At 40.8% G+C, this 144,179-nt stretch overlaps 1 protein-coding gene across 1 annotated transcript; it reads left to right on the forward strand.

Moving 5' to 3' along the window:
- Window positions 1-52,157: 52,157 nt before the first annotated feature.
- On the forward strand, window positions 52,158-109,357 carry LOC110950276 (PDZ domain-containing RING finger protein 4-like). Its single transcript, XM_022192750.2, has 8 exons — window positions 52,158-52,652; window positions 85,950-86,203; window positions 88,714-88,816; window positions 96,819-96,917; window positions 101,028-101,090; window positions 103,440-103,541; window positions 104,359-104,487; window positions 105,340-109,357. Exons 1-8 carry the CDS (start codon window positions 52,584-52,586, stop codon window positions 106,807-106,809), a joined length of 2,289 nt encoding a protein of 762 aa, XP_022048442.1. The 5' UTR covers window positions 52,158-52,583; the 3' UTR covers window positions 106,810-109,357.
- The last annotated feature ends 34,822 nt before the right edge of the window (window positions 109,358-144,179 follow it).

Here is a 144,179-nt window from a genome sequence, read left to right on the forward strand (position 1 = left end):
TATTATGGCAGTGAAAGTTATGACATCATTAAATAAGACCAGACTTCATTTAAAGAGACAGTTGCTGGAAATAGCTGGGTGACTTGTAACTTGTAAGTTTTAATTGCTGAACATCAGAGAGAGGTGCATAAAATATCCTAAACAATATCGGGGGGGAAAGGTAAATGACACATTCACATTCACGGCAGTGGAACAAACAACCCCGGGGAATCATGAAAACCACTAGTGAGTGGTGTTTTTTTTAATGCAGTGAAATATGTTCAGGGAAGCAACATAAAACTTTTTGTTTTAAGTTCAGTAAAGTTTTTTTTATTGCTCAGTAGCTTAATTAACAAACAAAACAGAAAAGCAGGGCCTATGGGTGCTTCTAAACCCATAAAACAAAGTCAAAAGACAGTTTTCCAACTTGCTAAATGAAGTGTAAGATACTACAAAAGAAAACAACTAAACTCCACACATAAACTGAAATACAAAGGCAGCAGCACTCCTGCTCCGAGTGTAGATAACAAACTGATGAGTGTGTGCAGGTGTGTGGAATTAATCAAGCCTGATCCAGTTTCCAAAAAGTAGAACAGTTGCCTCAGAACAACAAATGACAAAGCTCTGAGGTATGGGTAACCACTTTTAAGTGGCTACAGAACATGAAACAACTTGTAACTACTGGTTGAGTAAGTAACTGCAGGATTCATAAAGAAACCAAATGACCACCACAGAGCAGACACCCACATCCACCAAGGATCTACCAGGACGACAAGTAGCTCAGAAGATATCACATTAATTTTGTTGCTATAAACTGAAAAGCATAGATGTAGCCTCCGTCTTAATGGTTAACACAGGAGTGTTGTATACCTGCATTCTTTGCCACAGCCAGCAGGGGGCGACTCCTCTGATTGTAAAAAGAAGGCAGATTGTATGAAAGTGTATAAGAAAACAAACCTATGTCTCACTTGTTACCTCAGGAAACATTTTCTTTATGGGTTTGTGGTTGGTAGTTTGAAGAATTTTAAATAAAACACGGTGTTGATTTGATAAACTTTGATTCCATTTAGAGACAATAAAGTAAGATATGTTTTAGAATGATTGTGATTGACAGGTTCCTAATGTATCGCTGTGCACAGTGTACTAGAACTCCCAGATCCAGTCCTCACTTGTCTGGCTTTTAAAACTTGAAGACGGAAACAAACAAATGCCAAACTGGAGACCTCAGAATTGGTAGCCCACAAATCAGTGATGACTTCAACGTTGCTAAATCCATCTTGTATATACAGTTTATTGTTGTTCACCATTTCAGAAAAAAAAATCTTGATCTTTACTGGGGACACAAAAGGTTCTACATACACCAACATGCTTGAATTATTGTATGCCGATGTTTGGTGTTTACAGTTTCTTATGTTCAATTTGTTTATGTTTATTTTGGTGTTTTAACTGGATAACGTTTGCTAATTAGCAGTACAGCTAAGGCTCATCAAAAACAAAATTGTCAGACATAGTTAAAATATTACCTGGTGATGGCGCTTCGTAAAAGGTTAAGGGATTATCAAAGTTTGTAGAGTTAAACCGGAGGGGTATGTAAATGTCTGCACAAATTACACTAAGCATTGCACTCAGAAACATGAATCTGTCTCATGGTGGCAATAGAGGAAGCGTCTTAGGATCACCATACTCATTAAGATTGAGATGTGTTCTCTGTACAACAAATCTCAAGACAATCCATGCAAAAGTCATCCATTTATGACCGTCTAGACCGACCTGTTGGACACACAGACTGGCATCCCGAGAGCCTTGCTTCTAACATCTCTAAATACATTAGTAAATACAAAAAGCAGTACAAAAATGGAACACATTTAGGAATTCCTGTGAGTACAGATCACCTAAGTGGTTAATTCCGGTATCAGCAGCGACAGTTGTGGCCTATTTAAGCTGCTGTCAGCAGAAGTCCCCTGTTGTTTCCTAAGGTGCTGGAGGGTTATAACAGCTAAGACCGAATAACAAAAACCTGCTGGATGTAAAATTAGATAAAGTCCTGCTGGAAGATGCATTCCCTGCTCTCCATTCCTAGATGCATGACCACACCATGCTATCACAGGAAAATCAAGCAAAGGTAATCAGAAACACAGCAGGAGTGGTGGCACCTCGGTGTGTATAAATGCATGGTTGTAGATGGAGGAATATGTTAAGCAAAATGCATTTTTCTGATAAATAGTACCTGCTCTTGCATGTGGAGTAATTTTTAAGGTCATGTTGGTCCTCAAGAGGATCTGGACACAAAAGAATCTCATGATTTCATATCTCCCAAACGCTCCCCAACCCCCTCTTCATGTCTCATATAGTATCATCAACTGTGACAAGTCTATTTTTAGCCACTTTCAGCTCAATATTTCCGTGCTGTCTCCATCAAGGTTAAATAAGCAATCAAATCAATCAGAAAGCTATCAAAGAAAAAATGGTAGAAAAACACACTGTGCCTGAATGGAGACCTGCATTTTTTCAATAGAGCTTCGCATACACTGGCTATATATTGCCCAAACAATTTCTTATCTGACGTTAAGCATGAATAGATGTGGGGTTGGGGTTCTTGTCGAGGATCAGAAGGGGTCTAACTGATTATAGGTGGATCCGGAGGGATTGGCCTGCCTCAGCAGATAAAAGAGGTTGGCAGTACAGAGACAGGCTTCATCCATCAGACACAAAGGTGGCACGTCAGCCACTTTTACACAGTAGTGCAGGCTGACGGATGGCTCTGCCGCTGACATGAAGACATCTGAGGGGCTGTCATTACCAACGTCCCCCTGTAGCCAGCTGAGGGGACAGTGGCTAATCAAAATCAATGGGAGCGGGTAGCCAGAGAGAAGCTGGGCAGACAGGCACTGAAGCTAACCTTGAAGTGCCAGGTAGTTACTCTAAAGTTTGCAGTCGGCGTTGTCTTTGCAAACTGCAATGAGAGTGCTAAAACTGTACATTTCTGTAACGGCTTGTCAAAGCAAGGAATCACGACCGCAAAAATCCTGAGAGACCTTCCCCTTTACACTGCTACACAGCCAAGTCCGTGGATTATCGTGATTATATAGATGCTGCTGTGCACGCTTAGCTGGATGGAAGTGAAATAATGGAAAATAATATGAATGTTATGTTAGAATTCTTTTTAATTAGGCAATCAGTGGCAGCGTGTGCCCATTTGCCATCTGTGGAGTCTGTGGATCATTACCTTACTGTGCCAGGTTTTTGTCATAAGTCTGAACAGAGATGTAGCCGTGCAAAATTCCTCACATGGGATAGTCTTAATGCACTGTCTAATTGAGATGGATATGTTTTTAATGACTGGCGTTGTTTGGTTGTTGGCTCAAGTGATGTTATGCTGGGAGAGAGGGGGAGAACATGCAGCGCTAATAAGGATACTGTGGCCAAAGGTTACCGTTGAAGCTCATATTTGTATTTCATTTGATTTCTGCGGCTGAGTCAGAGACCATTTTTTTCTTCCTTTTAATGGGGGTGGCAGTAATTGCGAGTCTAATGGAGGTTCACTCTCCCGCTAGTTAGCTTGGCAGCAGTGGCTTGCTGCTCATTTATAGAGGGAAGGGAGGGCAAGGGTGTCCATAGTTAGAGAGCCATGACATTAGCAGCAATTTTTTTACTGTATACTGTTTGACAGCAGGCTCACCCTTCTTGTTATTGACAGAACTGGAAGCCCAGGAGTATTGCTGCTGCTTATTTGGGAGCATGCACGCAGCTCCATTTGAGGATTAAAAGATAAACATAATGAATCCTCTTTGGTTCGATAAATTGCAATATTAATGTTGATAGCATCTCACCCAGTCTGAGGCCCCAACAATCCGCCGTCATTAAAGAGTCTGAGCTGTTGTATGATCAATGTGTTCTTCAGAGCTGCTTGCAAAAACACCATAGAATAGGTTTGATTTTTTTTTTCTCGTGCAAGTGTGACCTGCAGAGAAATGGTGAACCCAGAACATATGACTGTGCTCTGACCGATAGACCAAAGCATCGAGTGTGTCACAGGGCCTCATGTACCACAAGAGATATGAGAGTGTGACGGCTGCAGATCATTAGGATCCCACAGCTGGGAGAATAGCCTTCAGTCAGACATTTATCTCTGGTCTTAGGCACCACAGCTGAAAAGTCTTTGTTCGCCCTTAGTACCACTGATGGAAGCCATTCCTTTTCCACGTCCTCTGAAATCAATGTAAAGAATGATTCTGTCATCCCTCCTTCATCTTGTACCATGGTGGAAATAAAAGGACCATGCAGTTTTCACCTTGTCCATTTTAAAATGATCCAATTTCCCTTAAAAACATTCCACCTCGGCCTCATTACAGATGCACATATCCTGTCACTTCATTTCGGAGCCATCAGATTTCCTTCCTCTTTCCCGCAAACTAGCCTTCAATTAGCTCTGTTATCAGGAGTCTGGGGCTTAACCTGAGATAGTGGGCAGACGGAGCTCGGCCATCATTTCACCTTGTTGCATTTGAGAGGATCTCCTCCCCTCATCTGAGCTGACAGAAGTGACAGTAGGAAACGTTAGATTTAATTTGGGACAAGACTGTATTATTCTGAAGTCCTTGGAGAAATAATAGTTGTCTGAAATGGAAATGTCATTGGCTTGCCCTTTATGTATATGGATGGTAGACTATGTTGCACAGAGTTCCTGGATGTAAGAGACGACAAATAGCAAGTGTGCTGTCTTTTTTGGTAGTACACAATAAACAGGCACCATTATTAAGGTTGAATGACTGTGCATTCAAATAACAATTAAATATGCTCATGTTTAGAGTAGTGGCTGTATTCCCTCGTTATTATTGTATCACTTTATCTATGGGGCTTTACTATTACTGTTAAAATTGTATACGACTTGGTGAGTTTGCAATGGACTTCAGTTAATACTGTAAAAACATATCTGTTTTCACTAGAAGTAGTCAAAGGTTGGTAGAGTAGCCAAAAATTGTACTCAAGTAAGAATAACATTACTTCAAAATAATACCACTCAAGTAGAAGTAAAAAGTAGTCATCCAAAGAATCTCTCAAATAAGAGTAAAAAAGTATTTGGTGAAAAGACACTTAAGTACTGAGCAATTGTTTGATTGTAATGTCTGATTTATTTTATAAAAATGATGTGATCAGACAGACAAAAATGTAAAATAATTTGCAAATTCTGGTGTTTCCAAATAATAAAATAAAAATAGCAAAAATAAATAACATCTTTGCAAAATGACAAGTTAAGTCACAAGAAACACAAATTTCCAAATTTTTCACAACATAAAGCTTTTGAATCAAATACCTGTAGCAAGGTACCGTTTTTATGTTTGAACAGTGCAAACTACTCCCAGTGACAAGATATACTATATTCCACTTCCCTCCAAATTGCACATACTCAGTAGATAGAAAACATTACATTTCGGACTGGACCCAGATATCTGAAGTAAGTAGTTTAGTTATTTTACACACTGCAGATTGATAAGACTGCATTGAGTCAAGCTGCAGCGCTCTAGTAAAAGTGTCAACTAGGGACGGGAATTTCGACTAATTTCCTAACTGACTAGTCTAAAAAACATTTTGCGAATAGTTGACTAGTCTATAAAGCCACATAATGACAGTGAAGAAACATTTTCATTTATATTCCGCTCCGTAAGTCTGGACGGATCTGTAGTGACTTTGTGCATGCGCGAATTATCTGCCGTCTGGCCACGGAGTGATGTCTGTCTCCCCTACTCACTCAGACACTGGGACTGCTGCGGGGTTACTAGACTGACAGCCTGTGCTTTGGGATGGGGAGAAGCTCACAGCAGCACCTGCTGCTCGTTGAGGACAGTAACTGCAGAATGATCCGAGTTTTCCTGTCAGTCTCCAAAACGGCGGAAAAAGTCGCTAGATTTGTCGGTAGTCGCTTTGACAAAAAAAAAGTCGCTAGGACGCTTGGAAAGTCGCTAGATTTAGCGAGAAAGTTGCAAAGTTGGCAACACTGGTTTCTGCTTACACAGCCGACAGGCGACCTTGTTGTCATCTGCTGCGTCAAAAATAATGCCAAACGGAGCTGATTTTCTTACGCCATCTTCCCACATTACCTTTCCAAACTTTCTTCCCCAAACTGTGTATCCCTGCCCCCCCGCTACGTGTGCGTGTGAGGGGAGGGGAGGAGGAGCAATTCTCTCCCTGGCTGCTCAGCCTGTTTACAAAGAAACCGAGGCAGGCGCACGAAGAACAAGGTGCATGATGCTTAATGCAGCGTTTAACCGACTAGTAAAATACTAAACGTTTAATAGATGAGTAGGCGGTTAAACGATAAACGACTAGTCGCACACATCCCTAGTGTCAGCCTGTTGACGTGTTTCAGTGACGCCACGGCAGAGTTGCTAATGCATTTGAATAGAATATTGCCAGAAAATGGAACAAAATTGTCTCTATGGGTGCATGTTTTGGTCTGTGCAGCAGCACCTGACCTGTATTGTTTCTTTTCCGCGAAGTTGCCAAACTACAAGTAGTTCTGATACTTGCACGAAAGTAATAGTACAGAATATGATGATTGATGATCTGCGCGTGTCTGACTCGCTCCCACAGCCCACTAATAATATCTAAACAATCTCTTCATGTGAGATTGCAGAATCTGCATCCACGGTCCACCTGCCCCTTGATTTATTTAATTTTAAATCTCATTTTCATGAGTAGGCTGGTTTGGAGGGTGGGCATCATTAGATATGAATTAGATTGCTGTGGGTTGCCATGGAGGAGACCTATCTGTGGGGTTACCAGGCAGGGGGAGCAGTGTGTGTGGTGGTGCTGGGTGGGAGGAGTGGGTGGATGAGCGGGAAGGTTAGAAGACATGGAGTTGATTACTTTGGGTTGCCATGGTGGAGGAGACGAACGCGGCAATATCCAGCTGGTTTCCTTTGGCTGCGGTATGAATAGGAGGGTGACGAGGATCTTGAAATGAAGGCGAGATTGGTTTAATTTTCCAGCAGTGCAAAGCCATCTGCTAGCATGCGATCGCAGTTAATAAGCAGGCTTTTTGCTTGTTTGGGTTTTCCTCCCTTGATTTTCAAATTGACCCCCTAGTTAGATGCATATTTATACAATAATCTATCCGGCTAAATGAGGTTCTTTCCCAGTCCTCTCATTCCCCCCCCCCCCCCCCCCCCCCCATTTTTTTTTATTTCCTCTCGCCGTCAAATACTTAATTTCTCGCTGTTCCCCACCTCCCACGCCTGTTCCCTCTGCCTCGTTATGTTTACCTATAGTGCTGTTTCCCCTGATTGTCTCTCCCAGCAGTTGATGAGAGCGTTGATTGGCTGAAGGTGGTCTCTGGGGTGGGGTCAGGAGGGCTGGCACTGAGCCGTCCTGCCTCACTGTGTCACAGCAGCCGGCAATCAGGCGAGCAGGATGAGACGCTGCCTCTGTAGATGCTCGCTGCTGTTAAGTACCCACAAAAACACACAGACACACACACACACACTCTGTCTTTCATTATTGTGCTGCTCAAACACACCTAAAAGTGGAGTTGAGTTCAAAAAAAAGGAACAAGGAGCGAAAGGAGTCAGACGCAGCGAAAGGTAGAAAGAGAAAGTCGTAAACAAGTACTTTAATCGAACATGATACGATTGAAAAAAATGCAGTCGGACAATGAAAGAAAGGGAATAGCAGAAAGCGTGAAATATTAAAGGAAATGGAGAGTGCGTGTGGAGTGCAGGAATATGAAATACTTGCCCACCTTTTGAATAATATCCTACCTCACTGATGCTCAGTGAGATAATAGCTGCCAGGCAGGAGCAACAAAAGACAGATGATAGCGTCTCTTGTCCACAGCTATGTAATTAAGCGATATCAGTGACAGATATGTATATAATAATATTACCGATGGCTGAGGCTTCATTTCTCTGATACACATAGGAAGGGAAACAAACATCAGCCGTACTTTGATTTCCCCCTTTTTCTGATTGACTGCAATCCTATCGCAGAAAGAAAAGCAAGAGATAGAGCTCTTTATTTGCCCTCAGCGCAGGGAGGGAGGGAGCGTATTTACATAAAAACACAGGGTTATCTTCCTGAGTTTAGTTAATTGAAGTTAATCAGAGGCATTGTTTCTGCATGTCGTAGTTGTTGTTGAGGCGGATTGGTCTTTGTTCTCTGCAAACACCTTTAAGGTTCTTAATGAACCGTCCTGACACTGTGACATGGGACCTCTCCCTTACATCGGCCTTGACAGTTAATTACAGTCTGAGGGAGGGAAGAGTCTGCGAGGCGGCTGCACCACGCTGGCATCACCCTGATCTGATAACACACCTCCAAAAGAATGAAAATGCTGTGGCGGTGAGACTGTTTGTTCTGTAGCTCTTTGATGAACTCGAGTGAAGTCTTACAAGGAGAATATGAGAATATGGGTACATACGGTACCGTGTCCTGCAGTAGCTCTCTATTCTGTTCTTTTTCTGACTTAAGGGAAAATCAGACTTTGCCACATGAAACAGTCACTGTGTTGGTTGGCTTCTGTACAGATTAAGCCTGCTTTTGAACCCCAAATTCTATAATGAGGCTGGATTTTTGCCAGATGGGTTGTTGGCGATCAACTAGAGGGGGTCATGAAGCCTGATTAGCTGTCGTGGTCTGGCTGTTTGGACCATCAGATAGATTTCTGACATATAATAAAGTTGCTTGAGTTCTAACAACAGATTTGCCACATGGCTGCTGTCAAAAGATTCATTATAAACTTCAGTGAGCCTGTTGCAGTATTACTGACGTATTATTTTACTTGTCACGGCTGCTGCAGTCTTGACTGAGACTGGGCTTTGATAGAAATAAAACCGAACTGACTCAAACTCAGACTTGTCTACCCAGATTATCCGCAGTTCCACGCGTTGCCTGCTGTTCATAGTCGAGTTGTATGAGGTATAGCACCATTCTCTTATTTAACGGCCTTTTTGATATGGATCCTTAGTCTTGCTAGAATTAACTTCATTAAAATTGGCAAACAGCAGAGCAGACCTCTGGGCAGCTTGATAGAGCAGGTTGTCTACAAATCACAGGTTTGGTGGTCCAGTCTCCAGCCTTTTCATATCCCACAGTGTTCTTGCGTAAGAAATTGAACCCAAAGTTCTGAAACCACAGTGCTGGCTAACATACAAACACGCCATTTCAGGGTAATCTGTACAAATGAGCAGTGTCTTCACAGAGTAACTGGTCTTGATTAACTGTATTATTTTTGTACACTACCAAGGTGTTGGAAGCACCTTGGTAGTGTTTTATAGAGAGCTAAGTCTCTGTGCTGAAGTCCTGTGCTACTGATGTATGTCCCCATGGATGTGATGTGAAATCTTTTCTGTCTCCTGCATGTGTCCCCTGTGCTGCTTCTTCTGCAATTCTTTGCTATTGTACATGGATCCCAGTGGAATTTCTGGGATGTTACAGAATTCCCTGGCATGTGCTTCAAAAGGTGAAGTCTGGGAATTTAAATAAGATTTCAACCGAAGTCAGAAAATTGAAGAGAAATGAATTAATTGGTCATTTTTACACAGACAGTACACTTTGTAGTACTGTGAATAACACTGTTATTGTGAGATCAACAAGTTTCAACATTTGGCCTCAAATCACAGCAACAGGAAGCCTCAAAACGTAACTTCTTACAATTACATTTTCTACATTTACCATGTTGATATGCAGATGAAAAGTAATGACGGATGACCTTCAGGAGCTGATAAGACACTGGTTGTTTGTTGTCACCTCCACAGTTATGCCTAATTGTGGCTGTAATATTAACTGAATTGGTTCTTTTGCAAGCATGAAGCCTCCTTTAAACCTTATGCAAAAATGAAGCTGTCTGGTTCATTCTGTAGATCTACATGACAGGGATTCTTTAAAGTGGAAGGTGTTTGTATTTACCCCCTCTGGTGAAAATCAGTTATTTTACCTCTTCTTAAAAATGACTATATGGTGTCTAGATTTTGACTTTTAGGGGTTTTTTTTATGTAACAAAACAAATAAATTGATCCTGTACTTGTGGTAGTGCTTTGTGTATTGATATTCTTCTTCAAAATTGGTTTCTGGTTCGAACATGTCTGGCTAAGTCACTCCAATATTATAACTTGCCATTGCTTATCACAGACCAGTTTTACAAGCTTTACGTAGTCATAGTTGAGCTTGTGTGCTTGAATTGCAGTGAGTGGTGAAGGCTGGGATAAGAGGGAGGCATGGACTTCACAGATCTGCACATTCAAGAGGAGGAAATAGTGTAAATCTAATCCATTTTAAAATAGGAACTTAATTTTTTAAATGGAAGAAATTTCTAAATCTGCAACTTCAAAATGCAGAGATGACTTTTGGGAGTTAAATCAACAAGCAAGTACTAATTTGGTAAATATTGTACACATGCAGTGTAATTACTGCAATTAAAGATGAAGAAATACGCTTCGTGTTTCTAAGCAGAGCCCTGCTTCTGAAAAACGCCATCTTTAGTCCCTGCTGTGCTTTTTCTTTACACCAGGAAGTATTTCACTCCCTAGGTCATACAAAAGCACCGAATTGCATTTGTAAGGTTTATATGTGTTTAAGTGAGCCCCAGCAGGACACCTGGCCGTCTCATTCATTCAGTGATTTAGTTGTTTTCATGTAAAAATAATAAGGCAATCAAAAGAATGCGTGGAATTTGTTATTGCTTTGTCACTTTAATTGAGTTAAGATTTCTTTGCTAGTATTCACATATAGTTTACTCAGCGCCTGCTGTTAAAAACTGCGTTGTATGTTTAATAAAGCGTGGACGGCATGTTTTATTACAGCAGGCGAGAGCTGCAGGTCAGCAAATAGACCTAATGGTGCAAAAAATCAACATAAAACAACGACCGTATGTAGTGTCCCGTGCCTGGATGTTTATGAGCCCTGAGCTAGGCATACAGTAAATCACCTCTTATAATCAGGGCCATTGCCATTGGTCGTGTATAAGATGAGTAATATGAGTTATATTCCTCATATTGCTTGGCTGTCATCCCCTTCATTCAGTCCCCCCGCCTCACAAACCAGTGTGAGGCTATCAGCGACGACCTTGCCACTGTACCACCGCTCCAGCTGGAAGTGATAGATACTCACTCTCTATGACAGCCGGGCCTTTTTGTATAAGAAAAGCCTTATTGATTCATGGACCAATAAATACGCACACAAGCGGTTCTACCTCGTCTGCTCCTCCCCCTCTATTTGGGTGCCTCTGTTTCTGTCTTTTTTTCTTTGTGTCCACTCGATGAGAGGAACGGCAGTAAAGTTCTCGTCTTATCAGCCTATCAGCGCTGTGCCAGGCCTGATGGCAGAAACAATGGAAGGTCCACAGGAGGTTGTGCATCAGCCACCAATTGTGGAGTCTTATCATTGCCGTGCCTCATCAGTGGCTGCCAATCAAGCGACTCTCAGGCCACCCACAGAAAGAATGGCCTCGGCCTTGTGTTCCTGAGATAACCTCCTCCGTCCTGAAGGCTCACTGTGCTCAGTGGATTAAGTATCGATCATAACAACGCTGAAAATGGAGTTATTATTTTCTGCATGTGTCATTACAGAAGTGTCTGCTGGCTCTCATGTGGTAGATGGCCACTTGTGGCGAATTTATATTAGTGTCATAAGTCAAAATGAAAGAAGAAATGTAGCTGCTTTACCTGCAGGCCGTCTTCTTTTACATTAGTGTGATATTGATTATCGTGAACATAAGTCATTTATTTTTGGTTCAACCAGTAGGCTTTATTGCAGCCATTTATACTATTAATATATGAAAAAGGTCTGACTTTCTATCCGTCTTAAAACTTATTATGAGAGTGGCAACTAGTCATGGCGGTGTTGAATCCTTCCTCTACTTCAGCACATAAATAGAAGGCCAATTTCCAACCACCAAACACTGAAGACATTCACAAATGTGTCAGTGAGAGACGGTATGCATGTTCATTTTTCAGCCACGTACGATGCTGTTTGGTTTCACTTCACCAGCTAGCTTAAGTATGTCATTACCATAGCAACCAATATAGATTCAACAGCTTAACCATGCATGGCTCAGATTCAGGCAAAGTTCTCGTCATACATCTAAAAATAATATATAAATCTGGATTTGGAACAGTCGCGCCAATTCACAGCCAAAATGTCTCGTAACCAAGCAGAAAGATAGAAAATTACATTTTTCAATGGAACGTGCCTTTGGGCTCGCATTTTCCTGGTTAGCATACAATCTCTGCCTGAAATGCCATGCGGAGTTTCAGGGGTGCCTTAATTGCACCACGGTCCCAGACACACTATTGATTTCTAGAACATTTCTCATCAAATAATAAAATATGCCTAGTGTGCCGTATATTACATTTCACATGTCCTTATAGTGACCTTTGATTGCAAACACGATAGCTGAGACTGGCTGTATGTGAATGTCACATTGATTAGGATTGGATGCTGTTGTTTAGCATGTTTTTCTCCTCGCACTTTACTGGTGAAATAAGACACTGTCACCGGCTGGGGGCAGCCGTCCGTCATGATTAGCGCTCTTGCACTTTCATAGCGAACGGATGGAAGCATGTTAAACTAAAATATGTGCCTGGCCAATTCATAACCAGCTGAGTAAGAAATATCACAAGTGTCACTTCTTTCAACCTTGAGCTGGTTAATGCATGGTGTCAATGTGCAGGCCATGACTAAATACCTCCCTCTAATATGTGATTTATCGCTGTTTATTGCCAGTGATTTGTGTTTTTATGGTGCGAATGTTGATATAAAAACAGTGTTTGTTAATTTTTTTGCGTGAAATTTAGTTTTATTAGACCAGCCGTCAACTCCACTATGCGGTCAGACTGTTGATTCAGTCGAGCTGATTTAAGAGGAAACCACTTTTCATCAAAAAATAAAATATTTTTCCCTGCAGTGGAATTATTCTCCAGTTTATCCTAATGATATCACTTGACATTATCTTAACCAGGTGACTGCAACGTTTCACATCTGTGGTAGTTTCAGAATCGAGTTATGGCTTAACTGTAGCTAACCTCAACACAATGGAAGCATATCCAATCACATTTGTGTGAAAAATGAGACGGGCCATATTTTCAATTACATTTCAGCATAAAGGGATTGTTAATCCTGTCTCCCGTGCTGCCAGAAGCGGTTAATGAATTTGCTTATCCTCCAAGATACTGATGTGACTTGCCTCCGCTTGGGAAGAACACAGAAAGCGGTCCCTGTCTTTGTCCTCCTCGCACAATAACTGTGTCTGATTGTAATGGATGCAAATCTATTCACAGCAAGGTTAAACAGTGTGTTTTGCACAAGCTGCTGCTCTGTTTATGTACGAAGTTGTATCAGATGATCTCATATGCTGAAACCTCGAGCCATGATTTGCAGAATGCAGCAGCCTCCTCTGCCTGATTTGTCTGCTTCGTGATTTATTGGATTGTAGATATTTTCTCATTCACAAATATATGTCTACAGCTTGGAACATGCAGCACTAAAGCTGTGACAGCTAAATAGAGTTTTTCTCTACGTATTTGTAGGCTGATAAGACCATTCCCTGGCATTTGCTGTGGTTGTACTTCTAATAATATATTAGTAATATTTGTACTTGAACTGAACTTAAAAACTTTCCTTAAAAAAGTGGTGTCTTCCATTTATTGGTTGACTCCTGTTCTGGAGAAAAGCTTCAAAGCCAGACAGTTGATGTGGAAAGAAAAAAAAGATCTCCACATAGAACCAGACATAATTTCACAGACTGTCCAGCACACTAACATTTGCAAAATAGAACTCAGCAGAAAGTGCAGCTCAGACTGATGGAAATGTCATTAGTTTTTCAAAGATCACCAAAGTTATTACAGTTCATTAAGCTGAACAGGCTTGGCATAATGGCCAGACTACTGCAGGATTATGTAAGTAGGGCTGCTACTAATGATTATTTTCATTATTAATTATTCTGACAGTTCATTTCAGTATGAAACCATTCATTATCAAAAAATGCCCTCTACAGTTTTCCTCAGCCTATGTTGATCCATTTAGATGACCTGACTTATCCATTCTGCACTCCAAGTCCAAAAGATGTTCAGTTTCTTATCATATACAATAATAAAAGGCAATAAATCATCACATTTGAGAAGCTGGAACCAGCAAATGTGTCTTGAAAAATGGTAGCACAGCCTGAAACACCTTATTTTCCCACATACACAAGATTTGGTAAAGCAGCTGCAAAATGTTTTATCAGGGCTTCGCAAAAATCTCGACGTTATTAGAATTTATCTGATTTACTCCTACAACACCTGGAAGGCCTAGAAGACCTGCAAGAGATTTCATTCTGACCAAAGTGGTGAACCTGTTTACTGGTGATAGCATCAGCAGAACCACACCGCCAGTGGGCAAAAATCTTTTAGTTGGGAGTAAATTTTCCTGACCATAACTCAGACGCTTGAAGAACATAACACCCAAATGGAAAATAAAACAGCTGCTTTGGTCTTTAATTTGCATCGGGGCCAGCTGATGCGCACACTGCTTGGATGCACCAGGTCTGGTTCACATTAGGAAGCAGGTCTGGTCCATCCCAGTTCTGAATCAGTCAACGGTTAGCCCGGTGATGGATGGTGTATTAATGCTCTCTTTCTATTGTCGCTGTGCATTACACAAATTAGAGCAAACAAATGCCCACCCCCTTCAATCTACCCACCTCCCACACACACATTCACACATTTCTCTCCATGCAACGTTGCTCTGCTCGCGCTAATACTACTAATAGGATTTGTGTGGTAGTGTGTGGTATGGTGTTGTTACCTTGATGATGAGCTAAGCTCCCTTGAATTAACTCCGATGGATGTACAGATGCATTACATCATCACATCTGGCTTACATCACCAGCCCATCACATTTCTCTAAAATGACAGTCCTGTTCACTGTACTTTCCTTCTTTGTTCTCTTCTCTCTCCAACAGTAACTAATTTGAAAGTCTGTGAAATCGATAAACAAGATGACCCGTATATATGCTAAAGGTTTTGCACTGTGGGCGTTTTTTTCACAGTCTGGTGTGCAGTGTGTGTGGGCGTTTGTGTGGGTTGCCTGTCTGAGACGTTTGTGCTACATGTATGCACCATGCATGTTCATACGTACATACACGCACACACACGTAGAGGTGACACGGTCACCGTCATTAGACCTTCACAGGCATCTGCTCATGCCTGCGACGTGACGTGATCCTTCACCTTCTACATGACAGTTGCCCATTTAGCACTAAATTTATGCCGCCCATGCCCTTTATCAATGCATTCTGGGGATTCGGTGGTGGAGGGGGGCAGATAGAGGGCGTCACTCAGCATCCCGGCTTTGATTTGTGTCCCTGCTTTTACTCAACCAGACACACCAATGACATGTTGGGCTTTTGAGAAGCTCTGATGGATGCTCCAGTTATGCAGATTCTGTGTGTGTACATTAGATAAAATCTGAATTCATCCCAGTGGAGCGAGTCTGTCTGCGGTATAATAGACATATTCGTTATATTTCAGATGAAGCAAAATCCAACTGCAGTAACTCAGTTTTTTTTAATTATTTTTGTTAATAAAGTATAGCCTGGCAGATACTGGATTGTTAAGGCTAATACCATTAACATTCAGTAGTTTTAAAAATGACCTTTTCTTAATTTCCCATGCAGCCCTAACATTAACACCCATATAGACAAATAGAAATCTTTACACATAGATTATAAAAAAAGTTTGAAAAAATATGAGGCTCTTACTGAACAAAACAAATAATTTAACAGATCACTCTTTGTAAAAGATCTGTATTATTAATATAGATATTACAGTTACCATTTGATTTGTGACATCACTTTAAGTCCTGCTTCAATACTCACTGGGTCACAAATGTAAAGCACGTGTTGGAACATTACCACCTGAGATAGCATCAAAAGTGTAACTGTCACAGAGGGAAGATGGCATGAATTTGTAAAATCACTGACATGACAGCTGAAACCCTGAGTCACCTGTGCTCCGTTGCGTATGTTGTGAACTATAGCCTTTGTGATGTGTGCTAATCACAGTGTTGCAAATTGCTGATTTTGATTTATAATAAATGAATTAGTCAAGTTCAGCCCCAGTACTAATATATGTAAAATAAGCTGCCACTACCATTGTATTATGTTATATTAGATTAGATTGGATTAGATTAGAACAGTCTTTATTGTGCAAATTTAGGCAAATGACAACAATATTCATATCATAAAACAGTCCAGTACCATACATAGAAACAGATACAAATAAAAAAATGCCATCAGGTGAGTTATCATGACCATATATGCTGCCTAAAGTGCAAGGATTCAAACCTAAAGCTTATTTAGAAACACACACTGAGGGAACAAATGATCTGAGGTATCTGTTTGATTCGGCCCTCTTAAGGAAGGTACTCCTCTTTCCAGACGGCACAAGTTGAAACTGATGTTCCTCTGTTAATTATGGAGACACTGTGGAGTGTTTTACTAGAATAACACAGCATGTGGTTTTGTGTGAGACGTTGAGCTGGAGTCAGCTGTTTTGCTGGACACCGCCTCATTTTTCCAGATGTTGTCTGTATGGGGTGCCTATGAAATCACAGCAGCGGTTGCATCAGTGTGGACAGATTAGAAATTGAAGAAGTTTAAAAGAGTTTCAAGGTCCCAGTGCTTATTAGGTTTGTTCCTTACTGGCAGTCAACCAATTATCTGATTGGATATTCAGCATTTTTATCATAAAATGTGCCGCTTCGGCTCTGATGCAGCCACCTCCCTCTATCACGGCACTCAACAGCAATGTCCCACACACAGCACCATCTGAATGGAGATACAAGTAATGGTCCATCAACACTTAAGAATATGTTTATAATTAAACATATATAAACATAAATAAACAAAATAATTTCAGCAAAGTTTTGTGTTGGAGTCAGTCGACCCCCTATTCCTTTTCTGTCATTGTTTTTACGTATTTCACTTTTATTCCTTAAGCACGGTAACTGGGGTGAAACACGCCTCATGAAATCATGACAAGAAGTTATCATTATGGATGAGTTTGTTTGGATTTGTTTTGCTTCTTCGGGAATTAAAAATCTGATCATTATTCGGGGAGCGTGCTGGTCTGATAGGATTTGGAGATGAAAAGTAGAAAGAAAACAAACACCTGGCGAGGACTTATTATTTTGTTATCACTGCTGCATGAAGTCTGCGGAGACATTCAAAGCTCTGCGTTTCACTCACAGAATCTGCAAGTGCTGAACAGACACTTTTTATATTTCCCTGGTGAGTGAAAAAAACAACTTCCAAACATTCAAGAGGAAGCTGTGAATAATTGAACAAACTGCCTAAGGAGAAGGTCATCGCTCTTTAATGACCTGTGAACTCTTCACCTCACTTAACCTTAAACGCTCCAGTTCCCCAAATTCAAAATACAGTCATTTATTACATGTTCCCACTTAACCCTTGTGTTATCAAGGAATGCAGTTTACAATTACAGTTTTATGAGAAACCACTTCCTGCTCTGTTTGCCCTCCCTTGAGCCACTCCAGCAGAATCTCATTCATAAAACTTATCGATTTCCAAAATCTGATATCGACTCAAGTATGCTCAGAATGAAGGAAACTCAGTGGAAGTGGGACCTTTTTTCAGCTTTGTTACTCTTAGTAGCTTTCTGTTTGCATAAATTAATGCTTTAAACATCAGATTTGTAATGCTATGATAATGTCTTCTAATTAACCAAGGCACATAAAAGCTGTACTGTCGTATGGTAATGAGCTCCATCTTGTGTTTGTGTTGCCACAAAATAATAACTAGCTCTAGTGGACTGAAACACTTGAATCTGCATGCATTTTTCATGAAGTTTTGTTTATTGCCCATCCTTAGTTTATGACATTTTAGACGTAATATGTTTTCTTTTATCTCTCTTAAGCTTTAACCAGCTCTTGTCGAAAATCACGCACAGCTTTCAAAGGCAGACGTTAAAGGTTGAGCAGGTTAACGTCATGTGAACCCATCCTTCCTTTTCCTTTCCGCCGCTCCATCTGTTTGGAGCCCTCTTCACCTCTTGTCTGAGGGGGAGAAAGTGTGAATGGTAATAGAGACCGACGATCATTGCAGGCTACCGCTGCCATTACCCAACCTTTGATAGAGGAGGCCTTTGGAGGGTGTTATCAGAGCCTGCTGTGAGGGCTGAGGCATGCATTATACATGGGCAGTAACCCCGACACAATGTGGAGACACGCAGAGTTACAGAAATATGTGGCACACACACTGTCAGGTCAGTTAATTATGTGCAGAATCAAACACTGAGCTTATCTCAAGTCCTTCACACTGTGACTCACAAGCAAATGAAGCACGAAGATGGAATGAAGAGGTTGTTTGACTAAATACAACTGAACATCCTGAATACATGATAAAATATTGTATGCAGTATCACTGACATTTTTTCTAAACTAGGTTCAAGACTGAACCTGCGGTCCCTTGTTACGATGCCATGAAGAAGTATGTGACAGGTTTATATAAAAAATGTATTTATTGAAGCTAAAAGGTTATGCACAACTACCGATAGCTTCCAGTAACTGGAGATCAGTCTGTGACATTGCTGTGGGAGGAGTTTACACCCTCTTTTCTTTGCGGAACTGCGTCTTTAGAACAACAACAACAAATGGAAATGCAATTGGGGTCAAGGGATGACCTTCTGTATGTTGGTACAATTTTTCCTTCACACTGCTTTAGTGCAGCATTGTTTTGTGAATATCAACAACTCTTTGCTAGTACTACTTCCACAACATCTCAATGGGATTCAGGTCCAGACTTTGACTAAGCCTCTAAAACATTCATTTTATTCTTTGTGAGCCATCATGAGGTGGATTTACTCGCATGCTTGGACTCATTGTCTTGCTGCAAATACCAGTTCTGCTTGAGCTTAAACTCACAGACTAACAACCTCAATTCTCCTTGAGGATTTTTTGTCAGAAAGCAGAATGTTTGTTTCCCTCTATTCAGTTTCCTGCAAAGCATCCCTTCATCACTTTACTGTCACCTTCATGCTTTGCGGTAGGTATAATGTTCTTATAGTTGTATTGTGTGTTTGGTTTATACCAGATCTAACAGCTGCATTGTCTTTCAAACATGTTCAGCTTTTAACTAATCAGAAAATAGAACACATTCTCCCAGAATGGTTTCAAATCATCCAAGTGTGTTGTGGCAAAGCTCAGAGCTCCTTAATGTTCTTGTCAGTCAGCATTGACCTCCAGTGGGTGCCATTTTTGCCCAGTGACTTTTAGTTAGTGAGTCATGAACACTGGCCTGCATTGAGATGAGAGAGAAGTGTGTGTCCTTGGATCTTGGTGACTTCCTTGAGGAGTCAACGTCGAGCTCTTCAAGGAATTTTGAAAGGTTTTCAACTTGTTGGAGGGTTCACTGTTCCAAGTTTTCTCCATTTGTATTAATGTATCACACTGTGGGTCTGTGGGGTCCCAGGACTTTAGAAAAAGCTGTGTATCCCCAAGCAGACTGATATATTTCAGTCACCTTCTACCTCATGTCTTCTGCAGTTTCTGTTTTATTTTGTGCCACTGGTGAGACTTTTGAGCCAACTTCATGCTTCTGAAAATGCCATTGTGAAGTATTGTTTGGATTTTATAGTGCTTGTAGTATTCAGGGCAGTGTGGTAGTTTTTTGAGTTTAGTAATCAAGGGAGTAAATACTTTTTTCACGTAGGCCCACCTGGTAATAGAATTTGTATTTCATGTTAACTCAGGTTGCTTGTGTTTTATGTTACATTGTATTTGAAGATCTGACACCGTTTTGTATGAGATAAGAAATCAGGAGGGGGTTGAATGCTTTTTCACAGCCTGTAGGCAGGGTTGTGGGACATTGTGTTTTGTTTTTTTATTGTGCTGTGTCCTGTGTTAACGGAAAACACAAGGCATTCAGTGTGAAAACGCATATATTTGGTCCATGTCATAAACAATTGTGGGACATCACTGATGTATTCAGAAGAATTGAGGGAGCTAAAAACTAACTGAAGGCAAGAGAAAACTGTGAAAATCTATACTACAGTACCTAGAATTTTAAAAACACAAGCAGAGAGCTGATGTACTGATGGAAAACATCCCCAACATCTCATTTATAAACGAGGTTTATGAGAGTGGAAGCACTGACTTGGCAACATCTTTTTCCGAGGACACATTACCACAGCAGTGCAGCACAGGGACCTGTAATAACAATGAGCCTGACAAAGTATCATCTGCTGACTTTATTTAAACAGAAGACCAGAAGTAAGGTCTGCTACCACTCAGTGGCCATATATATATAATTACTGGACTATAATTATTGATGTATTAATGTTTGCTTCACTTTAATGACGCAGCAGGTAATACATTGTCTACTGCGTGGTACCTTGTTTATTTCTCCCATGGCGTCAGTAGAAGAAAGAAAGTCTAACTTAATAATACACCATGATGTACACATTGAACCTACATTTATTATAACAAATCTGCAAAGTAACTTAGATAAAGTAATCAAGGAAGTGTATGAAGAATTACAGTACTTTTATTTGAATTGCTTTTATAAGTAGAAAATAAAGTAGAAATACATAAAATACTAGTATCTCAAAATTGTGCTTAATTACAATATGCTTGTGACTACTTTCAGTGACTGATAACTGAGAATTTTTTAAGAAAAGGACTCTGTAAAGTGATCCTGCTTCATTGCTGCCAGTGGTCCAATGCAGGAAACATTCAGTTTTAGTATAAGCCCATAATTTAAGCATTAAAGATCCTGGTACTCTCATACAGCTTTTTCAACTTATTGTTCTTAATTAGGCTTGATAGGATCTCCTTGAACTTTTTTTTAACGCTTAAAGTGTGTGCACTGGCTGCTCCGATATAATGGAGAAGTTCCACCTTTGTCTTCTTGGTTCACAGAATTTGCCGTCCCATTCCTCCATAGCTTTATCCAGCTATACAGAAAATATACACCACTGTCTGTATAATAGACGGTGAGCAGGTTAGGCAACAAAGAACTGTCAGTTCTTTAGATTTTGTACACCAACAGATTGTCACCATTTTGTGTGATAGCGGAATTCTTGCATCCATAAAATGCCACACAGTGCTTTGGTTGTTAGCAGAAAACAGTGTAGCTCCCATGGACATTATGTTTTTCATCTATTGTAAGGATACTGAGTGGACCATGTAGAGCATAAATTACAGTCATTCAAACAAACAAAATGGTGTGACAGAAATAATACGCACTGTGTACACTATAAAAAAAATCTGTTAAAAAGGGTGAAAATCTGGCAGCTTGTGCACTGGACAAGCTAAATGCTGGTGGAATACTGTTGTGTTCAGAAACTGTAAAACTGGTGAAAACAAATGCAAAAATCTGTAAGATAGTTAAGTGATTAGCTGATTTAACTACAGTGAAACAATGTAATTTTATGGTGACATGCTGTCACACAATGAATTTGAAAAAATACGGACGTTTGATGCGGCTATTGTTTTAGCAGGTTGTTTTTATGGTTACCATATCAATTGATACTTTTTTCTATGATTTTACTTGTTATTACCTGTAATTTAACAAAATAGGAAAAACCTGTAAAATAGCAGCATTGATTAAAAAAACTACAGTTAATGACTGTTAAAAACACATTAAGCAAAAGCAAACTCCTGGTGTGCCACAAACCTTGTCCGGTTTAAAAACTGTGGCTCCTCCACTGGGAAGGCTGCTGTTTTCTGTCTTTGTGGTAGCCACAGACCCACCTCTTATTACCAGTGATTATCCTGGACATGAGTGTTGGATCCTCCAGCCGCTGACTGACACAAAATGTGATGTTTTTTCCTTTTTCTATTGAGAAATCGTGATCACAACCACAAGTGCAATACTGCCTTTGAAAGCATTGTGGCTCCTGACTCATGAAAGTTACTGCTCGCATACGTTTCATGCACAACAATACTATGACACGAGAACCACGGACAGTCTATCCTTTTTAATCAGCTCTCGCATGTGATATTGTTCCTAAATGACTGTACTTCAAGGAAAGCTTTGCTCGTTTTGCAGTGCAGTTTGTCGTTGTTGTCGTCTTGTCGATAAGTTAAATGGCCCCATAGTGGCTGATGTCACCAGAGCTTAAAAAGAAAGATGAACCTCTGCAGTATGAAATCACTCACTTTTTATTGACCGGGCATATATTGCCCAATAGATACGTGGAAAATGAAGAGTTCTGTGCACTGGTCTGCATTGTTCTTGAATGAAGGATCAAACAAATAAGGTTCCTTTGGGATACAGTGTTTTAATATTCCTTCTTGAATGTGTAAGAATTAAAACAACGAGGCAATAAGATGGTCTTTCCTCTCATTGGCTGGTTGTAACTGATAAAGTTCCTGGACTCTCTGGTAAATTAGGTGCTGGTTTGCTTTGATGAGCCTCTCCAGGATGTAGCCACACCTGACTACTGCACAGATAGCTACTACAATTCCGTCTACGTACAAGCACACACACTTTATATACATGCACATACTGAAAGTTTCGTTCTATTATTGATATGCTGTATTTTTTTGCCCAAAGATATGTATTTACTTATCAGAAAATCAGGTTTCATGGGTGAATCATTAGAGAGCCCTCACATTATGAGGTGGAATGTCAGAATTTCCTGTGTGTGAAAAATTTACACACTCAGTTTTCCATCTCAACGTTTTGAGTGCCCCCCCACTGAGAGCTCTCAACCTCCAATCCTGCTTCTAAAGGCTGGAGTGGTGAACTGGGACGAGTGATATTCAAATCAAAGCTGCCTGAGCGCAAAATGGAAATGAGCTCTAGTCATTGACAGGAATTCGTAACCAGGCTGACGTATCACACGCTCAGTGATATCCAGCAAATCCTGCAACATGTGAACACATGGGCGACGGATGATTAGGAATAGTCAATCAGATGTAGCAATATGCCTCCAGTAAGAGCAAATATGGGAAACACTGGAGCTGATAGTGTTTCTTTTGTAGTTTTTTTGCATTCATTTATTTATTATTTATCATAATTTGTTCAGAAATAGTAGAGCCTTGTAACGATATAAAAGATATTGAATTACAGCCTGTTGTGTGTATGAACAAATATCCACAAACATTTGATTTTTCAGGGATTTTGTAGATGACAAATTACATGAGACATTTTGGTACATTGATAGTCTCACCATGTCTCAGTCTGTCATACTAAATAATATCTCTAGTTGTTGATGTGTTTTAGAGCTGTCCTTTCCTTTTTTTCCTCACACCTGTTAATACAGACTTGCATCTGAATCATTCTCCTTCAATTCCACGCACTTGCATCAGAGCTATACTTGAAATTAACTGCTGTGATTGAGGCTGCCTGACCACAACGGAAGGCAAATGCATTTTAAGTTGTGAACAACCACACACAGAGAAGCCATAGAGAAGGGTGTGAAGCAATAATCACTTATGTGAGGGAATAAGTGCAGAGAGAAAGCTTAGTGAGCTGCTGTGTGAAGTGGGTGTGATTGTCAGATTGTTGGTTTCAGAAAGTCTTAGAAATTGTTGAAACTTTGGAAAAGTGTGGAATGTCTGATCCAAGACCTACATGCTTAAAGCAACACAGAGAGAGTAGTGTCCTGTTGTACCTTTGCCTTTGTTGTTAAGTGTATAGGTCAGGGTAGAGACTGCGATTTGGTAGAGTTGGAGTTTCTACCAGTAGAGATTGCGATCGCAACCTCTACCAGTAGAAACTCCGATCCTACCAGTAGAGATTTGTCAGGGCTAAGGTTAGACTTTTAAGGTTAGGGTCAGGGGTCAGATTTAAAATTCCATCTCTACTGGTAGGATTGGAGTTCCTACTGGTAGAGACTCCAATCGCAAACTCTACTGGTAGAGACTCCAATCGCAATCTCTACTGGTAGAAACTCCAATTCTACCAAATCGCAGTCTCTACCCTGACATATATATATCTCAGAAATTTGTACCAAAAACTCTTTAAGCCTTGGCTATTCTGTGATCCACTTCTACACCAGCGTCTCCTGTGTGGAATATTTCAGCAACATCACCAGCGTTGTGCCCAGCTTCACTAGGAGTTGTCTTCGAGCACAGTGGGACATCGCATCAGGTTTCAGCAGGATTTACAGGGTGAATTTGTTATCATTGTTGGCCATTGTGAAAATGCGTCTCTTGCTGAAGGCTGCCACATTTAGACTCTTTCAGGGAAACCATTCAACAGTGAAACTGTGCAGCAGACTGAAGAATAAGACTCTTTAGACGGAAATGTCACTCGAAAACCTGACAAAGAAAGAGAAAGGTGTGCGGGCTTTTCTCTGAATACGACACTCAGTATTCTATCGGACTGAGAGGCCGGGGTCATGCGTCACTAGATAAGAGGGTCATGTTTAGTTGAAGTTCACCCTGGGGTGAAATGGACCAGATGGACTGTCCCAAAACTCCTTTTTCCTTTAGTGTATCAATTAGCTGGCATTAACACTCCAGTGCCCACCCTAAAGACAAGTCTGGTGGAGATTTATAGAGCTTCTGCTTGCGCTGATTGATTCCAGATTTGTGCTCACCCAAATAAATGTACTTTACTTGTATTGCTTAGCAGTTGGGCTGTAGATAATGATTTTCAGCACCAAATCATTTGTCATATATATTTTTTCTTAATTATTTAATCTATAAAATGCAGGAAGATTGTAGAAAAAGACCTTTACATTTCCCAAAGTTTGCAGCTTAAAACCCGAAGTTATTCAAAATACAATCATACAGTATGAATCTGAAGGCTGGAACCAGTAAATGATTATTTTTGTTAAATGATTTAAATGACTAATTTGATCAACGGAATAGTTTTTGAACACACAGTGCCACAGGGGAATTGTAGAGTCTAATCAACATTCTCCAAGTCTGAAAAACAGATTTGTTAGTTACAAAACTTGCAATACACAACATTTTGCTTCTTGTGTCAGCTACAACAATAAAACCGCTGACAGGTCAAGTGAATAACATTGATTATGTGGTTTGCAATGACCCTTGTCGAGGGGCGGAATAAATTAGGGAGCAAATAATGAACGGTAAGTTCTTAAAGAATCATGAAAAATGGGGAACTGTAAGGACGTCATGGGATTTGACAAGGGCCAAATAAAGAAACTGGATGACTGGTTCAGAAAATCTACATAACAGCAGGTCTTGAGGAGTGCTTACATTATTCAGTGGCTGGCACTGACCAAAAGTGGTCCAAAGAGGAAGAAGCCTTGAAGCAGTGACAGGTTCTTTAATGCCCTAAGGTTCACTGGTGTGCATGTGGAGCATGTCGGTGGAGTCTGGACCCATATCTGAGCGACTGCACAAACTGCTGAAAACCTGAATGCTGGCTGGAGCAGAAAGATGTCAGAACACAGAGGGCAGCCCTGTATGTCCAGCTGGATAGTTGCAGACCAGTCAGAGTGCCCATGCTGACCTCTGTCTACCACTGAATGCACCTACAATGGGCATGAGAGCATCAGAACAGGACAGTGGAGAAATAACGGAAGGCTGTTCCTTTGACATGTACCACCTACCTAAACACTGTTGCTGCATTGTTCCACATGCACTCCTACATATTCTCTGATGGCAGTGGGACTTGGTGATGTCTTCAGATGACTTATTTGCAATTAAAATGAAAATTCAACATATTTAAAATAGCACATCAGCACACTTAAGAAGTTGGAACAAGATAATGTTTGATATTTTGCTGATAAATGAATTAAATGAGCAATTGGTCATCAACTTGCGGCTAGCAAAAAGAGATCTGATGAAGCGGTTGTCGACAGCGATCCCTAAAATATAGAGTAAGGTGCTTCTACTGTCAACATGTATACCCTATTTGTCTGCTTATTAATCTAAGAATCAACAATATCATGATATTATTGGCCCACAAACTAAAGAATTTCAAAATTTGAATTCTCAAGCTGAATCCAATAATCAATTAAATTAAATTTTATTTATATAGAGCTAATTGACAACATATGTCATCTCACAGCACTTAACATAGTAAGGTACAGTCCTTAAGAATTTTAAACAGAACCCAACAATCCAAAGTTGCCATTGGATTCCCTATGAGAAAGCAGCCAGCGACTGTGGGAAAGAAACAAAAACAAACAAAAAAAAGCCCCCAAATCGTCTAGAAATGATTAGATGTGCACTGTATACAACATTTTTTTTTATTGAGCTCACGAATTACATTTCAGTAATAACGCACAATTCTGCATGTTGCTGATCCACATATGGGACAGACGAGTCAGAAAATGGCTGTGAAGAGGATCCATTCCCCCATGGAAGGTCACCAGGTGGAGGAAAATGACCCGGAATGGCTGCAGCCTGTAATCATCCGTTTTAATTTGGTGTGAGCCGTTACCAGAGAGAACGCATCTGTCCAGAGTGACTTATTGATTTCATAAGACGGCTAGTAAAGCCTGCGTCGAAGCTCAGCACCAACAACCTGCAAGCCCTGTGACCACCGCGATGAGCTGTCATCTAGAAGAAAAGAACCTGAGCAGAGGCGTGAAACCTTTCAGCAGTGCTCGGTCCCCTAATGCTCCAAGGAAATGCCATTTCACATGGCTGTAATTGAAATTTATTTTGTCATCACTGTGGCGAGTCAACTTCATTTACTGAGCTCTGTCTTACCTGTGCCTGGGGATATATTTCACACCTCTGTGATAATAATGATAAAAGTATGTTTTAACATTTTTGTGGGAATTGCAGATTAATTATTCAGATGGCAGCTGATATGTTAGGTTACAAAATATCTGCAGCTGTGATAAATTCATTGGGTTTTGCTGTGCTGGAATTTGAAATGCAGATACCGCGTTTACTCATTGAACACTTGCTTGGTTTTCAGATTCCTGCATTGCTATATCAAACTCAAAAGTTGAAAGTCTAATACAACCATCACAGTCTGTCTTGATAAATCCACATTAGGCCGCTGTGGCCTTACTCTCTGTGGATCCCAGAGTGTGATGTAGAGGCAGCCATACGATCGCCCTTCATTCCTCGCAGCCGTACTAGGAATGCACTGCATGAAGAGGTTCATTACCTCCACACCATCCCTCCCCCTGCTCCACTTCCCCCTTCACGCAGCTCGGAGACACACCAGCAGAAATAACATGAAAAACCTCTCGGCCTCGCTAAAACCAAAACCCAGACTCACGGGGCTGCGTCTGAATTATGCTGTAGATTAAAAAGTGAATGAATCATATTTGGAGCACATGGCAGTTCAGCAAAAAGCAATCAATCACATTGGGGGTGAGATGCTTTTCACAAGGGTTATCACTTATTCTGAAATAGCCATTTCCAGTCAGTAATTGGATGAGTTTGTTAGCATGCTTAGCATGAGGGAAAAGAGAGCGTTTAAATGGTGTACATGGATGTGGTTGTGTTTGTGTGTGTGTGTCATACAACTTATTAAAAATGTTTCGACTCTGTTAACCTCACAACAACCCCACCCTTTAATTAGAGTTGGTTTTGAAGGGTTCAATGGCAGCATTGGCTCTAAATGCTCTCTTTCCTTGGACTAATTGAGAGTTAGGGCTCCTGTGTGCATTCAGTGAATCCGTGGAAAGGCATGTGGGTACTTGACAGGTGGGCTCATAATGTCTGGCCCCTCAGGGGATACAGAGATGTGAAGTTGTTGCTGTAATTGCTCATGCAGCGCGGTGGCCTTCCCTTTTGTCTGCACAGGTCCATCAGCGGCAGTGGGGGGCCTCCCTTCTTTGTCTGTGGTGATAACTTGATGGTGAAGTAGTCGTTCTTTGTTTTCTACTACCTTGTGCTATATGTGCAGTTTAGTGCATTTAAAATGGCTCCAGCCTGTTTCAGTTGCTTGAATTCAGGGGTGATCGGTTTCCTCTAAAAAATTCTGCCTTTGTGAAGGAGCGGTCAAACATATGGGACTTTGCTCATGCATCTTCTATACATCCAATTTCATTGTGAATAACAATGGCATGTTTCTGCATGTGTTGAGTTGTTTGTCTGTGTGTGATTTATCTTTGTGTACGTGAACGCTTTTGTGTGTTTGTGTGCAGAGCTTCAGCTCTAACATCTGGCACTAGTGTGATTGGTGTGGTGAGCCCTCAGGCCTTTTCATAGGTGATAGATGACACCTATCACAACCTGTCAGCAGGGACCGAGCCAGCCAACCAGCAGCCTGCCCTCCTTTATCTTCACCCCCAGTTTTTACTGCAGAGAGAGATGGAGAGATGGCGGGAGTAAAGAGAGTGACTCATTGCCATTTATGAATATAAAGATGTGTGCAATGTTGTGTTACGCGGCAGCCCTGAAACCCTGACATGCCTTCAGAAAATGTGCCTTTATTCTCAAGTAAGTTGTCAGTAGGTCATACAGTTGGTTTAATGAATAAAGCAGCAAATCCAAAGAAACAATATTAGAGTTGTCAAGAGTGGTTAATTTTGAGCAGAAGACCCGGCAGTTTGCGTGCTTTCTGAAGCTGTTACATGTAAATCCACATCGCAGTGAATGTGAATGAGGAATCTAGATAAAGAACATTCTTCGTTCTCCAGATGAGGTGTTTCATTGGTGTCCAGGAACAGGCTGTGTTTTAGCACCGTCAGAAAACCTGCCAACCAGCTTCTCTCCGGACTCTGCAGGCTGAGACGGTCATTAGAACCCATCTGTTGTATCCTTTTACTCGCTTTCATTCTTTGTCTTTCATCTTTCATTTCTTTAGTATCATTGTCACAGCAGAGGTGATGATGAACTGAGTCGCACTGGGTTATGATCTCCCTCCTGGTGAAGTCATTTGCTGCCAAAGTTGCCTTATTTGGAATGTGATTATTAGTGGTTGTTAAGTTGTTTTTATAGTTGTGTGTTAAGGGGTTGTGGTATCACACCGCTGTGACATGTGCCTAAGGTGACTGGAGAGACATGGCTTGGTCAGCTTTAGATGCTGCCTTTGGTTAAATCACTAGAACTACTGTACCTTTGGCCAAACCAACAGACACTCTGATGTGAAAGTAAAATTCCACATTTAACTCCAGTTACTTGCAGTAAACAACTGACATCTATGGTGTCCATCTATATTCTTTACTGCCTGTGAAGATTCTTACTCTTCCACATTATGTTACATTTAGATGCACGAGGTCAACTGATGTACTGTAGTCTGTGTATGACATCAGGATGTGGGCACAATATAAGGCAACAGGTTCCACTTTACTGACTTTATCAAAACCTAAACAGTCATCTGACAACATCTGTAACATCACTACACCAGACATGAACACGACACTGAACACGTAGTTTTTGTTGACTGCTAAGGGAGTTGATGTGTCTTTTTTTCCTGGCAACATCTGCAGCGCACAAACTGCGTTTGTTTTAGGATTGCTGAGTCTTTGGTTTAAGACACAGCAAAGGAACTGTTTTCACTGAGTATGTGTGATATGGATGACTTAACAGCTACACACTCCAGTAGATTCTACAGCAGATAAAGTCAATAAAGCAACCGTCAACTGGTAGCTACAGGCCAATAAATGACAGTCTGAAGTCTGAAGCATTCCAGCAGTCATTTCTTGTATACATGTCACTACAATAGTAGCAGTAAAGGAAGATAATTTACAAAATATTAATAAATTAATAGATCTCAACATTTACCCAACATGTAGTTTTAACCTGTTGTCATTCCCAGGCATCAAATCCTGCCATTTCGTCAAAGCTGCTGGCGTCTCAGAGATATGCATAGGATGCCCTTTGGTATCAGTACCACACACATCAATATTTGACATAAAGGGTTTTTCCAGATGAAAAAAGTGACATAAGAAGATTGGAGGTCTCGTGGTGCCATAAATCACAGGACTTTCACCCAGGAGACCAAGCTCTGTCTCTCTCTTTGGACCAGGATTTTTTTTGTTTTGTTTTGTTTTTTATGTTGATCCACTGAACCCCAAAATCCACCAGTAGGTTTAAAAGGCATATTATTAAAAATGAATTACAAATAATGTTTTTTAAACACCCCTTAGAGCCACAAACTGTATACACAAAAGACATTTTCAACTTTCCAGTGGTCTAACTGTGAAGCTGCTGTGACCAACAGTCAGTGAGTAACAGTGGTCCTGGGATTGAACGGCAGGATGTGTTCACACAGCACAGACGGACAGATTTGGTAATAAATTCCAAATATAAGGAATAAAATACCTATTGTATGTGGAGGTACCATGTTGATTTCATTTTTTTTTGTAGCTGTGTTATCCTGCGCAGAAGACATTTTAAGCAAATTCGATTTCCACTCACTGTTCACTTTAAGTTTCACACACTGTGTAGTTTTGTTTTCATTTGCTGTATTGTATATTTACGCACCACCAGGTAGTTGGTTAAAATGCATCCTTTCATTTACACCATTTAGCCCCTGTTACAAGGCAAACTTCTTGTTGCACAAGAAGTTTGTCTTGTGGAAAAACTGGGCTTGTAGCTGAAAAGCGTTTCAGAAGAAGTCAAAAATATTGGCTCCGTTAATAAGTGATCAACACAAAGACACTTTATGCATGGTAAACATTCCTCTTTCTCTCCATAAATGCGAGCTCACTACACATATTTGAATGTTATACATCTTATTGAAGCATTCACACACAACTCAAACCACTGTGCACAGTAAAGTACATCCACTCGGCTGTAGCTCTCGCATGTTAATGCATTAACCAGGGAGCCCTGGATGAGGTTTGACAAAGTGCCGGCTCAGGGCCACTGTGGCTTTCCTTGTGCCTGATAATAATTGATGGATGACTGTGGTGCAGGACACTGACAGCCTGGTTGCCTGGCCTTTACCCTCTGCCAACTCAACCCTTACATGTGTGAAATAGCCAATTACTCTGACGCCTATTGAAAGTAATAGGCTGATGAGCAAATGGCTACTGTGGGACATTGGAGAACCTTGTAGATGGAGGAAGAATAAGATAAAGTTCTGGCAGGAACAGCTGCCACCACCCCAGCTGGGACTGCTGGATACCGTGCACGCAGGAGAAGAAAGGGTCAGCTAAGTATTTTCTCCCTCTAACCACGGTATCCCCGTGCTGTATTGACCTAAAGTTTATGATCCATGATACAGTCATGTTATACAGGAGCTAATTTACAGAAATAAATCCTCCTTTTAGAGGCTGTTAAATGGATAATGGAAACAGCAGCAGCCATACATTCTCAAGGAAGCATTAAACACCATTTTTGCTGGGGTATGGAAAGTCATACGCTGCGTGGCGAGCTAACGCTAGCCAGCCATAGAATATTGACAGAACAATCCATCTTTATAAAAGACAGTGAACAATTCCAATCTATTTTCTGAAATCACATTATCAGAGGCAATATATGACTGCATCTAAATATATACAGGAGATATATATATGAAGGGAGAGGGGAATCAGATCGGGTGTACAGTCAAGCATCCCAGATAGAAAGGTGAGTAGTCTCTCTTCATAATTGGACAGGTTATTTTTACACAATGCTGACGTATCGGGCTGCTTGCTGACACATGTAGCTGTATATCTCTCAAATATTCTCTGTAATTCGCTTTGGCCGTCTCTCCGTGCCGCCTCCACGTCGTCTCTGCAGCTCTGCCCTCCCCCCGTCGCCGTCTCTGGCTTGCCCCCATTCATCCTCACCCTCTCTTCCATTTACTTTTACTCTCTCTTCATCTTCGCTGCATTTCAGCCTCATCTATTGTTTTTTTTTCCTCTGCAGCATTTTTCAGCCTCCCGCTATTCAAACAAAGCATAATTGACTGATGTTTTGGAGCGTCCCACTTTGAAAGGAGACACTGATTGGACACGGTTTGTTCTCCATGTAACCAAAGCCATTCATTTTGTGCTAATTCAATCCCAGCTAGACTCCCACCCTAATCTATTCGTGTTTCAGTCGGAGGCAAAAGAAAATTAGATCCGGACATAGATATAATGTAGCTTCTTTAAGATTTCTTATTTGCTTGTATGCCAATTAATTTATCATCCAACAAACACTGTATGACAAGACTTCTGTTGCCTCCTAACATGTAGTCATCTGATGCAGCAGACTTACATTTACTTTCCAACAAAATAACCTTTTTAACTTTGTTTCCCATGTGCACAAACTCTTGAAGGCATTTCAAGTCTAATCCAATCATACCAGTATGAGCTCTGTTACCTCCACTTAAGAGTTCAAAGACAAACCTCGCCTGCCCTTGGCGTTTGTCTGACACATGAGTGTATCGGGCCCTCCCCTGCCTCACACAAGCCAATGGTGATGGATGATCTGTAATACATCACTAAGCTGGAGCTGGGTGGGTGGCACACCTGACTGTCAAGGCTGTTCTCAACTACCGGCCTCTCTAAAAATAAAACTAAGTTTTAAACAAATGAGCTCGTCACCAATGCAACTATCTAAAGCTCCTGCACAATGAGTTGTAGCCAAATAATGAAGAAAGTGTAGATGAGGAAAGAGTTGATGGAGTCCTGTCATTTTTGTCTCATTTCCAAAAAAAAAGCCAAAAGTAAACTCTTCTCTTTAACAAGATTTGGTGCAAAACTAAAGATTCTGCACTCCTTGGCAGACTTTTGAGACTCCACTCTGACCAACAGTCACGCAACAGCAATTCTGGGATTGAACTGCAGGATGTGTTTACACAGTCAAATATGGGAACAGTTTCTAAAAATAAAGGAGTAAAGTATCTTTTGGTTGTAGCACCACAATTTTCTCTCTCGTGTTAGTATCACCTGTGTACAAGTAAAGGAAAAAAGAAAAAAAATGAAGATATCATCCGAAAACTTTGCTAAATTTAAGGTTTCATGTTGGTGTAGCTTTTAGCCATGTTACCAGCTCAAATCAAGGGGTGATGGCGAGGGCTGGTCTACCACTTTTGTCCAGAATACATGTCAAGAAGCATCGAATGGAATTAAAGACATTTAGAAGGTGACTTTGGTTATCTTGATACTTTTCATCTGGCACCACCATGAGGTTGATATTTATGGTTTACATTCACCTATTGAATGGATTCCAGTGAAATGACTGACTGACTATGACAATTCCCTGACTTTTCATCACAAAGCAATTATCATATTATAATCATTATCAACATATTGAATAGATTTCCTGCACAAATGCAATTTTTAGTAACTTCAAAAGCAATTAATGTTAATTAGAAATGATATCAAAGCCAAAATGATGAACAGTGCAAACATTTCATCCGCTAAGCATCAAGTTTTATCATGGTCAGCTTTTATCCAGAAGCACTGCTGTACCTAAATACAGCCTCACAGAGCTGCTGGCATGGCTGTACACTAATAGTCTCGTTTTATTTCTGATAGTATATCCAGTTAAAACTTCTGGACTTTGGCTAGCCTGATTGGTTACATTTCTTTGATGGTCATTGGTTAATGTAGCAGTCCTGAGTTTAATCTTGTAGTATTCAGGCTATTCATTTATTGTAAACAACAGCAGAGGTCCATACTGTAATCACATTCAGTTTATAGCCTGGCACTGTTTTGTGTTACCCAGACTAATACATCTGACTGACAGTCAGGTAAACAAACATGATACAATGCATTAGTTGAAGCATTATCTCAGTGGCCAGAGTACTGTATATTTTGATGGCTTTTAGGCCTCCTGGCAGTGCAAGGCTGTGCGGCATATCTATTACTGATGCTTTGATTGACATGGGCAATGGGGCCTGGGATTGGAGATGGCTGTGCAGAGTATTGGTGTGAGGGAGAGTTGTGTTCCCTTCATTAGACAGGCCGGGGGAATGCCCTGTTGACCCCACACTGACCCCTCCAACACAATTACGAACCACAGGCCTGGCGCCGGTTATTGATGCCCATTACTGACATGAGCAGCTGCACAGGGTTACGTTCTCACTAATGTGAGCTGCAGTCTGTCAGACTCACTGAACTATGGAAACACACATTAAAAGGGAAAACAGGAGTATAAGTCCTCTGTGACTCATGATTTGGATTTGGCTTTGGGGAAAAAGAGGCAAACATTATAATGTACATTTATTACCTTGCAGGAGGAAAATGATTAAAAATGAGGAGCCTGACATTTACTGGGTTTTCAGGACAATAAATATATCAATATTTGTGCAATACAGACAAATGCCAACAGGAACTACTACCAGTATGAAAACAAAAGAATAATACACATCCAAAAAAGTGATGTTAAAGCTGTATTGACGAAATCAGCCGATGTGGATGAAGAATAATAAAAAATATACTTTGCTGAACTATAATAAACACCAAATAGTTCGTGCAAACATATGAGGATAAAAATATCTTCCACCAGTCATTTTTATATATTCACTTGTCCTCTGTGAACCAGTAGTATTTTCTATTCAAAGTTTTTCCTAGCTAGTATTTATGTGAACCTCATATATCTGAGAAAGCTAAAATAAGTGATGAAATTATGGCTCATTGTTTGGTTCAGGAAAAATCTGTATCATAGAACTCCAGGTAACATCCTTCAATTGCTTGTTTGGTCACAATTTATGATAAAATAAAGCTAAGAGAACTGACAGATTTTTGCATCTGACAAACTGAAACTGGTGGATAAACTATCAGAAGTTGCCAGTTTTTTAATTACCTAATCCTGAAACTTTGTCATTTAAAAACAAAATCATAGGTGCCTTTAGAAACTGGATTGCTCCAGCCCTTGATATACGGGAGGATATTACAGCATGATTGGAACAAATACCTGTGATATGGCAGAGGATTCTCTAAACGAGAAAAAAAGTGCTATTTGTTGAATCTTGCGTCTCTGATATGAGTCTCTCTCCCTACCAGCTAGAAATGTGTTGTGTGTGTGCGTGTATTGGTACGCTACCCAACTGTACCTTGCTGTTGTATTTGTGATGTAATATCCTGGGCTACGAGTGTGGTGTAAGGGGAAAAAAAAACAGCTTGCTGCTTTTGGTTATCTTCTCATTTTTCCCTCAGCAAGTTGGCAATAAGCCAACATTCAGCCTATCGATTTTCTCCACCTCTACTCGTAAAATGAAAACTGAAATTGTTTCCCCCTCCTCCTTCCCTCCTCCGTCGTCTTCTCTCACTTCTCAGGTTGTAGCTCTCGACAAACTTTGCAGCCCGCGATTTTATATAATACTTCTGTTTTGGAGCCTCGGGAAAAGCCAACGGGCTATTTTCACCACGCAGCCTTGTTTTCACGTCGTTGTGTCTGGCGCGCTGCCATTATACCTGCCTGGAGTGCATGTTGGCAGTACCCCTGCATTTCTTACGGCTCTTGATCCCAAATTGACGTGAGGAATCCCTTTATTGTACCTCTCAGTGGTAATGGTGGGAAGGCCCCGTTAATGAGCCTTTGTCCCTGCTCACTGATGGAGGACACAGCTCTGGGAAAGTGGCCTGTATGATTAGTAAATTGTGGTTAATTAGATAGATGGAAGGGTCATCGGCGGTGATAAAGTCGAGGGAACCACTGACTGATGGAGGTGTCAGCTGATGTTAATAAAGGGAGAGTGCTCAGAATAGCATGGAGTCTGTAGTGGCCTTTAATAGATAGTGATTACGAGCTATTAAAAATGACCAGACAAAGGCAAAACTGTGCTTAGCTGTCATTTAATCTGCAGAAGCACTCCAGCCTGTGTAGTAAATGGCGAGGAGTGGACTGATCTGTTAACTCTTCAGTGCCAATGAGAGGAGTCAATGAGGTGGCCAACTCGATCTAATCATACCTGTGTGATCTCCTGGAAATGTTAATGTGAAGGGAGGATTAAGTGGCAGCGCTGAAGATCCTGTGTTATAACTCAGACTGGTTTCATGGCCGGGGCGTCACTCTAATCCATTCAATCAGGAAGAGATTGGTAGGAGATTATGTAGGAAGACAAGATAATATGGGTGGAGGAGAAGGAGAAGATGAATCATAAGTAGGATCCAAACTGAAAAGATTAGATCCATATCAACGAGAGAATGTGGGCGATCTATCTTCACCACCAGACATCCACCTCATATCTGAGTTTGATTTATGTTCCGGCAACATACAGTCAGTTGGACCGAAAGAAAAAAGTATCTGGCACTTGTTTATCTCCCAACAATGGTGCAAATGCAAGCGATTACGTCCAGCAGACTCTATTGTAGATGACTCAAGGAGACTCCTGGTGTGGTGCATCCTGCTGTTCGAGGAGTTTGCCCTTTGCCTGACGTGACTTGTAGCAGGTGTGTGAGCTGCCAGCTCCCTGTGTTGTCTACGGCTGACCTCCCTGCACTTGGACTGGGCAATTAGTCCACAAAATGGCTGACTGTAAATCTCCTGCAGGAAGGGTTTGGCAGGGCCACCCCGAGGTGAGCTCCACAATGAGGAATTAAACACACAGTATTAGCTAACAGCAGTTTTATGATGTGAGGAGCAGAACAGGGTGAGGACAGGGGCAAGGATGCTCCCGTACAGTATCATCGAGGGAGATGTGTTGTGTACTGTTGTGCTTCTCGGGATCCAAGTCCTTGTGATTTATATGAGAAATGTACCATATAATGAGGTTCATTATAAAAGAGCCAGCAGAGAACAGGATGGGATTTGCTGAGCCAAGGTAAGGAAAAAGCACAGAAGGTATTTTCAGAATAATTGTGAAGTTCTGTGTGACTCCACATTTCATGCCAGCGTAGAACAATTATTTTTGGATGCTCACATTTGTAATGTTGGACATACTTGATTTATTTGCTGTTTTTAATCCTGGTCTTTACACATGCAGTGTACACATTTAAACTGGATGCTGCTAATTTTCTTAAAGTTATCTTAAAAGCCAGGGTCTGTTGACCATATGAGATAGATACCAATCAGCCACAGCATTAAAACCATCTTTTTAATATTGCTTAGGCCCATCAGCAGCTCTTACCCATCAGACTAAGGATTCCTGTGATGTCCTCTGTTGTCTGGCACCAGATCCTTTTGGTCCCTGTGGGCTGCAGGGTGAGGACTCTCTGGACGGTGTTGCTCTGGTGCATAATGCTCAATCAGAGTGTGACGTGGGGTGCTTGGAGGCTGGGTCAACGCCTCGGGCTCCTTGTCATGTTCTTCGTGCTGTTCCTGAGCAGTTATTGCGATGTTACAGGGCCAATTGTCTGACTGAGGGACACTCCTAGTGTTTCAGCATGTGCTGTCGCAATGTTTTCTTTACATCTGTTGCTCTGCACCAATGTTTAGGTGGGTAGTACATGTCAAACATCCTCATTAATGCCAGGACTCAAGGTTTCCCTGCAGAACATTGCATTTTAACAACACAAATGTGGATGCTTCATTTGCAAAAAAAAAAGTTTTTGAAGATGAAAATTCCGTGACATTAAACATAACATTTTTTAAAAGCCAGTAACAATAAACAGTTCATGCATTTTTGCTTAGAAGAAGTGATAAAAAAAAAAAAAGCTTTTTAGATTCAGTACCATCTTCTTTTTTTTTGGAAGCCACCATCATAAAATGCTATTAGAGGTAGAAACCTTCTTGATTTTAAGGTAGTATTATCATGAATACTTGCATTCAAAAATAACTACAGCCCCCATTAAAATATATTCCTGCATCACTGTAACTAACTTTCATTATCGTCCATTATACTCATCAGTACATACTCCAAAGTAAACTTTCCAACTTTATTCTCTGACGGCTAAAACACCCACAGCATTCACTGCTGTCTGTCCGGTTGTTATTAGAGACGTGTCTAAGGTAACCATGGCTCCTGAAGCTACACGTGGACTTGTCTCTCTGCTGTGGCGATCAGCCTGTGATGGTGGAGTTCTTATGGAAATTAGTGTTCGTTAAATCCAGCAGATGTATTTGATCCAAAATAGTCCTGGATTTTAAAATATGTATATTCTTACCTGAGTGAACACAACATATTTTAAAGTAAATCTGTGCTCCAGGGGAAGTAAAGTACTAAATCACTTTTGTTTTTGCAAGTGTTGGTGGGATTTTAAATGAGGTTTTGTTTACATCTAGAGCAGAAAATAAAGATTTTGGTTTTGATCCGGTTTGAATCTGAATCCTCCAGTGGAATCAACTCTGCAGTAGTTTCTAAAGTTTTCACCTCAATAATGCCTCTGTATGCCAAATACTGAATGGCACCCCACTAAATGTAGCGCTGTGGAAAGTAGCAGATGGATTTTTAAGTCTGTAGGCAAACTGAAAGTCTACTGCATGCAGCCTTTTCAGCTTTTGAGTGGAATTTGTACAAAGAATCCAGTCACATACTCTCGGGTCAACCTTTTGTAAGTTTTCAGAAAGTTTTTCACTCACTATTGACATTTTTCTTTTTGGGTTCACTTCCTCATAACATTCCCTGACAATATATTTCCTTGTGGCTTGACACATAAATCTCCACCCATCTGTCCGCGTCTCTGCTTGTCATTTTCTATTGAAACTGTCAGTAGATTCTTTACATTGGTTTTTTTTGTGTGTTTGCCAGACATAAAATGAGTCAGCAGAAACTTCTTGTCGATCAAGCTGCCCTTGTTGGGTGTAGAAGCCAACTAAGCTGACCATAACTAAGCTCAAATCTGCCTTTTGGAATTTGTAGATGCGTAGCTGAAGTAAAATGGACCCCCAGTTTTTTCATATTTGATGCTAATTTTAACAAACAATCTGAAATTCAAATGGTGCAACAGTGATGAATACATTGACTATACAGTGCATTATTAGAATAATTAAATGGATAAATATAGGAGCAAAACATCAGAACAGAAACACTTGCATTATGCATTAGTGTGTAATGGTGGTGTACGGTCTCCCTCGTCTCATTTCTCAAGTGGGAAGATGTAAAAAATGAATCTGGGCCCTTGCGGCTTCTCCAGTGGGTAAAATCTAGATGGCGATGGTTTCTGAGGACCAGAGAGTGTGCTGTGAGCTTATTGAGGGAGTGAGGGTCTGACAGATAGTGTTGCCTCTTTCCTCATAACCATTGGCTGATTTGTGAATATTGTTCCCCTTTGGTTTAATCTGCTGTGTGCTGTGAGGCGGAAACTATTCCCAGAAGGCTGCCAGAGGGGGTTGCTAATTTATCTCCTGTGTATTAACGGTGTCTTGGCAGGAGAGCGCGCCCCGACCTTCTCTTTGCCAAAGCAAACAGGCGAAATGTTGACCTGTGTTGACCCAAAACCTTGACATGGACTCCATTCAGCGGCAAACGAGGCGATCTGGGGGCACGTTTGAGTTTTTTATGATTCACCCCTCTTGCACTTCCCCACTCACGCCCTGACAGACATTTATTTAGGGATACACACTCAGTTATTGCCTTGTGTGCTGCTGTATGTGCACGCCGATGGGCTGACCCCTGTAGGTTCGATACTGTAATCTCTGATCAACAACACACTGAGCTGATTTCTCGAGGGTGCGCCACTGGACAAAAGACATATTTGTGTGAGGATTTTAGGTGCTGTGATACGGCAGATTTGTCATCCCACATGAGTGGTGAGGCCGGCAGCTATTCGAGGCCCATCGGCCATAACAGACAAATCAATGAAGCACTACGTCCAAGATGTATAATCTCATTAGATGGCTGCTACAAAGAAATATGACCCTATATGATTATGCAGTAGCTTTTGTCTGCGGCATAGATTCAGGGCTCTGATTTTATTGCTTGTTGACCATGGTTTGTCCGCACTGATCGATGCTTTTGTGTCTATGAGATGTTTTGATGCTTCAGCAGTTGTACTACGTATGTAGCTACAAATCTTTTCCCAAGATTTCAGTTTTTGTTTTGATATGAAACTTTCTTTGCAGAGTTCAGTCAAATACTGGAAACCTCTCTGAAAGGTTCGGCAGTGTGTGGCTGTGTGTGTGCTGACTGGGTGGGCTACCTTGTCTTCTTGCTCTCCAGTAGAGAGGGTCCCATATTTAAGATGAATCTCTGCAGGAGAGTTCTTTGTCATAGGCTCTGTCAAACAGCTGGGGTTGCTATGGTGACGTGACAAGGTTCAGAAAACCCGCAGGAGAAGTGCCTGTGGACCCCGACACTTCATCAAGTGACATTCAATAATTTGAAGTTGAAAATCATCGGCTCTGCTTCGGGATGTGAAATGCCGCAGATTCAGGCAGTGACAGTGAAGATTTGGCTCTTCACTTGTCTGTGACTGTGCTCAAGAGTCCAAAACAACGGGGACATTTATGTTTTACTTATAACTTCCATGATGACGAGCAGTTGAAGACACTCGCTGCCTGTCTCAAAAACCGTATCTGACACAGTCTAAGTAGGTGTCAGGTCTCAATTTCATATTCTGATTGTGTATCTCATACCAATGTGAAATATTTACCTCATTTGGTGTTCTTTGATCAAGATCAAATCCTTCTACTCTTAGGTTTGCAGACATCACTCTTTGTTCTGTCAGAGATAACCGAAGGGAAGACAATCGAAAATTTCAGCAGCTTCTGAAGAAATTTTTCTGTTAAAAAACACAGCTGCTCACTTTTGATCAAGTGAATATTCCCCTCAGATGAACCACATTAGTTTTATCTGGCAGAACAAAGTGGAAGTGTACAGACGAGTTGATTGTTTGGCAATAAGATGACAGGGTCAATCCAGCACTGCGATCTCTATCTTTATCTAGTGATAATTGTTAGCCCACAAAAATTCCTAAAAAGATGAAAAGTCAGAACAAGCCATTTGTAGCGTGCTTTGTCCATCCAACTGTTGAAAACTAGAAAGTCAGAAATAGGAAATCCTCATTTTTGTTCAGCTTTTTAACTCGGTAAGTGGCTGAAAAAATAACTTTCTCTAAAAATTATGTTAAACTAAGCTCATAGTTTATGAAGAGTGTATTACATGACAGGTAAAACTATTTACGTGAAAGCTGTTGCTTATAGTGATGAAGACACAGAAAGTATTGGTGTGTAACTTTACTATGCTAGTTTTCACCCTTACTGCTCTCATGGCATTGCTTTCTGCAAAAAAGCCCAGAAATCCCACTATACACGGTGCAATCAATTAGTTCTGAGGATGCACTCATAAAAGGCAAAATACCTCATTATAACTTGGACAGCAAAGTAGTGTCCTTCTGCAGCAGTACACTGGTCTCAGCTCTCCTGACACGCTTGGAATACTACCTGGAAGCCCCACTCTGCAAACATGTCAAGCACCATCTGCAGTCCACTCTGAACAGCAACTCCTCAACTTGATTTTTATTGTTGGAGAAGAGGAAGAAGTCACAGGGAGCCAAATCTAGGGAGTTGGCTGAATGTAGATAAACAATTGTGTTGTTGTGGCCAAAAACCGTGTACGTAATCAATGTGCTGTGAACAGGTGCACCCAACTGACATCCCACTCGGTTTGATTCATTTGTACCAAATGTTCTCCCTCAGATGCCACAGGACATTACTGCACTACTCAGCACTATCAGTCTGATCCTGGGAGGCACGTTCATGGTGCTCAACCATGTAAATGAAAGTGATGAGCCTGTTCTTGGTGCAGGCAGCAGAGTGGCTCGGTGGTGAGCACTTTCGCCTTGCAGCTAGAATGTCTCCAGTTTGGGCCTTTTTCTCTTTTTGCATGGAGTTTGCATGTTCTGCTTGTGCATGTGTGGGCTTTCTCCAGGTACTCCAGGCTTCTCCCATAATCCAGAAACATGATGAAGTTAATTGGTGATTCTAAATTGTCCATAGGTGTGAATGTGAGTGTGATTGCTTGTCTCTATGTGTAGCCCTGTGATAGACCGGTGACCTGTCCAGGGTATCCCCCATCTTTGCCCTAAGTCAGCAGGGATAGACTCCAGCCACTCCACGACCCTATTTAACAGTGTATAGATATTGGATGGATGGATGTTCTTGGTGCACTCTTGACCTAAAGTGCCCTTTCCAGTCTTGTTTAAACACTGCCGTTTTTTCTCTGGGTTGCAGCCATAGACATACTGTACCTCTAATGTGATGATATCCAACATAAAGTCTGGCTCATCCTGGGCTGGTGACTGAGATTTGCTCTCTGTTTCAGTTTAACAACCATGCAAAAAATCACAAATGCAAAATCCTAAAAGTTGCCCCAATGTTGATTGCATAATATCATGTGCAATCCAGACTCATGATATTTTCTGCTTGCATCTGTTGCATGTGTGTCACCATGTCATTTCCTGTCACTGATCGTCATAAACTACCTGCTCAACATCAGTGACTGTTGAAACCCACAATGTAATAATAGCACACTGTGTAATAATTATGCATACCTAATTACTTTCTGTGCATAATACGGCATTTTACATTTTGTGGATGGATAGATTATGATTTGGGTGGCAGGTTTTTTGTTAAATCTTTAGTCTCTCTACATATATTGTAATATATCACTTTATTTATCAGCATGTACATCATGTATATTGTTGTTTTTATCCTAACAAACACATCCTTCCCTTCATGAGCCATATTTTAATTATTCCCCATGTGTTTTCTGGTATTGTCATTCAATTGCAAATAGTATGCAAGTGTAGATTGCTTCTTTATGTGCATTCTTGGTGGTTTATGTACTGAAATATTGCAGACTTCCCCATAATCCCCCTCATAAAATGGCCAAGCCAAGATCATAAACAAGATACCACCAACCTTACATCAGCCCATACATGTATAGAAATATATATAGAAATTGAAGTCTTTCAATTGTAAATCTGAACATAAACAGTGGTGATAATTCTACAAATATGCTGATTATGTAAAAGCCTTGTTACATTATGAGCACAAACCTCGCCAGCTACTCATTAACTGCTGGATGCATGCAAAAAAACTGCATGCTAACAAGTTCCCCACATCAGCATAAGCAATATGTTTATGTAATGGTCACAACTTGTTTACACTACCCACCAACAGTCCAGATTTCACTGTGTAAGTCTTGCTTTTACTCTCTGTGGGCCTCTCTCTAGCTCGTGGTAATAAGAACACGTACACAAGCAGGTGTGATATGAATTTAAAGAGCTTTTCGATAGCAGCACATGTAATTAAACATGGTTTTATGAATTGCGAAATGGATGCTACAGGACATGAAGCTTCATTTGTTGTTGCCAGCGCTGAAACATTACCCATCAGACACTATCTGATCCAGGCCCCTAAACTGGAGTGCCAACACACCAGCATGCAGCACAGCATGTTAAATCACACACATCTCCCTCTTCCTCTCTTCCCGTTTGGTTGCGGTCTGCTCTTGTTTTCTTATCAGGAGTACAGAAAATAAGATTCCTGCCCCCTGGGTATCATCATAATTCCAGACTAATCTGTGCGCTGAAAAACAAGCATGTTATCCATCTGCAGGTCTGTTATTACCATTGGATCTGTGGCCATTCTAATTCTGGAGCATTGCGGGTTAGGTGAAGGTTTTAAGCTGATCCTCAGGCACACTGATGGCTTTCACCTACTTGGCACGGCAAGAAATAGAAGTCACCAAAAAACGGCGTAAAGGAAATGAAGGTGTGTGTTTGTGCATCTACCAGGCCAGCTGAAGCGCTTGGAGGAGCACAACGAACAAGCCCATCACAATACAAATTATAGAGAACACGAAGGGTGCTGGTGCAGACCTGCTGCTGCACTGATGTAGAGCAAACACAAATTACTTTGATGCTGCCAGAATTTGACTGCGTGCAAGTATACTTAGTTCTTCAACTTTTCTAAATCTTTTTATTTTTGCCTGTCTTCCTTGGAGCAATTGGGGAAAAACACATCAGTAGATTTTAGTGAATTATAATCCCATTTGATATTACCGGCACTGCAAATTGTGGTAATGCTTTAAAACTACATATTGAAAATAAAATGACAGCAGAAGATGTCTCTATCAATTTCCTTCCTCTTTATTCTGTTCCAACAACATGTAACTTTTATGAATCAGTCTTGCTGCCAGAAGCTCCCAAAACACAGATTAGATTTTAGTGTCATTGTCCGCTTGAAAATGTGGCTGAAAACGAGATGTAAACCTACTAAAGTGGAAGACATGCAGAAATAGTTCAAATCATTTACACCATATACATTAGCTGGGTAATAGAATATATATTAAAGCTGCATGAATGGATTTTTGCCACTTACATGCAGCAACAATCAGAAAACACAACATCTAACATATTACTAATCTATTTACACATGCAGCAGATACAGAGCAACATTAGAGTTCATTTGTATCTCTGTTTGTCCAATATTTACTCGACTTTTACCTCTGTTTTGGTCTCTACTGACATCTAAGAATATCCGTCTGCTTGTGTCAAGATGCTTAATTTGTTTTACTACCTAGTTCTGAATAACTTTGGGTGCTTTTGAGTGACTGACAGAAAGCATACAGTTTAAGTGAGCAGTTTATCAGAGTAGAGCACCCATTTCAGATGTTATCAGCCCATTACATTCCCACTAGGGATCTCCTCCACCTTCTGCTAGGCCCAGGAGGCACATTATTTAATCGAGTTCTGTTATCACCTCATTTAATGGTTGTGGAAGGCGATTTTGCACTTACAAAGAGCTGCAAAAGTCCACATCTGTAATTTGCAGGGGTTCATGGAGACATAATTCTGCAGAATTTCACCCAGGAGACTCACGTTCAAGACCTGTCTGTTGTTTCACTTAACTCTTGTTTTCATTTTTGCTTTCATTTATTTTTTTTTAATCTGTGTTTACTTTTAGCTGGACATTTAGGCCAAAAAAATTCTTGGTCAGGATTAGAAAAGATTCATGGTTTGGGTTAACATTCACACTGTTGATATGGTTTCCGTATGTTACAGAACTATATTTCGTATGTTTACATCCACATTACCACAAGAGGTCGCACACTGTATCATAGTTTCTCCTTATCAATAATCAGAATGGATACTAACTCCTCTACTGAGCCAACTAGAGGGTGGAAAAGATGTGGTCCATATGTACAGGGGGTCATCAGCTTACGTCGGAATTCTGTTCCTACAGCGTGACGTAATTCAGTTTTCACCGTAAGTCGGAACTCGCATATTGTGATGTATGTGGCATGCAACAGGCGAATGTAAACAAGCCGTCTTCCTCGTATAGTTCCGTTTGACGACGTAATCATTCGTCTGCTACGCTCAACGAGTTCACAGGCAAAATTTGTTTTAACATTGCAGGTGTTAGATCAGAATGATGGAACAAGACTTTCTTAATAAATTTGAGAGATGGCAACGTAACCACGAAACACCGTAGGTCGAGGACGTTGTAAACCGAGGATCTGGTGTATAGGAATAGTCTGCGATGTTAATCTGAACTGGGTGAGCAAGAGTATGAAGGACCACGACGGCAGAAACCCAAGAAAGCTAAAAGCTTAGTGGAGCCACTCAGAATTGTTAATTTAAGTGATCATTTTTTTTAAAAAGAGAAATTTTTTTGGTTGGCTTCTCACTATGAGTGAGCCCTTTCACATCCCAAATAGCTGTTTGATCCATTGTCAATATAGAAGCTATATGTTGTGTAGCCCTAAGGTTGCGTGAGCTGTTCACGCCATCCTTTGTTCTATATTTGCATCTTACATTAATGCAGATTGATCAAACAGCTGCTACATGCGTGATTTGGTGTGACTTTGTCTCAGCATGACATTGGGAACGGACATCACTACAGTGCCATTGTGTCCCTACAATGAGATGACCTGTTGGTGACATTGCCTCTAAAGGTAGTGGAGAGGACACAATGAGAGGTTGCAGGTTTTCTGTTTATGCAGGAATCCGCATAAGACTTGAATAGATGGAGCAGAACAGGTTGGTACGGAGTCTAACCCGTTTGCCCTCTGAGCTGATTGTCTGTATAGATCGCTGTTCCCTCTTCAGAAGCACAAAACTCTCATCCACAATCAAAGGTGAATTGACTGTTTATTGACGAGTACTCAGCCAGCAGTGCTCAACGTCTGAAATCAATGACATGCCTGTTGTACACGTTTGCTACTTGCTGTCAATGAGAATTGCCACCTTGAGCTTCTGCGACAAGACACAAACTTATTACCTTGCTTCATTTGTGCTTAATATACCTCTCGGGCTTTAAACATAAAAAGATTTATGTTGTTAATTCCAGCCTCCACCAGTTATTGGCATTCATATATACAAAAAAAGGCAGCAAGTTGGGTTTATAACAAATCTGTATCATGCAGACTGCTGTTATTCAAGGTGATGGAAAGCTTTCTGCTCTTGCACACCACCAGAGCCATTTTTTTCTGAGCACTAAGAAGATGTAGAACAAACACTGGCTGCTCCCCGCCTGTCCTCCTTCAGCCCTGAAATCCAAGATTACATTTTCTATCTTTGTAGGGCTATCTGAAAACCTAGAAACACTTTGGAGCCATGAATGTATTACTGTATGTCCTTGGTCATAATATTTATTTTAATTGAAGATGTCCTTTCTTTTATGATTCTACGTTATCTTACAATCAAGAGGTTTTCATTTTTTTAAACCAACCCAGTGGAGGATTGCACAGTGCAGCTGGGGATCTCTTTGGTCTTGTTACTGTACATCAGATAATATAATGAAAAGAGTGCACACACAGGGATTGTATCTACGTCACAAATATCATTATACATCTCAGGCAACAAGACCTTATGGACTTCTACTCTGTCTGCTATATCAACACATACTTTACCGCTGAGCTTTATTTATGCTGGAGTGCTTAATACATTTCGAATTATTACTATTCATCACAGGCTGGCAGGTGGAACTTTAAACAACCATCAAGGCTAAACAAAAGTCAACAAACACTCTCAGCTTCCTTCCTCTGGAGCTGCAGGGAAGCTGGTGCAGATACAGTGCAGGATGTCCTCAGGGTGTGCTGCTGCACGGGTAGTGTCGGGGTCTCGGTGTCATCTAGCAGTGTAGTGTTTTCATGGCAGCAGTTGGTCCATACACTCTGCAGCCTGGGGATGAATGAATATGAAAATAGATTGGAGCATCCAGCAGAGAAGGTTGTGGAAACATCATGTCTTTCTTTCACTCACTGCCTCCTTGATTCCCCACGTCTCCTGCAGCGTAATGCGTCAAACTGAAGGTTTCCTCACTGAAAAGGTCACTAGTCTTACACGTGTTAAACTGATGTAGCAGTCACAGCTCATACCTGGTTCACACGTGACGTATTCCTAATATGTTGTAGACGTTGGATTACCGAAATGTACCGGAGGAGGTTAATGCACTGAAGAGTGTTTGGTGCTATAGAAAACATTTTTAAAGATGCTAGGTGTAATTCCTTATTTTTTAATCTGTATTAGTTATCTGGACATTCTAATTATAATACCTCTTCAGTCATTGATTAAACCCCTAAAGCCCATTTCTTTGTATCAAACTTCAAAACTAGAAGTCTTTTTTTCCATGAAAATAATCCCTTTTTGTATCAAAATGGCTTAGATGTCACTTTACATCGTTGCTTCATCTGGAATGTACAGATCTATAACATCCCCATCTCTATGTACACTCAGACCTTCCCACTCACTGCAGCTCAAGCACACAAGCTCATATATGGCTCTGCTGAAACTAGGGCAAGACCCCAAAATCCGGTCGTTGTGGTGGATCTCGAAATATTAATTTCAAGATCCGAATATGCACTTCTACAATACACATCATCAAGTCTCATAGGAAAGATCTTATAGATGTATATTGTCGCATTACTGAAGATGAGGAATCCTGTGTTTTTGGGCCCACACTGTGAGGCTTCCATTCCGACCATTTTTATTCAATCTGCCTCTTTCCTTCAGCTCATAACTTCATAAAAGTTTCATACAAATTGATGGACTACACAATTACACAAAGAGATAAAATACAAATGTCTGTTTCTGCTTATTCTGTCTATCAAAATGCTGAAAAGTGAAAGGGATCGCTAGTGCAGAGTGAATTTTTGTATTATCTCACTGTATTGTTATCTCAGTCCTGATTCTGATCATGTATATTTCACCTCAACACCAGACCACATCTCTGAGCTGTGATATTGAAGGTGTAGGCAGAAATCACAGCTCAACCACTCACACTTTCATTTCAACCTGATCCCACAGACAGACGTTTTGATTCCCGTCTGCTTTTTCCCCCTCAAAGTTAACCGATGCTTGGCACGCGTCGCCTCCTCAGAAGTTTTAAAATCAGAAGAGCTGGAGCTTCCTGTCTGATTAGCACTTCATTTGATCTTCATGCAGACAGGGGACATCAGGGTTAAACCCTTTATCATGTTCTACATCTGTGTTGCGTGGTGTGTTACAGTATCTCGTGTGCTGCTTTGTGTAGAAGTGAAAGGAAAACTTGGAGTTGGAGTGAAGTCTCAAGGAAGAGGCTTTTTAGCAGGAAAACAAAGTTGAAGTTCCTAAGTGTCAAACAAGAAGACGCTATTACCGACTCTTTATTTCTTGCTAAGTTTTGTTAGAAATTACCTCTACACAACACCAGCAAGAACATTTTGTGCTTTGCTCATAAGTAACATCTCATTACACATTATTAGTGCCGTAAATACACTGGGATTGTTAGCTAAACATTACAGTCACAGGGTCAATTAATGCAGTAATTCATAATTAATCGGTGTAAATTGCAGGGTTTTAAAAAAAGTCATAGACGCTGTGTGTGGGCAGAAATATGAGAGTAAATTGCTTTTCAGGCTATGAATTAGATGGCCATTATGCTGATTGCTTCGAAAGGAACGTACCACGTGTTATCGTGCGAGGAAGCCTACAGTGTGCTATTTTTATCCATGGTCATGTTCCCACGTGAATTAAAGATTCAAACCTTTTTAATAATTTAGTGTCATTGAGAAAGATGTTTTGGTTGGCTTCCCACAGTCTGGCTGCGCTGGCTTTGAAGCACCCACCTGTGCTTTTTGTGTGTGTGCGCACGCTGGACCGATTCCTGTCAAAGCTGTCACGAGAGGAGCGGGCCACGACGGTGATGATTCATTCATAAAAGGCCCCTCATTTAATTACTCTCAAATCGGGTCACACGGATACCCAGGAGAAGCGGCTGCTTTACGGTGGCGGTGGGTGATCAGATCTGAGCCGCGCATCAAATCACAAACCACTCTCAGATCCCCACGGCTCTCCGTTCACGTGAACAGGATTTCAATCTTCACCGCTCGCACCAAAGAGATTTCCACCCACCTGGAGAGTCAGAGCTGGCCTAATAAACCTGTTTATGTATTAAACACTGTGGGGACACTTGATATTCCTGACAGACATTGCCTTAGACAAGTAATCACAGCAATAACTCCATATTAAATCTCCACCTCTTTTAAGATGTTCTGTTGTTTGTTGTCAAGGTTACCATAAGGAGTGCTGGAATACAGATATCTCTTCCACCAGCTTGGGATGATCCCTATTTTTCTGTCCCAGCTACACCTAAGCCTCGCGTCTTTTAAGTTTAATAACACCCAATGTTAAATATCAGCTTCTAAGATGAGCATCCTCTCTCACATAAGCTGCTGCCGATAGCTTTCCTTACAATAGAGGTGAATGGCAGCCGCAATTGTCTGGAAAAGTTGTTGCCAGAATGGAAAATAAATGTTGGTACTTTAAAAGTCATTCAGATATAACACATGCAGTGGAATATTGAATTGATCCAACTTTTGTGCTCTGAGTGATGGCCTGCTGAATTTATACCCAGGCATGAAATCAATACAAATTCAGTTAGTGGCAGAGCACTGATTATGATTTCATATTCCACTCTCACAGCTTTCTGATCAGTTGTGTTTTTGTTAACTCGCTACAGTGTTGTTGTTGTGGGAGAAGACAGACAGAGGAAAAGCCTGTGTGAGCATTAGCTGGGAATTCTGGGGGCAAAAAGGTTTACAAGCAGGCCATATACCTGCATTACACACTTGGCTGAAGGTTAAACCTCTCAAATATCGGTTTGTGAGGAATGCAGTTAAAGAAACCCCAAAATGCACCCATCACAGTGAGGACAAATGGGATGTGAGGCCCATTAGCTGAGAGAATGAGTAGGACTGAGGGTTCGTTTCTGCCCGAGCAAGCAAAGGGCAGACCGGATGATAAACGACAGCTTGGACAAGAGGACGGTTGGGAAAGGACAAAAGAAGGAGATGGAATCACTGTTCATCAATATGAAATACAGACTTTATACACAATAAATGCTTTCATTTTCCATATAAATGTTCAGCAATAAATATTAAGTTTCCCATATTTTTTACCTTAATCGCAACTTTCACGGTCTTTAAGGGACACACGGGAAGACAAATGACACTTCCTGTAAAGATTCACCTTGTTAGAAAGTAAATGGTTTCACTAAATGTAACTATAATGTGGAGATGGTGCCCTCGGGTTGCGTTGGAAATGCAGTCTCAGGTAAATTCACCCTGTCACAGTGCAAAACTCATGACCATAAAGCACGTCAGAAGAGCTTTTATCGGTCTTAACGCGCTCTTCAGAGAGCATCATTCAATCTGCATGTACCATCCAGAGGTGCTGCTTGACCACAGGCAGGGGCTACTGTATCGGTCTCGCTTCACAGATGATGGGAAAGAGCATTTGGGTGAACGATGAGCATCTTAACCTTTCGGGGTCACTGAGTCCACCATCACAGACTGATGGTCATCCAGGCCTTTACCCTTAAAACATGTGTACTAATATTCAATACTGTCAGCAGATTCTCTGTAAATTTGTATTTCCATGCCGGGAAGACACAGATGGTTTTCTATTTTCAGTCTCTGCTGACTAAAGGCAACTAGACAGCCAGTGCTTCTTGCTCACAAGCCCTTCATAGCTTTGGTCCTTGATATACAATTTCAGAAGACTGCCACTGACTCACATTTTCTCCACAGTCCATTGTACCGCAAGCAAACACTGCACCTCTGTTCATCAAATGCAGTATTCAATTCCTGCTCCCCAGTCTCCCAACAAGATTCTTTCATGTCAAATTGACACTTTAGTGAACAGCACTTCATGGGTTTTTATATTGCCTGGCAACGGCAGAAAACCCACTCCTTGCGGCTTCTTCAGGTCGAGGAGCGGCTGGTCGGGGGAACGGTTTGGATGGTCGAGATGAAGAGGAAGGATGGTGGATGGTATTAATCATAATGGCGATGTAGCTTTCTGTTTGGCTTGCCTCCAGGCAGTGGAGCAAAATTAAAGCCCGGAAAATCGGATTATGGAGTCCCCGGAGGTGGGATGCCCAGTAGCCAGCTGATGAGCGCTCATCTACTCTTAGCTGTACTCCGCACAGTGCGCGCCGCTGTTGGCTGGGAGGCCAATTTGTTAACAGTTATTGCTCGTTAGTGTAGCTTCCTGATAGTGGAAAGAGGTTCCATAGCTGAGACAATAGCCAGGGTCTATTGTCTTGCAATTATCGCAGTCTGAGGGAAAGCACCGGTTGATAGATTGTCTCTGGCTTTGCTGATTGCCAATTTGCTGGTAGGACCCCCATTATCAGCGACACCTGTAGCGCCTGAATTCTAAATATGCAATACATTGTTTTTGACTTCTCATCACTTGTCAATTCATATTTCACATTAAAGAATGGTTGGATACTCTACCGCTGCAGTCCATTAACGGCATGCACTCCTGAAACACTGACTAATATGCTGTAAAGATGAAGAAGCGCAATCCAGAATGCTGAATTTTTCGTCTCTCCATTATAAGCAGGTCTACAGGTAGCAATTAATGTCTTTATTGATTCAGTGGCAGATTATTTTCTCATTTAACCATGAATAGTTGGGTCAATAAAAAGGAAGAAAATGGTGAAACATGGGTGTTTTTGAGAAAATTACACATGGTGCTTAAAAAATGGAATCAATTATCAAAAAGTCTCTTCCTAAAAGATATTACAGCCATACAAATTAAAGATATTCTTCATATCTTGATTAAAAAAAGGAAGCTGCAAACAAGAAAAAGTTAACCATTTTTCATCACTGATTGCTAAAATTGTTGTTCATTAAATTTCTGAGGAAGTAACAATTTATCAATTAACATTAATTAATTTCACTATTACGGTGTTTACTGCTTGTTTTCTCCTCCACCGGTGAGAGTCCAAATTTCCAGAAGATATAAACACTACATGTCCTCATCTCATGAAGCAGATAAACTCTCAGTGAACAGCCTTACATGCAGGTAGGTTGTATTTTAGCCCTAGAAAGCCTCCTCTGCCTGCAGTGTGCCGTCTCGGTGCAGCCCTGCCCAAGCATCTCACCGGAGCTGCTCACACAAAGGAGCTTATTGTGTAACTGTGCCTCAGTTTTAATGAAGCAGCGCTCGGGCTCCATCGCAGTCCTCCCTCTCCGCCAGTCTCCTCCCTTCCTCCCGCCTTCCTCATGAATATCGCAGCGCTCTCCCTCATTATTCATGAGCTGGTATCGTCGTAGTCATGTGCGCCGAGAGCGAGCAAGAAAAGGGGGGAGTGTCTCAGCGAACGAGAGCCACAACTCTGGCGTGTGAGCGTGTGCAAGTGTGTGTGCGAGTCTGAAACGGAGGCAGAGAGGAGAGAGGAGAGAGGAGACACCCCCGGCTGATGCTGAAACGTCCGCTGCTACTAGTACCACTGCTGAAGCTGCTGTTGGCATCTGAGCCTTCTTCTTCTTTTACACTCAGCTGGAGCTCTCTGTGCCTCTAAACTGGGCTTGTTTGTGACTGTCTGAATGTGTGAATGGGCTGCCCGAGAGAGAGAGATGCCTGCTAAGGAGTGACTGATGAGAACCAGCGCTCCGGTGTGGAGGGTGACCCCCTGTGTCCGTGCCACCACTACTCGGGGAGAATTGGACGCCTGGCGTTTCCACGACGACTATAATGGGCTGCAATCTGTGCACTTTACAGAAGCGAGAGGAACACTACAAGCTGCTGTATGAGATTGCACAGGTGAGCACAGGCACGGCTGACTCTGGCATCGATTGTTGTTGTGTGTGTGTGATTCATTATGCGAGCTGTGAGGAGAGCAGTCCTAGTCCAGGAGCCTTGTTGGGAGTATTTTAGGTGGCAGATGGGAAAGGTATGAATGAGGGATTAATGTATAAAATGAAAGTGAGGCACCGTAATGGAGTGAGCTGCTTCCTACTTGCCAGCAGATGTGTTCTGAGTAATGAGCAGTTGCTTAGAGAGCAGCTAGTGTGCAGCCCATTCATCCTGCTGGAGGAGCTGTGCTGAGGGAGCAAGTTTTTTTTTTTTTTTATGGAATAGTAGCGCCTGAGTGCTACTACATGGTGTTATTGTGCCAGTTTCTTCCTCGGGTGATGTTCAGAATGTGCCGTTAAGCGTGATTCGTCTGGGAAAGTTTTCTTTTGGCACTTTTGGTGTCGTTGTCACACTTCAATGTGTTCTACCAGCAAGTGTTTAAGAGCACACTTTATTTAATGTTCTATATTTCTGCTCAAATGCACGAAAAAAATCATACAAATGTTGGGACATTTGACTGCACCATTCAATTAAGGAGGATTTTATGATAGCCGCTTGTGTAGATACAGGGTTTATACACAATTAACACGGTCATTTAGGAAAATAGCAGGCAAATAGATAGAGGACACTGTCTTATACACTGAGGGGAAGCCAAACAGATAAACAAGCATTCACCTACCCACCTCCACACTCTCCCTATCAGCCCTCGTCTGATGGCAGGCTAATAACTGTGAAGCTCCTGGAAGTGGAGTAGTGCTCATCCCCTCCCCTGCAGTAGCGCCTGCCTTCACGCCACCATGATCACAGCCTCATTAGCCGTTTTATACAACCATCCTGTGCATTAATTAGACGTGAAATGTCTCTCTTTACCCTTGTGAAGTGACGGGGGAAGAGAAGAAGACGCGGGGGAGGTAAACTAGCTCGGGTTAACCAGCGCTGCCTGTAGTTTTCAGCTCACGCGCAACTTGAGATGCTGCCAAACTCTGGTGACGGACGCCGTCAGCGAGATCTGAACCGCATTAATGATCAGAAAAAGGCGCTGCACTGGACGTGTGCTGCAAGCTTGTAGATCAGCAGCGAAGGAGGTTCACTAATGGTCTGTTTAATATTAGCAAACAGACAGAAGTATCAGGGGACCCCGGAGGATGAGTAGGGAGCCGCTGCCTCTCCACAGAAGGATCATAAAAATAGTGCTGTCTTGGTGCTTATCTTGGCTTTTGCGCCTCTCTCTCTGTCTCTGCACCAGTTGTTAAGAAATTGTGTTGACTCCTTTTCTCGTGGTTAAGCAGAGAGGATCAGCATCCGCCAAGTGGGCCAGTCTCTGGGGCACCGTCGCCGTTGACAGGAGCTCTCTGGCGTGTCTGTCCACCCACTGATATACTGAGCCGGTTCAGGCACAAGCTGCAACATCAGCACCTACTGTCTGATCACCACTGTGGGAGGGAAGGATGTAGAGTATGAGGATAAAGACTGGGATGGGAATACGGAGTAAGCTGTTAAAGGGTAGAAAGGAGATTAAGGAAAGGAAGCAGGAGCAGGTGAGCATCATTAGCACAGGGACAGGGAATAAAGAGGGGAAAGAAGTGGGCTGTTTGGCTCTTTAGTTAATAAGAAACCATAAACCTCACAGTGAACCATCTCATCTGTGCACATGCTCCCACATGTCCTCCGAGACAACAACACAAGCAGCGAATTCTTAGCAGCAGCACAGCAAATACTGAAAAACACATCAACACAATGGGTAGAGGAGAAGAGGGACAGGGAGGAGAGTCTCCTCAGGTAGTAGAGCTCTGTTTGCACTTATACAAGTATGTCACCATGTCTTTGTGGTCAGGAAGAAGTGTTGTGACAGTGGGGAGCTTTACTCACTGCTCACACCACCGGCAACCTAATCCTCTTTCTTACATATCGACTGTCTAGCTTGCTCAGCTTTCACCCTCGCTGCATGTTTTTTTCTCTATCATCCTCGCACAGTTTGGTGTCTCTTTTTGTTCAGAAACACAAACCCCCAGACACACACACACACACACACTCGACTGTGATTATGCAGAGTCGACGAATGTGTGTATGCAAATGAAGTAGAAGTGGCTTGCTGGTGCCACAGCGTGACTGACCAGCCTTGTGGCAGGTTGATTTGAAGAGCAGGAGTCAGTCGCAGGGGTTGGTTAGCCACCTTCCTCCCCTTCCCTTCACACCCAGAAACAATTTTGACACTCTCTCTGTCTGCCTGACCCCACAAGCTGCGGGAGATTTATGACTAGCAGGCTGCCTCGCTCTCTCTCGCGTTCCCTCTTCCCTCTGTTCTCATGGCTGCGAGTGTTCTGCATGGAAATGTGTTCACCTTTCTCAGCTGGCCTGCAAAGCTATCTCACCGGGCTGACATTTTTTATTTATTGAATCAGCTCTCTTGCCCGAACAAGAGGACACAGGAATCTTCTTGCAGCCTTGTTCTTTTTCTCACTTTCCAAAGTTCAAATTTATTTTTCTGCCTACCACTGATGAACACTCCATCCACAGGTCTCTCTTTGTCTTTTTATCTATAGCCTTTCTCCTTTTTGATCCCCTTGATTGCTCTTCTTCTTTGATTACATTCCTTTCGGCCTTTGTTCCTGCTGCTCTCTACTAGATTCCGCTCCACTTAACCTTCCACTAAGTGTCTGAAAGAAGAAGTTTTACTTTCATCTTTGTTCAAGGAAAGTGGAACCTTGTTGAACCTATTGGCCTAAGGTTGAGCATCTCTCACAGTCTGGTCAGTGAGACTCTTGCAGTTTGAATTTTGCATCAAGCAGCTGCTCAGGCCATTTTTTTCTTTGCACACAGTAACATACTGTAGTTGATTCGCTGTGTGATCTGGCAGGGCTTTGTAATTCCCATTGTGTCCGTGAGCTCCCCTCGTGAGTGTCACACATTGTCTGTGCACCACTAAAACCCAGTGATGTGTGGCTTTTTGGAGCCTAATTAGCAAGATGGCAGATGTTGATGAGAAGAGCAATGCAGCGTACAGTGGATCAGAGTTACGTGAGACTTCTGCGGCGTGCATTAATGGTCTATGCCGCCTTTTGACAAAAGCTTTTTGTTTGCAGTGGGGTTGTGATTAAAACAAAGGTCCAAGGACGCCTGCAGTGGATGTCAAAACTTAGCCTCTGGGATACAGTGGCACCCAGCTGCTCTTAATGTTGCCGGGTAATGAATTTCACCCATCGCAGCGCAGAGCACAGAAGCTCCGTATTTCATTATCCTGTTGTGTAATTTTCCAATGAACCTGACTTTCTTTTTTCGAAGTTTTGAAAAAAGCATAGCCAGTTTTATAAGTTTTATTAGGCAAGAGGAGAATCACTCTCCACTGTGTTTGAGAAATAAATGGAAAGCAGCTTCTCAGCTCAATGAGGCACAGCAGTCCCTGATAACTTGCTGATGCATATGAATGAGAATGAGGCACCCGCAGCACACACACACACACACACACACACACGGTTCTCAAGGAAACAAAAACACAGTCTTAGTGAATATTCTAACTATACGACCAGAAACCATGAATTTTAGAGTGTGACTGTGCTCAGGAGGCCAACTGTAATGTAATGGAATCTCAGAGTTTAGCGGTGTCATGTTGAGCTGTGTCACCAGGCTGACAGGACGGGACACACAGACGTGACATAAAGCACATCTAGAATTAATTTGTTTCTTGGGCTGAGAGGCAATTCCCTGGAGGTCGGTCCTGCAAAGGGGTGGATATTCCGTTTTGTGTACCAGCGCCAGATGTGAAACCTGTGGACCGGAGACGGTCTAAGGAGGACACAGCTGACTTGCTGCTGCTTCTGCAACACCACTAGCCATGTGTGTAATGGAGATGCATTCAAGAAAAGGTTGAGGAGCTATCACAACAGCCAGACTTGTTGAGAAAAAGGTTGGCTAGCTGCACCGAGCTGCCTGGATCATCACATGCAGAAAGCCTGCACCAGAATTTACACGTGTGTTATCTGCTGAAGCAAGGCCATTACTCTGCATGTAGTGTATAGAGCTGCAGAGTGTGAGACGAGTCATTTCAGGGGTCTGGGGCTCTGGAAGTAAAAGTTTATTTCTTGGACAACATCCAAAGCTTTAACTGTCAAGAAACTTTCTCTTTCTCTCCCTCGCTTCCATAATAAAAAGGGAAAGTTGTGCCTAATTAACTTCACTTCTACTTGTCCGGAAGAAGGCCCTTTGTTAGTTTAGGGGAATTTGTTGTCACAGACGTTTAGTGTAGATAATGGTGTTCTTCAAGGAAACACTCTAGGCCCAATTATGTTTTCTACATGCACCTTTGACTTTCACTTTATTGATATTATTATAATTACTACAGGTTTAAGCCTGTGTGCATGAAAATATAAAGAAAGAGGTGACCTTGTCGGGAATTATTTGATAATAGATTCAGGCGAATGCATAATTTTCAGTCCAAGTGTGAGGATCACCTTCTTCTTGTACTGTTTTATCTTTTAAATATCTGCATATTTTGAGGTTTGGATTGCTTATAGGACATTATAATCTGTATTTTTGACTTTTTATGACATTTTCATCGACCAATGACCTGACTAATTGAGAAAAGAATCAGCAGTCGAATTTCCAAAGCCTGCTGTAAAACTGGAATACACATTGAAGTGAGATACTTTCAGAGACAGCAACTATCCCACTTCCATGCTTTATGCCTGTATTATGCACCTGTGATGGCTGTGATGGTACATTAAAGCTGTTGAACCTTGCTCTCACCTCCCCACCACATCTTCAGCACCATCTCCAGACAGTTAGCTACAAATGTTCTCATCCATCTTCTTGTCCCATTATGTTTTTTGAAAGATGTCTCTCAACCATTAAAATTGATAGGAGCCGAGAAAGAGGGGGAGGAGAGGAAAAAAATGCGCAGCTTGATTGATCTCGTGTCCACCCTGGAAAGATTAGCCTGAAATATAATCTGGGCTTTCAGCGGAGCTTTTTACAATTCCCAAACAATACAAAGGTCCATATTTTTTCAGCTGTCGTCAGGTTTATAGGCAGACAGAAAGGACAGATGCGTAGACACAAATCCCTCTCATGCCTTACCAATATAAAGAAGCATATTTCTGAGTCGGCCCCATCATCGGTGCTCTTTCTGGGCTTCATCCTGCAGCTTCTAACCAGATGCCTGATCTGTCAGCCAACCGTGTTTGATTACAACACAAAGGGACGCCTGCAAGCTTTGCTGCTGTCTGTCTCGGGGTTTCCAGAGACTGAAATTGAGATCTAAATACGCCGAAATGATCTTTTTCTACTCAGGCTGTTTGCAAAGGCGCATTATTTACCTCCTCAGTCTATAGCTCCCCTTTCAGTGTCTAACGCTATTCCCATACTTATCAGGTTGAAGACACTGCAAAGAGTGTTGTGTAACCTCTGCCTCTCCAGCAGAGCCCACTTGGTAATTGGAAATTTAATAGCCTGATTTTGTGCGATTCGCACATTTAGTTACTTGACTGACTCTGTATATCAGATTTCAGTAGATGGAATTGCTTGTTTTTAAGCACAATGCTGTTCGATGAGGTGAAATGAAAAAGGTAATTACAATCCAGATCGCAGAGTTTGGGGCAGGGATGTGTGGCGTACTCCTCGGATACAGATGATGTCACATTTGCCACGAGACACGAAGTCAATGGGTTTTATCAGTCAGTCCACTAAATCTCACCATGGAGGAGCAGAAGGGATTTAAAAGGGAGCTGATGAATTGACCTTTTCCTTTTCATCTGTTTCTTATCTCAATAAGAACCCAGCTGACCTTTTCAGCCACACATCAAGTCTCTGGACTCTCTCGTCGCAGAGCGGCTCTCCAACCTTACATGGCTCTTCAAAATTAGTTTTATCTCCTGTTTGTGCTTCTGTCGGTACCGATTTCTTTCATCTCGCTCGCAGCTACCGCCAACGAAGAGCCGCGCAAACCAGCCATGACATACCATTTTCCTTAGGGAGCTAAAGCTGTTTATCAGAGAACAAATTTCTCACCGCTGGGTGTCAGATGTGGAGGAACATGTTTTGGCCGCTCGCTGCTTTAAAGGCATTCAGACAAGGGTTGAGATGGGAGGAGATCATCTAATGTAAGAGCGTAGAAACAACAAGAAGCCAATTATAGATGCAAACAAAGCCCTGGAGGTCATTCTACTCATTCACCTTCCTTTTGTTGTTTCTGCCACCTCATTAGCTCTCTGGGATTAAATGTGATCTCGTTCTCGTACTGAGAACTCGCTTTGGAAGATGAGTATGACATCAGCATGGCGTCACCTCTGAGCAATCCTTGTCTTAGTGCACATTCAGCTTTCACATTTTCATCAAGATCAAAGGCTGTCAACTTCAGTCAGACTAGAGGGGCAGACGAGAAAATGAACTACATGTCTGAGTATCTCGATGGCAATCCCCAGTGAGCCAGAGCATCTATTTAATGAATTGAGCCCAGTGTAAGATGACTCAGTTGCTGTGTGTGTGTGTGTGTGTGTAAAGAGCAGGGAAACTGTATGTTACCGTGGCTTGGGGGAAATAAAATATTTTCCTGCCCTTGCCTTTTTTTTGTTTGCTACCGTATTTCTGACAGTAAGCAAAGGACAAAGGGGGCATAATTTTTGCCCTCCTTTTGTTATTACTCATGACTTGATAAGTCAGAATATGACATTAGGCATTTCTTTTCTTTGCACACACGCAACTCCACTGTGTAGAAGCATTACTTTTCATGAAAATATCACCATCTGTGTGTGTAGGAATGTGTGTGCGTGCTCAGAATGATTTGCGTCTCTGTCTAAATTGGTTTGTGTCTGTGCCTGATTGCTGCATGTGTGTGTGTGTGTGTGTGTTGTATGCTAATGTGTGTCTATATTTGTGTGCTGGCTTTTACGCGAGACTTTGGACTGTTAAATTATGCTCTCAACTTCTGCGTTTGTGTGTGCGTATTATGTGTAGAGTGCGAACAGACCTGACAGCTTGTGCTTTTCACTACAAACATTGGGGAAAACAAAGAGCTATGGGATACACATAGGGGGCTGTGCATCTGCATCCAGGGTGCCTCTTAGCTGATTATCTGTGTTTAAGCAGACAGAAGGGCCCTCATTAATTTATTGCCATTCATGAGGATGAATCTTCCCCTCTCCTCCCAATTAGCGGGGATTGTGTGCTGGGATGGGATCCAGCTCGAAACACAGTCTATACATGCATATTCTGTGCAGAAATCTGGATTTCAAAGTCTCTGAAATGGAGAATCAGTTGACACTTGTATGGGTATATTGATTTATTTATAGTGTCCCAACATATGTAGTCTTAGAGTGATGGGTTTTGTCACATCTCGGGAAATTATCACCAACACAGTAGTCTTTACTAGGTACACATGCTGTTACCAGTTCCTACCATTCAGGCGCTGCTGTGTTTGTCGTCACCACTGACATTGTCCTCACAGCTCTGCATTTATTTCAATTCATTAAGGTGAACAAATACATTCAGACAAAAAAGAGGCACTTTAGGGATGTAATTAAGAGTTTTCCCCATCTTCCATTCTTGTGTCTAGTCAATGAAAATAAAATGGCAGCCCCTGGGGAGGTACTGCTGTCAGTCAAATCTGATCAAACCACTCCCAAACAGTCCAGATGAAGATCAGCAAATGTTTAAAAAATATTGAGTTTTTTCTAAATTTAACTTTGATTGCTGCTAATTCCATACATGACAGAGAAATGGTTTTGAATTATCTTTCCTTAAACTTCTTGGCTATAACTTGGTGTCGAAATAATGTCACATACTAGAGCTGGCTTAAGTCTGGGAAAAATAAAGGAAAAATGTAATGCAAAAGAATGATATCAATGCTGATTGCAATTAATGGTATTCATCTGTTGCAGTATGTTCTACATCAGACAAAATGTGTGAAAGAAAGCCTTCAGCAACTAATTTTGTCACAAAATATGTTCATATCATCATGATACAGTACCATTAAGAGTTGGTATTGGCTGATGTAGAATTATCGGAGCTCTAGATGACTTCATCAAAGAATGGAAATTGGCACAATGGATTGTCTTCATTAAATTTAATGTGAATCCTCTGTATTTTTCTGGATGTGTTCAGTGCTGCTGCTCCAGATGGTGACAGAATTGAGATCCTCTTTTTGCTGCTGGTGAAATAAGAGGACCTGACAGTATACACATGCTTTCTCTTATCTGTATCATATGATGCGTTCAGCGTCCAGTGTTCCCCCTTCCGGTCATAAAGTATCAGCTGCTACATCGCTGGTGACATTTGGAGAAATCAGAAGGTGTCAGGGCAGAGGCTGCCTGCATCATCTGTAGTTGATAAAAAGAAGTGACAAAGCCTTGAATTCTTGTAAAGGACGCTTTCATTGACGGACCTTTCTCATTCTTTGTCATCCTTTTACTCTCCTGCTCTCCTTTTCCATTGTTGCTCTCACTTTTATACTTCAACCTCTGCGTGACTCCGGTGAGTCTGAAGATGTGGATTGTCTGTGACAGGTGTGTTGGTGTGTGCCTGCAGATACTCGTGCATGTGTGAGAGAAGGACTGATGGTGGCAGAGGCCAAGCGATCAGTCTGTGTACGTGTGCTGGGGGTGGAGGAGGAGGCATGGCGCTGGGGGTGTCAGGGTGACACAAAGCCCCCCGGGTGAGGCAGCCATGCTGGGTGTCACAGCACAGGTCAGCGGGCACCCCCTGCAGCTCCCATGATAAGCCCGGCCTGACAGCCATTTGATGGGAAGGGTGACACACACTCACACCTTCCTGCTCCGCAGCTCGCATGGCCAGGCTCTGGGGAGGAAAGCGATAAAAAGCTCCATGAATGCATCCAAAAGCCTTTCTTCGGGGCTCAAATCCAAAGAAGACTTGAAATATGAGGGGTAAATCATATCCGTTATTATTAGCCACAGTACAGTAGCCAAAACAAAAAGCCCACTGCTGTGTGTCTGTGTGTGTTTTAATAAAGGTGAGGTGGTCTGTTTTTAGATTGCAGTGTGGTGAGTGTTTAAGTCCGCTGTGGCAGGCCATGCCGAGGCTTTATTGTTGCTGCCGCTGTCACACTGACACACTGACACAGTTACAAAGGCCTCGCTTTTAATGAGCTGCATTTGCAATGAGAACATCGCAGGCTTTGTGAAAACTGGAGCCTTTCTCAAATGAAATCCATGTCTGATCAATGTGGGGTGAGTGAAAATGCCATTTAATTGGATTGTAAAATCTATTAAATTAATTGATTTGGTTAATTGATTTAGATGAGATGTCTCATATGGAAGAGACAGTTAAATGCTAATCTCCATATGATGCCATATGAAGCCGAATAAAAGTGGCGTATTAAAATTCAAGCACACTTCATTTTGTATCTGCCAGTATGAGCGTGCGAGAGAGAGAAAACTATTTTTGCAACATAACACATTGTTGTGAAACAGCAGCTAGCAGAAGTTCACAGTAGGAAGTGGATGCAATCTTTGTGAGGTTGGATGGCGACCGTGCTTTCTCCCCCGCAGCACTGCAGTCAACCCAGCACCTCCTACACAACCCAGATCCTCTCACACTCAGGCCTACTTTCTCACAGTCTCAACACTAGCAGGCAAACTGACAGAAGGGAGGACTGAAGGGGGGCGGCACCTGCGTTATCCATTTCCTTGTCGTGCAGAAACAAAGTTGCTTTCAAAGATGAATTAAATAAAGACTGGAACTACGGTAACCTCACGATAGAGCTTTAGACTGCATGGATGCTATCTAGTTTTTTTGTTGTTATATATAACTGGCAATAGTTCAGATTATGAAGAAACTGCCTACCAAGAGCCATTTTTTACTTGCCAGGGTAGTTCATAGGCAAATTTCAACATTTGTTAATAACATGGTGGACCCTTACATATTGTATGTGGCCCTGTTATCCTTTTGGGTTAAGCTTCATCAAGACCAATGTGCAGGCTCAGTTTTTTCCTGAAGGGGGACCTGGGATCCCTAATTGGGGTCCAGTTAGTCTCCTATTTGGCAAACTTTTTTGAATCACCCTTAACCCTCTAAACAGGGTTTAACTGTCTTTTGTTATTTTAAAAATAATACGGCCAAATGAATATTGGATCCAGAAATTGTGAATACAGGAACAATAATCAGGTTTTCAGCTTTCCCCAGTCCTGAAAGTAATCCTCTGTGATATGCTATTGTGTCCGAAAATTTTGGTTATATTTAAAATTATGATTTATTGTCACTTTTTTCTACATGGCTCATTCATAAATTTGCCAAAAAATAACCTTTCCACTAACCAAATTCTATAAAAAAAAATAAAATGCTGCTCCATGGCTGAACAGGCTGAACAGCAGGGTGCGATTACACACAGTAGATAGGAGATAAGTGCGGAAAGAAATTCCAAATTCAAGTTTAAAAATATCTATAGTATGTAGAGTTCGTTATTGGCAACACTTTTGGGAATCAAGAATTCATTCATTCAACCTTTTTCTATGACTTTGTGCATTCTAACTTTGTTTACTGCACAGAACACTTTTGTGTTACCGTTTCTTCCAGCCATAGTTGTGTCGTTTCCACAGAGTAGCAGGATTTTATATCGCAGTTCAAAATGAGCCCACACTATGTAAAAATGTGACAGGAGCAAAAAAGACCCAGAAACTGCTTAGAGTTCAGAGGGTAAATATGAAATTCTTATGTGAGACTAGTTTCCCCTTTAACTATGATTCAGTCCACAGAGTCTAATCCAGAGTGTGCGATCGACAGGTGGTTTGCTGTTTTATGAGGTGTTTCACTGGACTGTCAAAGCTCTAATCTATATACTCTGAGTTGTGATCAGACCACACATAAAACCACTCGCAATGAGACATTTTCACAGGAGGGTGGCATCGTCATTTGGCAAAGGGTGAGGAAGTTGGATAATCAGTAGGAGTTTGGTGAAGAACCATTGCCTGGCTGCGTTGCAAAGGAGGAGGATGACATGGTTCAGATGTGTCAGAAATACCTCCTTTTCGAGGTATTCCAGGCACGTCCTCGATAGAGACGGTGGGCAGACCCAGAGCATGCTGGAGGGACTGCTGTACATATCCTGTGTGCTCAAAATCTCTCAGAAGGAGCTATATGACAAGGTGATGAAGAAGAATATCTTGCCATCAAAACTGAGATAGAATTCGGTGATGTGGAAGGAATGGATGCACAAGTCTCCATAAATAAACCACGATGATGTTGAAGAATTTCTTGACACAATAATAGCTTTGAGTAAAGTCAGTAAAGACACTAACTGAAGACAAACTCGTTTGACTATATACGTGGATGCGATCGTTTTCTGGGGTAAGCTGTGTGTGCGGGAGAGACGGGGATGAAGAAAGACGAGACAGGAAGTGGATAATGTCAGGGGAGTGCCGATTGGTAGTCCATTAGTGTCATCGGCATGTCACTAACTCTGAGTGTCGTCGGTCCCTGTCAGGTTCCCTCAACTGCTTGTCAAATGTGAAGTGGGAGTGGTTGCTGCCGTCGCACAGACATGCTGTGAATTTCCTAAGACAGTGACTGATCGGTGCCACAAGACTACAGTGACGTCCCAGAGCTTGTTCGGGCCAAACATAGTTAGCAACAAGAGCGATGGTTCATTTAATGGTAAACAAAGTCTGCAATAAAAGGCCTGATATTGACTTGAAATTGCCACCATTTAAAGTAAAAGCAGTGTAACAAAGAGAGTTTGATTTGAAAATAGTTCTTCTCAGAGGCGTGCCTTGAAATTGAAGGAGCTTGAGGGAATTGTCGAGAAGTAATCAATATGGGAATGTCTGTTTTTAGATACTGAGTGCATTTCAGACTGTTTGTGAATTAATCAATAGCAGAATATGTTTTGTGAGAGAGATAAGGGGGTGGGATGAGGATGGGCTACTTCCTCCACCCGAGGGCTGCAATTCATCAGGGAGCTGACAATACACAGTGAAAAAGGACAAAGAGTGCTTGACATGGCGCTTCTGAGTGTTTGTCTGCTCTGGATGTAGGTGTGTGTGTAGTGTGTGTGTATTAAGGGGCTGTTTTGCAAGTGTGTGTGTGTATGTGTTTGCACGCCAAAACATCATCTCATGGTTTTTCAGCTCTCCACTAGATTCCCCTGCTCTGGGGAGAGAGTTGTATTTCAGGAAACACAGAGTCTGGAAATATCCCAGTTGCTTGGGGAAAATCTATCACGCTTGCTTGTTCTTTGTACGAGAATGAATTTGGCCGTCACACAACTGAGGGAGTTCCGTTTTCCTCTCCATCTTTGTCTGACAAGTCTACGCTGCAGCCCACACCTCAGTGATGGCCCCAGGTGAATCTAAGATATATAGGTCTTCTCGCGTCAGAAAATGGCCACTCAGGGTTAAAACCTACAACAGAGGCGAAGTTCTTTGTCTCATATAGGAAACATTATTGAATATAAATGTTGCCTGGAGATGTGATTTATGGAAAGCGATCCAAAAAGCATGTTTTTTTAACCAGAAGCAGAGTATATGTATGTTTAATATTTATACACAATGCTGTATTGGGTAAAGGGGAAATTTATACTCAGATTGCTGGCTGCTTAGGTTGTAAATAAAAACCAGTAGGGGGACTCATATTCATTTTCTAAAGCAAACCAAAGATTATTCTGCGATTATAACTGAAATGGTGACAGTTCATAGTTGTTGAAAGTTACAGCTCCTATCTTCCTGTAACTTTTAACAGAATCAGGTTTGCAGTTTCTCCCTGTTTACACCATTCTCTTAGATGTTCAGTAGCAGCTGAACAAGTGTGAAAACCACTGTGATGTTGTTATAACACAATGAAGATGAGGATGTGGAGACGATGTGGTATTTGACTCAAACTGGGGTTGACATCCCATCATCTACGAACAGTCAGCACCTGTAAACCGTGACGGTAATGTTTGCATAATCAAAGCCATGACTGTGATATATTTTGGACGCAAACCAAGAATTTTTAGTATTAAGTGTGTGAAATGTTGAATTTGAATCAAGATCTCTAGTTATTGCTAACTGTAATGGCCTATATTTATTCAGACCAGGAAGAAAAGGGTTTATTTGAACTGAACACACTTTCCTACTTTAGCCTGTCAATCAAGATACACAGGCAATACTTCTGTTACCACAGCAATGAAAAACACACAAACAAATAAAAACATTCACACAATACAATACAAATAAGGATAAAGGAATCATATCACCTTAATACACATTGAATAAAGAAAGAAAGCACAACCCAGAGCACACAGACGGTGACTTGGGTGAAGCTGCCGTGCTGTGGTGAGGTTAAGGTCTCTAGTTGTATCGCGTAGTAAGGGCATTCTGTAGAACATATTGTTCTGGCTACACCACAATATCATTCTGATATCATCGTGGGATATATGTTATGAGTCACGGATGGAGCACATGTGGGGTTTGTTCATGCAGCTGAGCTCATTATTTGCTTTCAAGGCAGTTTGAATCTAATGCACTTAGGTGAAGCAGATTATTATTGCTATTGATGAAGTCTCTCATTGGTAAATATTGCTGTCGTTCTATTGCCAAGGTCTACCATAACGAGAACAGTAAGATTCTTTCAGAAAGCAATGACAAACTTCTTTAGGTGCATGAAAAAAGACAATCAAATATTACTACTATTTGCGGACGTCATGCTATTTATTTAAGACAAGGACGATATGTATGTTTGCCTCCTTACTGCCTATTTCATGTAATGTAGGCATTTCCGTCAATTCAGAGGCGGGGCTCTTTGTTGACTCCACATCCGCATGTCTGCACCCACAAAGCTGTTATCCTCCTGCACTGAGTGTTTGTGTTAAGCAGAGATTTAAATGTGAGAAACCGAGTGAGAGAGAATGAACTAAAAGTGCCAGATGTGAGCAGGCTTTAACAGGTTGCCCTACTGCTGCTTGGGACCAATTAGCATTTGTCATGACCAACTTCCGCCCTGACATCAGACTGTATGTTTTGAACATGTACTTCTTTTCACTTGCAATATGGTTCATATTTTATTAGCATCACTAATTATCTCCATTTCCAGCCCTCCACCGCCTGTTTCCAAGTCGTAGAATTGTTATCTGAAAATCACAGTGGAACAGACGCTTTGCTCCCAAGCAGTTGTGCTAATCTAATTATAAAACACTAGGTAAATGCTGAGCAGATGCCCTCCACCAATCCCCCTACCCTCCTCCTCTCTGCCTTCCAATCGAGAGAGCCATTTGGTCCCATTCTAGTGTTACATTGGCTCCACATGGAGTGGTGATCCTTGCCAAGTGGCTGCTATGGCATAAATGAACCTAATCGCTCGCCAACTCTGCATACTGTCCGGTAGACAAGAACAAAAGAACTTCTACTTGAGTTAAAGTGGTGTCATCCCCTGCTGTGGCGCCTGAGTCCTCAGCCTGTGCTGTCTGCTTTAGGAGTGTGTGTGTCTGCAGCAAGGACGTATGAGTGTGACGGAGTCAGAGGACGCTGCACTACCGTCTCAGTGACAAGCGCTACACTTCTAAATAACTAATGGCTTCAGTGTCCTTGCACCTTGTATTTTGGCAGTCGTGCCATAATTAGGCTGTTAGTGGTGGAAAGGCAAAGAAAATGAAGGTAAATTGACAGTATGGGAACACAGAGAGAGAGAAAAAATTGGCACTTTTGCACTGCAGGAACTTGGCACAGGCTCAAGGTGGTGTGAACATTAATAGCTATGGCTCCATAATTGGACCTTTTAGCCTTTCTGAGATGTGGGATCCAACAGCTTCAACCACAACAAGCGCCCGAAAACAACAGCAAATTGTAGCTACTGGACGTAGCGCCTGCTCTGTGAGCACGTAGGAAGGGTTAATAGAGGGTTTGTTGTGTTTGTTCATATGGTGAATTTTACATTGCTGATGGTGATCTTTGAGAGGAGAAAACTGCTACTGCTCAACAACGGCATCAAAAAGGCAGAAAAAAATGGCATTTGCTGTCTTTTTGTCTTAATAAATCAGCGTTGAGACCTGCACAGCTATTTTTTCAAGGGTTCGCCCAACCCTAAAGCAGATTATGGGAACTTTTGCACATTATTGTAGCAACTTTTGATCTGAGACTTTGTGCAGCCTGCCAGGCCTTATAGTGATGTGATGGCACATGTATCTGACCAATCATGATAAACACCACTGACAACAGCACCTGGAACTTGGATAGCGTGGTATCTTCCAAGAAGCATCAGACTTCAGTGCCAGCCACTTCACTTTAAATCATGCAGAGAATAAGGAAAATCCAAGCAGAACACATGATAATGGCTGCATTATGTTGAATTAAGCTACTATCACGGAAAACCGGCAGTTAGTTATTAAGATTAATTTGGACCCCATGCTGTTCGTTCTCCTCCTCCTGCAGTGTTCACATGCTTCTCCTGACTTCATTGCCCTTCATAGCACACACTCTGTGCTGGGGAGGCAGAGCAGCTGTCATTTCTGTCTGGCAGGAGAGTGTCTTCAGTCCAACACAGCCACAAGTGACCTGCTCCTGTCTGTGAGCCAGGACAGATGACAGCCCCGCTGCAGCCTGTTTGGTCCAGGTGTGGGCTCCAGTTTTAAGCTTCATTGGTATCCAAACCATGGCAGTTTTCACTTAACATCTGATTAAAATTTAATCTTGGCCTTGCAGTTGTGGGGATAAAGGCTTGTGAAGCAGTACTGAATTTCTGTGTAGGTAGGATGAGTCTGAAGTACACACACGCGTGGGAACAATCACATGCGCGTGCACACGGGCATCCATTACACAGTCGGACTATAAATCTGCCTTGGAATTAACCAGTGAGTGGAGGCTGATTGCTGCTGCGGTTCCCTCACAGTCTCAGGAATGAGAATAAATGAGCGGATGGTGGCATGAACAATTCTTTATTACACCCATTAGCCAGAAGAGCCAGAGCCTTATGAAACATGGGACACCAAACACGCAGCCCAGTTGTCACATTCACGGCCTGCTTATGGTTTCCGTGGCGGTGTAAAGACCCCCACCACCACCACACATGCATACCATTACCACATCATCCGCTCTGTTCACACAGTTGGTGGATTCAGTACATTTGCCTGCTTACTCCTTGTAACATCTTAATATTTCTGAAGTGCCAACTAATAAGTGCAGCTCTGGAGTGCCTCCATGAGCTCAATATGTTCATCAACACATTTTTTTTCCTTTTGGAGAAACTTCAAGATGTGGCAGAATCATTAATCAGAAATTTCGCAGTGTATTGCTTGTGAATCACACAACTCTTCCCTGGATGCACTCCTCAAACAATAACGATGCCAGGTGTTCTTAATCAAGATTGGTTTGTTTGCTTGTGTTTTTTTTTTCTTTTTTGCATATATTAGAATTGCCAGGTGGACTATTTCTTCATTAATGCATTTTCCATCAAGAGCAAAGTAATGTTACAGCTCATTTACTGTGCAGAGCTTCAGGTCATATAAACATGTTTTGACAGATGTTTCATTACAGTCAGAATATACAGGCTGACGTTGTACCTACTAATCCCTGCTGCTACCCAGTGATGTAGAGACTCCTTATTCACTGTTTCATAGTGAAGCAATTGGCCTGTAGTTTTCTAATGCCATTAAATTGACCATAACCAGCAATACTGATGAACCTTTATTTGTTCACTGCCTATCACTTGGCAGCTTTCTTAATGGAAATCATAACACAGTACTTGACTCTAACAAACTGGACAGGGTTCGCACAAGTCGGGCCCAGTCTTGATCAAATTTTACACAAATGTTGACACAATCTTTCAGGCTCACCATCATGTTGAAGTACAAGTGGTAATGTAGCTCTCAACTGAACAGTTGCGAGGCAGCCAGAATAATAAAGCAGCTAAGACCTGCTTAATAAAACAAAACTGAACAACTGCTGTGTTTGTGAGATTAACACAATGACCCAAAGCAAATGTTCTCTCATCGCCAAATTGCAAACGAGTAAATTCAACAAAATTTCCAGAGCTTGACGCATTGCTGACTGCCAAGTGTTCTGCTTTTACACACGCAAACAAAGCAGTTAGCAAACACTTGATTGGACTGATCAGTCACGACCTGGTGCACACAGGTGTGCATGTGCGTAACAGGAAGGTGAACAACGATTCTGTAGCAGATTAGCACATAGAGAAGGGAAAAAACAACATAAGGTCCCATAGTACAGTGATGAGGTCACGAGAAGAGCTTCAGTGCACCTTGTTGTTGATTAGCCATGTTTCCAGACCTCTAGTGGAACATTAAATGCCATTATTTCAAAACATATTCCTTCGTTTGAAGTTTTGATGATGGTGTGGTGGAGAGCCTTGTCAAACAAACAGGTCAGAATCTCCCACAGTTATTCGGTTGGATTGAGATCTGGTGACTGTGAAGGCCAAAGAACATTGTTCCTGAAAATTTTTGTCAACCCATCCAATGATGTCTCGTGTCCTACAGATTGGGACATCGCCATCCTGGAAGACACTATTCAAGTCAAAATAGAAATGTTTCAGTATCGGATAAAAGGATCATCCAGAACTACTTAAATCTGCAGTGACACTTCCTTCTAAAGGGACAAGTAGACCCAATCATTTGAGCAAAATACCCCCCACAGCAAAATGGTTTTCTTGATGTTGGACAAACATACATACCCATTTTTCATACACATGGTAAAGGATGATTCGCTTTTTTCAAATCTCTAGTGTCTGTGGTTTTTGCACCACTGAACTCTCAAATGCGCATTTGTCTTTACAATGAGACATTTATACACTGCAACCACTCTATCATATCCTCTCTATGCAGCTGTTGATGGACTGGTCTTAACAGTCTCATCACATCCTGCACTGACATTTTCAGTCACCTGAGGAAAAGATGCTTTTCTGTTCTTCCTATATATCGCACTAATACCCCACAGTCATCAACTGTGCTCTAAGACATTTCCCAACCCTATTTACTGATGTCTTTACTGTAGATGTGAAGGCTGATGTCATTTTAGTCACTGTTCCTATTGAAACATGAGCTAGTTGAGCTGTCTGTGACTGAAGCTCCTGCCATCTGTCCCCTAACAACAAACTCTTTTCAAAGTCAATAAAATAGTTGACGACTCATCTTGATACAAAATCTAAATTATCTGGGCCTGCTCAGCCTTTTTATACATGACACATTTCTTGATTGGGGGTTAACAGCTTAATTATACCATGTAGTATAGCTTCTGCATTTGATACGTTTCTGCTTTCCTTCTTTCCATTTTATCTGTAATTAGTAACCAGTCTGAGTGTGATCATGCCAAACAACATAATCATCAGTCTGCATTATAATCATAATCATTTTAATTCTCAGAATATTGGATGCGCCAAAACATATCAGGAAGCTCATACATATTTGTATTTATGGGGGAAAACACCAGAAATTTAGATTCTTCTCTTTAAGATGGACATACTGTGAGTGCTGTTTTTTTTCCATCAGCACACAACTTAGAATGAAAGCTGATAATGAACTGTGACATTTCATGATCATATTCCTTACTTCTGACTGTAAAACAGAGGGATATCTACATCAGAGTTCTGATGGTTTTGTGTTCTTCCCTGTATCTCAGGTACAGTATTTATCAGGCACACATTAGCTCTTCTGAGTATCATTTGTCGTTCAAACTGTGTAATCAGGACACAGTGGGAAACGCTGAATTGGATCCAATTTCCTCTCACTTCCCTTTGTTTATTGACTCGGGGACCTGACAAGGAGTGAGACTCGAGTGGGTTGAGAGAAAACCACAGACACTAGCTCTCCTAACCTCTTGCTGGCACTTTTGCTGTGCCACGAACAACACAGCGGGGAGTCGTGAAGTAGATTGATTACACTTGTGATCACTCTTCGAAGATAATGTCCTTCCTTTTAATCATGCATTGTGCCGCTGCTCTTTACAAGGAAAAGATTATCATCAGCAGCTTCATCACTGTCTCATTGTCAATGCCATCCTAATTGGACAGCTCTGCTTTCTGTTGGAAGTTTTGATCCTATTTACTGCTGAGTGTCCTTCAGCTGAAATGGGATCACTTTTGGATGCTGCGCCTTTGCTGTCAGCCGTCTGTGTTGTCTTTTCCCTCTGTGTCTGTGTAGATTGTCAGTTTCCAGGTAAATGTAATTACTCTACAAAACTCTCTAGGACTTGCTCTTTGTAAAATCAAAGAGTTGGCAGTATTTGCAGTATGTTAGCTTGATCCCTGCAGTGTTGAGCTTTGCTGAGTACTCCAAAGTCAATAGTCTTGTATTTACTCATAGGGTACCAGTGAGGCCTTCTAATCCTGTGACTCCATAAACCTGACATTTCATCGGCTCACCACCCATTTATCTGTCAGACATCTCCTGGCTTTGCTTTCTGTGAAGCATTCCCATTGTTTGAATTAAGATGTGAAGACGAGTTTGGTGAAAGAAAGCTCGAGTGAGAGATGAGGCCTTGCCGCCTCAGGCTATCAACAGTAATTCAGGCTTATTATTCTCTTTGATATTCGCAGAAATGACCAGACCTGCTGGCTGTCAGTCCACAGAGCAGTCTCAATTTTACCAGCCTTTTCAAGTCCTTTGTGGTGGTTGATGTTTTTGATGGGATGCTAATTACTCTATTTGACTATGGGGAAAGTGTTACAAACAGCATCCTCAGATACAAGACAGCAGCAGTCGCACAAAATATGCACACAATGAATGTTCTGTGGGATGACTTTTTTCTGCCTCAGCATGCAGACAGGAATTTTAAAAGCTTTGTTGTTTGAGACTTCTCCTGATTGTCTTCCTCGCCTTCTTTCCTCCTCCTTACTTTCTTTCTTCCCTTCCCACCTTGGTACCCCACCTAAACCGGCTCCAAGCTAATGGCTAACAGGCAGATCAGTGGTGAGCGGCAGGGGTCCTGACTGACCTTTCATACCCTCACAGTTTATTATTTGCACCGTCAAAGCCCCACGTGCCACCGTCTGACCTCCAGTCTCATTCCCAAACCAGCCACCGTGTGACAGCCTCACAGACAAAGAGCCAGTTGGAGAGAGAGGATGCCGGCAAGAATGATGAGATGCCTTTGTTGTGATCATGAGTGTGTCTGGCATTATGTAAATAGTGCTTATCCGCTCTTAATTGCCTCTGCTGCAAGGATGAGCATATCAAACGTGAAGGAAACAATTTACTGCATTCAAAGTCTCTCCAGGCCACGGTGAATAAGACTGGACCTGGCATTTGATGGCATTGCTGGTGCCATCTGTTACCTGTGCCATCTCATCTGCACTCTGAAACTCCTTGTGAAATAGCTGATAATGAGGAAGAAATCTGGTTCATTACAATTTGGGTTTTATTGTTCTTGGTTTTGCATTTATTTGTGTCCGTAAAAACATCATGCATAATCAAGTTAATTGCTTAGGTCTGGGAGGAAAAGAGTCAGATGGAGCAAGAAGCATAAACAAACCAAGGAGATCAGTTAGAATATTAATTGAAAACATCCAGTTTACTTAACAGACCAACTTCTTGGGTCATCTTTGAGCTAACTACTATAGGCATATGTTCCTATGTGATAAGAAATCATCACTTACACTGTGGAAAGTCACTTTGGCTAGTCAACGTTACATTTTTTATTCATGATAACAAAAGATATCTGTTTTCAGTTTTGAGCCTGAACATGTTTATGTTTTATCTCATGTAAGGCTTCCCATTGGGTTATGGAATTGTACCAGAACTTTTGGCCTCATGCTGATCTTACATGCTCCTCCTGACTTCACTTAAAAATATCTGCAGACTCATTCCAGCTAGTCAAAAGTGAAATGACAGATATGTGTAATTACATTTTGACCGGGCAGAATTACAATTTGAGATATAGTCATAGTCGTATCTAAAACGGGGAATGGAGATATCTAAATCTAAAACTGCAGATGTCTGACACTGGAATTACTTCTCGTCGTAATTCAGCTGCAGATACCCGCAGTGAATTGCAGAAGAAGAAACTTCGTGAACATGAATGTAGTAGTGATGTTCGGCTAGCTATTATATTATTAGTAGACTGGATATGTTTTGCAGATGTTTGCAGCTCCTTTCAAACTAGTTGAAAGAACATTTTAAATATTCAAATACATGTCCAATCTAGTTGTTAATAGTACGAGGGCTTGTCATGGCTACTTCCTGTTTTATCCGGCTTTACGCCAAAGGTCACAAAATCTGCCAACCAACACCTATAAAGAACATCTGTACAACCAACAACAAGCACTGTAACAAGCTGACATGTTCTGTTAACCTTTTCACCGGCTCCCTTCCTTCTTCTACGGTTGTAGAAGTATTGTTTAAGGGGAAACAACATTAACAGGCTGCAGACACACAAAAGTGAGGGGATGGCATTTGTCAGACTTCAACTTTGTGTTGAAAATCCTCTTGCTGTGCACCTTCATTTGTCTCGCCTCCCCTCTGCCTGATTCTCAGCACATAAAGAGGTGTTCCATGTCAGCACCCACTTGATTTTCTTCAGTCAGCATATGGATGGCACCATTACTCCTTACAACATCTTTTCACGCCAGCCAAGCCATTTTGCTGATCTGCACAGCGCATAGCATCATCCAGCAGCCCCCCCACCCACCTCCCACTCCTCCCCCCCCTCCCCCCCTCAAACCAATTACCAGTTATCACCAAGGAGGAGGCCGTTCATCCATTAGTTATTCATCCACCCAAGTGCTGCTTTTACTCTAATTCGATTGCCTCCCTCCATTTTACATTAAAACTCACTCCGAGATGGCAAGATCTTCAAAGTTAAGCACAGAGATTAACTGTGCATCTCTAAATCTCTTTAACAAATATACCCTGCATGTACCATTAACCTTGAACAAGCTGATTTACTCAGCACTCCGTTTCCCTCAACAGTCCCAAATCATATTTAGGATTTGCAGCAGACTTTCATAATACAGCCAAAAAAAGGACAGCACAATTATCTCACTTTCAGCCGTAATCTGTTAGTGATGAAGATGGAACGCTGAACTGATCTAATTTTTCAGAGAAGGTGGCCATAAGCCGAGCAGGAGGAAGTTGTGGACATTACTGTACTGTAATCTCACAAATAGAGCTATGTGTGGACATCTGTGTGTTTACCCAACAAACTTTTTTGTGCAGCAGCGTGTGATTTGTGTGTCTTTCAGTGTCAGTGTGCACAACTATATGCGGTTTGGTCGTAGTGTGGTTAGCGGTAGGCTGTCTATTTATAGCTGGGCCTGGAGAAACTGCTGCACTAGAAAAAAATGCCCCTCTCAAAACAAGAAAATAAAACTTATTTCAAGGAACTTTTACCTTGAACTAAGTGAAAAAAAATCTGCCAATAGACCAGATGAAAAATGGCTTGGTAAGATTTTTGAAATAAGATATGATATTTAGAATATTGAGATCTTCAAATTAGCTAGAGAATCTTATTTTCAGCTATATTTTACCAGGTTTGTCAGCCTTAGGTGTCTTAACCCTCCTGTTGTCCTCATTTTCGGCACCAAAAATATTGTTCCCTTGTCTGAAAAAAATCCAAAAATTCAGCAAAAAAATCCCCCAATTTATAAAGATTTGCTAAATCTTCAGGAAGAAAATTCCTCAAAGATTAAGTTTTATTTTTAAAAGATTCTCAAATGTGGGAAATATCTGAAGTGATTCCATATATATCAGTAAAAATTCTAATATATTCTTCAAGAACATTAAAAAAAATTTTTTTTTTTAAATCCAGCAAATTTTTCCAAATGTTCTTAAAGAAACCTTTTTTTAACATTTCGTTTTTTCCACCAAAAAATGTTTGAAAATGTGGAAGTTTTCCCTGTGAAATGTTTTATTTTTTTTCACATTTTAAACTTTAAACCGGGTCAGTTTGACCCGGTGGACAACACAAGGGTGAAACTTGTTTTGAGTTTTCTTGTAAAATTGAACTCAAAACAAGATAATTTCAAGATTGTTTGGCTTAACAAGATATTTAAGATGCATTGTCTTAAAACAAGTCCGTCCATCTTGCTGAAATGTCACTTGAGTGAATTTATCTTAAATCAAGATAAGATAAGATAGACTTTATTAATCTCACAAAGGAGAAATTTAACGTTACAGGGCTCTTAGAAACAAAAAACAGAGGAGTGCAAGTGGGATGAGACATTTTGACTAAAGATAAGACAAACAGACTTGATAAGATTTTGAGTTTTTGCAGTGTGCAACAGTGTTGGATTAATAACAAGAACAAGGACTCACAACTGGAGTTCAGCGAATAGCCTGAAAAATGTGATCTATTGCTCGTATATATCATGGAAAGTTAGCCACTATTTCATTCATCTGCGCTCTCTTCAGCTGTTTTGCTGTGCCACGCTTTTGACATTGAGTGTTGTGAGAGTTCATGCCGAGACCTCTTCTCCCTTTGTCCTTTTAAAACAGTTGTCCTTGCGACGAGCGATTGGATAATAAACGTATGTAAAAAGGCGCCCAATGAATTTTAGAGCAGATTGAAAGAGGTGATACGCTTTCAACGAGTTGCGCAATAAAGGGAGTACTCCACACAAGATTGGTGCTCAGAGAAGAAAATTGGCAGAATTCATCAAATGTTCTGCGGGCATAAAACCTCGGCAGCAGTGCGTAGGGCCTTTAATGTGAAAAATAGCCCAGGGGCCTTGTGGAGTGTGTTTTATGTGGTTGGAGGGGTTAAAGGAGGCCTGTACATTGGTTCATGTGGAGATGTTGAGGGGATTGTCAGATTTCCCCAGTGGCATTCTTGCTCTCTCTCTCTCTCTCTTTCTCTCTGTTTCATGTCATCGGAGCGTTGCTTGAGTCGCTGAGACAGTAGCGCTGACTGTCTGGGAGTGATTTATGCAGTCATGAGGGCTGCACTGTCGCAGACCTTGGCCCGTATTTTATTCTGACACTTATTATTGAAATGAGACATTTGGGTGTAAAAAGAAACCCAATCCGTTTTTTCATCGACAGGATGAGGCAGCAGTCATGTTCACATCAAATCCCAGTCTTCCAGCATTTGGAGAGTCCTCAGGGAGAATTTAATTCCACTTCTTTCGAATGTTCCCGTTCTCACTTGTACATAGTCTATTTTTTTTATTTATGAAAATTCAGATTCAGTCTCACATGTTGAAAGACAGAGCTGCAACAAGCTGAAGCGACAGTTGAGGTGTTCAGGTGGTTAAAGAAGAGACAGACAACAGCAGTCAGTCGGCAGTGTGTCCTCCACTCTGTGTTTGCATTGAATTTGTAGGAGAAATAAACAACCAGTGTAGTGCTTGTTATTTCTGCTAAAGATTTAATGCTTTTTGCATTGACAATGTAACATAAGTCGTATTTGGAGTTTTGCTGAGGCCTGAATAGCCATAAATCATCAGCGCAAAAGTTGAGCAAAAGCGCTTGCCTAGACATTTCTGTCATCTCTCTGCTGTCGTCTCCATAATAAAAGGCACAGAATGCCAAAAGCTATTTTCAAACTTACAGATTCCAGGGAACATTATGACATGAAATATCCAGTCAGCCCTGCAAAACTGATTGTTTGCAGATAGAAGTACTTTAAATAAATCTTTAACCCTTTAAGCTTCAGTCAATTCCAGCCGTTTTCAGTACAAAAAATCGCTAATATTCTATTTTTAAATTAAAAAAATTACGAAAAATACGGGGAATATTGGACGGGCATTGCGAGGTGCATTTCCTTGAAAACGACCGATTCAGGGATTTTATACCGACTTCAGGACATGTTTTGGACAAAATAGTTTGCTGGCTTGTGTCATCTGATGTAAAAGGTTGGATTATGGCCGTTTTTTGTGGAATTTTTTTTTTTGTGTGTAATAATGAACCCGGAAATGTGAGTCGCGCTGTGTGCGTTGAAGCCGTGTATAGAGAACGGATGGATGAATATTCGTTTTTGTCGGACAAATGTGTTTTTCTCACCCGCTGTGGTAATCGCATCTGAAAGTGGTTTATACCGGCGGATTCATGAGAATCTAAGCTTTCCATCGGCGTATAGTGTTTGTATAATCGTGTTTGCAGCCATTGGACATTCTTGAAATTCCTATGCAAATTAGTAGGTGTACCGCCGGCGGTACACTGAAGCTTAAGGGGTTAAACATTTTGGGAAACATGCCCATTTACCTTCCTAATGATAGATTCCACCCTCATACCTATACACTGATCAGTCACTGATAGGTCAAGCATATACTGATCATCTTGTTACAATGCATCGTTCTGCTGGGAAACCTTGGGTCCTGGCATTTATGTGGATGGTACTTTGACATGTTCCACCCACCCAACATGGCAACAGCCCTCCAAGCAGCAGTTCCAGCGGGACAGTGCACTCCAGGACAAAGCACTCCAACGACAAAAAAATGCTCACTTACAGCTCAAGAAACTTCACAAAGAGCTCATGGCATTGACCTGACCTCCAAACTCCCCACATCCCAATTTGATCGAGCATCAGCAGGATGTGCCAGAACAACCAGAATCCACAGAGTCCCCACCCTAAGGACCAAAGGATTCACTGCCAATATGCCAGTGCCAGAAGCTACAGGACACTCTCAGGGTTGCTAAGTTTATCCCTAGAGGGGGACCTATGCTATATTAGGCAAGTGGATATAAGACTGTGCTGTGACTGCTGACTGGTGTATGTATGCTTATTAGAAATTAGCTTATTTAGCATGAAGACTATCAATAGAGAAAAGTGTCAAACTTAGGATTGGCAATATCCACCAGAAGTTCACTAAGTAGTAAGTTCCAAAGTGGATACCTGAAACTGACTGTATGCAGAAGACTACTGTGTTCTATATTGAGAAGCACCGATGATTAAGGCAAAACCTCACAGTGGGTGTAGTACTGGTGTAGAAGTAGAGTGGTTTTTACTCTATCAGCACACAGTTTAGATGACTGTCCCGAGACCATAGACCTTGACACAAGACTGACTAGACATCATTTTATTGAACCTGAATCCTTTTGAAATCCTTATCAGATCCTTTTAAAGTATGGAATTTTAGCTAAAAAATGTACAGTTTAATTTCACTCAGCACAGACACAAAAAAAAATGTAAAGTGTTTTGTGTAACAAAGATATCACTAAATATTCTGTCACACTAATATGTTGCCTGAATACAGTGTCACGCTGCACTGTTCTTCTTTTGCCAGTGACCTGTAGTGCAAGAGAGACAGAGAGAGAAGAGATACAATCAGGTTTATCCAGGTATTTTACCAACTTGGGACTTCTTCCATAATGAAACTGGCTATCAGAACCCTCCATCCACCGTTCTCCTCTAACGCCTTTATCTGAGGGCTCCACACAGCTGACTGGACCCTAACGACGAGGGGTCACGTTGCCTTTTCCCCAAAGATGAGGAGATGGAGCAGGCGTGTAATCGACGGCCGTAAGCGCTACACTCCCGGGGCTGGATGACCTACATGTTACACTTTCCCCATCTGCCTGCATACACTTAACACCCCACAGGCTGCCACTCAAACCAGCAGGTGACGGCGCGCAGGAGATATAGACGGCGTGTAACAGAGGCTTACTGCATGTACAGATGTTAAGCGCAACACCCAAGGTTACACAGTTAAACCTTGGGTGCTGCTGAAAACCTTGCTTACTTGTCAGCGTTGTTGACGTAGAAAGGATGACCTTGCTTCATTCATTCCGTTGCGCTTCCAGTTCAATCAGGATGCGCTTGGAGACAAACACTTTCTCCTTGTTCACAGCATAAACTCCATAAAATTGAAAACAAAAACATTTCATTAAAATTCAAAGTGCTACATGCAAGCCGTAAAGCAATGTATGCAGTTAATTCAAAGGCATAAAAAAGCTAATGGACTATTAGAGTCTATCGCCTGAGGCTGCCTTTTCTCCTTGCTGAAGAAGTGCATCAATCACTTGTATCTGTAATCCCTTGCAAGCTGCCGCCAGTGTCTGAGCCTCCTGCCACAGAAACGGTCCCTCAGCAGAAGGTGCCTCAGATGTGGCTGAAGTTGACATGTTAACAGATAAACTGGCCGCACTTTCACACCACTATCACTACATTCTGCCCCCAGTCTTCGGAGATATTGATGGGAGGCGGCAGTCGATGAGACAAAAGCAGTGACGGAGGAGACGCCTGAGGAGTCGAGCTAAGCTGCTGTGTGTTTGTTCTTCCTCGCTTGTCCTCTTACCTGGAGGATAAACGATAAGATGGGACACAGATGAGAGCCCCCTTCAGGATTACGCTCCGCTGTAGGCAACTACAAGCTCATAATTGTAAAAAAAAAAATATATATATATATATATATATATATATATAGCGACTTTTACTGAAGTTTTCAAGTCAGTCTGTTTGTTTGTTAGTAACAGCTCAGAACAGCTTAAAGCGACGTGAGATATTTACTGAAGCGGACACTCAGCCACGTCACAAGTACACAATTTTGGAACGTCTTTGTGAATATGGGACTCTGCCACAGAGAAAATGAAAGAAAAGAAAAGAAAAGTGGCTTCATCCTTTTGTTACACTCCACTAAGCTGCTTTACTGCGTTTGTTGTTGCAAAGCTGGTGGTCGTCTCGGGGGGCTCTGAATGAAAACACATTTCTTTTCTGGCTACAGCTGCTGCATATCCATGTGCAAACAGCCAACAGATGTGTCTTGATTCCAGATACTCCATCCCAGCGCCCATTTCCGTTCCAACTTCGCGTTTACCTGATCATCTCCCCTCCAAACTGCAGAGCAAATGATCTCTCATGAGTAATCACCGTTGTTTTGTTCTAGACCAATAAGATAATTCATGTTGACTCTGTGCGTATGGAGCAGTTTTAGCGGTGAAGCACTTGCAGAGCTGCTTCGGGCTCCATAAACACTACAGCTGCTAAATAATTTGTTGCGAGCAGATTTTGTTTACCAGCATGTGTTTATGAATGAATATGAATTTGCATACTTTGCATGCACACTTGAGGAAGATAGCGGACTACATTGAAATGTGTGATGAAACTTTTAACTGGCTGCAGCTTGAACTGAGCGCAGGGAGTCGCAGTGGGGAAAAAGATGGTGCTTAAGATCGGGGAAGTTAGCCGATTGCAGAAAATTTCACTGTGTAAACCCTACCTTCATACATTTAGGCGTTCTGACTGGTGTTGCAGTTTTGTAGAGGAAATAAAAGCTGGGCTCTAGACAGATCTTCAGAATGCAAATATCTGAGAATATCCAGAATACTGCAGCCAGGATTGTAGAAACCCTTCCCATCTGTCAGATCTATACAACTAACCAAGCCAGTGTGTTTTAGCTGGATAGCCATCAGTCAAGGGGGACGCAACAATGATGGCAAAGTCCCTCATGCAAGAGTTAAGACTACTTAATATTCTTGTGTTTATTAGGGATTAATTGTTCCATCTGGCTCTCGTGAAAACCACTGAAGAAAATTAAAAACAGCCATACTTCCTTTATATCCTGACGTGTTTTCTCGCCTCATTGTGGCAAGGAAGCGGTGAGGCTTGGAGGAGGAGCCTAGACTGGACAGTCAGTACCAGAGGGAGAGCTGGGAAATTTGATCATTTTTCTTCGGGTCTGTCATACGCCATAGGCTGCCTCATTTGTCTGCTCCAACTCCTTTGTTTCCACCCGGCTCACTGTTCCAGGATTAGGCTGCAGAGCGTGAGATCAGCAGCGAAACAAGGCAGAAAGAATGAGAAATAGAGTCCAAGGAACTATAAACGCTAATTATTATAGTGCTTCATGTTTCTTTAATACAGTACTTAAGTCTAATGTATGTGTTGTAGTACTTAATACATGCTGAGTGGCCAAAAAAGAGAATGAAAGCAGGTTTGGAGAGTGAAGCAAGGAAGGATGAGGGAGGCTACACGACTGCACATTCCTTTTTTTCTTCCAAATTGCCCTGCAGTTCCACAGGAGTGATGTTGACCCAGTTTATCTCCCGCTCAGGTGATTAATGCAACATCGCTCCAAACAAAGGTCACATCAGGAGGCAGGGGAGCAAGCCAGAGCACAACAAGAGCTAAGGGAGTTATATATGGCTACTGTTATGGCTGAGAAAATAAGTTGTTTGTTTTTTTTGTAGGGCATCACTCAGTCCCCAGAGATAGACATGGAGAAGTGAAAGGAAAAAAAAAATAAAAGAAACACAGACACTCATATACACACACACAGGAATGAGAGAACTACACTACAGCTAGTTCAACAGTTATACTATTATTTTTAAACTATGAAGATTTTTAACTTCTATGTTAGCAGATAATGATGTTAGCTGTGCTATATAGGTGTCAGATGAAATTTTAATTGAATTTTAGGGGTGCTTCACTGCTATTTACTAAGAAAGATTAGTTTTCATACAGGTGCCTGATGCAAGATTTTTATCATTAAGACAGCATTAAGAGAGCAGCGAACAATTATCTGCTATTAGAGATGATTTATGAACAACTGTAAATCGATTAATTGCAGTTTTAACTCATGATTGAACATAGTAACTGATGAGGAAGAGGACAAAGAACATGCATGTCAGAAAATGTATCGCAGATTAGCTGTAGTACCTGGTTGCACCATCAGGTGGAGCCTCTTACTATTTAATTACATGAACGACAGCAGTTCATTTGCTGTGTCTGACACTGCAGTGCTGGTTATCAGAACCACTGGCAGTTCAGTGTTGGCAAGCAGGGAGCATTGCAGGAGTTTGACTAGCTTTGTTCCACCATGACAGAGACTTCTGTTGTGGTTAATGGCTTCCAGCCGGTGTTCATGTTTAAAAATATCAATTCAAGTTCACTGGGACAGTGTCCCTGTAGCTGAGTGTGCTAGTGAAATCAAGACAATAATGTAGCGCGTGTTGGCTATATATAATTAAATGTTGCATCATCAACATATATATAGGCTGCACAGTGGAGTAGTGGTTAGCACTTTTGCCTTGCAGCAAGAACATCCCCGGTTCGAATCCCAGGGTGGGCCTGAGATCTTTCTGCATGGAGTTTGCATGTTCTCCCTGTGCATGCATGGGTTTTCTTCGGGTACTCCGGCTTCCTCCCACAGTCCAAAAATATGCTGAGGTTAGTTGATCACTCTAAATTGCCTGTAGGTGTGATTGTTTGTCTGTATATGTAGCCCTGTGACAGACTGGTGACCTGTCCAGGGTGTCCCTTGCCTTCACCCGAGTCAGCTGGGATAGGCTCCAGCACCCCCCGCGACCCTAGTGAGGATAAAGCGGTGTATAGAGAATGGATGGATCATCAACATATAGACAAAAATCCTCTGTACTTCACTTGGAATTTTTTTTTTTATGTGACCATCTGTTGGTTAAGAAAATTGTCTGAATTTGCATCCCTATCTGCTATAGAAAATTAGTGGAGTAATGGCATTTTTAACAGACACAGCAATCAAATTCCTCTATGTTGTAATACTAATTTCAGCTGGTCCGGCTGCACATGACATACCACATTGACCAAGTAAAGTGTAGTCCAACTGAAAATCCAAAGAATTTAAAAACAAAGTGTTTTATTTTTTATTCTTTACCTAATGCATGTACACTCATTTAATTTCAGCTAAAAGTTTATCCTCTGTAAGTCCTCTTTTGTCTGTTCCCTTCAGTCCTTGTGTTTCCATACAAGTGCCCAGTCCAGTCTGATGGACTGTGGAAACAGACACAAGAAGGAGAGATGAGTGACATGAAGATACGGTTTTCTCAAGCTGACAACTCACTATAGCCATTCAGTATTTTAAAGCATCAGCTTGTTCTACTGGTTGTGGTTGGATAATGTTTTGTCCACTTTAATGTACACAGTTTTTGTGGTCGTAAGTGAAAGTGAAGGGAGATGTGATGTGTCACCAATGTGTTTCTTTGTTTTGGTCTGAGATGCTCCAGCAACATCCAGTAGTTCCGAAAAATCCCTCAAATGTTTTCTACGTTCATGAAAAATAATCCTATGTGACGACAGTGGGACAGAGTTGCATTACAGGAAGTGTTCTTTATATTTAGGTTCTTCATTAAGTCTGTCTCTTGTTTGTCCCCCAACATCACAGAAGTGCAGTACTACATGAAGAAGCAATGTTAGGATACCAGCTGTGGAACAGATGATGATTGTGTGTGTAACCCAACATGGGAATAGAGACAAATTTGGTGATATCTTTAGATCGGCTTTGCTTTTCATTTATTCACATTAGAGAGTTTCCCCCACCATGGGGGTTGGATTCACCTTCAAGGGTCACAAAATCAATCAGAGGACTTTATAAATGATTAATGTCTATTTTCCTCCTAATTTCTTTCATTTTTAGTCTGTCTTAGGCTGGACGGTTTTAACTTTATTCTGGACTGTAAAAATGATTCCACTTCAACAAAATGAGCATTTTTTTTCAAGCAAAACTGCGAAAAATGCTCATCATTCTCAGGTTCTGCCTCTTGGTGGATTTTGGACAGACAAAACAAAACATTTCAACACGTCGCACTCGAATCTGGAAAGATGTTGTGTGGTTTTATTTTTGAAAAATTTTATAGCAAAATAAATAATTAAATAAAAATAAGAATGATTAGAAACTAATCCTTTGCTGTTTCCTTAGTCATAAGCCCAAACAGCTGGAAACCACCCTCAAATAGGACCTAATCAGGAAATGTTACATGTAGCGATGTAGACATTTGTATTAGAGAAAATAAAAAACCCATTCTGAGCCTGGCTTTACAGACGATTTGTGCTGTCAGGTCCCATCAATACTTCACTGCTGTTTCAAACACGTTAAGTCATTTCCCAGAATGCACTGTGTCAAATTCACTGAGATGGGTAACAGAACATGTATGAGTGAAAAATTAGTGCTGGGATATCAGGGGTTGAAAATATAAGCCTTCTCTGCAGGACTCCCTGGTGGTTTCTCTGCCTTTAATGTTCATTTAGAGGCAGCACATACACAGCAGCCAGTTACTTGAAACAGTCGACAGCTCATGAATTTAGGTCATTTTGTTAGAATCAGACCGAGGCTATGTGTTTTTCTTTCTACCACTATGCTGCATTCTTAAGAGAGTGTATAATTCCGGACGTGAAACAGCTGCTCTTCAGTTTCACAGCCTTCCACAGCTGACACTTGAGGATATAAATGCTTTTATAGTTATCATTTTAGCCAATTTCAGTTTGCTGTGTGAGCAAAAGGCTCCACTCCGAAGCCGTATTTAAATAAAACAGGAGGTGTAATTGCGCTCCTGTGCCCACCTTATTTTCTTTTCTTATTTTTGCGGTTATCTAAATTATAATCTCTAGTTTCAGCGTTCACACCAAAGCACATTCTCTGAGGTATCCCACAGCCGTGCTTTCTCTTCCAGAGAAATTACTGGTGCTAAATGAAGCAATGATTTTCTTTATATGTGCCAGCTGTAGTGCAAATGGTTTTCAATCTGCCAGAAAATCCAGTTCATTTTGTGGAGGTGAGGTTGAAGAAGGAATGAGTGAACAGGGGCCATTTGGGCTTTGATCAAACATTCTGATAATGTTGCATCAAACTGTGTTTTGTATGTATGTTTTCCAGTGTTGGATTCATGAAAAATTCTTTTTGATCATCTGTTGAGGGACATTCATGGAAAAATAAAGTAAAATTATTTTTTTTTATCCGAATGGATCCATCCTCAGTACAACTGTAAAGTTACAGTAGGTATATGGGAAGATGGCCTTAAGGACACAACACGGTCTTTACAGAATATGTTGAATGTTCAGAGACAAGACTAGAAATATCGGCAGCAGTTGGCAGTAAACCTTTAAACCGATGTGTAGTAAGTTATGTACAATTCTGTGAGGATATAACATTTGAACCATTTGTTGTAACAAAATGCATTATAGTTTGTCAGTCGGGCTCTGCTCATGTCACCTAATGGCTTGTTACACAGAACCGGTCATCTCTGGAGACTGTTTGGAAAAGGGCCAACAATTTTTATAAGTACTTAAGAGGTGATTGGATGAACCACCTGTCAATCACCACCCATCATGGGCTAACTTCAACTGTTGTCACACCTAACACACCGTGCTAGTAGTTGATCATTAGTTGCCGATTGGTCCAAACCATTGTCGTGACTTTGATTTTAAGTTTACAAGCCCGATGTCAGGCCCTAATGAACATCAGTACAAAGAAAGACTCGGTCCTTCAGCTGTCACTTTGTCTAAAAAAGCACTGCAGAAGACAGGAGATGGAAAACTCCAAAGACTGAGGCTCAGTAGAACTAGTTTGATTATGTCAATTCCTCTACAGCAGCTGTGCTTCTGTGAAAAGTTTCTGTCGCAAAGGTCATTACATAGCACTAAAGGTGAAATAAGCACATGGTTTTCTCATTGTAGACAAAACACTTACCATTGTCCCTGCCGTTCTCAGGTGAATGGGAAGGAGTTATCCAAGTCCAGCCATGATGAGACTGTGGAGGCCTTTCGCGCTGCCAAGGACCCCGTTGTGGTGCAGGTCATCAGGCGGACCCCCAGCGGCCGCCCCCATGGCCCCCCTCAGGAAATCCATGTGGTGGATGTGTGCACTCAGACCGACATCACCTTTGAACACATCATGGCGCTGGCAAAGCTCCGGCCTTCAACCCCTCCTGTGCCTGACGTCTGTCCCTTTCTGCTCTCTGACAGGTGAAACAACAGGAAGTAGTTGTTTGTTTTACATGTCTGCAAATATTTGAATCTCTGTTATTCCTTGTTTTACATCAGCAAAGTTGCTCTCTTGTTCCTCCCAATGAAACATGATAAACAGTGATTAAAAACAGGAAATACACTTTTGAGCAGATCAGTGAGTTGATATAATTTCTTATTCCGTTTTATACGGTATAATTAGACAGATTTTGGTTCACTGCCACCGAGAAAACACAGACTTTGTTGTTGTGTCCTTGTTTTGACTTTGGCTGGTAATTAAGAAGGGAAAAAAAGTAAGCAGTGAGAAACGTTATTGAGCTATGAAGCAGAAATATCAGTGTTTGCAGGATTAGCATTACAAGTATTAAGGACGCCTGTGAAATATAAATGAATTGTGTAACCAGCTGCATAGTTTTCTGACAAATATAGATTTGTTTGATGAATGAGCTTCTCGGCGTCCTTCATGTCCTCCTTCACCAATAGGACACACCGAATTAAAAATAAAAGGCAAATAAAGAACAGGCTTAAGTGGTCCTAACTGGCCATTAATACTGAATGTATGTGTGAAGTGCGCTAATGCATCAGTAAGTAGATGAAAACAACTGAGAATCAATGTAAAAAATCCAATTCCGTCAAAAATGCAGGCACATATTTAACATCCTCAATAACGCCGACACGTGAAGTCAATTTTGCTTGTTAGTCCTATAGCACCTGAACACATCGTCGTCACATAGGGGACAGTTGTAGCTGAGTGACAGATGCAAAGCAGCATTCCCAGATAAATCAATACTCTGTTTGCTTGTTGAATCAGGGTTTTCAGCTTAGTATGAAGCTCTCTTAGTTTGTTGACTGTCTTTAACAATTTTTGCTTTCTGAGTGATGCGGCACAACCTTTCATATTTTCCCTTTCTGCTAAAAAAAACATGCAGCGAACTCGACTGTCAGATTAAATCTGTTTGTTTGACTTACATGCCTATAAATTTGGTTGAGATTAAAAGAAGAACATTGTCACTTTGTGTGCAACAACACACACGGTATAATCACTAGAATTCTCACCGTATCTCGGAAGAATGCCATATACATCAAACCCAAGTATTTTTTGACTGTTTACATGAGACGAAAGCATGAAAATGAAAAGATCTTGAGAGTTTAAAGTATCAACAAGAGGTTTTCCTGGGAAACAACAAAGGAAACATGGTTTGTTATTTCATCTTCTGGCATTTTTAGTTTATATTCTGTTCTTCCCGAAGGAGAAGTAAACTGTGAATAAGAAAAGTTTTGCATAAAGGAATATCTGGGTTTCACCTCTGGGGAGCGGAACAATAACACTGCAGGAGCTTTATAGCACAGAACTGGGAAATCAGGACCATCGTGGTGTTTGGTACTGTAGACAATTAATTCCAATAACAATAAACATTTTGAGTTCTGTATTTCTTGTCATTTGCAATTGGACACCTGCTTAGATATTCGAGGATTGAATTTCGACCGATCTTTGACAAACCGTTACTTTCAGCATTGTACGTTAGTTACACAGAACTACACTTGACCAGATCAAAATCATTACACACATGTATATATATGTCTATAAATATATATCTGTCACTATAGAAATCCCCATAGAGACTTCTTGCTGTAATTGGAGCTGTTCCATGTATCCATTTTCTCATGGAAGGTTTACAAGCTGATTAAAGCAAATGGGCTAATAAAAAACTAGGCAACACTAAGCAACGTATACTTACAGCCCCAGGCCGGGTACAAATGTAATCAGTGTGTTCCATAAAACTCACATTTTCTTCTCTACATCTGAGATCAGGTGCACAACCCAATATATTGCGGTTTTTATAGATATAAGAAATGTTGATATCTCATATTTGAAGCAAGATTGTAAATGTGTAATTGTGTTCTTTGCACAGACTGCCAAACGTTGTTACTCGAGTAATATTGAGGCATCAAGCATTCTGACATTTACAAGTCTGTTTTTATCACCGAAAGGTTGTTTTGAGACCGTTTTATGGTGCTGGGTAATCTGAGAGTCAGACGGCCCCTGAACACATCACTCAACATGTTCAACACGGTGTCGGTTTGAAGTTTTTGTCCACCTTGATTATCTTGTGTGGCACCGAAGCTGCTCATCTTGTTAGGCCCTCACAATGCTGTTTTGTTCAGTGACTGAGGGAGGCATAATAGAATTACACTGTACAATGTGGGGGGCTTTGTCTGTCAAGAGCAGGAAGCAAATTACAGTATGTGGATATGCTGTTATTAACAAGGAGCTGCACTTTTATCAAATACACACACACACACACACTCCAGCAGCAGTTAAAGCCCTTGACAAATCCTTTATTCTTCAGATTCCAGAAAAGACAAAAGCGACAAAACCCTGTCACTTTGAGATTTTGAACGGTTTGAAAGGGGATGATGAAAAGTATCTTTCTAACGCTGAAATCCCCGCCTCTTTCTGCTTCCCTGTCTTTCCTCCTCTTTCTTCCTCTGTATGTCTCTCCTGACAGCTGTCATTCTCTTCATACAATGGACCAGGATTACTATGAAGGGACAGACTACTTCTCCCCTATTCCAGCTGATGGAGACAGGGCCGAGGAGTTTGAATATGAGGTAAGAATTACACTTGATGTCACTAATAATCAGCAGGCAACGACTGTATATAAAAGATAGTCGTGGCCACCATGACGTCACCCATTGATTTCCTCCTCTAAGAGCCAATGCTTTGTAGGGAATCAGAAGAGCTGACTCCCAACTTTTTTAATAGAGTATGGAGTTTAACACTGTACTCGCAGAAGCCACGTTACTTCATCCTTGGTTAAAGAAGCTTGCCTTCAGTGACAACCGAGCTGTTGATGAGGTACTTTAGAGAATAAGTGCAGCAGCAGCACAATGTACCCCCAGCAGCCAACCACCTCCACCATTAGAGGGCCAAGTGGAGGAGAAACTTCTGATGTGTGGAGGCTCTTTGATGAAAAAGCTACAGGAGACGCTGCAAAGAGAAATCCTACAGCTGATGCTGTAATGGAGGTGAGATCATATCTTGAGGAGCCTCTCATCCAACCAGCAGATGACCTACTGAGCTGGAGGCAGGCCAAGGCCTCAGTCTTCCCCCACCTGGTGAAGGTGATGGAGAGGAGACTTTATTGTGGCAACTTCTGTTCCATCTGAGAGTCTTCTCAAAAACAGGGCAGATACTCACCAAAAGAAGAAATCGTATCAGTTCATCCAAGCTAAGGCATCTGATTTTTCTGAATGCCAGCCTGCACTAAGGACATTGATACTGTTTGAATAACGTGTTTGGTTCTGTTTCTGTTCTGTTCTGTGGGTTTGTGCGCAGTGTTTTGTGCATTTGATTTTTATGCAAAAAAAGTCTGTTGAAACATTAAACAAAAGTAAGAATGCCTACTTTGTAACAGAACAAATGCACAAAATGAGGCAATTATGAGGCTTCTGATAAAAACCCTGAAACCCCTGAAACCCCTGGTTTATCAATACACAAATCATTCATAGTTGCCAGGTTAGGTTAAAGTATGAGGCTACAAATTATACTAAATTAGGAGCTGTTTTGGAGCCGAAAGAACCGGCTCTCTGAGAAGAGCCGAACTTCCCATCACGAGCCAAACAAACATTTTTTTATACCTTGAGTTTGGAATTTGGCTGTTCCCATCTTGGTCCATTTAAAGATGAATCTACTAAGAATCGACCAGTGAGAACACAACACACATCCATGTGGTAGCGGCTAACTAATCACAAAGTAGCATGTCCTGCTTTATTGGCTATTTTACTTCAGCATCATTCTGTATCCCAAAAGTTTTGAAACTAGTGACTGAGCCCATAAACCATTAGTAAAAACTTTCTGAGAAAACAGCTCAAATGAGAAGTTGGGTAATTTTTTCTGTACAATCAGACTTCAAATCGGAGAAGGTTCCCCCTACTGGTCATTAATGAAAATGCAGGTTTAAATCACTTTTGCACTGGCTTTGCTTTTCACAGGCAGATACTACGATCTTTTATCTACAATCTGTGCCACACCCTGACAGGTTCATCAGCATGGCCTACATCATGTTATCAGGTAACTAACTGGAAATTGCAGTAGAGAAAGGCCACATATAAACAACAAAAAGTGGTGCTATTATAAGGTTTGTATAGCCCAAAACACTGGGAAAAAATACTTTTCAAGTGTAAAATATTAGTTCTGTACAAACAGTATCACACACTGTCCAGATTGAGCAAAAATATTTCTGTCATTATTATTATTGATGTTTAAAAAACACTAACAAATGTCAGCTATTACCAGGTTTTACTGCTTAAAAAAACAAGATAAGTGCTGAGAATGTCCTCAACATTTCATATTTAATATTGCTCCCTAATTGGAGGGGTGCAGACACTACTTGACTCTACGGAAAGGTCCCAAGGGAATAGCAGAGACAGATAATCAGCCACACTGCAGACAGCTTGAAAAATACGCCTTGCTTCCATGGAAAATGATAGGCATCCATGTTTTTGTTTTTGTTTTTTTTTCCCCCAACAAGGTGAACACAGAAAGTAGAAAACTTCCAAACAGCTGCAGTGTTGCCTAGAATTTGCTAATTGTTTTTGCAACTCTGGAAGAAACACCTAGCAAGGTGGTTGACTCAAAGCTCGATCAAACCCAATTAAAATCAGTTGTGTGTGGCAGGTGCAAGTGTGGGGAAAAAAAAGAGAAACGCATTTCTTCCCTTCTGCATCTTTACTGGAGTGTAAGTAATGGGATCAGTAGTAAAGGTGACGTTTCTAAGGCTGGTGGTCTCTGACACATGCAGATATACGTACAGATACACGGATTCCACTGTGATATGAGGAGATAAACAGAATCTGTTCTGCTCTCCGTTCTGGTCCAATATTTTTTGTTTCCGAGTCATTGAAGTACGAGCATCTGTCGTGGAGACTGGCCTGATGTATGATGATTGCTCACCCCTCCTTCTCCCTATTTGTTTCATTTGAATTTGTTTGAATGCTTCCACCCACTGAGCTTGAGCTGTTTCTTCATATCCTAAAGAGATTTGCGCACCCACATGGATCACGACGGCCCCAGTGTCAAATCAGAACAAATATAATATATTAGAGCATCTCTTTATGCCTCATTGCTATTAGCAAATCCTATTATTCTGTGTATGCTTTGCAGCCTGCACCAGATTTTTTTTTTATTTCATGCTCAGGGAGTTTTATGCCATCCTAATGCCGTCCCACTTACTGTATGTCAACTGAAAACGCTGTGAGGAGGATACAGGCAGAAGCTAAAAAGCCACTTTCAGAGTCGACCTGATCCCTCACTCCCTGCTGAAGGAGAAAAATGAGAGTGAAGGAAAGACAGATCTTTAAATTACCTTCTCTTTGATGAAAAGGCACAGCAGGAGAGAGCTGTTTGCCATCATGTAACAGGGAAAGCCTTTACACCTAATTCACCTCCTTAATACACCGGCACGTTGATGCTGATGAGGCGGAGAGATGGCAGATGCCACTAAAGCACACATTCACTGCACAACTGAAACCTGTAAAGATCCATGTGAACAGTGAGCTTGAAGTTTGAGTTTTGACAGCCACAGGGTACAGCACATACATAAAATCTGCATCTGAGCCGACAGTATTCACTGCACCGTTGTTTCTACTAACACCTGTAGAGTTCTTCATCACCGGCAGTGTGTTTACATGCATTAACAGCTTGCCTAATCAATACTTTTATATTAAAAACAGCCAAGTGACTATGTATCAAGTGGAGTTGTTGCTCTTAGTAATGAACCCTCAGAGAATTATTACCCGTAATTGTTTTGGTTTTACAGCTGCTGCTTTAGCAAGCAATCAGTCAGAAAACAGCTCTGCATTAAAACAGTGTAAGAAGCTGCGTTGGTGTGGGCATGTTGGCCGAATTACAGTCCAAGAGGACCAGCTGAGCTTGTCAGATACTAAAACGTTACAGCATTGTTTTATAATGCTGGTAAATAGTACTTTGGAAAGCTAACACGGCTGCAACCATTTAGCTTCTCATAATGTTAGTTAAGACCTAAACAGTAGAACTACATTCATAAAGACTGAGGGCTGGTGCATGTATTTCATTGTCCTTGCTGCATCATCCAAGGCTCATAGACATGCATGAGGAGTGAAGGTTTGATATATATGCAGAGTGCCCATGCTGACCCCTTCCAACATCACCTATAATGAGCGTGTCAACGTCAGACCTGCAAAGAAAGAAGGTTGCATGCTCAGATGAATCATGTTTGTCATTTAGCTGGGCTAGAGATGAAGCAGGATGCACTATGGGAGGAAAGCCAGCTGACAAAGGCAGTGTGATGCTCTGGACAATGTTCTGCTGGGAAACCTCGGGTCCTGGCTTTCATGTCGATGTTACTTTGACACGTAGCACCAACCTAATGTTGTTTCAGACCACGTACACCCCTTCAAAGCAATGGTATTCCCTGATGACAGTGGCCTCTTTCAGTAGGAAAGTGGACCCTGTCACATTGCAAAAATAGTTCAGAAAGTGGTTGGAGGAACGTGACAAAGTTCACGGTGAAGCCTTGGCCTCCAAATTCCCAAGATCCCAATCTGTTGGGGGTATCTGACAAAAGAAGTCCAATGCCTGGAGGCCCCACCTCACACTGTCCAGGACTTCAAAGGTCTGCTGCTAATGTCTTATTGCCTGATACAACAAGACACCTGCAGAGGTAGAAGTCCAGGCCTCGAAGGGTCAGAGCTATTTTAGCAGCACAATGATGACTTTCACAATATCAGGCAGATAGTTTTTAAGATTGTGGCTTGTCATACTAACATAAATGCATTACCTGGGTTTTTGCAAGAGCATGTGTTCGTGGAAGCCTGAAAACTGAAAGAGAATTGCTATTGTTTCTATTTAGCTGGATAAAAAAGAAACGGCATGTTTGAATCTAAAGTAACTAAATCTAGGTCAGTCTGATTATACTGTAAACACACTGAAATAAAGGATAGTAGCTTCTACACATCTGTGGAAGGATTTTCTCTGTGAAAGTAAGACACATTATCTTTTTAAGGCTCTCACTACAAAGCCCTCTGTTGTTAAAATAAACCAGCACTGACCCAAAATATGTTCAGCGGGAGAGTAGACAAATCTGAATACGGACTAGTTAAAGTAAATCCATTCACCGATCTAAGCGTGCCATGAAGTGAGAAAAACAAAAGACAAACCACCAATTCATTCACGGGTCTCAAGCAGCACACCCAAAATGTTTTCTCCAAGAAATCCTCAGTGTTTTACAATAAATGTGTCATGAAAATCAAAGGTTGAGTTTAACAAAGGCAAATGGAGGGTAAGGTGAAAATTGAATTCGGAATGAGCTCTCTGCCAAAATAATAAACAAAACCACACTAGTCTTGAGGAAGTCGACATACTTATCAAAATAAAAGCACAAAATTAAATACAAAGTCTTTCCTCCCTCTCGAACTTAAACAGGGGGAAATGAATGAAACAAAAAGTAGCAGCCCATTCCCTCACACAACTACTGCAATGCTTGGTTTCGCTATACAATGAATGAATGAATCATGCTGCTGTGTGAGAAGGATGGCTCGCCCATCTGACCCTCTCTGACCCGGAAACAACGTTATCCTTCCGCGTTATATCTTGGTTTCTATTTTCATATTAAAGTGGCAACCAAAGGAGACACAGCACAAAAAAACACCACACTTACCTATACGACTGCAAAAAGCCGATTTCTCTGCACTGTATGCTGGCTGTCCTTAATTAGTACTTGCTCACAGTTTAGCTATCTGAAAAGCCTTGAGGTGAGACTTCAAAATAAATCCTTCATGTAATAAGAAAAAGAAAAAGGGGCTATGGGAGTGAACATATACAGGATGCAGCTCTAGTTTTATTGTATATTCTGTGGACTACTAGTCTGCACACTTCTGGCCTACAGTCTGTATCATGTCTGTCCTCTCTGATGTCTGCTTGTTTGGATTGATGAAGCATGCAGGTCATGTCTCATAGCTAGAATTTCACACAGAAATATCATACATTTCCCAGGATTGGTTTCGGTGACTTTTGAGGAAGTGAAGTACACTCCAAGCTCAGAGATACTCCTCCCTCTCTTTCTGCCTCGCGGAAGCCATCCATGCATTTGCGACTGCTTTTTCAATTACAAGTAATCAAAGGCGCGATTATTATGACAGCATCCAATGTGCTTTGATGGGGGGCGGCAATCTTCCCCTTAATCACGCCATCGCAGTCATTAATTTACTGTCAGCCCTCGTCCATGTGGCACACTGCAATCTCCCTCCTGAGAGGCAGAGAGCTCGCCTGGAAAACAGAGACACAAAACAAAAAAAAATCAAAAGGCAGACGAGAGACAGAGATTGGTGAGCGTGTTTGATGGTTCAGGAGACAACCCTCCTTTTACTGAGGCATCTGAACGAGTGGGTGTTTTTCTTTTTTTGTGCGTGATATTGTCTTAAAACAAGAAAGCAAAAGAGCATCTGATGAAGAAAAGAGGTCACATCGTTAAACACACACAAAACTGATGCTTCATCCAACATGAAGTGATTGCAGCAATCTATTCTCTCTGATCATTTTGACTTTCCAGCTACTATATAAAGGCATTAATTAGTCAGAAGTAACTTTAGGCTTGTTTCGCAGAGCCTCATAGGGATGATGCATTACCTCCTCACACCTCTGCTTTGCCTCAGACGCTGCAATTAATTTGCGTGGTTTATTTCAGACAGATGTCTCCGAGACATTGCTAGTGATTTCAATATTTCTCACAGATATCCCACAACTTCACACGCCGTATTAGCATGCGAGATGTGCGCCGTCTCTGTAGCTCCCATTACCTCCATGACTGCTTCGTTGCATCTAGAGGTGTGCCGCTTTAATAATGTCTCTAGCAACAATAACGACGATAGCTCATTAGAAACGTATTCAATACAGTTAATGACTGATTTTCGCGGCTTACTTTGTTGAGGCAGTCGCCGCCAAAGCCTCCCTCTTTCACGTTATTTTCATACATATCAGCGGGGATTCAAAGTTGTCAGCGCTTCTGAGGCAGTCAATTAAAGATCTGAGCTCCCCATCAGGTGGGGGCTGTTGGAAAAAGATAAAACGACAAAGCTCAGATGATTCAGTTCTTTTTAAGCCCTTTTTTCTCCGTGCAAATGTGTGTGCTCTGTCGGGTATACTCGTATGTGCAAGCAGAGGGTTTGTGCTAGAATTACTCTAGTGTGTATGAGTGTGTGTCACTCAGCAGCAGCAGCAGCAGCAGGCCCCAGGTCCAAAAACACCTCAATGATCTGTCAATGCGTGTGTGAAAAGCCAAAGCACAGACGTGTGGGAAGAAATGAGTGACAGGGGAGAAGGAGAAAATGGGAATTCAGCCGAAATGTGTGTTTGGGTGTGTGTGTGAGGGAGTGGGGGGTCATAAACAGCTTAGGAGGGGTAGCCAGAGGCGCTAGGGATTGGGCTTTTTCTTTCCGTCATCTCATCCCAGCACGGTCAGACATTTCCCCCACTCACCTCCCTCCTAAAGCCCCGCCACATCTGACACATGTAAGCGGCCAACCCGCATTTGTCACAGAGGAAATGAATCTCTCTGTTTCCGTGTGAGACCCCTGTGAGCCCCACCAGTGCCCTCGCCGCCACCTCATTTCTCGCTGCCCCCTCCATCCTGCTCTCCACTCAACCACCTCGCTCCTGCTGCTCAGAGACGCCGTGTTTCTGTTCTAATGAAGACCTTGGGAGGAGAGGCCATTTCACACTTGATTCCCTCCAACACCCTTGATATGTTTCAGCATTTGGAGCTGAAGCACAGAGTCTTGCTGTTTTGGTGTTTGGTTGCACCTTCTTTGCAGGAAACTGAGTCTTGTGTACATTAAGTAGCTGGAAACTTAGGGAAAAACACACCAAAACACAAAATGAAGGAGACTTCTAGTTGCGATTAATCAACATTGCATTTATGGACTTAAATGAGGAATTGATGTAGACACAAGAGTACTGCGCTGTGTTTCAAGAGGCTTGTGGGAAATTTGACAACCGCTGATTTGTTAGTCAATAGCTTGTTGATCTCTCCCCTCGGGAAGACGAGGAATACTTTAGTGATGGTGCAAATATGTATTTCTGCTAGCATTAGCATAATTATAGTTTATTTATAGTCTAATATTCTATAACTTGGCAACAACTTGAAAAGAAAAACACTTGAGGTCCTCTGACATTTATCAAAGCCCCTCCGATTGCACTCTCCAAGCTGAGAATGTCTTTTATGATCAAACACTTTGAAACTCAGAAAACCTTGGATGGGAGTTGGCAATAAATGTCTCAAAAACAAGCAGGAGTTTTGCGTTGGAACTTAAATAACCAGGTTATTTGATCTTCAGTGGAGGGGCTTCTTCTTGTTTGTGAAGCCATTCATCAGAAATGCTGGATGTGTCGGATATATGTGGATTAGTTTCTGTTTGTTCTTTAAAGGTTACAGTACTATTCTGTGTCAGCAATACGGAAATATAACAAGGTAGCTTCAGCAGCTCATCTGAAGCTTTTAGTCATATCACACGATCTCTGTCTCAGCAGATGGAGTCCTGATTTTACATTTCCGTGTTTTCTCTTTTATCTACATAGGAGGTGGAACTGTGTCGACTCAGCAGCCAGGAGAAGTTGGGGCTAACTCTGTGCTACAGGACGGATGAAGAGGAGGACGTGGCCATTTATGTTAGTGAGGTGAGATGACTCTCCCTTTAAGATATTGTGCTTGAATGACTGGAGTTGAGAGGATTTATTTTCTTTATACAAGACAGGGTTACGTCTTCCAATTTAGTTTGCCGTGAAGAAGCACTGAAATCTCTCTAAAATGTGTGAAACCATACAGTGGTCTACATTTATTATGTTGATTGAGTAGTTTTATCCTTTATGCAGGGCCCTCAAAAATATAACAATTATAGTTTACAAAATTAAGGCACAAACCTTACTTTCTACCAGGAACTGCACTGTGTTTAATTAATGCCAAAATGACCACTGTGCCGCTCAAAAGCAGACACTTGTGATGCAAAATGATGAGTCAGTGTCCAGACTCTCAATTTACTGCACAGCATCAAAGAAACTTGAGTGAAACTGAGTGTCCGTGATGTCAGAAGTAGAAAATAAGTGGAAAAGGTGGTGATTTCACACCAAATGCGAGCCTTCTCTTATCTTATTCCACTCTGCCTTACTGCTGGAGATACTGGGAAAAACATGCAGCATACATGTATCTTCCTCCTTCCAGCTATTTTTATGCCAACAACCATAGTTAGGACTGCTAGCTGTTTGGAAAATTAAAATATTAATACTCTTGGGGCAAAAGGTATATGCATATTCTACAGATATTTCAGTTCTTTGAAGTCTCCCATTTACATATCATCCTCTGTTGTTGAAACCGACAGTCGTCGTCTTGCTAGATCAGAGTGTTTTGAGTAAAACGCCCAAACAGCTGAGAAATCTCAGTCTCTCCGACTAAATGAACTGTGACATTTAATATTCATCTTCCAATTTGTGATTTACTTCAGTATTCATGTGAGCAAAGCAGGATTCTCTATTGGGTGCAGTAATTTTAAAATTGAACTCTTTTATCAACCATAAGTGACACTGTTGAACATTTTGGCAAATATCTAACTGCATGATTACACTGTCAGCTGCCAAAATGAAATGGCTGCCAAGACAGAGAAGACAAAAAGACAAACAAAAATGCTTTTGGGTGTTGTCCGCGTTCCTCACCCAGTCTCAGTGTAGCTGACAGCAAGCAATGAGATACGTGTTGGGAAAAACACTCTTGCCCTTTATTTTTCTCGCACTTGTTGGAAGCATAGAAAATTCTGTTCTCCATTCTGCTCAACTTTCCCTAATATTTGTTTGAAGTTGACTCGGACCATGCAAGGTGTTCACTTTAAGAGCTGAGCAGAATATAAATCAGCGTGATCGTTGGCTCCTGGCAGCATCCTTAAGTGTTTGCTTTGTAAAAAAAAAGAAAAAGAAAAAAAGAAAAGGAGAGCTAAGAGGAGTGTGCTGCATTTAGATGAGGTGACTGGATGTCACTGTATACAGGATGTGTCAGAGGAAACATATCTACATGGAATTAAGAACAATGTTGTATTTTAAAACAAGCTGAATTCAGCCCTTGATGAATAGCCACATAAATCCATTCTCCCTCTTGTTACTTAACTTAATTTCCATTTGTCGCCTCATATCATAAATCCACCTCTCCAGGTAGAGTCCTTGTTTACAACATAGCTGAGCAAAGACCCAAACATGCAGAAGATGTAGAAATACAAATTCGAAGATAAATAAACTTTGCGATAAAAGCATTAAAACGGCACATTACTGAAATAATACAACCTTTAAAGAATAAATAGAGGAATTAAGATTAAAGATAAGGTGAATCAACTAGAAGAGCAAGAACAGCTGCAAGCAAAATAAGATGAAATTGAAAACCAGGACATGAAAAATGACTAAAGCTTTAGATTGTTATGCACGTCATACCAGGTTGCAGGTGCACAATAAGTCAAACTAGATTTCCCACTTTGAGTAGAAACACCTGCAACGTAATCCAATCATTCAAGCGTGTTTGATAATGGCTTGCATTTGAAGACAGCGGCAAAGCAATGTCAGGGAATCTATAAAAAACAGTAAGCACCTTAGAAATAAACAAAACCCAATGCATTACAGAGAGGAGCATGCAGCTCACAATGATAATCATAATTATTACCGGTGATAAATCTCAGAGCAGAGTAATAAACAGTGATAAACAAGAGTGGCAGCAGTAACAGTGCTGTGCTTTTCTCTACAGCCTTATTGAGGCATGTTTAAGACGGAGTGTACTGAGAGAAATGCTTTTAGTTGATCATTTAATAGAGATTCAAGGATTTTTGATGGAGATGATAATTTAGAACTGTGTTTTTATGCAAGAGTGTTACATAAGAGTCCCCCAAACTATAGGAGCTGTAACATGGTGAAAAATAAAAGGTTAAAAATCTATGTGATGTAGCTTGTCCAATTGGTGCTCCGAGCTGTAAACAGTTAGCCTAGCCGCGCTAGCCCCATGTTTCTGAAGGCACAAGGGTCTAGGGCCGCTCGACAGGGAGGGCGGCGGGCTAAAAGGTTGTCTTTCAAATCACTCTGCAGCAATTGGGTAGGTATACAACCAATCAGTGCAACGAATAGGCTGACGTAGTTCCTAGAGCGCCGGCGGATTGTGACTAAGTCCCATTAGCTTCCCAACCAGCGGAGCCAACTGGTATATTAAGGATTTGCCATATCCCATTGGCATAAGTCCAAATACGTCTTTCTTCTCAATGAAACACTTCAGTGCCGTCCTTTGTTTATCTTTCAAGTTGAACTTTAGCTTCAAATCTTTAAGGGCTGTGGCCAAAGCCCAGTCGAAAGATAACTGTTTATTGTGCGCCGGTTGTTTCTGTCAGAATCGTTGTGCCTCTGTTGTCACTTAGTTACGCCCACCTTCTGACTCTACACTTCATGGTGATTGGTCCGGCCAGTTTTAGGAGAATCCAGCCTCGAGCCTTATGGAGGGTAACTAGACCCACCCTGGCAGAGAATTAAATTCGTTGCCGTGGGTTTTCTAGCGTGGCTAGGCTAGTAAACAGTAGTTCATTAAGTGAATTCTTTGAAACTACAGCTATCAGGGCATTGGCTATGGCTCCAGAAGACAACAACAAGGTCTTGGCAATAAGTGGACATCACGGTCGGTAGCGTGCAGTGGGAGCCTGGTATGGGTTTCATCGGGGTACACACAGTGGTTAAATATTCAGAGGAACAAGGGCAGAAAGTTCCATCCACTAGTCCATCCATTTTCTAAACCTGTTTATTTGGGGTCTGTGCCAGTGTGTATAAGGCCATAAGGCAGGGACTATCCTGCACAGGTCATCAGTCTATTGCAGGGCCAGAAGACTCACTGAGTCTCACTAGTGGGCAATTTAGAGTTTTCAGTCCACCTACCACCTCTTTGTTTATTTTTTACTGCAGATCCTTTTCTCCCATTTTCCTCCCACAGTTCAAACACAGCAGAAAAAGAAAACTGCAGACAGACTAGGAGTGAAGCTAAGAGGAAAACCCAATGCCCTCTTTCTCCTCCTACAATATCCATCAACAGTTAATATATCCCTATATGTTCCTGTATTTCCATTTTCAGTTGTAGATTATTCACTGTCGGAAGCTCTCCCTTTGGCTGCAGAGAGATTACTTTCAGTTTTCTCAGCTCCTTCCAGTCCTTCAGCCCATTCCTGTCTAGGGACCTTCCTCCCAGTTTCTCTGTGTAGGAGTGGACTATCATGAAGATGGAGCACCACAGCACCTCGCCGTCTTCAGAGATCACGCCTGATAGGAGAAACTGAAACGAACAGCCCCAGACGCCGATTGATTGGTCGATGAAAGAGTGTCCTGCCCTCTTGTTGACTAGCATTAGTCACAGGAGGAGCAGGTGCATCATGTACTGGGTTGAGTTACAGACTGGAGATGCTTTATGCAGTGGCTTGTGCTATATCAACTTGTCAGAAAATAATAAGAGAGGCAGGTACATCTGACAGCTTGAATGATTAAGGCTTTCGCTCAGCTTCCACAATAGAGGCTAAAATGTCTTTAAAAACTGACCTGGCAGCTCTGAGAAAGGCAAATGGCACTGAAGGTCTTCCCTTGGCAGCACACATTGTTAATAACAGTCTAGACATGTCTAGTGCAGTGATGTCTTCTAAACGACTTAAGATATTTTCAGGCACTTCTTGATTCTCTGCAATGAGGAGTGAAAGTGTTTTAAAGGCATCATTTTGTTCACTTCTACCTTCACAGATCAGTCCAAACAGCATCGCTGCCCGTGATGGACGTATCCGAGAGGGGGATCGCATTTTACAGGTGCAGTAAGACACACTCACTGGCCACCTCCACACCACCTCTCATTAGGCTCCACATAAAACGCTGCTTTTATTTTGTCGCACTCAACCGCTGTCTCCCAGCACGAAAACCCATTCATTTTTAATGGCCGCACATTAAAGGGGGAAGTCGCCCCCGCTGTGACTGTTAAAGGGGGAGAAATGTCCCCCTGGCTGCTTTAGTTACCGACTCAGCACCAACAGGGGGTTTTAAGAGTTCTGGTTCAGGATGGGGCTGTGCTGCAGCTCAGGGAGAGCTCAGAGGCTATGACTGTTTTGAGCCACTAGCTTCATCTGCGGGTCTGAGATCTGGAGGAATTGTGTTACTGACAAGGAGCAGAATTTGTCAGGGCTCAGAGCTGGTAGAGTTGCTTCTGAGGTTTAGGTGGGCGGTTGCTGTTTTTGTGCAAGGAAATGTAATGGTATAGCTGCATTAAAGGTGGAGCCTGATTCTAGTGAAACCAATCTGAGCCACTCTGTTTCACATTTACATAGCTAAGGATGACTACTAGGGGTTCTGCCAATATGTTTTTTCCAGGGCTGATACAAATTCCATTTCTTAGCAATCAAGGAGTTGAAAGTGATATTTGGTCCTTATATTTTTGCAGTCTAAATGAAAATCTTAGTGTCTATATGTATAACAAAACATTCTACCACAAACCTTCACTGAAATGCCTTTGTTAGTTAATGTTTTACATAAGTTTAGCTAAAAGAGAACTTTTAAACATTTATTTTTTCGCACTTATAGGCTATTCCTCATGTTGTGTCAGCAATCAGATGCAGTCTTAGAATATTGACGACAGACAGAAAGAGAGATGGCTGCGTCACTGCCAAAGTAGCTCATTCATGGATAAATCTATCTTATTGTGAAGATGTTAAAAGAAAAAATATATACGGATAATTGGAAAAACACTGAATAGTGGATCCGATAATCAGCCAGAGCAACTGTGTAGACATACCATATTAGAGCACACAGAATGAACAGCTAGCAGGCCAGGAGGAGACACTCAGAACTGGACAGAAATGGTTTGGAATTTGAATCGCGGCCTGTACTTTCACCTCATGGGGAAAGTTAAACTAGCTGGAAAAAAAAAACATCTGATAGTGCTACCTTATGGAATTGTTATGGCAATTATCTCTTTTACACTGCCACCTGATACTATATTAGCCATTACACCATATCTATAGAAAACGTTCTGTCTTTGATTTTCAGTTGTCTGTCTTAGCTGTCTAATGGAGCAGATATGTCTGTTCTTTTGTTATTTATGCACATAACAAGAAGTGACTGAGTATTGAACTCTTGAGCGCTTCCAAAATGCGGGTGACCTGCAGCTCAGTCCCGCTCCTGAACGCCTCCTATGTAGACGCAAATGGAGCAGTCGATTTTGAGCCACCTCTAGGTCTTCTGGTCAACGCAAGGTGTTGACAACCAGCTCCTGGAGGAAACTGTCTAACTCATTAAGCATTCACTGTTTTTAACACCTCCTCTTTGTCACGACGACGACCTCTTTCAGATTATATAGGAGCCTGTGATGCATTTGTAATATGAAACATGCATTCATTAGCACAGCTTTAATGTAAAAAGTAATGTACAGAGAGATATCATTTTTGATTTCACTAATAGGCAATTGGTAAATAGGAGTTGCTGTATGCATGATAAATGAAGTGAAGGTCTATTATCTAAGAAACACGGCAGTATTCAATATAGATTAAAAAAAAAAATACATTCCCTAAGTGTATATAGTGGATTATTTTGAGAGGAAAAATGTCAAGGGAGAAGCAAATAGTCTGTCTGGCAGGTATTACATGTGGGAAGTGGATACATAAGCAGCATTGGTCTAATTGTCCATTGGTGTCTACCATGTGTTGTCTAGTGATTTGAGCCAGGAGAGTGTGTATGTGTGTGTTTGTGTGGCAGACCAGTACTCTGGCACTATTATCCACCAGTGACAGGGCCATTACTCTGCCTGCAAAAAGATGGACGCCACCTGTCAGTGGCCAGTTAATTGTACGACTAGATGTATGTACGCTGCCGGATACTTGGTGAACACAACAGCTCCGGCGGCCCTCGGCCACTGTCTCATTCATAATCACTGCTGGGTCCCGATTCACATTAGAGAGCAGCAAAGAGTGTTTACAATTTCCTCGGGAACAAAAAGGAATTATTGTGCAGCGCCACTTTTATTGTGGCACTTTGATTTTTCTTAAGGGCTTTTGCATTGGGAAGGATAAAAACTTGGCCACAGTGTGTGTTTGTGTCTCTGCCTGCGTAGAAGTGTTTGCTTGCTTGTGTTTGACTTGTGAATGTTGTAATCGTGTTTGTTACTTTCAGATTAATGGCCAAGATGTACAAGACAGAGAAGAAGCAATGGCTGCGCTCTCCAGTGATGAGCGAAGGACCATCGTACTGCTGGTCGCCAGACCTGAGCTGCAGGTTAGAAAAGACACACATGTACCTAACGTCTACTGACTGAAGCACCTACTCTGGGCCTTACAATTAACAAATTACAGTCCTGATGCCGTTTACAGTATATCTGCTCAGAGTAAACCTCGGCAGTCTGGTGTAGCCGACCAACCCCCACCTCTCACCACACACAACCACTCCTAGTAGAAGCCACCGCTGAGACACCTCATCATGTTTTATTTTTCTGTAGCGCCACTGTAATTGACTTCCAACGGTAAGCCATAAAAGCTAATGGCATGCTAATGTGGAGTGAGTTCAAGCCCAAGGCCGATGGCAAATAAGCGGAAGGACTCTGCCGCAGTGCAGATGAGCAGGAAGCAATAGTAGACTCTTTATAATTAAATGCATCTCTCGGTAGTAAATCTGAAGTCATCAGATATGGATGCCATTTGGTTCACATCAAGCGCACAAACAGATGATGGATGATGTGGCGCTAACGGGTCAAAGGTGCTACTTTTTATGTCCATCAGAGTGTATTGGCCTGATTTTAAGATTAGAAGGCATGTTTAAAAGATGAGGGATGCTTTGTTGGTAGAGAAGCGAGGAGCTGCATATCAGTGAAACACCACATCACATTGATGTTTGCAGTTTCTTATTTCAAAACCATGCTGGGGTGTTTTTTCAGAAAATCCCATTTGACCATCCATTTGGAACACCCAGCTATTTGTTTTGAGACACAGTGTCGCCACAAGCTTCAGGCCTTGACAAATAACAGTTGCCCCTTTCCCTTTGCCTCTCTCTTTCTCTCCCCATTCTCCGTATGCGTTCCTTCCTCATTCACCCTCAGCTGGAAGAGGCCTGGCTGGATGACGAGCATAGTGAGTTCCTGGAGCAGCTGAAGATGGAAATGTTGGAGGAGCAGCAGAGAGAGGAGATGGAATTAGCTGCCTTACAGGAGGAACAGGAGAACGAACAGGTCAGACGGCAGCAAAACATATTCACTGTTAGCAAACCATTCTTCAGTAGAATAAAAAAATGAAAAACTACATTGAAAAATAGGAGTTTGAGCCATCTGGCAGATTATAGGGCCGTCAAACCATCACAACGACAAATAGCTGCTTTTCCTGTACTGGGTCATTATTCATAGTCGATATTAACCTAGTCTTTGAAATAACGACATCTTTCTGGTGACACAGATGGAATCAAACTCTTCGTTGACTTTTTCATGGCAAAATTGAGTAAAAACAAGCTTTGCCTTTTGAAATGGGAATTCAAAATAATGATTATAAATATTTATGGAAGGGGACCATTGAACTATTTAAATTCCAAACTTTAGTAATCATAATTTAAAATTCTGTTTCGTTGGGAGGATAGCACACTACAAAAATCCATATAAATGGGACTTCAAAGACATGGCAGAGAGGAGACAATCCCTGAAGTAACAGAGCTGTATACGAGAGTTATGCACAACAGCATATGTATTCCTTCAGGAGAATACAGAATAGGGTTCCACTTCTTGAACTCTTGAGAAGTTCTTGTGATTTTGTTTTATTTTCTTCATTTTATAGGGGAAATTAATCAAAGGTGACTCCTGAGCACGTAGAGTATGTTTCTAAGCATAGTGCCACATATAATACATAATACTGTATGTTCGATTACCCTACAATACTCCTACATTGGAAAACACACTCATGTTTGGCACTTACAAGGTTCCAGTCAGTGCCATACATGAATATGTTCATAAAAAAAGTCCTTATGAGAATTGTTAAAAGAAATTGCCATGAATGCTTACAATATTTGTTGTGTTTGTTCATTCTATTCATTTCAGAGAGATGATGACAAGCCCACCTGCTCCACACTTTCTCATCATAAGGACAGTGTACTGAGTATAAAAGACAGAATGGAGAGTTCAGAGCACAATGTCTTGGCACACATCCAGAGACGTCTGTCTCAGTGCCTGAGAGACAATCGGGACACACACTGTACCAGCAGCTCCTCAAGGTTGGAGGACAGAGAGGATGAGGATGATGAGGAGACAGAGGGCGATCGCTTCCAGCAACTTTTGGAGCTTAAGTGTCAGATACGCAACAGCGGTGAGTATGACCTGTTCTACAGCCGCCGCAGCACCATTGAGTGCAGCGTGGGGGAGCAGGGCGGCGTACAGCATGAGCTACGGATGCTCAACGAGGAGCTGCGCAGCATCGAGCTTGAATGTCAAAACATTATGCAGGCCCATAAGCTTCGTAAGGGTCAGCAGTCTCCCTCTACGGGCCATTCTGTGCCCTCCACCAAAAATCAAAACTTCCACCATGGAGAGCCTACAAGGGGGAAGCTGACTGACATAAACGAGAGGCTGGAGAAATCAGACAAGGACAGCTCCAGTGCCTATAACACGGCAGAGAGTTCACGGAGCACCCCTCTGGCAATGGACCGCTCCCCGGAGCACTCTCTTCAGAGAATGGTTAGTCTCACCAACCAGAGGAACCTCTGCAGTGGTCTTGCTACTGGCCCTTCTCTAAGCCCCAGTCCCATCCCAGCATGCCGTGTTCCAGTCCTTGGCAAGAGCAGCAGCCCCGACCACAGCAATCCATCTGAGTCGGACCAGACAGCTCAGGCTGAGGAGGAGAGCAGGGGGAAGCTGAAGTCATGTGCTTCCCGGATTCCTTACTTCTCTCCTTCTCACAGCTCCCAGCAGAGGCAGGCTAACATCCCAGCTCATGCCCGCCACTACCAGAGCTACATGCAGCTGATCCAGCAGCGCTCAGCTGTTGAGTACGCTCAGAGCCAGCTCAGCCTGCTTAGTGTCTGCAAGGAGCCTCAGAGGCCCATTAATGAGCCGAAGATGGAGTGGAAGGTTAAGATCCGTAGCGATGGCACCCGCTACATCACCAAAAGGCCTGTGAGAGACAAAATCCTGAGGGAGCGAGCCCTAAAGATTAAAGAAGAGCGTAGTGGAGGAATGACCACGGATGATGATGCAATGAGTGAAATGAAGATGGGGAAGTACTGGAGTAAAGAGGAAAGAAAGCAGCACTTAGTCCGGGCCAAAGAACAGAGGAAAAGACGAGAATTCATGCAGCGTAGTCGGCTGGAAAGTTTGAAGGAGAATCCTCAGAGCAGCAGCGAGGGTCGCAAGGAAGTCAGCATTATCGAGCTCAGCCACAAGAAGATGATGAAGAAACGCAACAAGAAGATCTTGGATAACTGGATGACAATCCAGGAGCTGATGACTCATGGTACTAAGGCCCCTGAGGGAGCCAAAGTGCACAATGCCTTCCTTTCGGTTACTACTGTATAAAAAAAAAAACCAACAAAACACACATTCTACCCCATGTGGTATAACATACTTGCCTCGTTAAATGTGGCATTTTTATGAGGACAATAGGAATATTTTTCACACTTTGTAACCCAAAAAGCATTTTGTAAAGGATTTATCAGTGGCGTCATTGCATTTTCTTGATGTTTTTTCAAAATTGTTTTTCACATCACTCTGTGGGAAAAAAACATTTTTTCTATGAAACTATGACAATACAATTATTTTATTACTTCACTCTAGACATGATTATCTTTTCAATTCTATTTTCATATTTATGTTGTAACCATATAACTCAAGACAGTTGTATGAGAATCTTAAGTTTTTTTTTCCTTTTGTGTATTATGTACACTTACCAATGACAGATCAGTGGGTCACCTGCCTTTCACTTACTTTTTTACAGCTCCTTTAATGAACAGATCTACCTGACCTTCAAAGCTGAACGTTTCTCATTGTTGTTGAGAGTCAGCTGAATTTTTGTTTCATACTATTGGTGCTTGGCCATGGCCTAAAATTCCAACCTATTATCTAAGGCTCAAGCCACACTGCTTCCTCCACCTGTGCATGACTGGCATGGAACCTTTTTCTTTTGGCATCCATGTTACCAGATTTCAGCAGCCACACAACCTGAGTGAGACACACGTCTAATGTGTAGGTCGGCAACACACTGTCTCGAGTTTCGGCTCGGAGCCTATTTTATTGAGATCTATGGTTCGTTCTCAGCAAAAATAGGCAGCAGAAAGATCTTTTGATGGTCATATTGACATTATACCAGCAACATTTCACCACCGTTTCAGTGTCTATATCTGTAGAATATGTCTGAAATGGAAAAAAAAGCTTTTGGATTTTATTCAGCTCATCTACTTTTAACTCCATTTCAAAAGGATGGAAGGCTTAGTAGTAAAAGAATAATGAAAGCCCTTTTGCAGACAAAATATTGTATTTATTGAAGTCATATTCATGTTGAAACACAACAGTAGCAGTGCTGCAGTAGCATCACTCAGTGTGGACACACATGCAAAGCTGCAGCAGTTCAACAAGTTAGCCATCACCTACAGGTAGAGCTAGACAGTGTGGCCCAAGCCCAACACTTACCCATAGAGATACCATATGGTTACTACAACTTAAATGTTATTTTTTAAGGTAATGTAAGGTACAAACTTCAGCTTTAAAGGCACACATGTCACACATTCCAGTTATGGTACTGTATAATTTGTTTCATATAAGGAAGTTAAGTATAACTATGGCAAAGTGTAATGAAATTTAAATAAATGGTCACTTGGAATGCAGTTTCATGGGTCAAACATTTTATGTCAACAAACTTGACAACTGCGATCATGAAATGTTTGCGTTTCAGCAGCTAATTTTTACTCAGTTGTTACTGCTACATTTTGTTCAAATATATATTTAACAAAAATGTATCCTATGTGTCCCACTTAAAGCAAGGCAGACACTGAACAAGTCCATTCCTCTCCACTGTGTTGAAAAGAAGAAAATCCCCAAAAATGTTTCAACTAAAAATGTCATATTTGTCACCGGAGGGAAGTTCAAGAGATTGAACACCGCTGAACATTGTAACGTGTCAATGAGTAGAGATTTCTGGTCGACAATTGACTTTTGTTAACATCAATTTTATCAGCAATTTTGTAAAAATGTCTTTAAAAAGTTGGATACCTCATTTTACAAGGAAACTCTTCATGTGTTCTTTCTGCAATTTGTGAACTAGAGGACTTAAACAACAAGGAGACAGCACATGTCAAAACCTCTGGAGAATCCTTTGTCATTTTATCAAAATATTTTTGGAGATTCTTGGAGTACAGGACGTCTGTAAAGATGCAACTCATTGCCAGTGCTGCTGCTTTGTTTGTCTGGTTTGCAGCTTTGAGTAAAATTATTTTGTATCGAATTTTATTTTGACTTAATGTTGAGTTTTTTTCTACATATTCAACAACAGATGGACCTGCCCATAGCTTTTCATACCAATATTTTCTACATAATTTTTACTCTCTACATACACCTTTACTCAGCATAGCCTTAACAGCAAAATCTGCATCATTAACACATTGATGTAACTTGATTTCATACGCAGACTGTCTGTGCATCTCTGTGCAACAGAGGCATTTTATTCAGCCTTATTCATACATTGTTTAAGTTATTTGTAACTCGAAACATTCATAGATATTGTATAGTCGTTGCTGAATTATGTTTGCTGTCACATTAAACTGGTGTTGGGATGATTGCCACTGAGCAGGACTCAGAACACAGCATTTTAGAACTGATGATATGAATGGGTCACTATTTATCAGAAGTCTTTATAGTTCAGTTACATGTACAGTATACTCATTCCAAAAGCCTCATTTTTAACTCAAGTATTGTAAATTTGAAACTTTAAACCAAGTCCTGTATGTTTTGAGTCAATGTCTGATGCTCTAATTTTGAGTAATGCGTAGGTGGCGCATCTGTTGCCAGGTAAAATGTGTGATAATGGTGATCTTTGCAAAAGAAATGATAATAAATTATTGTTTTTTTGGTATCACAGTGGACCATGTTTTTTTTTTTTTGCAGACAGCTATGAAAGACCAAAATCCTACTGTCACTTTTTAGTTAATGTTTAAACTGTACTAAAAAATACTGATGATACTGAATTCAGAATGGTTCAATCACACATTTATAATGGAATAAAGTTTTTCAGTGTTTTTTTCAGCAGCAGTGGCAGGCTCTCGGGGAGCAGTGGCGACGTAAACAAATGACACTTCACTGTAGATTTTACTTGTACAACCTATTTATTGAATGACCAGTTGAAATGGCTTTTTCAAAGGCTGAATGTTAAAAAAATAAAATAAAAAATATTTGAACAAGCACATCTGTAAACGCATTCAGCTGTTACATCACGGAGTGTAGATACACACGTGGACAAAATTGTTGGTACCCCTCAGTTAAAGAAGGAAAAACCCACAATTCTCACTGAAATCACTTGAAACTCACAAAAGTAACAATAAATAAAAATTTATTGAAAATTAAATAATCAAAATCAGCCATCACTTTTGAATTGTTGATTAACATAATTATTTAAAAAAACAAACTAATGAAACAGGCCTGGACAAAAATGATGGTACCTCTATAAAAGATTGAAAACTATTTGACCAGAGTGACATGATTAACTCAGGTGTGTCATTTAATTGACATCACAGGTGTTTCCAAACTCATAATCAGTCAGTCTGCCTATTTAAAGGGAGACAAGTAGTCACCCTGCTGTTTGGTGAAAAGGTGTGTACCACACTGAACATGGACAACAGAAAGCGAAGGAGAGAATTGTCCCAGGACATCCGAAAAAAAATTATAGACAAACATCTTAAAGGTAAAGGCTATAAGACCATCTCTAAACAGCTTGAAGTTCCTGTGACAACAGTGGCTCATATTATTCAGAAGTTCAAGACCCACGGGACAGTAGCCAACCTCCCTGGACGTGGCCGCAAGAGGAAAATTGATGACAAATTGAAGAGACGGATCGTTGGAATTGTATCCAAAGAGCCCAGAGCAACCTCCAAAGAAATTAAAGGTGAACTCCAAGGCCAAGGTACATCAGTGTCAGATCGCACCATTCGTCGTTGTTTGAGCCAAAGTGGACTTCATGGGAGACGACCAAGGAGAACACCACTGCTGAAAAAAACTCATAAAAAAGCCAGACTGGAATTTGCAAAAATGCATGTTGACAAGCCACAAAGCTTCTGGGAGAATGTCCTTTGGACAGATGAGACCAAACTGGAGCTTTTTGGTAAGGCACATCAACTCTATGTTCATAGACTCAAAAACCAAGCATACGAAGAAAAGAACACTGTCCCTACGGTGAAACATGGAGGAGGCTCAGTAATGTTTTGGGGCTGCTTTGCTGCATCTGGCACAGGGTGTCTTGAAAGTGTGCAAGGTACGATGAAATCTGAAGACTATCAAGGCATTCTGGAGAGAAATGTGCTGCCTAGTGTCAGAAAGCTTGGTCTCAGTCGCAGGTCATGGGTCTTCCAACAGGACAACGATCCAAAACACACAGCCAAAAACACCCAAGAATGGCTGAGAGAAAAGCGTTGGACTATTCTAAAGTGGCCTTCTATGAGCCCAGATCTGAATCCCATTGAACATATGTGGAAGGAGCTGAAACATGCCATTTGGAGAAGACACCCATCAAACCTGAGACAACTGGAGCTGTTTGCTCATGAGGAGTGGGCCAAAATACCTGTTGACAGCTGCAGAACGCTCATTGACAAATACAGAAATCGTTTAATTGCAGTGATTGCCTCAAAAGGTTGTGCAACAAAATATTAAGTTATGGGTACCATCATTTTTGTCCAGCCCTATTTCATTAGTTTGTTTTTTTAAATAATTATGTTAATCAACAATTCAAAAGTAATGGCTGATTTTGATTATTTAATTTTCAATAAATTTTTATTTATTGTTACTTTTGTGAGTTTCAAGTGATTTCAGTGAGAATTGTGGGTTTTTCCTTCTTTAACTGAGGGGTACCAACAATTTTGTCCACGTGTGTAGGAGCTTAATGCTATCAAAGAGTTTACTCACATTAGCGACACTGAGTTGGCACCGGTCCCAATTAACTGAAGCTACCCATATGTTACCAGTGCCCCCCCCCCCACTCCTCGTGATCTGATTGGTCACCCCGTGTGCCCCCCAAAAATTTCATTTGAAATTTACATTACTGATACTCCGACTTCTGACGCTCCTGAACGCAACTTCGTTGTCCGACTGCACCTGAATGCACCAATGACGTTAGTTTGATCTTTTGATTGTATTGCCTTTGGATTTGAAGAAGCTTTGAAGACGTTTCCTGATGCCAGAGGAGAAGAGGAGCAGCTTTGTAACTTTGCGGTAAGAAGACTGTGGCCGTTTCTCAGTAACGTAAATGTCCGTTCTTGCGTTCTCATGTACTCGTGAAACGTCATCCTCGAGACTGCATCGGACCAGACTAGTGAGCACAGATATGAATCAGTAGATAGATATATATCTGTGGCTGCAGCTCCCCGTAACCAGGAGGATTTTATTAGAGGAAGTCAGACACAGTCACACAGAGAAACATTAGAGCTCACACTGAAATGGAGCTACAGCTCTGTGTCTTGTAGAAGATTTATTTTCAAAGCTACATGTGTGACGGTAATCATCCATGCCACAGCAGACCTCATTAGCACTTCCGCTAGGTCGCCTAACTTCTGGTTACTCCAGTGATCCTGTTGTCTGTAATGTAGCCAGAATATGGATTAATTTTTCGTTTGGGCTTGACAAAGACGAAAACAAAAATATTCAGAAAACGTGGAGCATCGAGCTAAGGCTTGTTACAGTTTGATTTAAATTTTCAAAGTCACATTTTTGAAATCATGTAATTTTTCCGTAAAAAAATCACGGCTTTTATTTTGTCAGAGAACCCTAGAAACCTTGTTTATCCGTAATTTCGACTGAACGTGGGCTGCAGTTCCCATTATTTAAACATCAATATGATGTATAAATGTAGATGGACTTGTTATATTTCAGTATGCAGACATTTTTATTCATGCCCAGTATATTTTGTAGACAAACATATTTGATAGAAATATTAGAAATGGATATCTGTTTCCTCATAATAATTGAGTTAATGCCATTAAATGTTCGTCAGTGATTCATCTTTAGTGTGAAACTTTTACTTTACACATATATTTTTTAAATGTAGGTCATTTTAAGGTAAGACATTAAAGGATTGTTTTCTTAGGTAAACTAATTTGTTTTTAAATTTACTTCAGGTGGGTGTCGACAGTGTTCACAGTCAGGTCTGTGATAATCCTGTCAAAAAACAAAACAGAAAAAAATCTAGATTGTAAATCAACGTATAACCAAAGCACTCCGTGTATAACACCATAGTATAGGAAAATGTCAAAGTATAGTATACTTTTCAAGAATAACATAGTATGGCCTGTAGTTCATAGTGTAGCATGTTGGCAAAAAAAAAAAACATAGATTATTATGTGGTTCAAAAAGTGCAAAATGATAGGATGTTGCCTAAAATTGTCATGTATGATATGTGGTTCAAAAAATGTCAAAGTGCAGTATATTGTCAAAATAGTATGTTATTCAAGAAAACATCAGTGTGCAATATGTTGTCTAAAAAATGCCATAGAATAATAGTTCATTGCACAAGTAAAAGTATAGTCATTTTTAAAACTGTTCAAACTCTTATATGTTGCTAAAAAAACTAAAAAAAAAAAACGTCATAGGAATATGTCAATTTAAAAAAGCCTTAAGTATAGCATGTCGTTCTAAAAACGTCAGAGTTTAGCCTTTGGTCCACAAAACGTTGTTCTGTCCCGGCTGTCTGAAGTAGGTGAGGAGCAACACAAAGACAGTCCAAACACTGGTTTTCAGAGGGTTGGACGAGTATGTATTTGAAAGAGTAAGTTTACAACAACACAATATGTGAGGGGGTTAAAATCAAATGAGTGTTAGTAAAATAAATATAAATCAACAGAACTAAAAGTGAACTTCACGTTGACATTGATGGGCATTCCAACCAGGAACAAAGTAAAAGATCATCAATATGAAAAAAAGCTCATCCTGTTCACCTCTTAAAACCCAAAAACACACCGCAGTAGCATCCTAAAGTAAAACTACCAATGGGTTCCCTGTTTTCCTTTCTGAACAATTCAATGGTCCCTCTCTATCTCCCCACGCATCCACCAACCACTGGAACACATCTCCAAAGTTCTGCTGAAGCTCAGCTTCCCCTCAAAAGAAGTGCCGCTAGATGAAAGAGCCTTTTGAGAGGCAGCTGTCATCATGATTGGACGGTACTTTGGTCTGTTCCAATCCAGCTTAGGCTCCAGAGATGGCAGGCGGGACGAGTCAACAGAGGCCGGGTGGACGAAGGCATGCAGCTGAGTACAATCCAGAAAACAACAGAGGAGGAGTGCAGTGACCCAGGGCCAGAACAAACAGAGTAGCATGGTATGTCTCTTAGAAAAACATCATAGTATAGCCTTTGGTATGAAAAACGGCATCATATACATCGTATATTGTACAAATAACAAGTCAAAGGAAAGAGACATACTTTGTAGAATTGTAGTTATTGTGGGCTGACTGATTTACTGATTATCAGTATTTTAGTTTTTACTGATTTACGGTAATAAATAATTTTATGAATGGCGCTACTTTGGCTCTGAACCTTTATCTCCCTGTGGTCGCTCTGTCTTCTAGAGTGATTTGATTGGTTATACGTCACCAATAAAACTCCTTTAACTTAACATCTGTAAACAAAACAAAAACATATCAACAAAGTTTTCTGTTAGTTTGTGTTCTTCTAAGTTTAACTCCAAGATTTTAAATGCTTTCATTTACTGCAAATGAATATCTCCTCCAAATGTCTCACGAATAATCACTATCAGCCTTAAAAACCCACAAAACACCCCTTTATACTCGACCACACTTAGTACAGTCCGGTTCCCCCTTCTATAAATCTGCTTGGAATCTTCCACTTCCTGTTTGTGAAAGTGGCCTTCTACCTGGACAGGTTTTGTAGGAGCTCATGCAACAAACATTTAGGGTAACTGCACTTTAATATGGATGGATGACACTGAATTAGAGTCTGTTTGAATGAGACTGAGTTCAGATGTGTAGCTCTGTCATTAAATAGGAAATTATTTCTCAGAATTGACAGAGAAAAGTCTTAAATGTTTGCTAGGTTAGCGTCCCATGTGTTCTTTGCCTCAGCTAAAACTAACTCTCTCCAACTTCTGGATCTCTTGAGTTGCTTGTTGTTAAAATGTCTTGCTAGAGGTGCTGAAGCTCATAAAGTCTGAGATGTTTGTTCAAAATAAGCTCATTCTCAAGTCTTATCTGAACTTATATTTAGTTTGAACTTTCCCTAAACTTAGGAGTTAATGACAGAGCAGCACATCCAGACTCAGTCTCATTTATGTAGAGATGAAACTTCAGTGTCATTCATCCATCCATTCTTTAGACACCGCTTTATCCTCACTAGGGTTGTGGGGGGGCTGGAGCCTATCCCAGCTGACTCGGGCGAAGGCAGGGGACACCCTGGACAGGTCACCAGTCTGTTGCAGGGCTACATATACAGACAAACAATCACACTCACACCAATTTAGAGTAATCATTTAACATCAGCATATTTTTGGAGTGTGGGAGGAAGCCAGAGTGTCCAGAGAAAACCCACGCATGCACAGGGAGAACATGCAAACTCCATGCAGAAAGATCCCAGGCCCATCCTGGGAATTGAACCAGGGAATGTTCTTGCTGCAAGGCGAAGTGCTAACCACTACTCCACTGTGCAGCCCAGTGTCATTCATTGATGTTAAAGTGCAGTTTTTCAGATGTTTGTTGCACATGCTCCCGACCAAACCAGTCCAGGTGGAAGACGATGTGAAGAGAAGCTCCAGAGGATGAATATCACACATTTACGTTGGAAATAAATGTTCTTTAATTAGACATTGTCATGAAAAAGTTGGATTTCCCTTTAATGATGTTCAAATCTTTGTTGAGTGTTTTGTTGATGTTGGTTTCTAAATGTTTTCTGACACTCGGCCCCAAAGATTAAAACCTTTTATGGCTCACAAGCTACTGCCTGATTCCTGCATCATGAATGTGAATCTTTTTGGTTTTTATGACAGTAAACTGAATGTATTTGGATTTGACATTTTATAAACCAAAACAAGAAATTAATTACTGGAGAAAACAATCAACAGATTAATGGACAAAGAAAATGTGTTTTCTAACATATATGGCTGAATTACTCCAACATTATTAGATACATACAATTTAAATTCAATTTTATTTATATAACACCAATTACAGGTCAAATTGTCTCAAGACGCTTTATTTTTATATTTTTTTGTCATATTTAAAATATAAAAAAGTAAGAAATTTAAGCCTCTTGACTAATCCAATTTATTATTAGGTTTATTAGAGACTAATCAACAATTAAAATAACTTGCTCCACTAAAACTAATAAACATGAGGTCAAACAGAAGGAACAGTTTTAAATCCTGCAGTCCCACGACGACAAGAATAAAGTTTCTCAACAAAAACTAAATCTGCTGGTGGATTCCATTAAAGTCCAAATAAATGATAATAAAGTGTGATACTAAAGGTTTGTGGTGCTAAAAATCTCAAAGTCAAGATATCAAGTTGAACATCTGGATGGAGGTTGATAAAAGTTAACCTCCCTTCATTTCTCTGGAGCTGACTCCATAGATTTTAGTGATGCTGGTTAAAGACCTGCTCTTCTAGTCGTCTTCCTTCTCGTCACTGTAAAAAGTCACTCCATCCTCACAGACTTCAACACCTATTCATGACAAGTTCTTCTGCCTCTGACCTGGTAGAAACTCGTAAAACCTGTCGAGACTCGGATTTTCGAAAAACTCGTCGGGCGGGGGAAGGTGTGGTGGGCGGTGGGGGAGTAGAGGGGGCAGTGGGGGGAAATGGGGGAGTAGAGGGGGGAGGCTGCCACCCACCTCCCCGCCTACTCTCCGCCCTGACTCCACCCAGACGCCGCCTTGGCTCCACCCATGTGGTCACTTTATTAGGAACAGAAACTACGAGGACAAAGGGACGACGAGTTTATTTTTTTTTAAGTGATCTGTAGTTCAGTGAGTTAAGGGTTTGCCTATGGAGCTGCAGGTTGCTGGTTCAATACTAGACCCTTCTTAAATTTTTTGAAAAACTTAGACAAACACAAAGAAAGAAAATTATCAGTGGTGGGTCTTGAACCTGTTACCTTCTGCTTGGTAGTCTCTCTTCTTATCCCCTGAGCTACTTGCTCAGATACTAATTCTTCTTTTTTTTGCGCATTTATCATCGATTTTTCACCGTTTTCGAGATTTTTTTTTTTTAACTTGGGTCTTGACTCGACCGTTTTTCTCCGGAGGTTGGACTTCAGCCTTTGTGCTGGAGGGTTGGACCCTCAGTTACAAGACTTTCCAAAGCCTCCACACCTCAGGACCTGAGCTTTCACACAGTCCAAGGACTGAAATTTTCTAAGTTCCACAGTTGATGGCTGTTAGTTTGAACCTTTCGACAGTCTGAGGGCTGAAAACTTCTAATTTCTTGAGTAGTTCACTGTCAGTTTGAACCTATAGACAGTCTGAGGGCTGAAAACTTCTAATTTCTGGAGTAGTTCACTGTTAGTTTGAACTTTCTGGTTAACAGAAGCCTTAAACTTGTGACCATGAGCTTTGAGTTCACATCAATCCGAGTTCTTCTCAGACCTTCACCAGTGGGTTCTTTAGAAATCCTGAACAAACTTTGATTCTCTTTACTGAACAGTAAAGTTTGTGGCGATCAGAAGGTAACATTAGTTTGATCAATGCCAACTACTAGTAGACTTCATCTTAAAAGCAGTTTTCTTAAGTGAGCACTTTGTAAATCTGTCCGTAATCAAACCAAGAACACGGAAAGAGGAAATGTTCGAAGAAACAACTTGATGTTTTCATTTCAGGCCAGAAAACACTTTAAGACCTTTATCTGTTTTTGCCATTTTTGATCATTTTATTGTCTCTTCTGTTTAATTTGATCTTTTAAAGTCTAACTGGTGTCTTTTCACATGTTTTGCATTTAGTTTGATTCTTCTTTAATGTTTAGTTTTGCTCTTTTCTCACCTTTTATTCTTTTCTAATGTCTGATTTGATTTTGAAATGTTTTGTCTTTTTAGTGATTAATTGTTCATTTTTTCAAATTTTTTAATCGGCTTGTTTGAAAATTTCTTGTTCTTTCCCAATGTTTAATTTTTAGATTAAGTCTTTGTTAAGGTTTTTCTTTTTAAATGTTTTACCACCTTTTAATGTTTAATTTTCTTTTTAAATGCTTCATTGTATTTTCTGTTCAATTCGTATTTAAAGTTTTTTGTCTGTTAATTTTCTAATTAAACATTTAATTTAGTAATTAAATGTTTTCTTTTTAAAGGTTTAATAATCCAATTAAATGTTTCATATTTTTTAAAAATGTAATACTCTTCTTGTTTAATTGTATTTTTTAAATGTTTACTCATCTAAAATATTTCATCTTTAATGTTTGATATTGTTCAGAAATTATTTCATAATTACATTTTGTATCTTCTGTTTAAATATTTTGTCTGTTCAGTATAACTTAATTGTATTTAATTTTCTTTTTCCAAGTTTTATTGTATTAAATGTTTTTTTCCTTTTATTTTATTGCTTTTTAATGTCATTTATTTCTTTAATCTTTTTTTGTCAAGATTTTAACCCCAACCTTAAAAATGAAACAAATCCTTAAATCAAAGTATTTCTGTTGTCACAATCATGAGTTAGTCAGTTATTCAGTTTATCAACTCAACTTTATTTGTTTAGCACCTTTCACACAGATGACAAAACTGAACAAGCAAAGAGAAAAAAAACATGCTAAAACTGATTAAAACTCAAAAATATATATATAAAAAAAGATTTAACATCTTAATAAAATATGTTGTGTTCAGGGGATGGAGGGAGTTTACTGAAGTCTTCTTGGGCTCAAATGGTAAATCATTTAAAATACAAACTTGATGTTCAGTCTAAGGAAACTGCAGAGCAACAGAAGAACCAACAATGTCTCCTGTTTTCTCCTTTAATGAGTCAACTCTTCTGGTGCTTTCAGACTGAAGAACTACAGACTCTTCACAACCTGCTCAAACTCTTGGTACAGGACTTCACCACACGGGTCAAGAAGGTTTCCGTCTCATTTCTACTCTGAAGCTCACCTTCTCCTGCTCAAGCTGCTGACAAATGTTTCTGCTGCTCTAAAGTCTGGTCTCAAGAACTTCCTAAAAACTCTCAAAGTCTCTTCTGCTGCAGGTTGCTTTGTAGAACTGTTCCAGAAAACCTCACTAAACCACATGGAGGGGCCTCAAGCTAGTCATCCAAATGGAACCATACAAAAACCAAACTAGCACAACCCAAATGCTAAAGTCTCCTGCAGCCTACCAGAGAACCTCTTTAAACAAAGAATCAGGACAGGAACTCTTACCTTCTGGACAACCAACGTTGGTTCACAAACAAGAATAGAGAATGTGTCTGACCAAAAACATCTAAAGACTCACTACAGCCAAGATAAAGACACAACTCAGCTGCACCAAATCCACTAATCACTGCACACATTAGCACCATGTGCTAACTGTGGCTAAAGAACCACATTTACCAAGACAACTATCGAGCACAAAATCCAAAAACACACCAAGATACACATTAAAGAGGATTTTACTGCTGGAAGCTGCAAGCCAACGCCTAAAGAAAAAACTAAAGCAACAGAGTAAAACCCAGTGAAGAGAAGCAGAGGAAATGTTTGACTGCAGCCGAATAAGCAGGAAGGCACTGAGTTGCTCAGGTGTTCCTGATGACACTAAGCAGCCATCTGGACAGCCAATAGGAACACAGCTTACTAGAAGTCCAGAGGGCTGGCTTAGTGAATTAAATTAAGTTTAAAGTTGAAGCAGAAAGTCAACAAAAAAAGTTGAAAACCACCTTCTGCTACCTGAAATCTCTAGAGTTTTCACACATAGAACGTCTGAACATGTCAAACTGGTTCCATAGTAGAACCTTCACTGTAAAAACGTCATAGTATGGCGTAGGGATGGCTCGATACCACTTTTTCACATCCGATACCGATACCGCAGCCTTGAGGATCAGCCGATGCCGAGCCGATACCGATATGATTATTTTTGTCACTCTAAAAGTTATTATTAAAACATGGGTGTAATTTGCGTGATACTGACATCTAAAAACATCACGTTCACTGTACAACAACTGTTCTGGTCCCCTAAAGAAAGAAGGAAAATATGTGACAACAAGTTATGTGTAACTGCTGTGGCTTTATTAAAACTTAGAGCTCACATCACTTTTAAGAGCATTTGTAAACACAACAGACCCAGCTGCACCATTCAGATGTTTGAAATAAAACTGCAACTTGGTGCACATATTTAAATTAAATTAAATAATCCCAGTGTATAAACAGAAAAGTCACGTTATACCTCAATGACATTGCAAAGCTGCTATAAATAATTTTATGAATTAACATAAAATAGCATCTCCACTAAAATAATGTCGGTAGAACACAGGAAGTTACACATGGCTTCTTAAGATACACAATCAAAACAATAAACATATAGGCTATACACCTGATTTGCTGCACCAAAACAAAAACAGAAAAACAAGGGTAAACAGTGATAGCGCAATCTAGTGTCTTTCTTGTTTTGCATGCAGCCGCTGATGTTGTACTGTATGTAAAACACTCATGAAACGAAATATTAGAATGAACACTATTCAAATACTCACATTATGTTCACAGAAAACAATAAAACATGCTAGCTGCCTGACCTTGAACTGAAAATTCTTAAGCTGCTTTGTCTTGCAACATGAGGGACAAATTTCTCTTCAGAAAGATTAACATTTCAGCCATTTCATATGATGTTTGCTGAGCTGTGTGCTATTAAATGATTTACGAATATGGAATATTGTTACTGTTTATTATTGTTCTCAGGTTTATTGTTAAATGTATAGAGTGTTGATTATTGTATTTTATTGTGTTTTATTTAAGAATTTGGAGTATTGTTACTGTTTATTATTGTTCTCAGGTTTACTATTAAATGTACAGAGTGCTACTTACTGTATTTTATTGTATTTTAAAATTTACATTACTGCACAGAACATTTAAGATTATTTTACCACAGATCAAGGGTGCAGATTGTTGTTGTTTACTGTACTACTGTAAACATTCTAAGACATGGAAATTGACAGGGTTCTATATAATGTTGTTCTTGCACATTATTTGTCACTTAATTGCCCTCGGGATACGGTCATTGAGCTTACTAGTTTTACATAACAGGCAGATGCTGCAGCTAATGATGCTGTAATTCACATAAACAAGGAAACAAGTCCATCATAATTTGAATGTTAACAGTCCAAAATTAAAAGGTCATATACAGCTTTCCAAATGGGTTAAAGAGCCAAAAAAAAACATGAAAAACACTTTGTAAAAGTGAGAGGTCAGTAGCAGCTTTCATTTTTTCTTACAACTTTTCGGTGGGTCCCCCCCAAAATATTTGTACCCCCCTGTGCCCCCCTACTACAATTAATCTGGATCCGCCCCTGTATGTTAAATACCGTTAGCTGGCCTTCAATATTTTGCGAATGTCTATTTAACGTGTAAAATCTATTATGAGTTATTTTAAGCTAAAAACTTTTCTCCAGTAAATTGCTGTCCTATTTTCCAAGCTGGCACTCCTCTGACCTGGTGCCTGAGTGCTTGACATGATGCGTTCTCGCGAATAACTAAAGTTGTATTAACCGACGTATCAAAGAGTAGAGGGTGACCAAAATAGTTATCTGTAGTTTACCTTAGTACTTGTGAGTGTCCAACACAGTGCAGCACTCTGCTGTGAAGGTGGAGACATGTGGCGGTGGTGTATTTGCAACAACAACAACAAAAAACAAAAAAGGAATCTGAAGGAGTAGCAGCTAGGATTTAGGAGTGGCGGGCCGCCGCTGCTGAATGAATGTAGAGGAAAAACTGTTTTTCTTTTATTCGTTTTACAAATCCACTTAAAATGTTACTGTTCTATGAAGTGGTTGGTGTGAACTGTGTGAAAGTGAGAAACAGCAACAATCCGTGCTGTTCTTTTAGTCATCTGTGACAACGCTCTGTGACAGTGGATAAAGGAGAGAGGTGGAGGCTGTTAGGAAATGCTGTCATATAAGAAAAGTAGACATGAGTGCAAAGAGCAGCAACAGAAACTACCGCAACTCACCCCGGGATAAAGACTAGCGTTGTGAAGTGAAACAGAATTACTTGTTCAGTGAGCACACGTTTACCTCAGATATCTCCTGAAGAGTGGCTCACTGTGAATATGTTAAGTTATTAAACAGAAGGAGGTTTCAATTAAAATCTCCTTCCACTTGGATGGCTTTGTGTTCATTAAAATGTACCAACCACTTAATCATCACTATGGCCCTGTCACATGCAGGGGAGAGCTACTGGGATACCCTGGTCTCTGTATTATCTTAAGTTGTCAGTGTGCTAAAGCTGAAATTGAAGTGTCACGGATATCGTATTGCCTGAAGACTGTTCTGTACTTCCTTGTTTCGCTTTAACTGAAAACTTGTTCTCTTTTCAGGAACTAGTGAAATATAGAAGCAACAAAGGTATTCTACTTTTTTTTTTTTAGCATTAGTTTTGTTTTTTTTGCCAGGCACACAATTTTGATATTTCCCAACACTTCATATGTGCAAACCAGTCTGTGAAGAACTCCATGCAGTTCATTACAAGACAAAAATTCCATTGTTCGAACTGTGTATCACTAGGGAAGCACTTCCTAATGCTGTACTCAAATTTACATGCAATTCTGTTTTATAATTCCATCCTGTGACTCTAGGTTGATGTCCAGTGCCTTTCATTTTCATTGTAATCCGTGGCACTTAAAAGCATCACCACTTACACACCAACCAAACATTATTACTAAGTTGGGGTTGAAGAGGAGACTCCTGCCATCCCGCTAGTCCATTTGCTCTCCCCTCATTTGTTAATTCCCTCAGTTTTTATAGACGGAGACCATTAAAATGCCAGTGAGAAGCCACAGAAGAAGCTGTGTAGTTTGTACCAACCAACGCCAGAACTAGACCGGGTGCTTGCCAGCTAATTAAGTTCACGTGTGAGCCCCTGAAAGACCCAGTCAGGTGTAATTAAAATGGAGCCGGTGACAGCCATGGCATTTGTCAGAGCTACCCAGCAGTTCAAATACCGGTACTGACAGAAATGTCAAGCAGATAGCAGTAGCTCATCTCCTCTTCAGTGCTCTACTCACACACACACACACACATATATATACACACAAAGCCATTGCCTCCTTTATGAATGTTTGCTGATAACCTTTAGGATTCCCTGAACAGCAAAAACTACAAATTCTCTCTCATTATTCATCCAGGGAGGCCCGTATTTATTGACGTATAGATCCACTTGACACATGATGGTGCAATGTACTTTGTAGCGCCCCCTCTACCTACTAATCTCAGAGGCAAGCAAAAAACTGGTAATTGCTTCGGTTCATGCGTCTCTCGATGTCACTTTAGAAATTGATGGCAGCTTTGATCTTTGATATCATAAATGTTATGTTGTAGTAATTGGCCCCATCATGCCAGGTGTAGCAACGTGTATGCAGGTGCTCTGGACAGACGGCTAGTGCTAAACCAGCTGTTGTGAATTTATATGACTTAATCAGGCAGAAGACAATAGTGGGTCTGATGATGGGGGACTATGGTTCATGAGATCACTTGAAGCGAGGATGCAAACTGGAAATGTGGAAAATAAAACCCTTCTCCTGCAGCTCTCTTAGAGATTCAAGCTCTGCTCTCGTGAGAGAAAGACCCCTACTTAACCTATTGCACTGCCACATCACACCCTCGCTATGAACTCTGCTGCTCTTTATAATCCTTTACCTGATCTTGGTGAAAAGACAGGTAATTGGCTAAAGTCTCTTGTCATGGGCTACATTTTCTAAAGCCTGAAAAAGAGGCCAAGAGGAGGTGCAGCAGTCTAGTTTATTTTTTAGAACACTTAAATTATAATATCATGAGAAGTTAGAACAGAGTTTTCGCCCTGTAATGTCAAAACATACTGCCTTCGTCAGCGTTAAAAGATCCTCTAAAATTCTTAAAAATGAAAATGGGTATTAAAGTTTAAAAATTCCCATAACACAACATAACAGAAAAAAGTTGGGGTACCGCTATGCTAGCTGCTCTGTGAGGCTGTATTAAGACAGTGCTTTGAGCTAAATGCTAACATTAGCATGCTAACATGATGACAGAGTCCAAGTACTGCTGTATCAGCAGACAACTGGCATCATGTTTACTATGATCACCCTTTAGTTTGGTGTGGTAGCATGCTAACAGTTGCTAAGGCTGATGGAAATGTCGGTTTTGCATGTATTTTCCAATACATCAAAATATTCAATGAAAAATGAAAAATTTGAAACAGGATGAGTTTGTGTCACATTCTAAGAAGAAATCACACTTTGTACTTTTCTTCACTTCAGACAGGTGAGCTTCACACACAGAGTCACAGTTTCTAGACTGGAAGTAATTTTTTTTCACAGCAGCAGTCCTCAGATTATGGCAGGACGTTTGTATTTCACTGTTGGTAAAGTAGTAGTTAGATTATCATCACATATGGATGGAATTTTCAGTATTCGGCCAAATCCCAAAGAAAGGCGGCTATTAGTTATTTGAACAGTTTGATAGGCTGGATAGTAGTTCAAATTTAGTTTTTTTGTTTATTGGTACATTATTATGCATTCTGGCTTGCAGATTAATGCTTAGGCTTCCTCACTGCAGTGTCTGTATGAAACCATGGGGAACATTAATGGAAAAATGACCAATGTCTCAGTGACACGATGGCATCACTTACACAGACTGATGAATCCTGCAAAACTAAAGTTGAAATTGCCGTTAGATTAGAGTTTGAAGAGTTAAGATGTGGAAGTTTACCTTTTGGACAAGGGGAGTATTCATATCCCTTTGTATCATGTAACAAGTTAAATACCAATATATATTAGAAAGGACACTGGGCAATTCACCTCTAACATGCAGAGCCACCAGATTACACTGGTTTGGGGTCCAAATACACCTTCTTTGTTCTGCTATCCTTTTTGCAACTGTTTGTTCTCCACTCTCATTGTTGCTTCTTTAGCAGGTTCACACTAAGATGTGATATTCCAATTCAAAATATTTCCGCCTAGAGAAAGTGGGGAACCAACCAATTAACTGGTAAGGAAGGACAATGCTAAAAAGACAGACTGCTGCTGTTTTTGTGTTGAGCGAGACCTTTTCACTAAAACGTTAAACACAGCAAAACACTCAGTGGCGCTACTTTTTTCAGATATTCATTCTGTACAGGTGCAATGAACAGTGATTGATCCTGTGCTGCAAAAAAGTGGAAAGCTGTGGTGCATGTTGATCACTTTAGACTACAGTAAGTTGCCTCATACTGCTGCACTTGAAAACGCCTAGACTTACTAAGGCCTAGAGTTGCTGGTGGTGCAGAAAACTCCACCGTTTGAAATCGGTCCACTGCCAGTATCACAACACCATGCAGAAAACCTGGTGTATAGCCAAGTGTTTACAGCCAACTGTGAATATAATACAAAAGTTACACAAGTTAATAGTTTGAAGGATTAGTTGAAAAGTCTAATCTTGTGTTGTCTCACTCTTTTCCTCATCACAGCTCTGTGTATTCAAAGTCTCTGCTGGATATGGTTGTGTGTCATTATTGGCAGAGATCTTTTATTGCTTCTGAGAACCATTTGGACTTTTTTTTTTTCCCTCCTACACCCCCGGTTTTATGTGTCATTTGTTGTTTCATTTTCACCCCAGCCAAAAGCATTTGGGGACCTATTAAGCAAAAACCTGTGAATATTTCAGAGCATAATTAGAGCTCTAATTACAATTCATTATTCATAAAATGGGTGAACCAAACTGCAATGCATACTGCAGAGGTCTAAAACACGTACTATTTGGACTGCAATTAGAATATGTATAATACTCCCTAAAACATATTGTAGTACTGTTAGCCCTAGACAGAGATGTGCTGGTATATTATTCATAGACACATATTGCACATTTTAAGAGCTGGATAATGCCCGCTGGTGGAAACATAATCTCTCTGCAACACTCAGCTTACACTATTACTGAAGTTATGCAGCTGGTTTTCTCCGGCGTTTTTAAACAGCCAAATGTTGCAAGAATTTAAACCACGTCTTCTTTTACTAACTAATCTACGCAGTATTCAGTCATGCAAGCCTTTAACTTGGGATCAAAGACTGTCACTACTCACTGACTCAGCCCTCCATACAAAATACTGACCACAGTTCATATTCAATCAAAACACAAACCAAGATCCTCGAAGACAGCTCTAAGAACCCTGCATGAATTGTACCTCCCCAGGCTGAAGGTGTAGGTCTCTCACACTGGTGCTTTCTCCAACCTCCAAGGTGGAAAAGATTGACATGTGTGGTCAACTGTGCGAACTCTACGCTGTATACAAATGTAATACTTTTGTAACCTTTTTACATTCATTGTCTCTATGAATCCCATTAACATTCCTGTATAGTTTCGCTTTTCCTTATTCATGAGCTGTGGGTCAGGATCCGTATCCAATAGAAATTACTATTATAATTCTGTGTCTGTGATTGCCTCGCTGAGCTTAAGAATTAATAAATAATGTCTGGCAGTCAGTGCATAGGGTGTGTTTCCCATTTATTGCACAATGTAAACACCGGTCCCATCCCCCTTTCCACGTTATTTCAGTGTCAGCATCACCGCAAAGGACAGGGCCGTTTTATCAGCCGTGGTGAGCTCATGAGTTATCATTTCATGTTCATGTGTATTACACTATGTAGTCCTGTCATGAGCGAATTTCATAACCGGACTTGTCTTCACATTGATTTAATTGGCTCCTAGTGTGCTTTCTAATGAAATTGTACCATGTTGAGGGGAAAGTTAACTCTCATTTCCGCATTTCAGCCACTGTATGAGATGATGCAGCACAGCGTCGAGCAGCGGGGACTCTGCTTGTGCAGTTGCATTCTGGGTAGCAGGACACCTTCACTGTGAGTAATGAGAATGTTGCCAGGAGGCCTTGCTGGTCAGAGCTGAGCGCTGTAGTGCTTGCAGGGTTTGCCACAGGCGAGTGAAGCTGGGAATGATCCACAGTGCATCTGCAGAGAACATGTCAGTGAGTAATGACCTAACGATAATGTAGACGGTGCTTGTTTTGGATCATAGGCATACTGCATATACGTCGACTTACTTAAAGTTGTATTGGCTAACTTTGTATATTTACAGCTCCCCAAGTGGAATGAGAGGACACTCACCATAAGATTTAAACCCTAATATCCTCCAGTGCCATTACATGACATTAGTAAACCACACAAAGCAGCCAGATTTTCACCAACCCATCTGGCGCTGATCATTTTTTAATCAAAGAGCAAAGCTAATTTCACTGCCACATTCTCAGGGAATGGTATGAGCTTCTCTTCTGTTGAACCACTTACTAATTAAGTATAAATGACATCATTTTTAAGCGAGGAAAGAAATCATACCCAGCATGGCCTGATTTGTTCTTGTGATTAAGAATACATTTTGTCTGCAGGAAATGCCATTATTGTCCAGCATTACCTGCTACCTTTACAAGTCTGCAAATGACGGTCTTTTTCTAATGTGGAAATACTAATGGCCCCGTCTTATCTAGTGCTTTGTTTGGAGACGGCCTGGGAAAATAGCGCACATCAAAGCCCAACAGTGCCTTTTCCCAATTAACCACTTAAATCAGCTCTGCAACTCAAAACATCTCCTCTATTCTTTTCATTAATGCATGCACCTTTCTCCTCCGCACGATGTGCATTTACTATTTTATCATTTGAAATCCTTTGAAGTATCACTGCTGGCTAGGGAAGAAAAGGTTGATTTCATCTCCTAAAGATGATGATCTGCATTGTCTTTGAAGTAAGCTGAACAAGGTGTGCTGCTGTCCAAAGGAGGGTGGTGAACAACCGAAGGATAGAGTGAATGCAGTCAGGGGCCTGATGCACTTGACTGCACAGCAGAGTCTTTCTCATAGTGACTGACCTTGAGGCTGGACTACACCATTATACTTTATTACAGTAGGTTACAGAAGTCTGTGCAGGATTTATGATTCATGGCTACTGATTTCATAGTGCTTTGCAGACCATTTGACAATGCTGAGTTCTATAATGAAAAAAGACGACAACTAAGAAGCGGCTATAGCCACAGACCATAACTGCTTTCGTTTCAAATGGCCTTTGGTGTCAAAAAGTAAAGTTAGATGTGATGTCAGGTGAGCAACACCATCACCTTAGAATGACACAAAATGGGTCAAAATCCCATAACACAGCATGCTGTAGCTATATCCCTGCCCCTTTGCCCTGTCTTTCACTTTTTCTCTCCATTAGCAGAAAAAAAAAGTTGCCGCTATTAAGACATCCCCTGGTACATTCAAGAGAAGGTCACACTTTGAGCAAATGTACAACCACATACACATCACAGACAGGCTGCTGCTGAAACACTGCTATTAGTTTTAATATCCACCCTTGCAGTGTCACTAATAGTGCAGAATCAGAAAGTAGAGCAGCAGAATACCCACTGGAACCAACATACACCACAAAACGCACTGATGTTCCCAAAAGCAAATAGGCTATACATCACTGTCATCCTGATCTTCCGGGTTTTTTGAATATCTTATGTGCATGACACTGGTTCAAAGAATTTGTCTCCCGTGGTTTATGGTCACTTGGTAGCTGCCGTACGCATTGACACCAATGACTACACCAGCTAGATGTGACTTTGCAGATACTGTAAGTCGGTCATGCATTCGAGGTATATCATTACCCAATGTGAGAGCATTGTGGAAGGAATTAATTATCTTTGCGCATGAACAATATGAGTTTTAGGAATTTAAGCTTTTTTTTTTGGATGCAATATGTAAATCACCCCTTGAATCATTGACTGTTAGAGCATTCTGCTTCGAGAAAACCCTTGAGCTAAAAACTCCTCAGGTACACCCTCTGCTCTTTAGGCACCTGGGGATTTAACCAGAGAGAACAAAGACATCTCATAAAGTATGTAAAGTTATGAGCCTCCACTGCTGTGCTGCAGAGCAATCAATTAAAATTGCTTCTGCCGGCAGTATTAGTCGTGTTTTAAGGAGATTGGTGTACACAGCCATTACAGAGTCGAGTATTTTCATTATCTTAAGTGCATGAGATTTTGTTTAGGCCAGCATTTTTAGGAAACAACTATTATGAGCAAATCTGGACATATGAGCATCTGAATAGATAAGCAGGCATCTTTGGTGAGGAAATGAGGCTATTAGTCACAGTTACAGACCAAACTACCGGTCAAGATAACAGTCTGTTGTCCTTGTATTATGTACAAGCCTAATATTAAGATTCTCCGTTATTGATGCTGCCTTCAGTTCACCTTCTCTTAAAGGGTGAATTTGTTTTGCTTCAACCAATGCAAATTAGGTATCCATTTTCTCTGTTGTAAGGCAACACTACGGCCAGTGGACCGTCAGTTAATAGTAGTACTGAGTGCACATGTTGCTCCGAGTACAGCTTGCTTCGACAGTTACAATATACGTAGGTAGACTGATGTTTCAGCAAAGACATCTCTAAAATGCTGTTGAAGTACTCGATCAGATTTTATGGGTGGCCTCAGAATTGACCCTATATTTATCGGGATTTGTCTCTGCCTCAAACAAAGAGGGCTCAGGATTTTATTTCAAGAATTACTGCAGGGGAATCACTAACTTGCCTATACGTTGTCTGATTTAATTAACATAATTAATGTAGCTGGTTGTAAAACTCCCTGCCGCAAATGCATCCAATGATCTGAATCATTTCTAATTAGAATTTTTTGCTAATGATAACGGCTGTCAACCTCCCCGCTCACCTTCGTACACACTGCAAGACATGAATTCAAGAAACAGGAGAAAAGAGGGTAACGGCTAAATGCTATGTAAAATGATGCATATTATGAAAAATGGTGTTCAAAAGAAAACACACAGCTGCATGTTAGTTCAGCAAAACAGCACTTACTGAGATGGATGAGGCCGCATCAAACTTTGAGCGGCTCTTATGTTCTTGACACCAGCTGGAACTGCTTTAGGCTGGATCTTCACTTGATCTTTACCCCTCATAGACTTGGTCTCATCTCTGTCTCGGTAATGACTAGATCTTGGTGTTCTTCACTAAAACACTAATGCATAAACACCAATGCCATCTGACAACACAAAGTGGCTAATTTGCATCATCTGCTATGCTTCGTACTAGCTGATCTAGTAAAATAACTTAGGCCAACTACAGAAAATCTGGATCAACTGAAATCTCACCTACTCTTTAACCAATCAGTTGGCTGCAAGTAAACTCCACATAAAATCCTGCCACAGACATATTAGTCTACATTATTCTAATATTACATAAATGTCAAGTATTTGTACCATATTAAACCATTTCAACCTATTTATTCTACACGTAAATGATAACAGAGTACAGCTTACATTCATATGACTGCAGACAGGTACGTTTTAGATGATATGTCACGTGGGTTGTTGAGCTGTAATTTACAGACTGCTCTTTACACTCGACTTTGTGGCAATCTGTTTTAACAAAATGCAACCATATCGACAACTTCTTTGACATGCTGCCAATTAGTCTGAAGCTGACTAACGTAAACATTAAATAAGTTATGCCTAACAGTCTCCATGAGGTTGTGCGTGTCGAAAGCTGTGAAAACAGAATAAATCAAACATTTTTTTCCACAGTTAGTCTGTTCCTCCCACCGCAAAGATAAATGGAATAAGCCTGCAATGGTTTTGATGTAGCGCTTTACTCCTGCAATTGCATCACCAGTGACAATTTGGTCAGTGAGACCATATCAACCGTCAAGTCAACCTAAAGAGTACAGCCTGTGCCATGTGTATCCGATTGTAAAAAATGTGTTTGCTTGCTAAACACATCAGTAAGAAATAAATGCTTTCCAAGCTGACAGAGACTGGGTTGATAGCGTCGCCATTAAGACCCAAGAAAGCCAGTGTTGGTTAAAATGTTTTTTTGATATTTTGTCTTTCATAGTAATCCTGAATGTAAAGATTACAATGAAGACTTGCCTTCCTATTTTCTGTGTTTTGATCATTGTTCATGTCAAGCAAAACATAGCACTTTATTCGAAATGAAACCAATACGAAACATTTGAATGTCTTGCAGGGCACCATTCAACATTTACACAACATGCTGCTATCCAGACAAAAGACAAGTGGGTGTACCATCACAGGTTTTAGGGCACAGACTGGCTTTGTTCCCTGCTCAGTGTCCTATTACATGAAAAAAAAAACCCTGCATTCTATGTGGTATTAGTGCATATGAATGGTAGCTCTTTCTAATATCCTCTTTTCAATTGCATATTCTTCCATCTGTCCCTTACACATGCACATGCTCACCTCATATTACTATAAAAAGGTCTTGTAGGCATATTGTAAATTAGATTCCATTCAACAGTGGAAGCTGAATAGCTTGGCTAATATTTCTTTTGATGATCAGAAACACAGAGGGACCTGATAGCCACTCATGTGTGGTCATATTGTTGAACTACGGCATTACATTAATTCTACCAATGATCCAAAGAGCTCAATATTTCTTTCAAATAGGAACATCCCATTTAATTTCCTGTGTTTTTGATGAGACTTGAGAGAGCACACAATTTCAGCATATAAAGGTGCCCGTGTAAGAAATATGACATATAAATAGAAGAGATATAAAACAAATTCCTGATGTTCGCCGTTAATAAAACAATTAATAAAAATACAATTAATGAAATGTAAAAAACACAGACCAAAAAACTAGCATCCACAGTTTGATTCCCAGCCAGTGGACTTTGGTCACATGTACATAATAGGTGTATAATGAGCCATCATGAGAGCAGAAGCACCATTTTAAAATTTCATAGCAGCCTTTCAAAGAACAGGTGTTTCAAATATCATTAAAGATGGCTGCACGAATTACTGTCATCAGTAAGGCAGAATGTACATTAGGATTAAGTGCTTCTCTGGCAGTGAAACATCTAAATGGAATGTAGCCATTGAGTGCATTTACATGGACATTAGTATCTGAGTTCTGATGTCGATCCCGGTTTTGACCATATCCATTACCAGACCTTTACAAGCAACAGAGCTCATACGCCCCGTAGGTTATTTGTGCAAACAACTGATTACACCAATGGTTACATTTCATTTTGGCTTCACCTCTCAAAGGCTGTAGATAATACGACAGGAGCAACAGAGCTGTCACACTCAGTGCTGCTAACTACTTTCAATGGAAGGGAGCTAAAGCGTAAATTTAAAAGTTAATTATGTTGAAATTTCGAATGAAGCCACATTTGTGCGGGTAGTACACGGCTTTCAGAAACCTGGATAAATGTATACATGCAAACAGCATCCTGGTTTCTAATACTCATGAAGAAGTGTTGTTGCTATGGTTGCCTGCAGTTTAGTATGAATGATCACCGAGTTAGAGCAGTGTCGTGTTTGAGACAACCTGTTCTGTGATTTCCACAGACATATGCCAGCACGTCATAAAAATAAAACACAGGAGCCAGAGTATATTTTTTTTAACTAAATGGTATATCATAGCTCTTTCACTTTTTTCTTGCCTTGGGGCCTTAGGTGTGGTTTGCATCTGACTTAAATTATGACCACTTATCAACACAGTTTTCCCTACAATAGAAGAGAGACAATTTAAAAATTTAAAGTGAACACAAACACATTTAGGTGATACATAATACATGTAAAACCAACATTTAGAGAGTTCTGCGTACTGACAAAAAAAGAGAGAAATTAAAAACTGGAAAGGCAGCTTGATCTCAAACACAAAGGTGAGTTAGAAACAGGAATGGCCTGTCAATCAGTAATCAGTGCTTGGAGGAACATTTGAGTGACTGGTGTGTGATAGATGCTCACCGCCGAGCTAATCAAACAGCTGATTTAATATTTCTCTGTACCACCAACTCCGGATGATGGTTGATGGTAATCATCAAAATGCAAACCATCGATAAGATTAAGCCTCAACAAAACAATTAATGCGGTAAACTTTTCGTAAGGGAACAAAAGCAGTAACAGAAGAGAAAACCGTAGCCTATTTTAGAACTACAGAAATTACTAACCCAGCTACATACAGCCATGGCCATAAGTTTGGACACAAGTGCCATGACGCTTGTGAATCTTAGAAAATACCACAAAATTGTCACTTACCAGTCATAGCCATCAACCAAAATGAAATACAGATATTTCCAGTGCATAAATTTGATGTTTGACAGCAAATAGTATTTGAAAAACTTTTGTCAGTCAATGACAAAATTTGTGCAACAATTTGCTGTTAATATTCCAATGTCAATAAGTGACAATTTTGTGGTATTTTCTAATATTCATAAGCGTCATGGTACTTGTGTCCAAACTTATGGCCATGGCTGTAGATATCTATGTAGTGAATTATGTTAAGCTAGTAGATGGTACATGAAGATACCGCAACATGATATATTGGTATTGTCTAAGGTGGCCTGGTAGCTAATCAAGGTTAAGCTGTATCTCTTTCATATAAAAACCACTGCTTAAACATTTTCTCTTCCAAAATGCAACTGAGAACATGGTTCTCCACTTTAATTTTGCATACCGGTAAGTAGCTGGTCAGCTATGCTAGTGACTGAAATAAACACAAACACCAACCACAAACTCTCAGGAGATGTCCAGTTTTACTCCACAAATGATTATTGGTGATACATGTTCATTCTTTCCAAGTGTATCATTCAGGTAATCTACATATCTTCCTTAAATCTCCAACATATTACTTGGAGAAATAAACACTCTTTTGATTAAGTACAAAAAGTGTTTGTTGCTAGCTTTCTTTCACAATGTTTGTTAAGATTTTGTTAAAAACTTTGCGGGGGAAAAATGAAAATTCTGTTGTTTTAGGTGGTCATTTTATAATTAGAATGTCTCACTCTAAAGTAAAATTCACGGTTAGCCACGATTCCCAAAATGGGAACAGACAAGGCAGCTTTTTAAATTTTTTACTGAATCTGACAAAAAGTATATTGAACTACAATTTCATATTCCACCTTTCACCACTGTTGATGTCAGTCACTACCACCAAGCCAATTCTTCTGTAAACATCCTAAACAAAAACACATTTCCAGGGTTTTTGCTGCAGAAAAAAAATTACACTTTTTAAACCAGTTTTGTTATAAACGGTAAAAACCCTCATTTCCTCTTAATTCTTGGAGCATCTTCTTTGGTGCAATAACACTTCAAACTCTCTGCCACATCCCATTTACACTATGATGCTGCATTGCTCTGTGCATTCTCGAGTTCACAGTGCGGTGAAATGAAATGCACTTTGCAAATAAAAAGCAATGAATTCTATCTCTCATCGTGACAATGCCTACATGCTGGGTGATGAACCCGTCTTGCAAAACTGAATGACCTTCGGCTACACTTACATGGAGCTTGACATAACCGTGTATCACCACCCGTCACCAGCCATTTACATTTGGCCTCATGTTCAAATACCAGAGAGGCTATGGGACTATAATGGCTTACATTTCACCAGCCCTGTCAGAGGAAATTTCCACATCTGCTAAAGAGGCAGTTATTTTTCCATGGTGGCTGTTTAGCCAGTAATGCGGGTGCAGCGTGTCAAACACACATCCCGTCCCCTTAGGTGGGAATAACAAACATGTTATCCTGCTCTACAATGTCACCTTTTGGGCTTTGCTTAAACAAATGCATTGTCTGTTTTAAAGATGGGATAAAACGGGTCCATGAGATGTCTATCAGAAGCGAGTTGCCCGCCTTTTTGACGGGACTGAAACAGGCAGTCGCTGCTGATGTGTCTGTCAGAGATCAGAATCAACACTCTGAGCTAAATGAGGAGAAAAAGCTTGCAAATTAAATTCACCTGTCAATCCACATCTGTTTGATCCTGTCTTACTGTCAGTCTGCATCAAGATTCCTCTCTACAACATCACTTGAAGACTATGAAAGGGGCATGCTTACCATGTTCAGACGTGTTGTTCTGCCTTCAGTCAGCTGTAACAGACAAAAAGCATGCATTTCCCCTATTAAAAAGGATGCAGAAACATTTGGAAATGCCTCTAAGGGTTCGTCTGAATTGTAGAAGCGCTCATTATAAACTTTGTAAAATATCTTTATAGCCATTCCTGACCTCTACTTGCCCTTTCCCATGTTCTCCTGGCTCCTCAGATGTTGCTTCCTTGACTTGTTCGCTTCCTTTGGCAACCCGTGTTCCACTTGATTAACGGAACAATAGGTTTAGGCAAAAACAATATAACTCTTTGCATCATGCATGAATTATTTCGTAGCCTCTCCCTTCAGGGTACAATTCATCTCACTGTAATGTTACAATGATAATCAGCACATATTTTCAATTCACGGACACCCCAGTCTTGTCGATAAAGTCAACCACATCGTAAGTAGCACGATTCCTCCTTGCGGTCTTTGATGGAAGGCCATAAAATATTAATTTCAGAACAGCTGTCTGGGGCTCTCCCTTATTTGACGTGGGCTGTCAGCCTTCTAATAATCTTCCTGGGTTTTGTCTCATTTGTGTGTCCCCATCGAGGTGCCTGTAATCTCCTTCATTATTAATCTCACAGAGCAGAAATGTCATGCCGGCAGCCTCGGTGCACACTCGGCATCATTTAATTCTTGTTTACCAGTCTTCCTCTTTCGCCCCGGTGAAGCCGCCCGCTACTGCCACAGAGGCATGCTTTCCCCTAAAGAATAGTCTTTTCATTCTGTCAGGAAACAGGGAATTTGCATTGAGATCTATAGTCTTCTTCCTGCCACACGTCCCTCTTATCATTCCTCTAATGGATCACAACAGCCATTGTGCCTCGCGTCTATGTGTGTATGTGTGGGCTTGTGTGTGGCAACTGTGTGAAGATAACTTCACAGCCCCCTGAGGAAAATTTCTAAGCTGATTTTACCCTCTTGTTGCATGTCCTACTTCCTGTTCCCTCATCTCTTTTCCAGATCCCCAGACTCGCACAGCTTTAATGTGACATCACAGGGTTGTGTACCTGGCCGGGACCCCCAGTTGGAGTGAAAACAGATGGAGCTTGGCAGTTTGTCTGTGGTTTTTCTGCGATTTATCTGGGTATTGTGGATTGAGGCTGAGGAAAAACTGGAGCAGAAGGTGACTGATGGAGATATAAGATTTAAACGTGTTTTGGCGGTGAGCTGTTGGCTTAAAACCGATTGTGAATTTTACCAAAATTTAATCTCCGATAAAGTTCTTAGGTGTACGCATGCACAGATTTTCTTAGTTGTACATTATAAACAATATGTTTAAGCATTTTTAAAATGAAAATAACAAATGACTATGTAAGTTATGAAGAGGTTTGCTTTTAGTGGCAAACCCACTGAGAACTCTCTCTTGAACCTGAAGTTTCCTTTTAGCTTCATGTAAGTCTTATAGCATTTTTCATTGCACAGTGTTAGTTTTTGTTCATTGTCATTGCTTTCATAAGGTCAGATCAAGTCAGCTTTATTTCTAAGGCATGTGCAAAGCAACAGAAAATGACCCAAAGTCACTGCCATTTCAGATAAAGGATAAACAGTTTAAAGAGAAAAAAAATGCAGAGATTAGCAATACAAAGCCCCATGTCTAATACACAGGATAAGGTACTCCAGAAAGAAGTAACATAATATGGCCTCATTAGATACAAATCACAATCTCTGCAAGTAAAGTCAAGGTTAAAAGAAATCACGACTATCTTTGTCTTCTCTGCCATCAACTTAAAAATAGTCGTCATAAATCCCATTATATTCTTTTCCTTTTCTAGCATAGCAACCAAATCGCTTCAGGGACGGTTTTCACAATTTCTATTCATTTGTTTATTTACCATCTTTATTCAGCCTCTTAAGACCTGGGAAACATTAGCTTATAGTGACCACAGTCCCCTCGTTCTCTCATTTGCAGAAAATTTGCAGAGCACATTATTGACTCACACCGCCCATCAACACCCAATTGCATGCTTGCTGTAGCTGTACGCTTTGCCTGTAGCTGTATGTTTTGCCTAAATTAGCGACACAGGTGGTGGTGCTATGAAGCCAGGTTTCGGATTAAGATGGCAACGCTGTCTGGAAGTCCTAGAGGGAGTGAAATCTGAGGTTGAGCATGTCTCTGAGAGTACGTATGTGTACCATGGAGGCCTTGGCCGTTCAGTGGGACCCTATATTAGCACTCACCAGCTGTTCTTTCTTATATGCCAACTCCTCCTTTGTTTGCTGACAGGCTCTTTGGCAGCTGCATGTGGGATGGGGAAAGGCACCTGTCAGACTTATACATGGGGCCTGAGCAGCTCCACAAACAACCTCACAACAGATGGAGAATGTTGGAGAATGTGGCCTGGGTGTATGCAAGCTCTTATTTTGAAATTTATTGTGCACACAAAGTATTGGCACGTGCCACACGGATGCGGGAAATGAAATCTGCGCGGTGGGTCAAAGTGATTGTGGACCTGAGGCCAATCTTTACGGTCAAGCATCTGTTTTTACACACCTTTTATGGAGCATACTAATTCCACTGAAAGCCATTACTGATGTTCACAAATTTCCCAGTGATTCTTTTTCCCCGACAAGTGCACATGATGCATTCTTTATCCACAAATTGTTGCAATACAAGCAGAAAAAGTGGCAGAATTGTTTTAAAATTAAACACCGAATAAAACGACAATCACGTACAACACATCCAGTGACAATCAACTGGCCCAAACAACCTTCAGTCATATTTAAAACCATGCAGTTTTAAAACATGCTGTTGCCATTTGACTGCCACAGCTACACACCATTATTGTTTTTGCTGCTTACACCTCCTCCCATATACATTCTATTCACTCATTTCTCCCTCCAGCACCAGCCTTCATTCTCCTCCTGCCTTGTTTCTTATTAATCACACTATTGCAGCATCTCTTCAGCAGCGTGTATATTTTGTATCTCAATGATATGAGCCTGCAGGATTCTGTTCTGAGGAATTCAGGAAGTCATTTTCACTTCTTTGAAAGCTTCATGGTTTGGAACAAAACTGAGAACCCAACCTATTTACAACTGAAATTGTATTAGCATTTATACTAAGTGAGTACATTTTAGCAGGGGTGTTTCTGACAGCTTCTTTTTATTTGATAAAGCATTACATACGTGTCAAATATGCAGATCAAATTTCAAATTCAAATAAACCTAGTCTGATAATTCCGTAATTTGTTGAAACTGATTATTAATAATGTCCACAATTTAATAGAATATTTATGAAGTAAAGTCTCAATTTATATGGCATGTCAGTGATCACAGCTACAAGTCAAAAGAAGAATTTTCTGCATTGCATTTATTATTCTTGCTGATAATTAGCCTGCTATTTTGTTGAATAAATTCATAATTAAATCAAGCTTTCGAAAAGGTATAATGAATCGAGATTTGCTCATCAGGCGTTAGCTCAGTGAAAAAGCTCAGGGGAGGAGTTATTAAGGAATCACCTGCTGACAGGACTTGCGATGTAAAGTGTTACTATCAGTACAAAACTGTACACAAGAATAATGAGCTCCCTCATCAATATGCAGATTTGTGTGATGCCAGATTCTGAAGACACCTTGTCAACACTATTGCTTGGGAACAATGGGTAAGATTGAAACCATATTACACATTTACATATTTATTTTCACATAAAATGCATGCAGCTTGCATGTTTTCTAGGCATATGCTAACAATAATATGTTATTCATGCAAGTTAATGCTTAGTTTATACAAAACCTTTCACAAAGGGGGTAAACCTATTAAAATGAGTAACACTAGTTGATATTATAGTGATTCAACTTGAATTTGTAATCTGTAATGAGAATTACAGAAAATGCGCTCTATTCTTGCCATTTATATCATAAATATCTTCAGGTAATTTACAGTTAGGCCTTATAGATAGCCTTACACATTCTGCGTCCAATGCGGTTTACAAACAAGAAAGCAGGGTTGTAGCTGCAGAGAAAATAGCGCGTCTAGGTACCCATCACTGCATCACTTCACAAAAAAATAACAGGCAAACTTGTATTCACTTCTCTCTTACTGAATTCCTTTCCAGATATAGATAACAGACTGCGCTTTCATGTGTATTTACAGCACATTTTGTTGCTCTTCCACAGCTCAGTAATGGCACTGAGGCGCATTTGGGCTTCTTAGGCTTTTTGAAAATAGGCACAGCTTGCACGGAGCATCGATAATGAACTTCTCATAGATACGCACTCCTCACATTGTTATTCAACCTCCACAAGAACGATACTGAGAAACTACTGTGTGGGTGGGCCTTATTACAACACCATTATACCATTAGCATGTCTCTGAAATGGGTTTGTTGACTGTGGATGAAAGAGAAATTTTAAGGCGATCATGAATAGAGCTGCTTCCTTAACAACTGACTGTAAGCCAACCAAACGATACCCTTTACACATGGAATGAGCTGGGGAATGAAATGCTCCCAATAATGAATGTATTGAAATAGTCTGGAATAATGAGTCTTTTGATGGGGGGGATACGCTATCATTTGTTGTCAGCCGTGGCTCTGAGACGCAGGCACTATTTGCAGATATCATCATTTCATTCAACCTGTCTTTTCAAATTCAGAAGACTGAGGAGGCGAAAAGGCCAGAGAACATGCGTATGAAGTCGAACGTGCAGGAGTGCCATTGTCTACGGAGCAAATCTTTCCATTGCATTCTCTGTCAAATTACTGCAATATCAGTATGTAATGACACAGATAGGCAGCGCAGTAAAGCTCGGACAATATACAAGTGACATCAAGGTAGGTCTGCTTGAGTAAATGTGGTAATATGAAAGCTTTGATAATCCTCACACGACAACAATGTCTCCCTGCTTGATATCCGTGCACATTCAAAGAGCCACACATCAGATAAAATGAGCAGAGTAGAAAAGAGCACAGTGATGGGTGATAAAGTGAGTGGTAATCATTTGAAAGGTAGCACTGATGATGCTGCTGTGAGCCTCGTAGATGGTCCACACCTCTCCATCACCGCGAAGCCTAAAGAAATACGAGCAGCTAATGAAAATGAAGGGCCAGGTCCGTTCAACTTGATTGTCAGAAATGATTTCATCGACGCACCTTAATGAAGGAGTCACACCGCATAGTGGGACAGAATGGATCCATGATATAGACACAGTGACAGTTTTTAACTTCTCTGCAGCCTGATGGTCCATTACTGTTTTCAGACCTGAAGAAGTAGTTAATCTAAATCAAAGCAGCATGAGTCATGAGGCAGAAGAGCACAATGAAATACAGAGTGGGCTGAGTGATTAAATATGCTACAGATTTCACTTTCTTTAATTACTAAAATTTCCTGCCACACCTAATCTAATCTTTCAGCTGCAGTAAAATCATGGTTAATAATTTTTTATTCTTTTATACCCAGTAGCAAATCATACAAGACATATTCATTAGGTTTATTTAAGAAAATGCTTTGTCTATTACTGCAATGGTAACCTATTTCAGTTACTTCATTCAGGCCTTGGATGTGCCAGACGAGAAGCCTTAATCCATGGCCTTCTGCAGAGATATATATGAAAGGCTGGATTATTTCTTTGTTTTGGCAAGCTCACTGATGTGTTTCAGTATGGAAGCACAATCTAAATGCACCCTGTTGCTTATTAAGCTGTAGCTTTATCCATGAACTTAATAAGGTAATCGTTGTTTTATTGCCAACAGGAGTAATTAGAGGCATAGCTTTTGTTTTCAGCCCAGCCAGAGGCAGCTTGAACGATCACAGACTCTTTGTGATGTGCTCTGCCTGATCATTGGCGTGATCCTAGTATGGACTGAAAACACACTTTCAGGTCAATCAATTTTAAATGTGCTATGTAAATAAAGGTGACTTGACTTGGCAAGTATGGCTACAACTAACAGTTATTACTCCGTCAAGGAACACAGCAGAGTTATGTGAGAATCAGCGTACGTTTGTCTGACGGTCTGTGAATCTGTCTTTCTGTCTGCAACATTACTCAAAGACTAACGGATTTGGATGAAATTTTCAGGGAAGGTCCGAAATGACACAAGGACAACCTCATTAGATTTTGGCAGTGATGGAGCTTATAGTCTGGATCCGCGGATTTGTTAAAGATTTCTGTATCGTTGCGAGCTAACGCTACAGCGTCACTGTAACTATGACAACAAGTGAACACTATGTCTGCTGCCTGCTGACGATCACATGATTGCGATCCCACTACAAATCCACCGCTGCGGACTTATCTGTCGAAAATGAGACAAGGAACAGTTAATTCAGTTGTGGGGGTGTTTCTGAGTCCCACCAATTCCCGCTGCCCGCTACATATTTAGGTCACGCGATTAGGTATCCGAACACAACATACACATCCATAACACAGCTGTGCTCAGCGCAGGGTAATTTTTTATTAAAGATTTCACCTCTTGGAAATGATACAAAGACTGAGCAGCCTAGGCAGAGTACTGCACTCTCTGACTGCTTTTCTTGTTTTCAAAATAGATTCATAATTATCTCTATATTATTATCTTGAAGCTTACAAAGCTTCAACACATATTTCATCTTTTTTACCTAAAAAAATGAGAAATAATCTATTATCAATCAGTTTCTCTAAATTCTGTCAGTTGATAAACACCATGTAAGCAAGGTGATTTCATTCGTAGCTATATTTTGGCAGAGTCTTTTTTTTTCACCATGTTTTAGAATCTATTACAGTATGCTATTTAGCAGACATTGTTTTAATCATATTTTGGATATATGATACATTTATGTTAGGATATTAAGACAAATACTCCTCAACTTAACTCAATTCCTTCAACACAGCTACACTAAAGCCATGCACGGTAGCATAAGGAAGTGCAGACAGACAAATTGCTGACCTCTCTGTTATTCTGTGGGGGGCATTTTGCTGGCATGGTTTGGGCCATCTTGTGCCATTAAAGGAAGGGATCACTGCAAATCAATACAAAGTTGTTCTGAGTGATCACCTTCATCCTACTATTTAACATTTCAATCCTAATTGGAGTGGTACCTTCCAGGGTTTTGATGTCTCCATCCATAGGACATGAGAGGTCACGGAATGATTTAATGAGTGTAAAAATGATGTGAATCATATGCAATAGCCTTCCCAGTCCTCATATTGCAACCTAGCTGAACAACAATGTGCGATTTTGGACCAACTTGTTAGACAGTGCTCTCCAGCAACATCATCAAAACACCAAACGGTCGAATATCTTTAGGAAAAACTGCGGTTATCACTCGAAAAATTCAGGAAATAAATATGAAGGAGCACCGAAACTGTTTGAGAGGCATGTGGGGGCCATTAATGTGTCTCCTGTTGTGTTAAATACAGACACAGATATTAACAATTCAGAATAAATCAGGATTAAGTCAGTAGTGGTAACTGAGACGTCCATTCATGTCATTCTTTCTAAATTCAGTGAGAAGGTGAACTGCATAAAAGGAGAACTCTCAACTTAATTTTCATCAAGGTGCATTATAGGACTGAAATCACAAATTAAATGTCATTCCTAAAATGCCAGTTATGTGAATTGTTGATGTCATTACAGCACAGCACAAAAGTAAAATCCTGAAAGACGATTTGTTAAGGAATGTTTATCATTATTATGTAGAACTGATTAGTGATCAATAGTCGAGAAAAACTTAAAGCCTAAAGCCAGAGTTTGTCCTCAAAATTGACTATATTTCAATTATTCAAACATAAAAATTAAACAGGAGATTTATTCATATGAATGTGGATATGCACACCTGTCTGTCTGACCTTACTTCGATATGCTAACTTTAAATCTATAAATAAATGAAATCAATGATACCTGAGGCAATAATCCAAAAACCCCAAATCAGCAACAAGTCTTTGGTGATCAGGGGACGATAGGATGAGTCAGTGGCATCAATAAAAATGCAACAAAATAAGAAAAAAAAAGCCTAAAAATCTGACTTCTACTGGGCTAGAATATATGACAGTTAATTTTACCACCTGATGAGATGAAAGAGCAGTCTCTCTGCAAGCACTTTAGTCTGAATTTGTAGCTCATCAGGGGGACTCAGAGAAGATGCTCTGGGGAGTTGCTGAAGACAGAAAATACTAGATAGCTGTTACACCTGCATGACAAAACCAGATGACTTACTGCTGAGATAACCCACTGAGGTTGGAGTGGAACTTGAGCCCAGAGACGCTCATTTATTCAAAAGAACTGTCAAATGAAGCATCCATAACTCATTTGTAATATACTCATGTTTGGTTATAGGCCTGTCCATTATGTACAGCTTCTTCTCTTGCAACCTAAAGCTCTATAAAAATACGTTTCCTGTCTCATGTGGGCATAATTACTGTTAGGGTACTGCTCATTCAAGTTAATTACCTTTCTAATCAATGTGAGGCTTTAACCTTTTGTGACCTCTGTGTTGTTGTGATTTCATTTGAGTTCAACTCTGGGGAATAGAAGCTTATCTAAGGGTAATTACTGTTCACAATATGGAGAAAATTGATTTCCTCTACTGCTGAGATGCTTGTTTTAAATTACTCACAACATATGCCAAAGACTAAATATTTCAACAATGGTTGTGTTGCATTTGCTGAAGAAAGTAACAGCATCACGCAGCCTCTAATCAACAAAATTTCCACTTGTCACCTTCTCAGGATCTGTCAAAGTGTAAAGAAACAGCTCAACCATCTTCACAATCACACAGCTTAAGATTCATCTTTATGCAGGCTCAGTTTTGAAAGTTTAGTGATACATCTTCTCTGATTAATTCCTTCTTGAAGTCCCCCCTACAATAATTATTCTCCCATCATGTGGAAATGAGCGCTAGGAAACTGATTATTATAGTTGTGGCTGAAGTGGAAAGTGAGTATTCTATTGAGAGAAAGGATAAGTATGATGAAAAAAAGTGTTAAAAATGCATTTGTGTTTAAGTGTTGAAGAACTGACTAAGAACTAACAAAAGAATAAATAAGATAAGCTGATTCTGTCTGTGATTTTCCTGGTTAATCAATTTGTTGTTCGGTCATTAGAATGTCTGAAAATAATGACAAACGTTGATCAGTGTTTTTTCCAAAGCTCAAAATGACATCCTCAAACATCTTAATTTGTCCACAATTCAAAATTATTTAGCTTACTGTGACAGAGAACTACAGGAACCCAAAATATTCCATGATGAGGTGCTGATCATTAAATTCTGACTTTTTTCCCTGTCAAACAATTAATAAAACTGAATTGCCAATTATCACAGCAATTGATGATTAATTTAATAGTTGGCAACTAATCAGTTAATTGCTACAGCTCTAGGAGGTTCACAAGCTAAGACAGGCAGGTCATTTAGAAGAAGTTGTGTAAAATTGGGACTTTAACAGAAGAAATTTAAGCAGAAGAGTTGCAGAAGATTCCATTGTGGCGACAAGAGCACAAACCTAAAAGTGGTTGTTCATATTAAACAGCACCAATGCATGTAAACAACACATGGCTTGCTACTACATTTCAGTGTTCTATGGTCATTAAATCAGAGAACTCTAAATGTAGTGAAACTTAAAAATACGTTTTTTAAAAAGAAGAACATCATCTCATAAGCAGCTGTCAGGCCTTCAGCACAGGCTCATTAACAAACACCACACAATCAACAGGTGACTGAAACACCAACAAATGCTGAACTGGACAGATTTCAAATTATCCA

Source organism: Acanthochromis polyacanthus, chromosome 8, assembly GCF_021347895.1.
Source record: "Acanthochromis polyacanthus isolate Apoly-LR-REF ecotype Palm Island chromosome 8, KAUST_Apoly_ChrSc, whole genome shotgun sequence".
Taxonomy (NCBI): Eukaryota; Metazoa; Chordata; class Actinopteri; family Pomacentridae; genus Acanthochromis; species Acanthochromis polyacanthus.

Bases quoted from the DNA above. Each gene is read 5' to 3' on its own strand.
- LOC110950276 (XM_022192750.2), top strand. From the start codon at position 52,584: ATGGGCTGCAATCTGTGCACTTTACAGAAGCGAGAGGAACACTACAAG. The intron at 88,817-96,818 runs GTAAGAATTACA...TTATCTACATAG, and splicing joins CCGAGGAGTTTGAATATGAG to GAGGTGGAACTGTGTCGACT. The intron at 101,091-103,439 runs GTGCAGTAAGAC...TGTTACTTTCAG, and splicing joins AGGGGGATCGCATTTTACAG to ATTAATGGCCAAGATGTACA.